This window comes from Mixophyes fleayi, chromosome 1, assembly GCF_038048845.1.
Source record: "Mixophyes fleayi isolate aMixFle1 chromosome 1, aMixFle1.hap1, whole genome shotgun sequence".
Taxonomy (NCBI): Eukaryota; Metazoa; Chordata; class Amphibia; order Anura; family Limnodynastidae; genus Mixophyes; species Mixophyes fleayi.
Genome location: NC_134402.1, coordinates 404118261 through 404262439, shown reverse-complemented (window position 1 = coordinate 404262439; position 144179 = coordinate 404118261). Strand labels below are relative to the sequence as shown.

General features: G+C 38.6%; 1 protein-coding gene and 1 long non-coding RNA gene across 4 annotated transcripts; one reads left to right on the top strand and one right to left on the bottom strand.

Annotated features, from left to right (window-relative positions):
• Positions 1-26191: 26191 nt before the first annotated feature.
• On the bottom strand, positions 26192-104027 carry MAN2A1 (mannosidase alpha class 2A member 1). The gene is made up of 22 exons (XM_075181538.1): positions 103893-104027; positions 96888-97148; positions 83787-83931; positions 75879-76050; positions 69453-69580; positions 66804-66977; positions 64179-64365; positions 60868-61045; positions 59683-59885; positions 57536-57721; positions 49584-49698; positions 48797-48864; positions 48139-48304; positions 46359-46592; positions 45317-45439; positions 42802-42913; positions 42219-42352; positions 40790-40931; positions 34652-34785; positions 33822-34016; positions 30550-30654; positions 26192-29405 (listed from the first exon to the last, which is right to left on the bottom strand). Exons 1-22 carry the CDS (start codon positions 104025-104027, stop codon positions 29253-29255), a joined length of 3450 nt encoding a protein of 1149 aa, XP_075037639.1. The 3' UTR covers positions 26192-29252.
• Positions 104028-104537: 510 nt separating this feature from the next.
• Positions 104538-119422, top strand: LOC142098775 (uncharacterized). 3 transcript variants are annotated; one of them, XR_012678429.1, is made up of 3 exons: positions 104553-104863; positions 118428-118548; positions 118995-119422. It is a non-coding gene; the product is annotated as an uncharacterized LOC142098775 (long non-coding RNA). The 3 variants fall into 3 exon arrangements; XR_012678431.1 differs by having other exon boundaries at positions 104538-104608; positions 118428-119422; XR_012678428.1 differs by having other exon boundaries at positions 118428-119422.
• The last annotated feature ends 24757 nt before the right edge of the window (positions 119423-144179 follow it).

Genomic DNA, 144179 nt, shown 5'->3' with positions numbered 1-144179 from the left:
GACTGTAAATGAGTGGAAATGAATGTTATTGAGGTTAATAATAGCGTAGGAGTGAAAAAAAGCAAAAAATCTGGATTTTAGCAGTTTTTATGCTTTTTAAAAAAAAAATCAGAACCCAAAACCCAAAACCTTGAGGGGGGTGTTTTGGCAAACCCATTAGAACCCAAAACCTGAAGGTAATCAGAACCCAGAACCCAAAACGCGAAAAGTGGCCGATGCACATCCCTAATCCACACACATTAAAATGTTTACCTTTGAATTATATTAAAAATAATATATTATTTTCACCATAGTGCACGGTATGTATTTTCTTTTATGCTGCAATAAGTATATAATTTTCACCATACCACGCATTATTTTGCAACCACCTTTTGCATGGATGTGTGATGGGGTAGTGTGTCCTCCCTGACACCTACTTGCTGAAGGTCAAACACTCAGATGTAGCTCAGTCTCTCCCTCTCTCTGTTTATTTCATCTCAGGATGTATGGATTAATGTGGGCAAACAGAGGCCCCCACCCATGCATGTCTAAGTAAGGACAGGGATGTTTTTCCCATTGGGCACGCTGGGCAACTGCCCGGGGGCCCCACGTACATAGGGGCCCAATAGCCAGGGCTCTGAAGTAATTAAGAAAAAATACAACTTACCTTTTTGGGGTCACTCTGCGGCTATCCGGCTTCCTCTCTTTTCCCCTCCTCCCTGCTGCGCTCGAACTGAATGTTGGCCGTGACGTCATCACGCTCGACATTTTCAGTGAGGAGCGCTCTGAGAGGAGCCACAACATGACGGACAAGCAAACGAGGAAGAAAGAAAACAGAAATAAAAAAAAAAAGGATAGAAGAAGGCTAAGTGAAGTGGGTCAAATAGGAGAATAATGGAGGGCACAGTGTCATATACAGGGGCAGGGGGAAACCAGAAGAATGATGAAGGGGGACAAACAGGAGCATAATGGAGGGCACAGTGTCATATATAGGGGCAGGGGGACACCAGAAGAATGATGAAGGGGGCAAATAGGAGTATAATGGAGGGCACAGTATTTGATACAGGGGGAGACCAGAAACACGATGAAGGGGGTAAATAGAAAAATAATGGAGGGCACAGTGTCTGATACAGGGCAGACCAGAACCAGGATGAAGGGTGGCAAACAGAAAAAAACGTTTATGAGGATTAATCTCGGTAATACAGCATGTTTTTTTTTAATGTTTAAACACTGACTTTTAAAGCAGGTAACAATAAATATAAACTTATTTTTGTAAATAATTTACATTTTTATTCCTGTGAGTGGTTGTGTTGGTAGGAGCCACAGTGTACTGCTTTGCCCGAGGGCCCATAATGTTGTTAAGATAGCCCTGAGTAAGGATGAATTACAAGTGTGTCAGGTGGAACGATGCATAGATACAACTGATGCAACATGGATGCCAGGCCATCTTTTTGACTAATTATATTTATGTATTTATTTATTTATTTATTTATTTATTAACAGCCTTTATGCACAGTCTGTTATCTTCACATCAAGTCACATTTTGCAGAATAATCAATGGGTCACATCTGTACCTTCCAGTTTATTACCCTTTATCATTCCTTTCTTGTGACTTTTAATTAACTGATCTCTGTTTATTATCTTGGATCATTCCACCCTTGTGACTTGATTGACTGATCTATTTTTCTCGGGAAACCCAGATTCTCCATGTTCAACTCACACAGCCATCACATTAGCAAGCGTCCATACTCTTGGACTCTTATTCTCACAATTATCAGGAGCACCTTCATGCTAAGCCATCTTCTAGTGGTAAACATCTGTTCTGTCATAGCAGCCAACTCCTCTATCTGCATCTCTGACTCAGGAGCTTCACACTATCCAATCTCTCAATTTCACCACTCCACTCTGTCCTCTGAACTCTCAACTCGGAGCTGTCTACTAACTGACTCCCTGGAACCCATGCAAATGGAGGGGCAAATTTAGGATTTTTAGAGGTGGGTTTCCAAATGCTTGAATTTAAAACAAAGCAAAGGGGGGATGGGGTTTTCAAATGGTGTGCGTGTTTATTAGTGTGATTTATGTTGTGAAGTTCCCACCTGATTGGACAGGCACCATGGACATATAGTGAGGTGCTGCTTTCACTATAACCCTCATTATGACAGATATAATGTTCACTTGTAGCACTTGTCCCTAAAGCATGTTCCAAGAGCCCGGGGGAAGGAGGGGAAGGTCTGGGTAAGAGTAAAACCCCTTAAGTGTGTTCCTGCCCCGTTATCCATATCACACCACTCCTATGTCAAATGGGAATTTACATTATATATATTTTCAACAAGTTTGACAAAATAAAAGCTGAAAAATTAAGATTTCATGCCAAAATCAGCATGCCCAAAAAGGCATTTATGTGTCTCTCCCTGTAAAGCTCATGGTTTATCTATTTAGTTTTGCACAAAATCTTCACCCGTGTATCTAAAATACCCTCCCCCCCAAATAAATCTTTTTTCCAACTAATCTGTCTTAAAAATAAAATTGGCTGAATGGATTCTCCTGAAAATGTAAAAAACATCACGTTGCCACTGCATGCTGATTTACATGCAGGTTAGTTCTACTATTCTAGATGTATAATTGTAGAACTAAAAAAGTTATAAGGGAAGCTACATTTTAACTACATTAATTTCTATATGTTGTCAAATGATAAACTGTTGTCTCTCTTCCTTTCCTTGTATGTTTTACAACATATATCTGATAAGCTCTTTTTATTCAGAAAATCATTAATAAGTAATTCACTAGGTGCTGCTGGCCCCGTGCCAAACAAGTAAGGTCAGCTTCAGCCCAGGTTTATAAATAAATGCAGATAGAAGCCATGAAGAAGAAGCTGAAACCAAACAAATGTAATACAGGAAAGAAAAAGTAGGGTCAGGGTGAGAACTACAGGGAAACTGTTGTTCGGATTAGAAGTAAGTGAAGTTAGCTGGTTTAAAGAGTGATGTCGTAATGGCACTTACATGCATATGTATCCGTGTTCACTATGCACATAACCTAGTGTATCTGCCACAAATGACACTCACATGAAAGAAACTGCACGCCAAGCAGGTACACATGGTGACCATAGTAGCAGGATGGAGGCAGGTATGTGGGCACCAGGGCTAAATTAAGCAATTGACATAGAAGGTGACATCAATTATTCAATTTAGTACAACGTACAGTGACTCCCATTGTATAATTAGCAGTATAAACTAGTCGAAATTTAGCAAATTGTGTATCAGTACAATGACTCATGTTGGGGGGCATGCAAGCATGTATTTAAAAGTCTATTTAATATTTAATAGTGGGGGTTTTTTTTTACTGCAAAAACAGTTTTGTCCAAACCCAACTGTGATGACCCACTGAACCTGGCACAAAATGTTCTGCTCCCAGTGCTACCTCTAGCTCTGGGGAGCATTTTACAAGGAAATCTCCTCTTTAAGTGCGTCAAAATTGAAAAAAAAAAATTCACACTGTGTTTGTTACATTAGCTCAAGTTCTAAATGAGAATTTACGCCCAAGTTTTAAACCTAGATGTATGATTAGCCACAGTCTCAAACTAATTGTCAGCATCCTAAATTGGCCCTGAGAAAGGGTTACTGAGCTAAGCCGTATTTATACCAGTGTAATGATTACGAGTATTTCACAATTAGCTTTTAGATCCTTACTAAATATGTCTAATGAGAAAAGAGTCAAACCTCAGATTTGTATTAAAACACATTATTAAATAAGCCTTACTGTTGTTTATTCTGTTATCTATTCAGAAGAAATGTACAAATCTAAATAAGGTAGAGATGAATTTCAGAACTTCATTATCAGTTGTGCTAGGTTTTAATTAGTAATTTGTTAGTCATTACAGGAGGATAAAAGCTGGGGTGCTGTCCAACAGTGCTCTTTCAGCAAATTCCCGATGTAGGATTACCTCCTATTATTATAGGGAATAGTATCTGCTGCAGCTTTGTACTTCAATGAATGTACTTCAATGAATGTACTGCAATGAATGGCTTTGGAAATAAAGAAGATATCCTAGTAACGCCAAAGTGAAAAAAAAGGTTAAAGTTTTTGTCTCAAATGTATTTTGCAACCTGTGTAAAGATTTTATTTTCCGTACAGAGTCCCTGCAGAATAAGGAGAAGTATTTGTTTTTATTTTATTTGACTTCAGATAAAGTGCTTACTCTTTCTAATTAGACTACCCCAATGGTTTGTTCTATGCATATGTTTTCTTGAACTTGCCAAGTCCCCTGCCAAATGGAAAATTACAGTTCAGATCATTCAAATTATGACTGCTTGTGTTGCACATTTATCAAGCAGTGATATTTCAATGATTTTCAAGGTAGCAGTTTCATTATATCAGCATAAAAAAGTGAAACTAGAAAGGAACTCTTGTGTATTTGCTCTATACACAATTTCTAAACGATGGGAACAGAGACAATTATGTGCATATGGTGGAACTGTCAAGCCTTTAGAGACATATCATGTAAATACCAAATTTCCACAAAAGAATTATTATTATTATTATCATTTATTTATATAGCACCACTAAGCCCGCAGCGCTGTACAGAGAACTCATTCACATCAGTCCCTGCCCCATTGGGGCTTATAGTCTAAATTCCCTAACACACACACACAGACAGACAGACAGACACAGACTAAAGTCAATTTGTTAGCAGCCAATTAACCTACTAGTACCGTATTTCCCCATGTATAGGACGCACCCATGTATAAGATGCACCTCAATTTTGGGGCCCAAAATTTAAATAAAGATGTATTGCAATAAGTTACTGAAGCAGAAGGCTTGTCTGGTTGTGATTTTAGTGAGAGATCTCACATCAGGTCTAGAGGAGCAGAATTTACAATAAAGTCCCACATTCAGTTACATGCACAGCGCTGTACATACCATACTACATGCTGGGCTAAATTATCGGCAGTCAGCGGAGACTGGGAGGCGCCTGAATGATCTGATGGTCTTTTTACCTGAAACTGGCAGATCTGTTCAGCGGGGACTCCTCTCTCATACCCTCACAACAGGGGTCATCTGGGCTCAATTATCAGTGGTCAGCGGAGCTGCCGGTCACGTGACTGACAGCTCCGAGACATCAGAGACCGTGGGAGGCGCCTGAAGGTCCTGAAGGTCCTGCAAGCGCAGATCTGTTCAGCGGGGACTCCTCTCTCATCCCCTCACACCAGGGATCATCTTCTTCATTCAGGTAAGTAGCGCTGGCAGTGTATAAGACGCACCCTTTTTTTAGACCCAAAATTTGGGGGGAAAAGGTGCGTCTTATACACGGGGAAATACGGTATGTCTTTGGAGTGTGAGAGGAAACTGGAGCACCCGGAGGAAACCCACGCAAACATGGGGAGAACATACAAACTCCACACAGATAAGGCCATGGTCGGGAATTGAACTCATGACCCCAGTGCTGTAAGGCAGAAGTTCTAACCACTGAGCCACCGTGCTGCCCATAGTAACCATTATTTATAGGTAACCCCTTTTGCATGGAATGTATTTAGTCTATCACTGGGCTTCTTTGGGACAATATGATGACCATGTGACACAACACATTGACATGACCAATGAGAGTGACCAGTAGTAAGTCTAGGAAGAACACAAGCCCTTTCCACATAAACTAGCCCTACATAAGCCCCTCTTAGAGGCAACAGGCCTTTCTGTCAGCATACACAAATAGGCTTCAAGCCATTAGTGGAGGGTGCCTGACCCTAACATATATATCCACTGTTCTGCTTTAAGAATAAGTTCATGAACTACTATGTCCACTATATGTATCCCCATACATTCATAACAGTGTGACAACATCAACAAGGATCATCCATAAGGAAGGAGATATTTTGGGTATTCATCTTATGGAACAGATCTTGAAATCAGGCACTGGTGTTATTATTACAGGTATGCCAAGTTAAAGTGCAAAGTACTACAGCAAACTAAAGTGCTTTCATACTAAAAAGCAATATACACAGAAATGTCATATTGCTGCCTATGGAAACCAGGATAAGTTTCTGAGTGTGCTGAGTGGTCTTACTAAAGAAAGAATCTGGATGCAGCAGTGACCAGTATACAGCCTATTCTGTGTTATGGACTTTTGTAGAATTAATCCAAAAACGAAGTCTCTTCAGAATATGTTCTTTATTTATGTATGCGCAATACAGACCATTCAATTCAAATAGAATAATGGTAATTTCACAATAACTTTGCCAGCCTTTAATCTCTTAAAACCGCAAACTAATATGTAGATAAAAAGCATCATATAAGACTTTAGCCCAATAATATCACTCCACATATCAGGAACTATCAATATCTTCCCCTCGCCCCCCAGATATAGGCATTAATCCAAATTAATCTTGCCACATCTTATCAGGCGCTAACTTACTGTACCTTACTGTACCACAACTTCCCTATTCCTGTAATATGGAGGGCACATTTCCTTTAGATACGTTACTATTGCAATACTTTTTAGACATGTTTCTCGACATATCTTAAGCTATATGTCTATAACAGCAAAACATCTTAATTTGTCAATATATTTTTATGCACATAGTTTTCTTAACTCTTAACGTAACTAAATTTTATAACCAGCTCTTTAATTAACTTCCATTTTGTGTCAATTGATTATCCATATCATTCTGTAATAGCAGGAAAAGTCCAAATTAAAAGAAAGAATTAACATATTATATAAGCTACTGTCATTACTACTGCTACTCAAACCTAGGCACATGGACTGATTAACATGATCAGCCAATCAGTCAAATAAAACATGCGTTAACTGCTGGTGTTATGCCTGGCCCTTAATTATTATTATTTTAATCAATGCGTATATTGTGAGGATACACTGCAATACTGGCTGTGGTTGACAGATCACAGCCCACAGTCAAACTTAACAACTACAACACTTTAATATATCACTTACTACATTGAGCACTTCTGCTGAGCATCAAGTGAATCAGGACTAAGAGACCTCACCTGTATGCAGCACAAACACATTTTGGATTTGCATTTCTTTATTGGTGCTTCAAACAGTTTCTATGGTATGTTTACTGACTTGATGTTATGGCTAGTGGTTACTAACAAAAGCTTGTAGAACAAATGACAGAGGTCTTCACCTATAGCAGCCACCTTTCCCATAGACCCATCAGGGGTCCATAGCAGACAGAATGGTCAAGGACATGCAAATGGGTCATGGCTGGCAGCGAACAGGAATGTCCAAGGAACAGATCCAAAGGTCTGGGCAATCAAACTGCAAGCAGAGTCCAATACTGCAGAGTATCCAGTATCCAGAGAACACAGTAACAGAGCAGGTCAACAACAGACAGAAATCATGCAATAACCAGAAGCTAGGTTAAGACCTCCCTGCTTTATATACACATAAGGGTTAATGAACAACAGGCAGCATAGTAGTGGCAATCAGCCTCAGGAGGCAGCTATTTAATTATGAGCACACGCCCGGCTGCTACTTAATGGCGGGATCTGGTGCTAGCTGATAGAACATCCTGGCCATTGCCTAAGAGATGGCTGGGACAAAGAGAAAGTGATGTGTGATGGGACAAGGCCCAAATGTAAACAGTGAGGTCGTAACAATTGAACTTTGCCTTTTACAGTTCAACTTTCTCCAATCCATCAACTTCACCTTTGTCCCTTATGACATGTCCTGTCAGGACTAAATGTGTCTCTGATCACCCCTAGCTAAGTGGGTGTCTCCTGGTAGCAACCAGAACCATGACATAAATGCATGTGTATTGTATCTCCTGCTGTTCATTTTGAGTGACAATTGTCATTATTGGTAAAATAGATCTATTTTCAGCAAATTCAGAATTGGAATCATTTATGGTATCAAAATTCATAACAAAAACATATGTATGAAAGCTTTAGTATGTTCTGTAATGTATTTGTTTGTCATATTTTGTCTTTTTTCTTTTCTTTTACTTAAATACTTGTTTAGACATAAAGAAAATCCATATTATTCTGAACTCTGAAAAGTCTTACATTTAATTTTCAGGAACTGATTTGCAATGAAACTGTGACACTCCGCTCCCCGGGTATCTCCACCCGAGCCTCAAAGCACTGATTCTCATATTAAACCTCTTCTTGGTACAGGCTGTCAGCCACACTTTACATCTGTGATTATTTCACCTGTGATTTTTGTCAATTTGACTATTGGCCAGTCCTCCTTTATAAGGCTCCTCCTTTCACTTATCCTTTGCTGGTTCTTCAAGTCTACACCTGGCCTGTTCCCGTTGTATCTATTATGCTTATTTGTTCCGTTCATCTGTGGTATTGCTGTGATCAACCCCGCTAAGCTACTTTGCATACACCGCTGACTGCTGATACTCTTTCCACATCCCTGTGGTAAGCCGTGGGTCATCGTTGCTGCATACTCGGAGTTCGCTGATCTCTGCTCACCTGTTCCACTCATCTGTGGTATCCCTGTGATCAACGCCCGCTAAGTTACTCTGCATACACCGCTAACTGCTGCTACTCTTTCCACATCCCTGTGGTAAGCCGTGGGTCATCATTGCTGCATACTCAGAGTTCGCTGATCTCTGTTCACCGGTTTCATTCATCTGTGGCATTGCTGTGGTCTACGACCCGCTAGCTCTCCTACATGTACCGCTGTATACTGCTGAATTGGTCCACATTCTTGTGGTAAGCCGTGGCTGTCACACTGGGAACTGCCCTGGAGGACCGCGACCTGCAGGGTGGGAGCTGCTAAGTCCAAATTCCCTTGCGGGATTCCCTGGTGAATGCCTTCCGCCCTGTTAGACTCCGCGCCTCTTGGGGAGTCTAGTCAATTTCCAGTTAAGACAGCAGGATCCCACTCACTCCTTCGTGTGCTAACCTGACAGAAACACAGACGTTGACAGGAACTTAATTTGTTGCAAATGTTTTAGTCATGTCTAACTTTATAAATTTCCCACTCATTTAACAAATGCAAATAATTAATCAATACTGTACATTGTAGAAATGTAAAAATCTACAGTGTTGCATTATAAAATTCGGAGCAGGTTTTAAACTTAGATAAAATAACAAATTTCAGGAAAGAATTGAAGAGCTGTAAGCAAATTATTATTTCACTGCATTAGATATATTTGTTTAATTACTGTGAAATACATAATAAATAGCAACTCAACAAAACATACTTTAAAATCTGGTAAATTGATGTATCCCTCTTAATGTAGCGGCTAGAAATCAATAGCTGCAAACAGGTTCATTTACTTAAACACTAATTTATCTCCTTAGACAATACAACTTATATTTTACAATGAAACATGGAATAAAAGTTAAGATTTTCACATTAGCTGTATAGGTCAAGCTAAAACATTTATTTTTTTCACAACAAGAAGAAATTCACATTAAAAACAAGCTTGTAAATGAAATAAAAGGGATAACTGTTAAACAAATTCAAACATGTACCCTTCAACAAAGCATTAAGCACTGAAAAACAAATTTAAGCATTGTAATGTAAGTGCTTTGTAACTCAAAAGGAAATAAACTAGTATATATATATATATATATATATATATATATATATATATATATATATAAAATATTGATCCACTTGCACGTTATCCTCCCAAAACCCTGTTGCAGTTATTTATGAACTGCTTTTTCTGTTTATTACTGGTCCAATGGTCCAAATCTGTACAAAATGATTGACAATGTTTTCCTCTAAAAAAAATACTTGGATGAAAAGCAATGTAAAATTAAAATAATACATATTCATTATCTGCTGTTTATTAGCAGCACATAGGAAAAATGCAAATTATCTCACCGTTAATTCCTTTTCCTCTAAGTACTTCATGGCAGCCTTTTCTATGGGTTTGCTTCTGTTTGCTTCCTCAATTCCCCCAAATGGAAAGCCGGGTAAAGTAAGCTGCGAGCGCAAAAACCAGCGTTGAAACTACCGTAATAACAGAATTTAAGTGCACTATTATCCCAATAACGGTAATAGTGTGCAGGCCACATTACTTTTCACAATAACGCGGCCAATTGAATTCCACCCATTGTGCTTTGTTTTCCTTCTTGCTTTTTACGGGCTCTACAAGAATAATGAGCATGGATACACTATTGCTATCTAACTGCTTATATACAAACATCCCTAATTTAGGGGAGTACCTGGAGTGGTTGTTCTTAAATGATTTGGGATTTGGCTCAGGTTTCATTTTGCTGATCAGCATGAGGGTTCTTGAGTTGTTAGAAGCAATAACACAGCACTCTCTATTTGTACAGGGAACGCTTCTTTGTAGCATTTCTGAGTCCCATGCTCATATCCTGTGGTCCAGTGATGAAGGGATGCATGTGCATGTGCAGACACAGCTCCAGTGCTCTAAGGTGCGATTTTTTTTTAAAAAAAAATACTATGTTTTACCAACGCTGCTCTCGGAAGTAGCAGCATGGCACTCCCCAGGCTGCCAACCTGACCTCAGCTTTAACCCCACAAGTGGCGCATTACTGGAATGAGAGCACAGCTCAGAAAATAGCAAACTTTTAACATGCAGAGGATGCGGAATAGCTAGCTTATATACTTGGAGGGGACACTTTTATTTGACCTGTCTCTATCTAAACAAAATTGTAACAAACCCATAATAATGGCTGCCTTGGCAGAGTGAAGGGGCCAATATAGTTTTACATGTTTCTTTTGGACTTTCATATATTTTATTGTCTACTAGGCCTTATGGTGCCAATTGTGAACAATTGAAAATTCTACTCTAAAAGTATATACTCTAAAAGTATAAAATAAACATAGAGGTATTGGATAGTTTAGTACGCTTGAGTACACCAGTAGACCTATTAACATTTAAAAGTAGTAATGGGTTTGTCAAAAATGTATCATGTGGTAAACTTGAGTTTTAAGGGATCTCTATGTTCTGAAATACCAAGCATTTTCTTTTCAAAATATTTCATAATAGTATATATACCTTGTTGGTATTAGACAAGTACCTGATTCCTTTAAAAGCAAAGCACTTGATAGATTTATGATACTGGGTTAAATACAAGCATCAAGCGGTACATACAAGCGGTATATGTTGAGTGCACAGCTTCACGCACACTGGCAACAGCAGGGGTTGTGGTGTGGGTAAGTATTCTGTTCAACATATTATTATTAGCGGACAGTAGTTGTATTTAGAAGTTGGCGCACTATGTTCTTATGTTTAGTGGCATTTAGTGGCATTTAATTCCTGTTAGTTTCCTGAATTCTGTGGTACAAAATATGCTTGTGGGAAAAGGCCAACAACGGTTATACAAATTATAACATTTACAGTTAACCTGCTTTATGCGCTCTGTCTATCACTGGCTAACTGATTCCATTCCACAAGGATGGTTTTAGTTATGCTGTAACACAGAAGACTATTAGTTAAATGATTAAAAAATTATGTTTTATGAAATATTATCATAAAAGACTTGATGGCATATCTGCTATGAGAAAAAGAATATTACCCAGTGTCATGCAAGTAGAAAGGGTTATGATTCACCTTCTCTATTACTATTTTCTAGAAGCAGTATGCATTTTATCAGATTAAATATCAATTTAATCAAAATAATAAATTCTCTTCCTGCATTTCAATTATGAGATTTCCACTTGCAAATAGACTGTAGCATAATTGGCAATTTAAATACAATTTAAGACTTTTCATTCTATCTCAATTATCTAGGTTTTATAAGTAGGGGGAAACCAGGGCCCAAACAGAGTTTGGAATATGTTGGTGGCAGCAAATTGCCTTAGTTGTATGTATGCAGACACATGTAGAACCACCATAAACAGATATATTTTCTTCTTTTGCCCTGAAACCCACCAAAGCAACCTGGGGAATTAATGTGTTTCTGCTTCATGACTAAAATACATTCACTCAAATAAATATCTCTCCTCTCTGAATTTTTTTAAATAAATATTTCAGATATCTCCTCAATGACCCTATGGGGTGCCCATAAGTCAGTCCTCTCATTGCCCTACCATCCAAATCTAAAGAACTGGAGACTGGCTAAACCCATGCAGCTAACAGACTCATTACAAGCATTAGAACTGCAACATAAATCTTACCTAGACCCAAATATACTCCAGAAGATCAGCTCTGTTAGAGGATACTTTAACCTTCTCCTTTCTCGCCAGGCAGCCAATAAGCTGAAGTGGCTGAACCAGGCCTACTATGAAAAAGCCAATAAAACCAACAGATTCTTGGATGCTAAACTCCGAACCAAAGTGGCCATCCAGAACCTTCTGACTATCAGTGACTTGAGTTGAATTCTGCAGTATGACCCCCAACGGATCAACCCTCTGGTGCCTCAACCAAGCAAAGACAGAACCAGATGATAGATGAATTCCTTGCTGACATGAACCTCCACAAGTGATCTTCTCTAGCTGCAACTTAACTTGGTACTAAGAGTACACTAGAGGACATTGAACAGGTTGTGACATCCCAGAAATCGGGCAAGGCCCTGCCGCCTGATGGTTTTATGGCTGTTTACTACAAAATATCTAACCATATTTTGATCTCTTGTTTGCACACTCTTTTGAATTCCATTCTCAATGTGAAACCTTGGTCTAAGGAATCCCTTCGGAGGCTGGGATCTCAGTGATCCACAAAGAGGCAAAGACATCTACAATCGTGCTACTTACTATACAATCTCCATGCTCAATAATGATTTTAAATGATATACTAAAATTCTTGCATAGACTGAATTTGGTTCTACCATCCCTAGTCCACCATGATCAGGTAGGATTTGTCCCTGTCCATCAGTCCATTAATTCAGTGGGCAGATTTGTTGCTCGTGTGGTCTAATGTACTGAGTTTCCCCCAGTACCAAAATTCAAAACATTAACCTTTCTTTCCTTAGCCTTACTGATGATCATATATTGTGACCAAGAAATCAAAACCTTTGACAATACATATCTTTGCTGCTATTGTTATAACTCTATATAGCTTTACTTCCCAGATGTGTTTTTTAATTAGTTAAAGAAACTTTGTGGGGAGCGGCAGCTTTGTAAAGCCGCATGTTAAAGAGAAAACATTTCCTCTGTTAATGGTATTCATGTTTTAAGAGCCAGATATATTTACATTAAATAGTAGAATGTTTAAAAGTGTAAACATGCATTTACATGAAAATATCTAATTAAATAATATTTTATTAAACTGCCTGATGTGGTGGTCTCAGTATTTATATACTTTTCTCTGCTTATAAACAAAACATATACAAATTAAAAACAAAACACCAATCTACAAAACATTTTAGTCAATGATGACTTAATGGTAAAGCCAGGGGCACACCGAGGGGGGAGGGGTTTCTTAGTGTTTGGAAACCCCCTCTTCCAGCCTGGGGAACTATATGCTTGAAGTGGCTGACCATGCCCAGCTTGTGGGCAGAGCATTTCTATCTGCACAACTCTCTCCTATGCTTGTGACTCCTCCGCTTCCTCTCCCACTGACAATGGATGTGTGTCTTCTGTGTGCAGCAGCAGGACGCCAGAGTAACAGCACTGGCTGAAGAAGATGAGTAAGTGAGTGAGTGAGTGTGTGTTCTCATGTCAGTTTGGTGAACCTGTGTTAAAAGTGTTCTCATGTCAGTGTGGTGAATCAGTGTTAAAAATGGAGCCTTGTTTGGAGGGGCTTTTAATATAAGTGTGGGGGAGAGGGGGAAAGGGATTTTAATGTAGGCATAAGGGGTGTATTTTATGTGATGTGGGTGGATTATGAAATATTTATTTCATAATAGGGTGAGAGTGAGAGCTTTTAATTTATCGGTGGAGTAATGGTGAGGGATATTTAATTTAATAGCGGGGTTATGGTGGACCTATTAAGGGTGGGATGATGGGACTATTCATTCAATACTTGGGTGGTTTGGATGCTATTAATTGAATGTGTGGCTGAGTTTGGGGAGAAGGATTGCTATTTCTTAAAAGTAAATACTAATTATTTAATATTTGAGAGGAAATAGTTTTTTTTATTAAATGTAAATACTATTAATTCAATGTTGGGGTTGTTTGGGGGAAATGGTTCTTTTAACTAAAGGTGAATGACATTAATTTACTGTCCGGGCTGGTTGCAGGGAGACCTAATTATTAAACGTGGGTGCTCTTGATTTAATATTGTGCTGCTTTGGTGGAGGGAGACCTACTATGTTCACTCATTGCCTGGATTTCTATATCATATACCTGTCCTTTTTCCAAACAGGGACCCAACATTCCAGGATCCAGACAAGCAGCAACTGGGCTTAGGACACGAGCAGCAGCAACAAGTAGTGAAAGCAGCAAGAACAGGTAGGAGAGAGCAGGACAATCTGACTACTGTTCTGATTCTGGTGGGTCAGTCCCAAGTTTGGGGATTGACCCACTCAGTCAGGACTGTGTTCTGACCGTAGGGTCAGTTGGGAGGTACATCCTGCTTCACACAGGTCTGCTCATGAAGGGGGAGCTGCGTGCACCTAACAGTAGCGCACACAGCATTGCCCGTGTGTATGATGGGGATAGGAAGTGTTGGAGAGCAGCCAAGCACTGTCTAAAATTATAGTCACGCCCCCATGCATGCTGGTCATGCCCACTGGTGGCATGGCGTGGAAAAAAAATCCTGCGTTTGCCACTGAAAGCATAACATGTTAATGGCAGATTGTAAGAACATTAATGTTATTTCAGTTCAAGCCCATTCAAAACAATTCAATTTCTTTCTTACCACGACTCCAAACCCTGCATCCACTAAATGTGTACTAAGAGTTTCCCTGAAAAACAATATAGTTATATAGTGTGAACAATTTAGAGCCAATATTTTTGATTTGGTCAAATGAATTGAAAAAAAACATTAAGTTGTTTACACACAATTTTTTTGTGGAATGCAAGATGAGACTACATAAAAAGATCTTAATCAAAAGATAACTCAGAAATATATTTGTCTTGAACATATTGACTGTCCTGTGTGCCTAACGCACATCAATATAATTTTTCAGCATTAGAAAATCTCTCTTCAATGAATGCTCAATATGTGGTATCAAGCTAATATAGTTCTGTCAGTACACAAAAAGAAATTGCAAAAACATCTTTTGATTGAAATTGATAGAACAGCTGCGTGTGGGCATCTTTAGGCCAATAATTTAAAATAATTTGCAGGACTGTGGGAAGTTTTACAGAGAAAGAACTTAATTGAAAACTAATGCCCATATTACATTTCAGCATAAAAGTCCTACATTTATGCAAACATATTTAGATGAGCAATTGGTATACAAGAAGAAAGCTTGATTATACACCTTAATGAGCTTTGTGTCATTACCAAATGTTTATTTCCTGTACTAGATAATGGTACATTTTTCAGCAAATTTTCACTTTTAAACATTACTGATTGTAACTTTAAGTAGATACTAATAATGCTCATTTAACTACAGTAATTTTAAGTCAATTAACTACAAAATTGCTGCATAATTGCACATTATATTACAAAACATATGTCTCTCCATAATGTTGTACTTTCAGTGCTATAAATTACAGTTATCTATGCAGAGAAGATAACTGTAATGTATAGGGAAGAGCCCCAGTAAAAACTGTTCATATACAAAGCAGTACACTATGGCATAGATGGCACTGTGATAGCAACTATGAGTGCCCCCTGGTTATTATATGAATGCATATTGTAAGCAAGATGACCTCTAAAGATGGTCAATTTATCACGGAGTTCCCTTCCTTGGTCCATTACTACTGCCATCAGGACTTTTGGTCGCTATCTTGGCCATAGAGTCTGCTTGGATGCTTTCCTGCCTCTGCCATCTTCTGGACCACCGGGATGTGCCGACCCAGTGTGTCGCATACTTCCAGCATTGCGACTTGAGGTTGGGGCATATAATGGGAATGCCAAGCAACACATATCCTGGACTCAGCTAGGCGCCATGGCCACATGGGAGGATTCAGCCTTCTTCTACTCATGATTTAAAGAGAAACCCCGAAGATCACCAACCAGGGGCCCCGATTCAGGACTACACAGATTTATGTTCCCATCTGGGACAGTGAATTTACACGATCGATACTGACCTCTTCACACTGGAAACCAGGTGACACCACTGTGACCTCCTGCAGTCTGGGATTTTGGTTTTCTCTTCCCAAGAATAGGGAATGTTGTAGCATGGCCCTGGCGTGGCTATTAGCCTCTTCTTTTTCTGGCCTACCAGAATCGTGTCTACCAGCCGTGATGCACCGTGACTTTCACTGGCAATTCCCCATCCTGCCACACCGACACACCAATAAATTAATGTTGGAGGGAAGGGAAAGACTACTTTAAGTAGGAGCAACAGCACACACATAGGCCAAACAGTTGGCTGCACCACAGGTTAGGGTTCACCCACCCAGAATTCCCTGTGAGCAGTGGGTAGAATATCACCTAAACATCAAGACAGCTGATTATCTAAGCACCATATATGTCAAACATCCACACCACATATGCCTCTGCACATTCAGCCTTTAGCACCAACTCTAACAGATACCATCTTGCTCTCTGTACCCTCTAGGCTTCTGCACAAGCTGGACCGTTTCGGACTTTATAGCATCCAGGCCACTGCACCATCCTGGCCTCAGTTTATTCATTGTATTACTAGAAATTTATTGTGTAAATCATTGAAACCAAGATGCAAGTCTTCAAATTAATGATATGTGTACAAGTGAATAAAATTGTTTGAAAAAGTGCTTAACATTGGCAGGTGAGCTTTTCCCAATATAGCTATATTGTGCGCAAAATTCTCCTATATATGTATATACAGGCACAGTCGTTTTTTTTTTTTTTAGAGCCCAGGACTGTCTATTATTTTGTATTGTTTAACTATGTACACATTAATCTTGTAAAGGAGTACTCTGTTCATCCCCTTGTTATATCGCTACAGACCCTTTGTGGCCTTAAAATAATATAATTAACATTCTGTTAACCAATTATGTCATAGGAAAATGATTTTTCATTGTTTCAGTCTGATGCTTTTCTGAACAAAAATGTATCTAGGAGGACTTGGGGAAGGGAAAACTATACATAGATAATGTGCTAAGACCATAGGAACTTCACAGAGGACATTTTAGTGAAAGTAAGCAGACACACAAAGCGGTGTGTTTTTGAGAAGAAACATTCGACAGATTACTACGTGTCCAGTGGTATTAAAGCTTACATATAGACAATTATAATACTTTACTTTCTGGGATACAAAATGTTAGAGTATATTGTCTCACTGAATGTGATTTGTGTGTTGTGTATAAAATACTGCACTATATCATGCATTTTGGTTTTTTTATGTATACACATCACTGAATTGGCAATTGAGGAATTGTTGAATATTTTGGAGATCATCTTACATGAGAAGAACAATACTAAGGTCTGTTAGTCTTGCTATTATTCAGAAATCATAGTAATGTTAGATAGGGTAGTAAATAGTTTTGTTCTATTTAATGCTATAGTTCACATCATTGATTTAATTATTTCAAATCTATTTTGCTTTGCAAAAGGGAATTTTAGTCCATGGATGCACACTTTAAATGATTATCTTGTTTGACAGTGTGTGATGGATCTCAGTGCTTGCATTCGAGGCAGTGCTCCAAGATGTATTTTTGTTGTTTAATATCCATTCCTATATAATGTATTGATAGTATTCTGTATCTTTTGAATTAATCATGTTTTACTGTTATAAAAAAAATGACTGTACAGCAACATTGAGACAAAAAAGCTACTGTATATGGGTAATGATTGTTGTTTAAATACAGGAAAGGGTCTTGTCAAACCGGGGAATTTGGTTCACTGAATTCATTAGGGAATGATGATATTGTGAAAAAACTGTAATCTTCTGTAAAGTGTAAAACTAGTGAATGTAAAATGGATGTACAAATGTAAACATTCTAAGATAGTTTTACTCTCTCATTCACCATCGTTGGACCCAGATGATTAATAGCAGCTTAAGTGCAACCTTAAAGCGACCATAATAATTGTACAGAGTTCCTAGCAAGTCACACTGCTTACAAAATAAATATCCCCATGGATGCCATTCGGTGCAAGGAGACCTGGGCAGGTGCCAAATTTAACAGCACAAGTGTAACAACTGAATTTAATAGCAGCTACCATATCAAACACTATTAGATCCAAGTTATATTTAATCTAATCATGCTGACAATAGGGAAACTCATGGAGACATGTTTTTGGAGTACTTCTGGATCCTAGTATACATAAAGAATATCCCAATGAGTAAAACTTTGGAATACTGTATATATTTCTGAGGCCATTCAGATTACATGAAAAATAATTAAGGAAGAGTTACCAATGCCAGTAAGGTCATATATTTGCCAAATTTATAATTGTAAGAAATTCTTAAAATATTATTTCACTTCTATTAATATCCAGGTTCATGTCTCCCATTCCTCAATTGCTATCTTCATGTACCCTCCCATCGGTTGCCCCTGAGTCATGTCACACCCCACATCCTTTGCTCCAGTTGCCCCTCCCATATAGTGGCCCATGTATATCCCTGCCCCAAGGCCCCCAATTTCTTAGTCCCAACTTTCCAATGCCCTCACACCCATGTGTTCCTAAACTTCTGTGGGTAACACCCCCACACACACACAAATGTCCCCCACACGTGCCACACTCCCACTTTTAATCTGCCCCCCACATCCTCTGTACTCCCCCATGGTCAGTCCATATGTGTCAATACCCTGGTTGTTTCCCCTTGACACCTCTGCTTCTTACATCTGCTGTGCAGTCTGTTGGATGGTAAATCTACATTGTGGCGCTGTTGCTGTTATAGTCTTTGCTATTTTCATGTTGGTGTTAGGTGTGTCGGCTTTTAAACAGCTGTGAAAACCAACCCCACCCATGGAGGTGTAGGTAAGGGGCTAGACAATAGCCAAGTCACCTAGTTGGATTGTAGGTAGGTGTGTTAGCCTTCCTTTCTAGAGAGCTAGCCTAGGGTTCTCACCTCCATCATTAATGCATATATTATGTGATTTCAAGCATGTACATGCTGTCCAGGGGGACAATGTGGGCAATACATAATGGGGATGTTTGTTAAAGCATGTTGGGATGGTTCAAAGAGAAAAACATGGCGTTGCGCAGAAATACGGAGTACAAATGTTTAATATGATAGTAAAACACAAACATATGTAAATATGCCTTGAAACAGAGTGGGCTAGAGAAGGGTATGTAGAGAGATAGTAATGCATGTATGAGAATTGAATACATGCATATAGACTATCTAGCTAAACATAAGTAAACACATAGACAATAAGTACCATGTAGAGCAGAAATACACTTTCATGCAAATAATATAAAACACATGAATTACATATATGCACTTAAATCTCCATCAACTTATGGAGATTTAAGTGCATATATGTAATTCATGTGTTTTTTATATATATTTTTTTATGTTTTAAGATTTTTAATATTATTTGCATGAAAGTGTATTTCTGCTCTACATGGTACATATTGTCTATTTTATTATTATTATTAATATTTATTTATAAGGCGCCACAAGTCATCCGCAGCGCCGTACAGAGACAAACAAAATTACAATACAATGGGAGACAGCACAGTACAGTAAACACAGCAACTCAGTAAGCTCAATGCACAGCTAGAGAGGGCGGGGAAGGGGGAGGGAGGATCCGCAAACGACGGGGCCCAAGAAGGAGGGCGCGGAAGACAGGGAGACCCCCAGGGGGGAGAAGGGAGCGAGAGTGGACGTGGGGTGGAGGACCCTAGAGGAGGAGGGCTAAGTAGCTGGAGAGCAGAGTTAGAAGTGGTGGAAACAGGAGGAGAGATGGCCCTGCTCAGAGGAGCGTACAATCTAAGGGGAGGGGTGGACAGACAGAGAGATGCAGGGGAGAGAGGGAGAGTAGGGGGACAGAGGCAGAAGATAAGGTAGGAAGTTAAGTGGGAGACAGAAAGGCTTTAAGAAAAAGGTGGGTTTTTAGGGCCCGTTTGAAACTGGACAGATTAGGGGAAGTTCTGATGGAGGGAGGGAGCTTGTTCCAGTGGAGGGGGGCAGCGCGGGCGAAGTCTTGGATACGCGCGTGGGAGGAGGTTATAAGGGGGGAAGAGAGGCGACGGTCAGAGGCAGAACGGAGAGGGCGGGATGGAGCATGAATAGAGAGGAGGGTGGAGATCTAGGGCGCAGTGGAGTTGGCGAGGGCCTTGTAGGTGAGTGTGAGGAGCTTAAAGAGGATTCTGAAGGGGAATGGGAGCCAGTGAAGGGCTAGGTAGAGGGGGGAGACAAAAGAGGAGCGGCGAGAGAGGAAAATAAGCCTAGCTGCAGCGTTAAGGATGGATCGAAGGGGATCGAGATGAGAGTGGGGGAGGCCAGTAGTCCAGGCGGGAGATGATTAGAGAGTGGATAAGGCATTTGGTGGCATCTTGGGAGAGGAAGGGCCGGATGCGAGCGATGTTGCGGAGCTGGAAGCGGCAGGATTTAGCAAGAGAGAGGATGTGGGGGCCAAGGGAGAGAGAGGAGTCGAGGATGACACCAAGGCAGCGAAGTTGGGGGACAGGGGAGATAGAGGTGTTGTCAACAGTGATGGAGAGGTCAGAAGGGGATGGGGTATGAGAGGGAGGAAAAACTATGAGCTCAGTTTTGGCAAGGTTAAGTTTGAGGAATCGAGAGGACATCCAGGAGGAGATGGCAGAGAGGCAGGCGGACACCCTAGAGAGGAGGGAGGGAGAGAGATCAGGAGAGGAGAGGTATAGTTGAGTGTCATCAGCGTAAAGGTGGTAGCTGAAGCCGAGGAGCTGATGAGTTCACCCAGGAAGGAGGTGCATAGAGAGAAGAGTAAGGGTCCCAGAACAGAGCCCTGAGGGACCCCGACTGGAAGGGTGGGAGAGAGACCCAGAGGTGGTGACAGAGAAGGAACGGTGAGTAAGGTAAGAGGTGAACCAGGACAGGACTGGGCCGGAGAGGCCGAAAGACTGGAGGGTGTGAAGGAGGAGGGGGTGGTCAATGGTGTCAAAGGCTGCAGAGAGGTCAAGGAGGATGAGAAGGGAGAAGTGGACCCTGGCTTTTGCAGAGAGGAGGTCATTGGTGACTTTAGCCAGGGCAGTTTCAGTGGAGTGGAGGGGGCGGAAACCAGACTGGAGAGGATCAAGGAGGGAGTATTCAGAAAGGTAGGAGGTGAGACAGCTGCAGACGAGCCTCTCGAGAATTTTGGAGGCAAAAGGGAGAAGAGATATGGGGCGATAGTTCGAGAGACAAGTGGGGTCGAGATTAGGTTTCTTAAGAATGGGGGATACGAGAGCATGTTTGAAGGAGGAGGGGAAGATGCCAGTGGAGAGGGAGAGATTAAAGAGGTGAGTGAGGTGGGAGCAGGTGGTGGGGGAAAGGGAGCGAAGAAGGTGGGAGGGGATGGGATCCAGGGGACAGGTAGTGGGGGGAGGATGAAATGAGAGAGTGGACTTCCTCGCCGGTGGTGGGACGGAAGGAGTGGAGGGGAAGGTGGTTGGGGGGGAGGACAGAAGAGTGGGAGGGGTGGAAGAGAGAGTGGCGGAGGAGATTTCAAGTCGGAAATGTCTATGTGTTTACTTATGCCTAGCTAGATAGTCTATATGCATCTATTCATTTCTCATACATGCATTACTATCTCTCTACATACCCTTCGCTAGCCCACTCTGTTTCAAGGCATATTTACATATGTTTGTGTTTTAATATCATATTAAACATTTGTACTCTGTATTTCTGCGCAACTCCATGTTTTTCTCTTTGATATATATATATATATATATATGGAGGTTTAACACTACCTCCTTTTGTGAGCTGCTGCGATCGATACTGAAGTTTTTTATTTTTGTATCAGTTAAGTGCATCATATTTAGCGCCAGAGTTCAAGCTGTTTTTGATTGATGTTGGGATGGTTGTCATTTTTTTTGGAGCAGGGATGTTGACATTTGGCTGTAACTTACACAATCTAGGTATGCGTGTTCTGATGGTTGGGCGTTGCTGAGCGGGACAGAGGTGACTTGTACAGTTTACATTTAGAGTTCAATCTTTTGTTTGACGAGTGTCATTGTCACAATCATTGAACGGCAGTTTCAAGCAGGCTTGTGCTGGGTGCGAAGGGGGTCGCCCATGGTATGACTGCTACAGACAACAGGGACTGGCTGCAGATGAGGGCACAAGTGCCCTGTAGTCCCCCTTTGCTTATGCTGTTTCAGATGTGGTGCAGGAGTTGTTAACAAGTGGAATGGGTGGTACCATAATGAGAAAGAGAGCACTATTGTAATACCTTTGGTTGTTATATCTGATGTGCATTATGTCAATATATTATGTTATTTCATAGGTCATTTGATGCTTGTCTATTGTTATGGTTCATTATATTTCTGGTGATGCCTGTTTGTTTGCGGCCCGATGATGTTGCTGCTTGGCTCGTCATCATGCTGGTATTTAAGATATATGGTAGTTTTTTTTTCCTGCACTGGGTGCTTTGGCTTTGCAGTTTGTCTTTTTGCTTATCCCCGATTGCTATAACGGAACTCATACACGCTCTTTTATGTCAGGTGGACTGTACATAATCTGTCAGCAGACAGTGTAGGATTACATAATAAAACTGCAGTGGGCACTGCTGGCTTATATTACTTACATCTCACCAAAGTAAGGGTAGTGAGGGCATATCTATCTGTATCTTTTGAGATGAAGTGCTTGTGGGTGGTGTCTTTGTCTCAGTTGTGAAACACACTTTTTTTTATGGATAGTTGGAGGTTGATTGTTTGGGATTCTAAAAGTTGATGCAGTAGTACTCCCGCTGAGTTTCCATCCCAGTTTGTAAGTGTAGGGTAATTATTTGTACACATTTAAAATTTTAGAACACTCACCACTTCATGGTATGCTTTTAGTTGTCAATGATGGCATTGTGAGATTTCTGAAAGCAATACCATGGACTTGGCATGTTGCTAAACTGTTTTGAAGAGTTAGATTGAAGTTAAATGTTCTGTGGTAGATATATAGCTTTGACTTCATCTGAGATGGGGGGGGTGGCTTATATATCCTTTCAAGGGATTGCTCAGACTTTCTTTGAGGCATACAGGGAGAGCATACGCAAATCACCTTGGTGTATTCGGATGGTTTAATGCGGCTGGGAGTAGGGGACAAAGAGGTTTGATATTTTGGGCTAATAATTATTTGGCATCGAAGCTTACATAATGGTATTTTTTGGGTAATGTATCAGTATGGGGATCCTTTTTAATCCAAAATCAGTTAGGGATACAGTTTGACAGAGATTTACAGTAGTTGGGTCTTAACCAGTCGAATCTGTGGTACTTTCTTTCAGGCTGAGCAACGTACTGGCAGCTACTGCAGTTGGTTTGTTACGCCGCAACAACTGCAGATCTGGATAGTTGGCAGTTCACCTATTATATAAATACACGTGGAAACATTGAAAGTTATGATTCGTAGCGCCTACCTGGGGCGCTGACCCATGACTTACGTTGCTCACCACTGTTGTGGGGGTATGGAGGGATTTGCTTGATTTTTCCTCACACTGAAGAGCCGTATTGGCATGTGGCTCCTTCCTTTTATCAGCATGGGTTAGCTATTATTGTGTATGGGCTGCTGTATTTCAATGTATAATACTTTCATGTTTCAGTATTGCGACTGGACTCCATGGCAGTGTAGATTGTGGGGTATTCTTTTGTATTATGGGTCAGTGAGGGTGTTTCAACTCAAAAAGTGGGTATAGTCCTGAGTGCTAGGAGCATTTGTGGTTAGGACTTAAGGGTCTGTGTTTGGGCTTCTTTGTTAAGTACACTATCCTTAATGAAGCCAAGTTTGGGCATCTCAAAGTGCTAGTTGTTCATTGGACTGCAATGATCAGTTGAAAGACGAGTTCAATGCAATCCTGACTTGTTGGGCTGGGATCTGCTTAATCTCGTTGGATATTATTCCAAGCACGAAGGGGGTAGTGCCCTTACTGCTGTTCACCCCAATAAGGCCCTTTATAAAGTGAAACTGGTAGTCTGCAATTTTTTTTGTTTTGTACAGTCATGGCCAAAAGTATTAAGAACGACAAAAGTATTGGTTTTCACAAAGTTTGATGCTTCAGTGTTTTTAGAGCTTTTTGTCAGATGTTGCTATGGTATACTGAAGTAAAATTACAAGCATTTCATAAGTGTCAAATGCTTTTATTGGCAACTGCATTAAGTTTATGCAAAAAGTCAATATTTGCAGTGTTGACATTTCTTTTTGAAGACCACTGCAATTCACCATAACATGCTGTCAATCAACTTCTGGACCACATACTGATTGATGGCCCCCCATTCTTGCCTAATCAATGCCTGGAGTTGGTCAGAATTTGTTTGCGCACCCGCCTCTTGAAGATTGAGAACATGTGGTCAATAGTATTAAAGTCTGGGGAGTTTCCTGTTATTGGACCCAAAATTTAGATGTTTTGATCCCCAAGCCAGTTAGTTATCACTATTTGCCTTATGGCATGGTGCTTCATCATGCTGGAAAAGGCATTGTTCGTCACCAAACTGTTCTTGGATGGTTGGGAGAAGTTGCTCTTGGAGAATGTTTTGATACCTTTCTTTATTCATGGCTGTGTTAAGCAAAATTGTGAGTGAGCCCACTCCATTGGCTGAGAATTAATCCCACACATGAATGGTCTCAGGATGCTTTACTTTTGGCATGACACAGGACTGATGGTAGTGTTCACCTTTCCTTCTCCGGAAAAGCAAGCGTTTTTCTAGATGCCCCAAACAATCTGAAAGGGGATTTATCAAAGAAAATGACTTTACACCAGTCCTCAGCTGTTCAATCCCTGTACCTTTTGCAGAATATCAGACTTCCCTGATGTTTTTCCTGGAGAGAAGTGGCTTTTTTGCTGGCCTTCTTGACACTAGGCCATCCTCCTAAAGTCTTTGCCTCTCTGTGTGTGCAGATGCACTCACATCTGCCTGCTGCCATTCCTGTGCAAGCTCTGCACTGGTGGTGCCCCGATCCCATAGCTGAATAAACTTTAGGAGACAGTCCTGGCACTTGCTAGACGTTCTTGGGCGCCCTGAAATCTTCTTCACAACTATTGAAACACTCTCCTTGAAGTTCTTGATGATCCGATAAATGGTTGATTTAGGTGCAATCTTCCTAGCAGCAATATCCTTGCCTGTGAAGCTCTTTTTGTGCAAAGCAGTAATGACTGCACGTTTCCTTGCAGAAAACCATGGTTATCAGAGAAAGAACAATGATTTCAAGCACCACTTTTAAAGCTTAGTCTGCTATTCTAAATTAATCAGCATGACAGAGTGATCTCCAGCCTTGTCCTCGTCAACACTCTCACCTGTGTTAACGAGAGAACCACTGACCTCATGTCAGCTGGTCCTTTTGTGGCAAGGCTGAAATGCAGTGGAAATGTTTTTTTGGATTAATGCTCATTGTCATGGCAAAGAGGGACTTTGAAATTAATTGCTATTCTTATGATCACTTTCCTTGACATGCTGGATTATCTGCAAATTGCCATCATAAGAACTGAGGCAGCAGACTTTGTGAAAAATAATATTTGCGTCATTCTCAAAACTTTTGGCCATGACTATGTCAGTAGTGGCCTATACCGAAATTAATGTAAGCACGCTCCCTGGTACAGGTTTGATGGAGTGCACATTACTGAGGGAGGTTTAGTTTGCTTTGTGAAACATCTAATTAGGGGTCTTGCTGAACTTTGAGAGATCACGGTGGTGGTGGGCTTCAGTTCCTTGGTTCGGAACCTAGCTTTGGCAGAAAAACATGTCAATCAGAAGCCATAAATGACATTCATGTGACGATTGCCCAATCTGCTTTAAAAAGGGAGGTTCGACGTAACGCTCCCGCTTGGGGAGTTATGGGGTATCGCATTTCTGGTTGGTTCCAAGCTACTGAGGCAAAAAAGGGAGAGTGAGGCTCCGCTGCCTAGAAGGCTCTAAGTACATTTTTTGGTTGTGACAATTTTGGTGTTGGAATGGCTAGTAGCTAATTGGTCTTGCTTTTTTTTCCACCCACTTTAATTTATTTTCATCAAAATTTTGTGACTTTTCTCACCAAACAGGTGTCAAGTGTCTTTATTCATTAGGTAAGATAAATCTTGAGAAGGAAAAAGTTAATGCAAAAATCAACTGCTAGGCGACTTATTGGTACTAATATATTCAGAAAATGTTCTTGATTTATTGCATTGTTCACAAGAAATAACCATATATCACTAAATCTAAGCGCATCAATAAATAAAAGACAGATATTTATTAAAGATCATTTTAATATTTTACAACTTTAAATTTTAATGTACAAACGATTAGAGAAAATATCAAAAAGGTTTTTAATCAATTTCAAAAAATGCTGACAAAACTATACAATTAGACAATACAGCATGAGAGAATCATTGATAGAATGTTTAAGAAAACGGAACATTCTTAATACTTGTCGTTATTAAATGTGGGCGCCAGCACAAATTATCTGGCAGTAAGAAGACAAAATAAGAATTAAGACAAATCCCATGTTTCAGGTTCATATCCTCATTCAATATGTACCTAAACACCACATTATATGCTGAACATATATCGAATATATTTCCAATATTATTTGAAAAATACTGATCCCCACTTACCCTGTTGATCATGTCTTTCATCTTCCCTCTTTTATATTATAATCCTCTTTTACCTCCAGGTATACTCACTTTACAAATGGCCATTGCAAGATACCTTAATTATCTGCTATCCTCTCTATAAGAGTAACAGTGTTCCAAACTTGTGATATAAAATGGTGAGTCCACTACAGAATGGAGGCAGCCAGATTGTAAGCTGAAACAATTTTCACAATATGAATTCATTAGTAGCTCCTTCAAAAAAGTCAAATAAAATTGACAGTATGACATACTTCAAATAATCTATTTCACAAATATTGAGGCTGGGAGGTATATATTTGAGTATTTCATGTAGAATGCAAATTAAATAAAAAAAATGAATGGCTTCTGTAAAAGACTGAATTTATTTCATCAGTATATTACAAAAAAGGAAAACCTTCAAGCAAACATACCATGAATAGCTTTGTTTTCGCACAATCTGTGGAACACTGGGGAAATAAAAACCATTTACAGCATGACCTTTGTACAGTTTATGTACTGTGGCGATACATGGAACTACACAAAAGATCATGAATGCTATAGCAACGGTTTTAGATAAGACTATAGTAATGACAATAAAGTTGAATAAGTCAACAGAAAGACGCTGATATACTTGTCTACCTGCAAACATTGCAGATAAGTGTGCGTAAACGAGGCAACAGTGGAAAATACTGTCTGCATTCCCATTTGACGAAATCATTCAACTGACTTCTAAATAGCATTGTGATTTTCCAAAAATTATAAGAATGTACAGGATGCAATAAAAAGAACCTTTATTCATTAAAAGTTAAATCTGGACCTGCCACCTGCATAGAGTGGATACATTGATTTTGTGGCTGGTTTAGTATACAGCTCATCAAATTGCTATGAACAAATTACATCACAGAGGCTACCTAACTAATGGAAATGAAGGCTTATTTTCAGGTGGTATTGGTTCCTAATGGACAGGTCTCATTATCATTAATAAAAGGAATGCTCCCACTGTGCGTTGCAGATCTCTAACTTTTTGGGACCCTGTTCCAGGTCAGATAAGTAACCTGTGACTCTTCAGCTGTTAAAACCACAAGACTGCATGCTGAGACCTGTAGTCCCAGATGGTAGGCAACCTGTGATTTTCCACCTGCAGTAAAGCTTCAGATCTACCAGCCCTTAGGCAACCTGTGGCTCTGTAGCTGTGGGTATGACAAGTACTAGTATGCTACACATAGGGACTACAATAGCTGGAAAGCCAATTATTCCTTAAATCTTCTCTAGATGGCACAGCAATGATGTCATGGGAACACACCATATGGAAAGGTAGTTGATAATTGCAAAATACTGTAATTTCCTTGGCATTAAGTTATGTGGATTTAGAAGTACATTAAGCCGTTTAAAATGGCGTTTTACAAAAAGGTACATTCAGCCAACCACAAAATTCATGGTAACGTGAGCACATATTCAGACTACAAAAAGTTACCGTGGAGCAGTTGCTGGCGACTGGCGGTTGGGCCAAACAAAACAGTACATATTAAAGTTTAAATAGAAACTAACCCTTCAAAAAAAACAATGCATTTGTCAATATAAATTGTAAGAAGTGTAAAAAAATAAGGCACATTTTATATGGTTATTCAGGAAGCAGACAAAAACAGATTTTATGATTTTCTAAAATCCTCTACATGTTGAAAAGCAATGCAATAATTGCACATATCCCAAACTGCCATGTAATAAACTGATGCTTCTTAACACTTGACAGAAAACTGAGTTAGAGGATGAATAAAAGGAAACATACTACAGATTGCACATGTTTGTTTAACACAAACAAAAAAAAAAAAATCACCAAAGTATTATGTCATGTACTATCCTACTGATCTTATTGCAAATGATGTACCACTTGCCTTAGTATTTTGGTAACATTGTAATACTCTGTTGTATGCGACTTATCTATGTAAATCTTTTAGTTATGAACTAAATGACTACATACACAACTGTAACAACTGTGACACTCGTAGGCTCTATATATCAAACGAATATATAGCCAAAAGAAATTATGTACTGCTTATTTTTAAATTAAATAACAATGTTCCATTATATTTAAACATCATATTAAAACATTTTGATGATAGGTCTCATTTTATTCAAATCTCTATACTAATTATTATTTAGAAAAATAGCTTGGGGCTTATTTAATGCTATGGTGCCAAGAGCAATAGTGTAACCCATGGCGACCACCATTTAGCAGTCTAGTGGAATCAGACTAATGAAAGATTATGTTTGATTGCTAGTTACAGCTCATCACACTGCTACGCTATTAAATAAGCCCCTTTGATTATTCAATGATCAGAACTATTTGGCCCCCAGCTGCAAGTCAAGTGCTTGTTAAATACATTTTATAAATCATATTTCTTCAATTTCAGAATTAGATCTTATAAATTAATAGAGACAAAAGATAAAGAAAGCAAATCATTAACCATTAAACCTGAGAATACAGACACTAAGCTTTTCTCTCTGGGGCAAAAAAAAAACCCAAACAAAAAACATAAAAACAAAATAATTTTTCTTCATATCCTATTGAACAGATGGTGATTAGAAACATGGCTTTCCTTGGAGGTGTTGTCCACAGAAAATGGTGAAAGCAAATCATTAGCGTCCAGTAGCTGGCGTAACAATGTGCTTCTTTATTGCATGTTGCGTACAGCAGAGTTTATCGCAGTTTTATTCGGAACGTGCTAATGTCCATGGGATTCATGTCGATTGCACTTAAGCTGGTAGTGTCTGAAGATGAATACATTAAGGATAAAGTTGATGGTTTTATGCTCTCAACTTTAAATCCACTAAAAAGTTGATGAACTGGTATCTGAAAACATAAAATAAATCAGTCAATTACAGGACGTACTGTTTGGCTTCTCAGGTTGCAGTTTCTGACAATGTGCTTCATAAATAAATAAAATCAATGTATGTAAAATTATATGGTTAATTTCACTTGCACCGAAAAGCAGATAAATCTGATGCCATTTGGGTGCTCTGGTTTACATTTGCCTCTCCTATGTGTCTTACTCCATAATTGCTTAACATTGTGTTTTGTGCTGACCCTTTACACTAAAATAGCCACCAAGTAAATCTAGTCCAGCTCTGTGGGCTTGGTCTTTGTCGTTTTGCATACTTCGAGTTTGCTGCTCCGTCTTCTTTTCCTTCCCCCTCAACCTACCGCTTTAGTCTATGTTTAAAAATTGTTAAAATGACATTCTAATGCGCTCTTCTTTCTACTTGTCCTATTTTTTTTATATTATTTAACATTTCGTATTGCTTATTTATTTTGTCTTTACAAATTGTAATTTAAAAAAAAAAAAAAGTTCAGAAAAATAAAAACAAAATCACTGGACGCATAATGTTTTTATGCTGCAATACACCAGCTAAGTTGCTAAATACAATTAATTACAACAGGCTCTGGTGAGATCTAAATGCCTGAAGGCAGAAAAAAAAACCAAAAACCTTCTATGGGTTTAATACCTGTTCGACTTCTTATGTCAATAATTATTGCTTAGATTGTCAACTCTCCATAGCAGTAATAGTACACCCGGTTAGCTATTAGGCAAGTAAAAAAATGGGATTTAACTGGACATTTCAAGACAAGGCTTGAGATTTAAGTCAACTGGCGCACTGTTAATTCCCATCTAATAAATGTAAATGTCTTAGCCCAGATTCCTCTCAAACTTTATGCAAGTGCTGTTTGGCTAGAGGCACCTAGCTCAATCAGCAAGTCAAACAAAAAAGCTCCATCTGAATAAAAAACTGTTTTACACAAAACTTTAACAGTACAAACTCAGAAGGGTTGGTCAACCCGTGGCTTTCCAGCGGATGTAGACGCTGTGCCACTGCTGGAAGATCATGTTTTGTTCCACAGAGTTGAGCGCTACAGAGGGTGTGCCTCAATCAAGTCAGCGTTTGTTGATGTAAACTTGCAATAAAAGCAAACTATATGGTTTTCTAAAATAAAATACCTTTCCCTGAGATGTAGAACAATATAGGCCAAGGCCTTTATTTGCGAACTTGCAGTCAAATCCTTTTCTGTGAAGAATAAGAGCCGCCTCTTCTGATGGCCCCACCTTAAAATAAACACATATGTGAACAATCAGAGATGGAGTTATGAGTAACACCACTGCTATTATAATTTCCTATTTGCACAAGTCATTAAAAAAATTGCATAATTCACTTTCTATTGAGATAAACAATTGTGCCACATATGTTGCTACAAGTTAACCCGTGCATGATACTCATGCATTCTAGTCAAATCAAGCTACTTAAGGTGTTAAAAAGGTTCTTGTCATGCATTTGGGCTAGCCCAAGCCTCCTCAGGGGAAGAGCGTTACTTACCGACGCAAGCGCCCTTTTTTAACGTGGTTTTGTCCACGTCACCACCTCGTCATTTTTCTCCATCACCTCATCCTTCATCTTCATCGCCACATCCTTCATCAAGCTACTTAAGGTGTTAAAAACTCCCCACTGTCACCCCCGGCAACCACCAACCACTCCCAACTGTCACTTCTCCTTCAAGAAATATATAGGTCAGTGTATAACTCTGCCCAGCAGGTGGCGCTGCAGCTTGGTTTTTTTTTTCCCACACACGCCACTAGGCATTTATATAGTAGATAATTGATGACTTTTCAGACCTCGTCTGATTTGGAGAGTAACAGACAGCGGGATAGTGTAATTGATAATATCACACCTCGGTGAGCAAAGCTTGATAAAGAAAAGGGTTTCACCATGCTGAGTTTCATCCACCACTTGTGGGGGGTTACCAGACTGTCCGTGGGAGATCACACACTATTTCATGAGTGTCCCGGAAATTACGGGAGAGTCGTCAAGTATGGCAAACACCACAAATGGCAAAATAATGTTTGGGGGTTTCCTTTATAGCTTGTTTTGAACAAAGTGTCACTTATTCTTTTTTCCTTCTCCTTCCAGGAGAAACATACAGAGGGTAATTTGCTCGAAGGTGAAAATCTGCACTAAAACCATAGCAACCAGTGAGCTATGTGTGGGAACTGAAAGAGGAAAACTAACCGTTTTTATACTGCAGTACCACAATTCTTTTAACATAAATTAACCAGTCAGCTTGGGATTGTTACAGTATGGGACTTTGAAGGGGTTTGTTGTACCACCAAAACTCGCAGCTCTTCACTCTCGATGCCTGTTTTCTTGCTGCAATCTGTTACACAGAACTAAGCCCAGCAATCGGCAACGTGAATTACAGTTTGACCTTCCACACCTCTGTACCTGAACTATTCTCAGTGGTGTGACTATGTAATGCCAATAGTAGGAACGTCATTTATTAGATGGGAAATCCTTCAGCTCATAAAAATGTAATGTGTCCAGAAGCTCTCCTTATGTTTTTAACTACAGACTATACAAAGCACACTAATTAGCAGAAGCCATCACATTCAGTGGAATCAATTAAAAAGACTTATGTGAAAGCTTAAAGATTTAATTTAGGAATTGTCTGAACCTATTTCATTACATTCAACGCAAACATTCTTTGAAAAGTAAATCATTGTTTAAAAGTGGTTAACAGTCCATGATAAAGACAGTAGCGCATGTGCTTCATGGGGAAAAACTGCAATGTTCACTTGTCTAGAAGAATAAAGTTGTGCAAGAGATATAAATCATCACTTGAAGCATTTCACACATCAGTACCAGCCTTCTGTAAATCTATAGGATATAAACCTTTGTTACCATAAATGTGGCAGCTTACCACTCACTATATTTTTTCATCTATTGTAAACTACACAAATGTAGTAAATAAAATAGGAGACATTGGGGAATACACTTTAGGATATATATCTAGTGGCAAACAAATTCTGTCACAATTATGGGTAGATTGTGAAAGGTATACTTATACTATATGTCTAATTTTTCCTATGTAATCCTATTAAAATAGGACAGTTATTCAAGTTGGACAGAATGTATGAACGTTATTTTATATAGAGGTGCAATTGAACCCACAAACTTCCTGCTCCACTTTGAGAGGAGTCTTGTGTAACGGTATCTGTGCTGGTGGAGTACCAGACTACTTCCATTATCCAAACTGGCCTTCTCACATTCAGGCCTGCCCTCACTAAGATAATCACAAGACAGGACAGTTCACAGACTCCCATAACTTCTGCATCCCCCTAAAATACTCTGTGCTGATTTCTGCATTCTATGGCTACCGATTTCAAAACAGGGTAAACACGGATGCAAAAGAGACAAGAAATTATCAAAAGAAAGTGCGAACAACAAGCTGCATATATATCCTAGTTCAAAGCACCTTAAAAAAAAAATATATAAAATTCATCTGGACAACCTAATAAACAGTCATGATTTTGCTTAGCACATAGCAAAATCACCAAAATGTGCCTGCTCGTGGAAGGAAAAAGTAATCCAATTATAAGGAATTGCTGTAGACAATTGTACACCTTTTGATGCATCTTCATAGTTTGTGGATCCAATGCTTTTTTGTCAATTACATTTTATATCCCCTATCAGTTACAGTCACATCACACACATCCATCAGAATCCACTGGCAAGCTAGACTGAGTCAATACAGTTGAGATTGGTATGTAATTTATATATTACCCTAGATTAGATAAACCAAGTATTCATGTAAGGAATTAAAATGTGCTGTAAATAATGGAACATCAATGAGTAATTGCAACTAGGCTGTCAAGAAACAGGATGGGTAATTCTTCTGTGCTGCTAGCACTTGTGCAACCAGAACTCTCTAGGTTCCAGCACAACATTAGCAGACACAGTCTTGTTAACTTTTATTACACTTTAGGTGATTAATATGCAAAGCAGCATGCTATACAAAGGAGGAAAGAATAATTGCATGAGAATTAAAAAATGTAGTAAATAGTCATTTCTAACAAGCAGTGTGTCCACTTTCTACAGCAGATAGTAGATAAACCCCAGTGGTGGTCCCATTCTCTTTGAATATGGTAGAATACATAACACTAAAAAGTGTTAACAACAATAAAAGTGGAGATATTGCCTATAGCAACCAATCAGATTCTAATTAGCATTTATTTAATACATTCTACAAAATGACAGCTAGAATATGATTGGTTGCTATAGGCAACATCTCCACTTTTTCAAACCCGCAGTTTAGTAAATATACCCCTTAAAAGTTAACTGATATTTTATCATGGTGCAGGTCCATGTATTTACAACAGTGACAGACTATATTAATTGAAATGTAAGACGTGAGGTTCCTCCTACATGTAAGGCAGCATACCTTTCCTTGAATAGTCCGCAAATTAACAAAGTGCACATCGCAAGGCATCGAAGACTTAAGTGGAGAAAAGGCGTCCAGTAGCGAAGGAGCACCAACATCCGCTGTTACCGCCATTGCAATCACAGGTTGATTGATGAACGCTGATGTCATATGACTTAACATAGATGGATAACTGACCAATTTTTTTTCTTCACCCTAAATGAAGGAAGTGGCAAATATTATGTGGAATCAATTATTAAACCTCTTACACCATTAAACATAATTCAGTATTACAAGTAAAGAATTTGTAAAACTTTATTTTCTGAAGCTTCTGCTGGATGGGTTTAAAAAAAAAATAAAGAAAAATAAATAAACACAATTACTGTAACTGTGTTGTATGTTACATGGTAATATATATACATCTTTATTCTTCAAAATGACGTGGGCATTATTACCCTGTCATGTTGACATTTGCCTTTGTGCCAGATACAGAAAAGACAGAACAATATAATGCTCGGCACAATGCAAAAAAAAGCTCACATGCAGAAAACAAACAGCCGTCATGGCCGGGTGAAACCTGCCAGCTAATGTATTTAAACTAGAAATGTCAATTGTTTTTTGGTGGTCATGGTCTTCGATTATAAAAAAAAATTACATAATTAGCTAGTGCACAAAACCCATTCAGTGAAATCATAAAAAGAAAGTGGGCACGTGTTAGTCACCAGATGGTGAATTAAATGACTAAGTGTGTGCTCTTTTCAGTTGTGCCATCACCACTGCACACTTTGCTGCTGAAAATATGCATGGTAAGTAAACTGACGAGAGAAATTTTGGCTAAGCATTTTACATACCTCATCTACTCCAGTTCTTTGCTCCAAAAGAAGTCTGAATAAATTAAATGTGATTTTGTTATCTTGAAGACCTTGCCCAAGACCACGGTTATCATCCTGCATCAGTCGACGGTCCATGAAAACGTCTAACTGACCTTGGGTGTAAAATGAGGCAATGGTTTACACAATCGCATGTCTGGAAACATTACATCTAAACTGCAATTTAACATGATGCTGGCTTCACTTTCTCTATAAAAACAGATACAGATGTCAGGATTAATTTTCATTGTCCTATTTAAAAAAAATTGCAACAGTAGGGAAACCGCAAGCAGATCAGAGGAGAGCAATTTATCCATCTCTTTAGACAAGTCTTATTCATCATCATTTATTTATATAGCGCCACTAATTCCGCAGCGCTGTACAGAGAACTTACTCACATCCGTCCCTGCCCCATAGGAGCTTACAGTCTAAATTCCCTAATATAGACACAGACACAGACACGCACACAGACACGCACACAGACACGCACACAGACACGCACACAGACACGCACACAGACACGCACACAGACACGCACACAGACACGCACACAGACACGCACACAGACACGCACACAGACACAGACACAGACACAGACACAGACACAGACACAGACACAGACACAGACACAGACACAGACACAGACACAGACACAGACAGGGAGAGACTAGGGTTAATTTAGATAGCAACCAATTAACCTACCAGTATGTTTTTGGAGTGTGGGAGGAAACCGGAGCACCCGGAGGAAACCCACGCAAACACAGGGAGAACATACAAACTCCACACAGATAAGGCCATGGTTGGGAATCGAACTCATGACCGCAGTGCTGTGAGGCAGAAGTGCTAACCACTAGGCCACTGTGCTGCCCACAAGACATTGAAACATGAGGGATGGAGGGGGGTGGGGTAATGTACTTAATGTGAAATTACCTTTAAAGCATTACAAAGAGTCACATTTAAAAGTTATTTTTTTTAACACAGAATTATAAAAGCACCACAACGGAGCACATAACTCATAAGCATAATTACAAAACATGGACAAAAGGTATTGGTTATATTGAACTATGCCAACTACATCATTTAATTTAAAGTAGTCATTATGAAGTGGGCACTTCATCTTCTCCATGTTGGACACATCTTTATGCATGCTGTCAGACTACAATTTAGTGTTTTTACACTAGTTGCACTCATGCCCGTGCCAGGCATGCACTTTGAGGGGGTGGGGGGTAGTGTTCCAGTTTCCTGGGTTTAATTATTAAATGGGAATACTAATCATTTAATATTGGGGCTGTTCAAGGGGGGAGGGGGTGTATTTATTATTCTCAGGGCATGGTGGAAGGAATTAGGTCTATCTATTAATTCTGGATGCTATTTATTGTCGGGGCAAATTGGGGGATATAGATCTATTTATTAAATGCAAACACTATTAATTTATTGTCGGAGAAGGTTTATTAAATGTGAATACTATTAATTTATTGTTGTTCAGATAGGGAGGCCTAATTATTAAATGTAGAGGTTATCGATTTAACATATGGGGTGGTTGGGGAAGAGAGGCCTAAATGGGGTCACTCACTGCTAGACTTTCCATATTCTATGTATCTCCCATTCTACTAAACAGGGTTCCAACTTTCCAGGATCCAGACAAGCAGCAACTGAGCTTGCGACTGCAAGTAGTAAAAACTACAACAACAGGTAGGAGAGCAAACGCTATCTGCCAACTGTCCCGATTCTGGTGGGACAGTCCTGATTTTCTTTGACTATCCCAATCAGGACTTTGCCCCGACTGCAACCATGGCAGAGTTGCATGTCCTGCTTCACTCTGTACTGCTTGTTAAAGGCAAGCAACATGCACTACAGTTAGATGCAAGCAGTTCACCCTTTAAAAGCAGTACAGTGTGAAGCAGGACATCTATCCCAATTACTCTTGCAGTCAGAACAAAGTCCTGAATGGACGTAGCAGTAACATAAAATTGGGTCTGCATCAATAGAATCAGGACAGTTGGCTACCATTGTCTATGTATTTGAAGTTGATGGAGAGAGATGGAGAGCAGCCTAGCACTGTCTCAAATGATAGCCACGTCCCTTTCAGACGCTCTGCCAGAGTGGAATGGAATCCTGTGTTTGCCCCTGGGTGTACGGTTTTCATAGTGCTTTTCTGGGTCTTGAGCAGCCTCATGCAGCCTTTAATGTAAAGAGTCACACAGTTAGATCAGGGACTAATGACTAGGAGGAAACTAAATAATTATAATAAGAGGATTTTGTTAATATATTTCTGCTTAGTTCTCATAAAATATGGCGGTCACAAAATGTGGCTGCCACTTCACATGACATGCTGAAAGCTGTTTGTGTAAGGACAATGGGGAGGAGGAAAAGGAGGATTTTACAATACACAGACCAGACAGAGCTCAGAGGGGAGCTCCAAGGCCATTTTGCTAACTATTTCATGTACCATGTGATTGCAGTTACCATGGTCCATGACACTGTGCAGATTTATAAATGATAAATAGCAGCCTGAAGAATCAAATCAAGGAACAATGGTAAAAAAGTGAATTATCTCACCGTTCATTCCTTTTCCTCAAAGTACTCCATGACAGCCTTTACTATAGAGTTTGTGCTATTTTGTTTAGCTAAACAGGGTAGATTAAAAACATCCCTTAAGAGTACACAAGTCAGTTGCTTCTTCCACGACTATGAGTACTTCCCAAACTATTTGATTTCCCACCAGAAGCTTGTGCTTCATGGTATTTTTCTCCAAAGAGACCTCTTTTAGATGGAGGTTTGCCAGGCTGTTCTTTGACTTGGCATCCCCTTCCCATGGCATTCTGCTTTTGCTACTGCTCCAGATGCCATGGCAGTTGCAGAAAACAAACAAACAATAGTACCCAAGAATGCCTCTCAGAGGAATTCTATGCCTTTCCGCATGATTTCAACGCTTTTTACTAGACTTTGTCTGTTAACCTCAATATAGGCAGGCATCCAGGGAAAGGTGTTCACCCCACAAACTTAAAGCCTTGGCTACTAATCCTACTGCCACTCCTTACTTTAATATAGTCCCAGATAAAACATGAATCTTTTCCAAATAACTTTCTGCTTTCCTGTCCATAGAATCCCTTAAAGGACCAACATCTTCCAGTGAATTGGTTGTTCTGGTAGATATATGAGCTATAGCTGCATCTTCTGAACTTCCTCATCTCCAAATGCATACAAACATTCATTCTAGTCCGTTTGAATTAAATTGACATTTCTAAACTTTTCACATTATCCAGAATAGATAACCTAGGTGTTTTTTTAATTTCTCCTGAGTAATCACTAGAAGAATATTCCAATGTCTCTGAGGAATCCCAATCTGACTAAGTGTATTCTAGCTTCCATATCTATACTTGTTACAGATCTGGTATTCTAGGATTCTGTCATACATGCAATATGTTTCTTAAATTGCTCAGAAGGCCGATTTCCCCTTTGTTTTGAGAACTGCATATGACACAAAATACTCTTTCAGAATCTGTTATGCACAAAGTGTACAAATCCTTTTTGGATTATTTTCCTTCTTGCTTCCCCCAGGTTCTACAAGAGTGCTGAAAATGGGGACACTCTAACTGACTAAGAGAATCCATGAAAAAAACAAAAAAAACCAAAGGGGCTAGAGCAGGGGTAGGCAACCTGCGGCTCTCCAGGTGTTGTGAAACTACAAATCCCAGCATGCTTTGCCAGTAGATAACCAGCAGATAAGTGGCAAGACATGCTGTGATTTGTAGTTTCACAACACCTGGAGAGCCGCAGGTTGCCTACCCCTGGGCTAGAGGCTTACATGGAGCGAATGTTCTTCAGAGTTTTGGGATTGGGCTCAGGTTCCATTTTGCTTGTAAACATGAGGCTGCTGCACTGTTAAGTGGTTATCACAGCGCTATCCTAATGGATAAGGAACTCTTTGCAGCAGTCCCAAAGTCATACTGCCGCTTCCTGGTACCTTGCCATAAAACCGCTACCAGTTTGCAAAACAAAGCTGCTCCCAGAGCTAGCCGTGCGGCTGTTCCCTGGCCGCAAACCTAACCCCAGAAGTGGTGCGTTAATGGAAATAAACACTCATATTAGCCCTGCACTACAGAAAACAACGAACCTCACCCTAGCTGACCTACCCCTAGCTAGAGACAGAAAAAGACTTGGAGGAAGGGTAGGAGCTGGTTTATGAATTCGCTGAGGGGACGTATTTGTTTGACCTGTCTCCAGCTAAACACAACGGAAGCCAACTCATCGTAAAGGTTGCCATGGAGGAGTGAAGTGGAAATACCAATATTACTCTTACAGCCTAATGACTCAGTCGGACCCCTGCACTGACTGAGATGAAACCAACACGAGGTGATTCAGTTGGATCCTGGCCAGGTTTTAGGGGGGTTAGGATCCAGGTCGGACCTCCCGTTGGTGTACACTGGGCAAAACTTGGACACGGGGAGACTGTTCTGGGCCTTTCACTGGATGGATTTGGATGACATTTAATATAAAAACAAAAACAATACTGGGCAGGCACCTCATAGGTGTGCTGGAAGAGCTGCTAATCATTTGTAAAAGGTTGTCTGTTACATTCAATTCATTAATAAGTTGAAGACTTAAAGCCGGGCAATACCAGGTACTTCAACATACATACACATACACATACACATACACACACATATATATATATATATATATATATATATATATATATATTATATATATATATATATATATATATATATATATATTATACATACATACATACATACATACATACATACACACAGTGAGAACAAATGTTTACCGACTATATTTTCTGACCTCAGTCTTTCTGGGTTAAATCACTTTTAAAGCACCAGCAACTTTCAATATATTCAATGACTGGAAAACATTGGAGTATAACACGTAAAGCCATTGTAATTTTAATGTTTTGTCAATCTTACAATAAATCCATAACAGAAAGGTATTTTTAATATAAGCTGAGTTACTCTGCTAATCATTTAAGTGGTGTGGCCATGACCATGAAATGGCTGTTAGATTGAGATTTTTAAACAATAGCCAGGGAATATGCATATTCATTGACATCTATAGAAATGCATTGTGCTGGGGGAAAAAATGTTGTGTGTAGTTTCCTTGCAGGATAACCCCACCCTTTCAAGCACCAGTTATGGCCTATAAATTGATTTGAGCAGCTTCCACTTTTGTATTTGTCTGAGAGGCATGTTGGTGTCAGTAGCTGAGAGGGGGTACTGGCACTGAATTGCTGTTTGGAGGCTTCTGGGGTACCTCTTTGGTAAGTTGGCTCTCAATTTAAAAACACATATGTATGGCCCAAATATATGGGACTCATTGTTTAGAGTAGGACCATCCTATTAGCAAAAGCGCCTTGGCGTGGCGGATGGCTTAAACATACATTTGCAAATGTGTGCAACAAAGACTTTTGCATTTTTATCTACAGTAGAAATGGCAGATCTGTTGCTGGCTATTGCAGTGTGCTGGGGGAAAAAATGTTGTGTGTAGTTTCCTTGCAGGATAACCCCACCCTTTCAAGCACCAGTTATGGCCTATAAATTGATTTGAGCAGCTTCCACTTTTGTATCTATAGAAATGACCCAGAAGTAAGGCATCATGGCTGCCTGACAAGGATTTGAATAAAAATAATGCTAGTGAGTTTGCACATACCCCAAAGGTGTACTTAAGGCTTACAGTCAACAGGAAATTCCAATTCATGTTGTATCTACATGATGGATGGCTGAAGAGCTAACAAACTCTTAGCTGGGACACCAAGTGTCAGGTAGCTCCCAAAAACAAATTGTGTGACTGAATTTAGGGTCTCAAACCACATGAGGAACACCTCTAGCCTAATACAGGACTATGTAAGAACAATGGAACCATGCATATTTCTCCCATCCAACTGTGTCAACTAAAATTTGCTGACCGAACTTTCTTTGCTAATCCACATCACTCTATTAGATCCATTTTAAATGAATAAACATTTGACTCTCAGTTTAATTAAGTCAACATTAGCTCAGCTAAAGTCACTGCATGAAAACAAAAATGCAGTAGAGGTAGAAGAGGCGAGGAGGTTTAGAAAAGGTCAGGTACTAAAGAAGTGTATAATCTACTCACCACTTTTTAAACTGGCAATGCCGAGAGATTGTGCAGCAAGTAGTGTTAACCGGCTAGCATTATCCTGAATATAAGTCATTGTGGCCATCGGGTACACATTAGCTTGAAGAGGTAATTTGCTCAAAGTTTGTCGTGGCTGAATCTGTTAAATTAGATATAAAACAGTAGATAAGAAAGGGAAACAGACCATCTTCCAGTTTAAAATATAATAATTCTACCCCCTATTCTTGTGTATGTTTTTTTAACTTCCATTCAATTCCCATTCAATATCTGCTAATGTGCAACTTTTCAACAAATTTTTCATAAATACCCCCCCCTGCATGCTGAATTTTTAAAGCCAAAGCTCTTTTGTGACAATAAAACAGCATTTCCAATTTACAGTTATGTCAGGAAACAACTTTACAACTGCCTTAAAAACAACCAAAAAAATCGACTTTTTGGCAGGCACCAGTCTGACATTGGCCTTGTATAAAACAAACACACCCTATTATCCATTGCGTTTGCCTTTAGCAAAACTCCATACCTTCCACCTGACAAGCAAACCAACAATGACCTCTAAAACTCTAGATTTATTGAGATATATTAATTTTCCTTTCATACAGGATTGTAAACACTGTTTAACACTTATGTCATAGCAGTAGTGATCTGAACTGCATCATTATTTTGTATATATTCTACTGTGTGATCCAATGATTATTTTTATTTTTTTACAACCTTTTCTTGATTTTTTTTGTGACAAAACAGTTTTTGGCATGAATACAGTGAGACTTCTATCTATGCAGAGTTAATAATTGGTTTTAAGAACACTAGTCAGCGCATTCCAAGCCATCTTAACTGTCTACAAGCAACTGCACCAACTATGACTCCTTTACTTTATGTGTTTAACTGTGTAATGCACCTTCCCTAAAGAGCTGTTAGCACAATACCTAGAATGGAGTATGTAATACCGGTGTTATCATTGCTTATCTACAGATCAAAAATACCCAAACCATTGGCAAGAGAACAAGTAATTTATTGTAATGATTCACAGCCAGCACGTGCAGTTTGTATTGTCATAGAAGGCTGGATATGTCACAATAATTTAGAAATAATGAAAGAGGTGTTAGAAGTGGTTGAAATTTGTACTGGAAATATTATGTATTTAGTATAGTGTTTACAAATTAATGCAAAGCTGTACACAGATCTATTCATGCACAGTTTTGCTGACCATTTGAGTTTACAAACCACTGTCTGGTGCCCGAGACATAAGTAGATAAAGTCACATGCTCAACATTACAAAGAACACACATTGGATTTGTTGTGTCAAAAGGTGTGTTACAATGGTTTGCTAACCGCTTGGTTTATGGATTTAGTCACTAAAACAGCACATTCTAAATGCATTATTTAAGTTTTCGGGAAGTTAAAAACAATGCATGAGTAAGAAACATACCTGGTACCCATTTAGATCAGAGTAAAAAATATTCTGGCTGTTTATATCTGAGGATATCCTCATTACGATCTCACGATTGAATTCTCCTCGGATGTCCACAACATTAGTTATTTCTGGAGACTGTCCTTCAAGGCCTGGAGGAAAACAACAGACTTAATTTGCAAAAAAATAGAAGTTTTCTTATCTAATAGAGCAATTTACAATGTCAGAACTCCACAATTAGATTGCATGTGATCAACAGGTTGAACAAGTTTGATGATCTCTCTAATTGGCTCATCGGCCATAGAAAAAAACAACCTCTAACTATATACTTTGTAAACATCGCCTTTCATTGTCCACCCCTGCGTGCCATCAGTTATGCTTGCTGTTGTATATAGCATTGAATATACAATATATATGTATAATTCCACATGCTACTGGGAAGGTGAGAAAGTAGTGCATTATTTTACATAATACTAGTTAATAATGAAAAGTATAAAACTGGCATTAGTATTCATAAGTATTCATATATGTAAAATAACCCTATACCAATCAGTTTGCAAGTGCTGTCTCTATGCACGTTTTAAACTTCGAGAAAGCTCACCTTGCACATTGTAAAGTCGCACTGTGTGAGTCACATGTTTGAAGAAACAAACCACTTCACTAAAAATACTGCCATGGGTGATTCTTACAATTGGCGGATCAGACACATAAGGCTGAAAGAGACAAAAACGCTGCATATTAGTCTGATAACTTTGGTTGTAGGTCTAGTTGCCCTTTAAACTTAAATATCCCGATGAAAACAATTGGGTTCATTTAATAACATAGCGCTGTGTGTACAAATATATTGTAACCCATGACAACCAGATATTTGCTGAAGATCTCACTGCCTTATTTAATTAAACGAGCCCCAATAAATTGTCTACTAACTGTAGTGGCTTTCCATCGTCATATATGGTATAATATATCAATATTTGTTCTTTATAAAGAAACAGACAGACAATATTATGCTTCGTTATGAGCATTTTTTATTACAAAAAATAAATAAATCTATCTTAATTTGTAAACAAAATATGATTAAAATGTTTGCCAACAAAAGAAACAAAAAAAGTAGTATGTGCTAGATGCTTACTTTAAATAAACATTAAAAAGAATGTTGCAATCTCAATAAATGTTTTTTATAATAACAATTTTATTAATATGAACAGTATACAATAGTGCACGGCTACAAATAAATACAGTGGATAAAATCAGTGCTATCCTGTGACAGGTCTCCGATTTGTTTTGCAATGAATAGCTGGGGAGATTTGAGCTAATTGTAAAATATCATCTGCCATCGCACGTCATTCACTGCAAAAAACTCTGCTTTAGCAGTACCCCCAATTTTCCATACATTAAATAGAAACCTCTGTGCAGCCGTGTAATTATTTGTGCATAGCATTTAATTTTCCACTAATATTATTTTGCATGTCATTAAAACTGGAAGATGCTTTAGACAACATTGTACATTAGGTTATGTCCCTTATCCACTAATGACAGAACTTAAAATGTTCTACAGCAGCAGTCATTTCACTATTAGTAAAGTGCAGAGAAAACCCTTATTTCCATAAACTGCTGCCAGGAAAATATAATGATATGCGCAAGTTCAGATGGATTTTTCCTTTAGCGGCGTGAACACAGGGAGGAATACTAAACACAATGGAGTGCCCCGCACTGTACAGCGGGGCACGTAGCAAGTCAGAGGAGGAAAATGCCTGCAGAGAAGAACATTTGTTAAAGTTTAAATAAACAGTGGAGAATTTTCTCTCGAAACATCAATACAAATACTTTTTGAAACATAGTGTGACATTACCATAATGAAAACTGCTGAAACTGATCGGTGAAATTTCTATGTGCACTGGAAAGATAGGTATTGCTCAACCACATTGCCCATTATATAAATCATGTTTTCAGGAAATCTCTCTGGGACGGATTTCTCAGCACTTTTACTGTACTGTAAGGTTTTATTCATTGTACATAGAAAACACCCTGTAACCTTTAAAAGAAGTTAAAAAATAAGCACAGCATTTTTCTCTTTGTGTAAGCCAGGCACGTCAAACTCTAAACCCCCAATTGGGCCAAATAATCAAAGTCTAAGATTGTGTGGGTCGCAAGAAATAACCAACCATCGCCAGCACAAACGGGTAATACATTGATAAGCAATCAACAAACTGTCATAAATGTACTTGGACACAGACTTGCCAAACGAATAACGATAATGTTTTCGGCACAAACAGCCACAGATTACCAAGTACCAAGCAGTTTGATTAAATTCCGAAAGCGTACTGTTCTGGCTGCGTGCAACTACATGCAGCATGGGTGGAGGGAGACTAGCGGAATCCGTGCATGCAGGCGTCACGTGACACTGACGGGGAAGGTTGACTGGCCTCACGCATACTGTTCTGTCGCATTCAGTGAATGTTTAAGTCATAAAATAAAACGCAGGGCCGCATTCCACTAGTTTTCACATAGTAGTGCGGGGCTGCAAAAAATATGCATTTGGGCTGCGAGTTTAACACACCTGGTGTAAGCAATCTGCACAACTGAGAGGGGCGATTTCCTACAACATCAATCTATGAACTGCGCGTTACATTTACATGTCACTGTTTTTGTTCTCTGGTCTTGAGTTTTTTTTCACAAGTGTGAGCTTATTTCCTTTTGTTGTAAAAATGGGGGGAGAAAAATAGAGAAGTAGAGATTAGCTGTGAACTGCTCTGGCTGTCCTCCTGTCCCGAGTAGTTTATGCATTGCTTGCACTGTGGAAATTATTTATTATGTATTCTTTACTGGACTAATTAGATAAAAGCAAACTAAAATACTGAAAAGGTTAGTGGGCTTTTAAAATATGAACATATTTCCCAAAAATTGAGAACGATAGTAGAAAAAAAAAAAAAATCTAGTAAAAACTGATCGGCCTGCTCACTTCCTGAGGGCATACTCTGTGTCATCTGCCAATTATCTAGAGAGCCCCAGGCATCACAACTTCTTACAGCCTAGGTTAGATTTTTATTTAAATATAGATACACTAAATAACTACACTGGGTCAATATGTCATATGCAAATTGCTCACAGCAACATACCTTGGCTTCACTGTCAGGCAGGAATAAGTAGGCTCCGCTTTTATCTCTGCTGTTTGTAGTACCGTACCAAGTAAATTCCACCTTTATATTATGCGTTTTTCCATCCTCCTTTACTTTCATTTGCTAAAAATGATTTCACAGATTAATTCAGTGTTTAAAGGCAATAGCACATTGTGGTCTTATTTATCATAAGGTTTGCATTTTAAAAATATGTTTCACTAGCGTCAGAGCACCTTTTTTCTTTTATAAATCAATCTCTTACTGGATACCACCAATTTAAAGAGGACTGTAATTGAACAATACAGTTCAAAGCAGAGCATTTAAAAAAAATGTTCACAGCAGCACAGAGTGTTTCATGTGTGCTGATCATGAGGGAGACCGTCACCTGTCTACTAATGTGATTGTGTTAAGCTAGAACAAGGCTGCATGGGACCTACATGGGACTGAGTCAATTATTATATGTGGAGGGAAATGTCAGTTAGCAGGAAGCTACATACAGAGTTACATAGTGGAAGGAGCAGGGTCCCCCCAGCAGCAAAGAAAAGCAATGTGAGGCACCTGTCAGAGATGCATTTAACTCAGTCTTTCTGCATCAGTTTATGTGAAGAAGTTTGTATATCCACGCCGTTTCATTAAATTAGTCCTTTCACCCACACATCAAAACATATTGCCTTCCACAAAACATCTAATAATGATTGGACTAGCCGACAAAAATAGAAGGAGGAACTTTAGTATCTACCATTGAATTCTCTGCCTGAGGCTACAGCCTGAGTCACCCTTTCTGTTTTAGATGAACTGCCAGCATCAAGTTGACAGATCAAAAAGGAAAATAACTGAAAAGTTAACCATTTCTGAACAACTGTATTAGGACAAATAAGTAGTCCGATAAACCAAAAGATTATGGTGGGTGCGGTTTAACTTATGCTATAAAACAAAAATATTTTCATTCTCTGCTTTAACTCATTCTAGGAAAATCTCCATTAAAAACAATATGGCTGTGGTTTAAAATGTCTCTATTGCCTCCCTCTTGTGTTCAGCTTACCTCCAGAAGTCCCGATGTCTGTGAAAACCAGAGTTTTAAGTAGGAATTCTCAATGGTTAAGTCACTGACAATGTTGTCCAGCTCATTGACATGGAAGATGCCATCAGATATGACTTTGTTACTTCTTTCTCTAACAAAGATGGTATATTCAGCCTTCACAACGTCTGTGCTTTCAGCTTCCACCAGCTGATAGACAGCTAGGCCAAGAGGGGGCAAATGTGCCAAAAATGAAACCTTGTGGGGCAAACATAAGGAGGCAGTGGGATACTTAGAAAAGAGTGCACTAATGAATTGTATAATTAAACATAAACAATTTAAATTTCACATTTACAAAACGTAGCAACACACGCAATGATGAATCTGATGATTTTATCCAACAACCACCAAGGGTTAAATGTTTCATACTCCGGTTTCTTCAACTCGCGGGAGTTCGGCGAGATGACAGCTTAAATTTAAAGCGGCGCTGCCTTGTAAAGGAAAACTTCCCTTTACAAGGCAGCGCTGCTTTAAATTTAAGCTGTCATCTCGCCGATTTCCGGCGACTTGTACAACTCGCACTATGATACATTTACCCCTAAGTTGGACAATCACCAATGTGTTTGTGTTCTCAATTTGTAAGCAACACATAACAAGGGAGGAATATGCTTAGAAGCAACAACTGCTTAGATTGTCATTGTCTATTTGGTCCCCTCAACCTCACTGGTCAATGATAAAAAAAAAATGAATATCCTGATCAGACTGTTCTCTCATATAATATCCATTATAATACACAAATTATCCTAATACGTGTATAGATCTTGTAATAAATGCCTGTAATATATAAAGGTCTGATTTTACTGCTTAGGATCTTGAATTCTATAATTGCATTTGCAGAGGTCATGTGGAAAATGTGTATATTTCAAGGGATAATGCACTTCTGATTGTAAACTATGACATATTAAAAGCTTGGATTTGTTTCCTGTATATAAGGCACCTTTTATACAGATTACCTTTCTTTATAGCAAAGAACACCTTGGAGATTATACATATATATCTGCACCCAGGTTCGGGTGACTTCTACAAACATGAATGCCTTTCTTGCTAGAACGGATGCATTGATGCTCTTTTGAAGGCAAAGGGTGGTCACACCATATATTGATTTGATTTATGTTCCTCTTCTGTTCATTCACTTTATTTTTATCAATTAACAAAATTCAAACTAATAACATTTTTATTTTTGAAAGCATTCTTACTTTGTGTGTGTTTTTGCAGGTGTGGAAAAAATGCTACACACACACCTTCCTTTGTGTAATACTATTGAAACAGTAGGACGTCACTTGGAGCCTATATAGTTATGAATGTCAGGACACAATGGACAAGGCCTCTTATCACTGACAATTTCAAAACTTGTATAAAAGTATGGGTTATTTTACATTTACAAAGTTTAGGGCACAAAAATACCATGTTAGCCAGTAGATCTGTGCCTCTGTCCTGCCAGTTTAGATTGTTTATTTCATTTGAGGACAGAAGCATATGCTTTTGTTTCCAAACATGTTTAGAAAAAGAAAACAAAGCCGTCTAAATTGCTGCGCATTCTGTGTTACATTCACAAGGCTAAAGTCTATTTTTCAAAACAATTTGCTGAGTCCATACAGTTGACGGCTAATGCTCAATTCATGTTCAAAATTAATGATGAAATACCAACTATATTAGCCTCTTCTTTAGATGGATATTCATCTATTTTGTGCTATTTAGCAACTTACTGAAGGACAATCTCCATTAGTAAAATGATAACCTGTACCTGGTAAGTGTCCCTTGACATTGCTGTAGCTGCATCCCATACAACATTAATTTGGGCTTTAACTGTTTTTCCTGCAGCATCTAGAACTTTTATTTTTGCTGAATTTACGTACACAGAAACCACAGAAAAGCGCTCTTGTTCAAGAGGGTTATAAATGACAAGAGACCTGTAAAGAATACATAAGGTCAATGTGTTAGCAGTGAATGTTGAAAACAAATGAAAAATCTCATAGCAGAAAACACTTCTCTATATACTGTAGCAGGAGCAACAAAACTATAGCAAACCATCACGTATTATGTTTCAATTTATACAGCCTGAAGTGGTTACCAAGAACTAACGCTACACCAATCTGGTTTGTACGTGACATCTCTTATTTAGAGGCTCTACCTTTATGTATTATGAGGCAGTGAATGTAAATGGTAATGCAGAAATTACATTTTCTAGTAACTTATTATTATTACTAAATACAAATAATCTCACAACCAACTAAAAACATAAGTGTCAATAATGGTATTGGTATAATTATAATAATGTATAATTATGTAATTATGAGCTATTCAGAGCACTTTCTGACTAGCTTTACATTTGTTGTTTGAATAATTATCAGAAAAGCTTTATATGCACTCCGAGTGCTTTAATGGAAAGTTCATTTACTCACCTTGGATGCCCAGTCACTTTTATGACAGTCTTTAGGGGTAATGAATCCTGCTCTTTCTGCACATCATCCTGCAACAGACAATACTTAGAATGAACTATAAATGTACAACATAATACATTAGCAAAACTTTATTTTAAAGAGACAATAGTGCTGCTATTAATGCGCACCATGAAAGTATTAATCACTTCATACAATGGGCCTGATTCATCAAGGAAAGGAAAGCAAAAGAAATAAGTAACTTTGAACCTTGGCAAAACCATGGTACAATCCAAAGGGTGCATATTCATTTATTATTTTGCACATAAGGCAAATACTGGCTGATTTTTCATGTAGGACGCAAACACTTGATAGCTTTATTTTTACAGACATTTAAAGTTGATCTAGGACATGCTCTACCCCAATTATAAATCTGTCCCTACATTTAAAAATTAACCTCCCCCTCCAATACAAGATGGTTTTGCCAAGGTGCAAAGTTACTCCCTTTTTTTGCTTTACTTTTCTTAATGAATCAGTCCCAATGTGTACAATATGCGTGTCAGGTAGCAAATATAGCCTGTATATTGAGATCTATAGATTTCATCCTTGTCTATGGTATTAAAATCTGCTTCATTTAGTATGCCTTGACCTAGGCAATACAGGGCAGTATTACAGTGGATAAAACATTACAATGATTTATACTATTGCTGTAGTATATTCATTGTTTTACCCAAGTGTTTGGCAGGTTATCCATGTTTTTTCAATTAAAAAAACATTTTTTTAAATCAAAATAATATTTTAACTAACCCACCATACTGAAGAATGGAGTTGATGGATTGTAGCTGTATGTGTCTTTATCCTTAAGAATAAGAAGGTGTGCAGCATCTACAATCACCCTCTTCAGGTTCATCAGAGCATGGTAAAGTCTAGACAGAAGGGAAAATGGTAATTGCAGCATGTGAAGATTTGGTATTCCCCATTTATAAATCAGCATAAACCTTTAAGACATAAAATAGTTGCCAACTTGAATAAAACTAAAAAGGGTTACATTTAAATTGGCCCTAAGAACAGGAACTAGTAAAATCGATTGCTCAGCCAATGTTCTGTTAACATCCATAAAAACACAACAAGTAAAACTTAGCAAGATACTGGAACATTTCCACCTTACAAATGAGAAAAACTGAAGGGCGCCTCAGACTAAGCCATAAACAGAACAGTCTGTTGGAAACGTGTCTGTTAATCAGGTACTACAGGTTACAAAACTTTTTATGAAAAAGTGCTTAGACCAAACTTTATATGGTTGCATAAGCAAAGATATAATAATACTTCAACCTCTGTGAATAAATTAAACTCCTAATCTACAATGCTAGGTTAGATATGTTGTATAGTGTACTGTTCATTACAATAAACTATTCTCCAACCAAGTATTCAAATAAAGACTGGGGAGGTTACATGAACAGGGGGATAAACATGAACAAGGCATTTCATAAAGTGGAGTAGCATTAAACTGCAATTCAATCCCAAGTTTACTGAGCTGCAGGGCCCAGCAACGATGTGTGGACCATGCCCGCTTAAATTAACTCACCATTCATTATTCCTTATATTGAGTTCTGCACTCATTGTACACATCAGAATGTTTCTTAGCGAAAGCAGAAATGCAAAGTTTGCCTGTGAATGACCTAGCATTGTGTGCCAACACTACTATGCTGAAAGGATGAGGAGGAGATTGAACAACCCAGTTTTGTGTACAAAGCATGGTACAATCCCTATGAAGCACAGTGGCAGAGGACTGGCTAATAAAATTGTCATTTTAGACTAGTAGATAGACTAAGGTGGGCTGCACCCAGAAGATAAATGGTGAAAGACCACGCACACTATATATTTTTAACGTTAGACAGCATGCCTCATGGAAAGTGAAGAAGCAGTAAGAACCAGATGTCAATAGACAGACAGCGGCATCAGTAGACATTGAACAGATTATGATAGACCAGGACCATAATGTTAAATAGTGCAAGATGGATTTGTCCTTAGGCCCACCTACCGCTTGATCAAAAGGACATGCACATGTTGCTGGACCCTACTGTAATCATACGATAAATATGAAAAGATCTGGTACAGGTGGAGAATATCTCCCTTTGTCCTGGAGTAGCTGCTAGACTTTGAGTGCTCACTATAATTTTAATCCGGTAGACATCCAGTCACTCCCCATGTCTATTCCTTTTGTTTCTAGTGAATATTCGCATTGTTCATTGTAATGTATAATCTTGTATTATACGTGGCTTTGTTCCCCGTTGGACCTCATGCTGTACATGTGCTTTGAGTTTGAAGAAATTAATTCTTTGTCTGCAGTCTTCTGTTTGTACAGTGTTTGCTTATATGAGTTAAGTGCCTTTCCATGGTTCTAGTTTTATTGTTTATTTGATCTCATAAAATTACAATAAAACTAATAAGACTTGTTTCCTTTAAAAACAAAAAAAACAAAAGAAAGGAACATGTACATAGTTAACAAATCAATCACTTCAGCAACTGGTACTGGCACTTTTGTGGGTGAAGTGCTTGATTTGTTTGGGCCCCCACAAAAGCTAACCTTTTGACTGTAGAAAAGGCAGTAAGAATAGAAGGTCATTAGATGGACAGCAGCATCAGTAGATATTTAGAAGATGACAGACCAAGGTATAGAAAATGGTGCAAGATGGAATTGTCCTTGGGCCCACCCACATGATAAAAAGGACACTCGCATGTTGCGCAAGCATACTGTATACGTACGATAAATATGAAAAGATATTGTACAGGTGGAAAAAAAATAAATCTCCTTTTTCCTGGAGTAGCTGTAAGAATTGGAGTGCTCGCTATGATTTGTATCGGCCAGAAACCCAGTCACTCCCCATATCTATTCTTTTTGTTTCTATTGAATATTTGCATTGCTCATTGTAATGTATAACTTTGCTAGCACGCTGTATTCTACGTTGTTTGTTTTCCCGTTAGACCTCATGCTGTACATGTACTGCGACTTAGAGGACTACAGACAAAGAATTCATTCCCTCAATGTTTGCACACTGTTTGCTTATATGACAAATGAAGTGCCCTTGCATGGGTCTAGTTTAGTTTTATTGTTTGTTTGAGCTCATAAAAAAAAACGATTGCAATAAAACCAATAAAACTTGTTTGATTTAAAAAGAAAAAAAAAAAAAAAAAAAGGAAGAAGAAAGGACGCGCACATAGTTTAACAAACCAAGCACTTCAGCGACGGGAACTGGCACTTTTGTGGGTGAAGTGCTTGATTTGTTTGGGCCCCCACTGAAGCAAACCTTTTGACTGTTGAACTGGAGAATAGATCGAGAAGACATTTAGACAAGGAGACAGACGAAGGCAGGCTGCACCAAGAAGAAAAATGGTGAAAGACCACACACACTATTTGGAAAGTTACAGTATGTTTCATTAAAAGTGAAGAGGCAGTAAGAGGTCATTAGACAAGTTTCTGGATTTTTCATGCATATTACTTGTTATTATATGTAAATTGCACCTCTAAGCATCTTTATTTCAGGCCTTGTTGCTGTGCAGCCTGGCCATCTCGGCTTCGGAAGCACAGTCATTGTTATGCAGTACGGCTATACTGTTATGTCTTTCATATATAATGTGATGCTTATATGTTTGTTGGCAGTTGCGGTTATGACTGCTTGTTTACTTACATTTTTGTGTGTATGTTTATTTTGAAAACCAATAAAAACACAATGGATTAAAAAAAAAAAAAAAAAAGAAGTGGTCATAAGATGAACAGAAGCATCAGCAGACATTTAGACAAAGTAGCCAGGTGAAGGTGAACTGCACTCAGAAGAAAAACCGTGAGAGAAACACCACGCACACTATATTATTAATGTAATACAGCATGTATCATGGAAAGTGAAGAGGCAGTAAGAACCAGAGGTCATTAGAAGGACAGTCGTGGCATCAGTAGACATTTAACAGAAGATGATAGACCAGGGCCATAATGTTAAATAGTGCAAGATGGAATTGTGGCCCTCCCACTCTCCCACATGTGAACAAGGACATGCACATAGTTTAACAAATCAAGCTCTTCAGTGCCTGCAACTTTTGTGGCTGAAGTGCTTGATTTGTCTGGGCTCCCACATCAGTGAACATTTAGGTTGTTGAACCTGAGAGAGGAGAGAGATTTTGACAAATTACTAATGGGCATTTGGCTAACAGAGGTCATCTTCCTCTATGTTGACAATGTCATCATCCTCATAACTGATGACAAGATCATCTTCATCACACATTAGTTTGTTCCCACTAAACTCTAGCATTACAAACCCTGTTTGTAATTCACAGCAACAACAGTATTCTTCATACAATTTGTAGTTCATTTTGATGAACACCAGTTTTCAAAAATTTTGGGAAATGATCTACTCCGACAATAACTCACAATGTTCCCAGCTGCGCTTAAACACTCTCTATCCAAGTACACACTGAAGAGTGGGCAGCTTAAGTACATCATAGCCTTTTTTATCCTCCCGGAACTCAAAGTGACTTTTCTGAGATGCTAATTTCTACTTTATCATTAAAGTAATCCTCCACCATTTTACTAATACAAGGTGTATCTGATTGAGACAAAGTATATAGTAGAAGCAACAATATAATTGGGTATTTCTTTTAAGCCTGACCAAATGCCACAACCTTTCACACTGGTGCGCTGTGTTGATTCATTATCAAAAGGGAAGTTTTTTCTGGTAGTAGCATTTTTTAGGCGAAGCCGAGACGGGGACGTGTCATGCATGACTTGAGCCAACTGCTTGTGAAGATTTGTGTCATTTTGAAAGAAAGACATTACATATGACATGCCTCAGATCAAGCATGGTTGCCAAAATGTGGTAATCCAATTTGAAGATGCCGAGTCCTGGCGAAGTGAATAAAAGGACTTGATCTACAAGGCCAACATACTTGCAGAATTGTTAAGTTTCCTCTCCTCCTTCTTCAGCTTCTCCAGTAGTTTGATTAGGGGTATGTGCTGAAGTTAACATGTCCATTTTTCCCTATATAAAGGCTTGATGTGTAGGTCTTGATGTCTTGTTGCTGTTCCTCTAGTTGCTAAAGCATATGAAGTGTGGAATTCCATACTGTTACTACCTCTTGCTTCAGTTTGTGGCATGACAGATTATATTTTTTCAGCTGCTGCAATGTTCTACAAGCGGTCACTGAATGTCGAAAATGCCCAGAAATGTTATGGGCCACAAACAGCATCTTCTGCACAGACCTCTTTTTTTTTTTTTTTAAAGAAATTTTGCATCACCAAGTTTATTGTGTGTGCAATGCATGGTAGGTGTTGAAATTCACCCAGTCACAATGTACACACAATGCTCACTTTGTTATCGGCAATGAGGAATTCTAAAAAGAGAGGCTTAGCGGGGTGAGTCAGACTGACACCTGTGTGTTTCTTTGTAAAGCCAACAATAGAAAGAGTATATATTTGGAAGCCGTTTATATGATGTGCTAAGAACGATATATCCAAGCCTCTCTATGAAAGCAATAGACAACCAAGCCTCGATTTGAAAAAGCAGCAGCGTTGATATGCGAGTGTAGCGTCACTTCCGGTTCGGCGGTCATGTGATCTCAGCCACTATGCCAGTATATAAAGAGGAAAGGAGGCTACTATGGATATTGTTGTGCCTTGAAAAAGTGTCCAGAAGAGGAAACGTGTTGGCTATTTCATCTTGAACATCCCCTCAGGTCCTGCCAATTACATTGTATGGTGCTGGAGGAGTCACTTTGTCATCTGTGGCCGCGGCAATTGTATTCCTTCGCATATATACTCTGGACTGTTGGTAGGAGTTATCTACTTGGATTTGTGTGGATGTTTCATTTATTTATGTTTTTACATGCATTTTTATTTCTATATGTGGTATTAAAAAGTTAATGCACTAGAGAGTCTTATCTTTCTTCCATTATTCACGGTACTGTGGGGAAGTCCACTACATCCAGAGAAATCTTTGGGGAGGATTGAACATCATGCTTATACAGTGCTGTGTTTAAAGAGAATCTCTTGTAAGCATACAATTCACAAGGGAGATGGTGGTGTGAAACACTTCATTGAATCCTTCTTTCACTGCTGAATATTAGGAGGTCTCTAATCCTATCTTGGGCTGTTTCTGGGACTTCCATTCTAGATAAAGAGAATGGGCCAGTCATTAAGGAGAGCAAAGCATAAAAAAAGGAGTAACATTTGCACCTGGGCAAAACCATGTTGCATTGGAGGGGGAGGTAAATTTAAAATGTGGGGACAGATTTATAGTTGGGGTAGGGCATGTCCTAGATCAACTTTAAATTTCAGTGTAGTAATAAAGCTATTCAGTATTTGTGTGCTAGATGAAAAACAGTCAGTATTTAACTTATGCACAAAATAATAAACTACTTTGCACCCCTTGCATTGTAACATGGTTTGTCCTGGAGAACATTTACCCATTTTTTGCCTTAATGACTCAGGCCCACTGTCTCTGTATTACACTATATATTGTATTTTATTTTACATGTATATCTGATGTGTATGTCATTATGAGCGAGGACATCCTCATATCTCTATGGATTTCGTCTAGAGCTCTTTATGTATGTATAAGTTTTTTTATTTGTATCCATTTTGGATCTAGTGGGATCCTATTTATAAGTACTGAGGAGCTCAGAGATAGCGCTATATTTGTACTGTGATTTTGACTAGAAAGAGTAACTTGCCTGTGAATGACCTGGCATCGTGCGCTAGCACTGCTATGCTGAAAGGAGAATGATGAAGCTACCAGTGCTACTGCTGTTGATTGCGATACACCTACCCAGTGGGCTACGGTTATGCAGTCTTGTTTGACCAGTACCGCTTGTTCACATATCCATAGTTAAGTGGACATTCGGTACAATGGCATTCTCTAGAGACTGAATTACTTTTTGCTTAATTGGTACAGAAATGAAATAGAGATGAAATTTGGTAGCGTGAACACATTACCCTTTGACGCTGGGATGCAGACTTAAATGTTTTGATCAAAATATGATCGAAAACCTCATGTTTTCATTTTGCTAGATACACATAGATATGCAGTGTTAAGGATGAGCGCTGACAACAACAGTCTTTTTATTTTGAAAAAACGACTTGAATGAATACACTGCAAATGAAGCAACAGGGAGGTGCCTAGATAATAAACATTCCTACCTCTACTCATTTTGACATCACAACGGCTACACATGCCTTGACTTGTCTGGGGTCGGATATAAATATATGTGCAAACAGAAGAGGTGGTTTTTTGTCTTATGCCCCGATATAACAATTCGCTTATCATGGGCATGAGGTGGTATCACTGGTGGATGCCTTAGTTCAACACAATCATCATCATCCTCTTCATTCGTTTTCAGATCCACAATTATCCCATCTTCTTGGACATTTGCAAGTTCCAAAGTAGCATCCTTTATTCTATATCTAAGTCATCATCATCACTACTAATCCTCATATTTCCAAATAGTTGATAAACCTGGGAAGGGGGATGCTCTATAATTACAGTTTCAGAATATGGAACGTCAGACTCACATATTGCACTCATGGATACTTAGACTCTCCTCAGGATTCTGTGAGTAAAGCTGAAGATCAACTTGGGCAGTGTTCTTTTCATGCACTGATCTGGCTGTTTTGGAGGGGACAGACCTACACTATGAGCGAGAAAGTGGTGCATGAGAAATTGAGGAAGATGCATGACCGAGTTGGACACTTTTTTGCAATTGACATTCTAGTACGTGTATCCACAGTAGCAGGCTCGGTCTGCGGGTGGTGTATGGTATCTTAGCCATTTTTCATTTTTTGGACAAATCACCACATTCATCAGAAACTTGCCGATCAATCTTACCTTACATAAATAGGTGATAGTTTTTGTTTTTTTTTTAGATTGAACTTGACAAATAGTGTTTAGATTTTGAGGATGCTTTTTTCCAGCATTATTTTTTATTTATTTTTTTACACATAAGTGGAGGTCATAAAAGCACGACTACTGTCAGTACTGGGATTCTGGCACACGGCAGCACTGTGGCATCATACCGCTGTCTGTGCAGAGGAGCCGAGCAGAGGAAGCAGAAAAGAGAATAAAGAAGAAGCAGAAAAGGACAAGAAAACGAGTGGTAGAGTTGCCTACATAAAATGGGGGGAGAAGGGGCTACAAATAATGGGGGGCATGAAAGTGATTGGAGAGTACTGGGCGGGGAAGGGGGGGGATCTGAAAAGTGATTGGGGAGGAAAGCAACTCTAAAATCTAGTTATAGCTCTTTGCAAACTCCCAGCTACTTAATTCTGCCTGCTTTCATCCCCCACTGCATCCCACCCTTACAGAATACATAGAATCAAATATGTTCCTTTGAGGCCTTTGTTAAATGTTTGTAATGTGTAAATAATATACAAAATAAAATAAAAAAAGTCACAAAGATGTGCAAAGTGTCCCACTGGGCCGATGTCACCTTTGCACAAATTAAAGCTTTAAACCAACTTGTGGTAAGCGTTGGTGACACTTTAGTCTAAGGTATTAAACAGCCTTAGATAAAATAAGACCTATCTGAACTGTGTAACTCTCCAAGGAATCTGTTTAAATACACCGGTCGACAGCCCTAACCTCCTACCGTTCCAGATCGACAAATTTCTGGTCTTCCACTGTCCCATCGCGACCATTCCAGTACATAAAGCTTTTTTTATTTTTCTATTTAATTGCATTCTTCTCAATCCTATAGTTAACGCAGATGGAAATCATTTACCTTGTGCCATAATCAACCACCACCCAGTCTTTTGCAGTTCCAGTGATTGCATCATGGTGCTGGAAAAGGCCCGAATTCCTCCTGGCTTCTGTCAGTAATTTATAATGTTCTGCTGATGGAAAGGCCTGCAGTTTGCTGTTTCTTTGAGTATGTACAAGTGCTAAAGAATAAAGTATTTCAGCAGTTCTGAAAAAGAAAAGAAACAAAAAAGAAGTTACGTAATACTTTCTTTAAAAACTGCAATCTTCAAATGTTTCACTAAAAGATCAGCAAAGCATACGGCAGTAGTACTTTATTGCTTCCATATTATCCTGAACGTACATATTGTTTATTAACACACAATAAAAATCGTTATAAACCACGGATAAGTAGCAATTTATTTTTTTAATCAGACTAAAAGGATTAACTATAAATTTGGGTCATTTTTGCAAAAAATTATCAAAACAGACAGTACCCTCTTCCACTCTCATATCTGTAGCTGCATTATTAGAACTGGGTACCCAATGGGTCTCTGAACGGGAATGACACAGGGTGGTTAATCGCAAGAACTTTCGATTGGGCAGGTCAATAGAAGGCACACTATGTACCTCTCTGTGTTCGAATCAGAAGCAGCGGCCAAAAACACTGATGTTATGCAATGCAAGACACTTATCCAGGCTTATAGTGAACTCCTTACTACAGATAACAGAGGAAGATCTGGGGGGAATGGGGGTTAGATACATCATTTAAAACTCTTTTTGGCTTTTTTTTCCCAACTCAGTGGTTAAATAGTTGCCATTAGAGTATCATATGTACAGAAAGAAAGCTGACGTGTACATAAACAGTTAAATAAAGATGAAGAACACTTGAAGGTAACATGCTTTACTAAAACCTCACCATAGTTTTCCCTTTTTGAATACTAATGTAATGTCCTTGAGAATTATCCAAGACTGTGACAGTTGTGACAAGACATATTAAGGCTGCTTAAGAAGCCATTTATGAGCTTTGTTCTTCCAGTGCATTATTCATAGAGGCAAATGGGGAATATAATAGTTTTTTCTTATTTAAGAATTTTCAGTAAGGTATTATTTCAATCAAAATTACAATGAAGCAGAGCCATAATCATGCCTGTTTAATTGCAGTTACAGGAATCCCTAATTGAATGTAACATAAAAAAAAAAACAGAAAAAAAAAACAAGTAGTAATAAATACACTTTAGCGTAGTTACTTTATTGCCTTCTCAGAATTCTATCCATGCTGGAGAAATCAGAGGCAATATAAAATCCCTGAATATTTATATTAATGGTGGCCTTTGCACACATTAAAAAAACATAGCAATTATTATTTTAAGCATCAATGTTCCATATTAAGAGGATAAAGCTCTGCATTATGGTAAAAACAGATGGAACAGGATCCATTATTAAAACTTATACTAAACAATATACCTGTCAACCAAATAAAAGTGCAAGATGTACGCTCCTTATAATGCTCAGCTGAATAAATCTATTGTGTATTTAAATACCTTCAATGTCCTTCCTGTTAGCTGGTAAGCAAATAGGTGTATGGACAAGTGTGCCAAAGAAAACAGCAGTTCTATGGTATATATAGTATAGTTTTAAAAGCAACACTATAAAAAAAAAAAAAAAAATTATATTTATATATATATATACATATACATATACATATACATATACACACACACACACACACAATCACACACACACACACACTAGCTATGCCCAATTAAATATACCTTTACTCTGTATATGCATTATATGGAGTAAAACGCCAGCAGTAATACAACCATTTTATCTGCATATGTTTTGCTCATATCCAAGAGTCCGTGTATGGTTTATGTGAATATTTTCTGATGAGTATTATTCGTTTCATAAAAGAAATAAAATATATAGCGATATTGCGGCCAACGTTACCTACAACTATTAACTTAATGCCTACTAATGATTCTTTGTACTGAAAACCAACATTTTTCAAAACATTTTAGAAAAGGTTAATATTGACACAAATAACCTAAACTAAAATATGTATTCAATGAATTATATATGATTGATTGTGAATGCATCACATGTATTGGCTTGTAAAGTACTCCATTTCATAACCAAGGAAAGAAAGCAAAAATAGGACAAAATATAGCACAATGAAAAGCTTGCCTCAAATGGGATTCCATGACTCGCTCTAGACGTTTATAGAAAGGCCGGGATGTAAAGTATCCACTCCAATAGTGATCATCTCTGTCTGCATAGGTGAAGAAATCTCCACTCAATACTGGGAAAAATGAAGGACTGTTGGATTCACCAATATTGGTTGTCTTCCTTAGAGCTTCAAAATAGTCAGATAGAGTGCCAAACTGTGCCTGCAAAACAAGAATTGTATTTTGGAATGGAATAAATAAAAGCAAATACTAAAATTAGTCTCACCAGTAACTTTTAATGAATGTTGCAACATTATGAAAGATTCAGCCACCTCACTGGACAGTGTGTAGGATAATAATCCTGCTCCTGCCTCAGCTAACCCTTATAAGCACAGTTCTAAATAGCTAAGCCAACCTAACCAACACATTTATTACAAGGATGATGTTGGAAGATTTATATAAAACAATTTAGGGAAGAGAACCTCTTTCTTGATGTTAGATACTTGAAAGTGGATTTAAGAATGTCACTGTGGTCCATGGTAACCAATTACACTTGGTTCAAATGCTGCAACACAAAACAGTCCATGGGTTTTATTATAATGTTAACTTTGTGTGCAGAAACATTCTGGAAAGCAGCCAATATGTAATGTTAATTCTTTTTCCTCTAAATATGTCATGGTATTCTTAAAAATGTGTTAGTCCTTTTAATCCTTTGGAGGTGTATTTTATTTCCAGTTTCTATGAAATAGTGTGTGTATATGTACAATGTGTTAAAAATAAATAAATAAAATATATATATATATATATATATATATATATATATATACACATATACATATACATATACATATACACACACATACACAGCTATTTGGAGATGTGTTTTAGTTCCTGTTTCTATAATTTAATACACACACTTATATGTACATAATGTATGCATGAATACTGAATATTTTCTCAGTTGTGTCAAATAAAGATAAAAAAAAAAAAAAGAAAAAAAAGACATCGTACTGGATCCAGGAGGGTGAAAAAAAATAGTACGCCGTAGTTTTATATAAAAACAAAAACCAGATTATATGCACAACAGCATGCACTGGGGCAAGGAAAAAGTATTCTATCCAAGACCCACTGGGTGCTATTAAAAGTAAAGGGAAAAACGCCCTCCTGGAAATCAAGGATTTGAAAGAGAAATGATGAAACTTACCTTAACATGGAGCTCCGAGTGAGAGTTCATGTAATCAAACAGCTTTTGATAGTTCTGGTACTGCTGATCCCACTCAGAGCTGTCACTGTAGCGAAAATCATCTCCCAGTGGGACCAAGAGCACTTTAGTGCGGAAGAGCTTTGACTTCTTTCTGTACTGATCTAAAATCATCCCAGCTCTAGAATAAGAAATAGTGAAAAAAATAAAATAAAGATGACCTTAGTAATAGGGCAACCTGGATGTTAGAAACATAAGCCTGGCTTTTTTACTATATATGTTAGAAAAAGACAAACAAATACCAATTTGATTTTCTTCATACTTAACAATTGATTAACAAAATTGTCAAGGTACAGATGAATGTGTATATATAAGGATATACACCAGTGGTTCCCAAACTTTTGCAGTGCGCGGCACCCTTAGAGTCTCCATCATTTTTTCAAGGCACCCCTCCAAAATAATTAATCAAGCAGTCCCGTTTTATAAGTAGTCAAAAAAAACGTAATAAGCATTTAGGTCAGGACAGAAATACTTAGTTGTATGCAAAAATAATGCACATAAATCCAAGGGAAAAGAATATATATATATATTTATTTTTTCAATTATATTTCTGTCAAAGAATAATTTACAGCTAACACACTCTGTGCCCCCTGCATCCACACACTCTGTGCTCCCTCTGCATCCGCGCTCTGCCCCCTCATTGTGCCTCCTCTGCATCTGCGCTCTGTCCCCTCTGCATCCGCGCTCTGCCACCTCGCTCTGCATCCCACCATGGAAAGGAAGAAGAAAAAAAGAAAAAAGAAAAACTTGCCAATCCTGCAGCCAGCATCCTCTCTCCTGCCGCTTCTCCTGGCGTCATCACGCCCGAATATGTTGAGCGTGATGACGTCACACCAGAATATGTGGGGCGCGACGATGTCACGCCCGGCATTCAGTGAGGAGGATGCTGGTTCCCGGGCGCCGCCGGATTGGTTAAGTTTTTTTTCTGTTTTTTTTGTTTTGTTCTTCCTGTCTGCAGCACCCCTGGGACAGCGCCACGGCGCACAGTTTGGGAACCTAGGATATACACCATAGGGATTTTGAGCAAAAATTGGGATTTGTATCTCTCATTCCTACAGTGTCATTTTGCAGTTATTCTGAGCTGACCAGGTCTCATACAACATCAGCCCAAACACCAATGAGATTATACTGTGCCCCCCTGACTTTAGGCAAGGTTTAGGGTGACAAATGAATGGGCGTGGAAACTGCTCGGGCCAATATCAATGAGGCTGTCTGTGACCGATGTCAGTGGGATTTTTATTATTACATTAAAATTCACAAATGCCATTGAAGGATATATCTATAAACAGAATATTTTCTTTACCATTTCCCTCCTTCCCCGTGACTAGTAGAACACTACAGGGAAAGGGCTGCTGATTCTCGCGATTACGAAGATTTGAACACGTGTGGAAATAATTCTGCAGCCAACACAGCCAAGAAAATTCACACAGAGCAGGGATCATGGCTCTAGGCTGCAGTCTAGCACCGACGTATTCACAGCTATTTGTTTTCATCTGGTCTTCATGATTTTTAGATCCATGATAATAAATCTTACATCTGGATATTGATGGCAACATTCACATGTCCATGCCTTTTACCAAGGTAGCATACCTTTTTTTTTTTTCTTCTAATTGCATGTACTATTCCACTCATGCCATTGCATTTAACAGAATTGAAGGTTGCCCAATTCTTTTGCACATTTCATGGATTTTTCACTTGTTTTTTGTATGCCCCTACTTCAAACACCCCAAGATGCATAACCTTTGTTACAAAGAAACATAGAATTTGATGGCAGATCTAGCCTACCCTATTTAATTCTTATTTTTATTTAAGGATATCCTTACGTCTATCCCAAGCATGATTAAATTGCTCTACTGTATTAGCCTCGGCCACCTCTGGTGGGAGGCTATTCCATTTATCCACTACTCTTTCTGTGAAGTAATTTTTCCTCAAGTTTCCTCTGAATCTACTTAATTCCAGTGTCAGTGCATGTCCTCGTGTTCTAGTACTTCTCTTCCTTTGAAGAATGTTTCCCTCCTGTACCTTGTTAAAACCATTTCCCTTCTCTGCTCTAAACTATACATATTAAGATCTGTGGCAAAGGGAGCTTCTTGCCAAGGGCCTCTGAGAGTGGAATCAGCTATTCAGCTGACAGTCTGCAGGTAAAAGGCTGCAGACCCAATTACATACAGGTATAGCAGTGCACCTAGGTTCAGTTATATATACAGGTCTGAGACATGTGCCACAAAGTAGAAGTATGAAATGTGTGATGTAACTTACATGCTTTGAAAGTGTCTTTTCCACAGTTAACAGCAGAGCGGACAGGATGTGTTTGCAGTGGAGTTACAGAGCACCTGAGATGACTTCCATTTAAAAGCAAAGTGGGAGTGTCACCTGACCACCAAGCTAAGGCTGTGGAGGGAGTCTCAAATACAAAACCCTGTAATGTACATTGCAACCGATGGCAATGAGTGGCCGGTGTCTAGACAGGATGTTTATGTCTAGCCAGAGATAGGTTTCCTGGTGTCCCCCTGTTGTAGTATACTGTTCTTGCTGAAATAAATGGGACATATATTGTTCCATTACAATGAAGTTGGCTGTGACTGACGTTTGCGAGCTACTTGTATCACAAGAAGGGTGCTTATGCCACAGATCTTTTATGATGTAGGCCATGCACCATTTTACTTGCCCTTCTTTGTATAGTATCTAATGTATGTACATCCTTCTGGAGATCTAGCTTTCAGAACTGAGCAAAGTATTCTAGACAAGGTTGTACCAATAACCTATACAGTGGCTTTATTACGTCTTTCTTTCTGCTACCGATTCCTCTCCCTATGCAACCAAGCATCTGACTTGCCTTTCTCATTGCTTTGTTACTTGTCTACCTGCCTTTAAGTCACCTGAAATGGTCACTCCTAGTAGTTTCCATTAATACTATATTTTAACCTTTTGGGTTTTTGAGACCCAAGTGCGTGATTTTGCATTTTTTGGCATGAAACTGTAGTTGCCACTCTTGACCATTCTTCTATTTACTTATCATTAAAACTCCGCTGTGCCTTTTAGAATTGTACAACATGAAAGGGGTTTCATTATCCTATGTAAGGTAGTGCTAAAGAATACAACTGCACATTATATGTCAGTTAAGAAAATCCTTCTGTTACACCCTTGCCAATATGCAGCTTAGCACAACTGTTGAAATCTCAAACCCTTATGTATGATTCACTATAAGCATTTAGTTAAATTGCAGTCCATATAACATGTGAAGAGCTTTCCACCTGTGTTCTACATTGCCGTCGTCAATGGGCTCCGGGGGAACTCTCCATGGGCAGCTAACCCTCCCTCCAGGCAGACGCTTAAAATCAAACTGACAGCAGATCTTTGGGTCAGGACCACATGTATGAGGGATGTCATAGCTGTAGAAAGGCATCAAATGGCACAAAATGTCGGTGCTACCTCCCAAATCTAGAATTAAAATAGACCAGTTAATAATGAGGTTTTATACAGAATGTGGTCTAACTGTAAAAAAATCTTTATTGGTACCAATCTACAAACAAATGGGACAGTTCCAAAAATATGATATGGATAGATACACAAAATTAATCTGCAGATAACTTCAGTAATTCTGATTATTGTGATCAGCGACAAAGAACATCATTGTTACAGAAAAGTCATGGCAGATAACGTAGCTGGTTATTAACAACAAAAATATGTGGTCTTTAGCACAAATAAGTCAGAAAACCCTTACATACCTCAAACAGTTAAGACCCTGTACTTTGGATCTGGAGACTATTTAAACTTTTTATTGCTGACTACGTGAAACTTATGATTGAGAGCTTTAAACCACAAATAATGCCTTTAACATAAATCAATAAAACATTAAAAGCGCATTTAACAGCTTTGTGTACTCTAGAAATCAGCAGTCTGAATAAATGAAGCTGTTCATTTTAGACGACCAAGAGTATTATGTAGCTGTATAAATAAAGTTAAAGTTAAGCATTTATTTTAACCCATTTTAACCCATCCATCTATAGCAAACCCTACTTTGAAATGCCCCTTTTACCGACTTTGGAACTCTCATCATTCAGATATGCATATTAAAAACATGATGTTTGACACCGGCAAACGTTCAGTTTACACAGAGCAAATAATTATAAAAACTTGGAAACAGTAAATGGAGCCAGCAGTAAATAAATATCACCTCTCTTATATTTATTTTTAAGCGAGCTGGAGTGGTGAACCTTGTCCTGTCTGATCATTCATTCAAGTACAGTGGAGAATAGGCATAAGTTTGAAGTATTTACTCCTTGGTCAAGCCATACCAATTATTCTAAAGCAGATGACTTTAATCACAATATCGGATATTCACTCTACAAAGTGTGCGGATGCTACATTGTTGTGATACCGCATTCCTATCCCAACAATAATTCTTATTAGATAGGAGTTCTATATCTTTGCACCAAAAAAAACACACACATAGAAAGTGATAACCAAGGGGCTTCAACACAAAGTTAGGGTACAAACTAGTAATATATCCAAGACAGGGGAAACACTGATATATTAGTTATCATTTATTTATATTCCCTTGCATCTACTGTAAATAAAAAATAGCCATTAGTTATCGGGAGAATAGTTTGTTTTCATATTATATCTCATACAAGAATCACACTATTTCCTACTGTATGTAAATAGAAATCACTCAAGTGATAACACAGTTGTGTACATAGACTGAGTATATAATAAAGCCATGTCAGTTATCTTACTTGCCAATATGTTTCCAATATTTAAACTAAAATCTATAAAATCATATAATTATGGATGACTATATTTAATATCCATGAAATAGAGCTTATCTGTAACAATGTCCTGGTGATATATACCCTCATTATATAATGATTTGATCCCTACATAGCTCCCTATTGTTCATACAGGATGACAAACTTTATATATTAAACAATCTTATACTAAGCTCACACAAACATTAATGTGGTGCCAATTTATATTAGCTACAAATCCTTGAATATTTCAAGGGAAACATGTAACCAAATTGCACCTCAGTTTAGAGTATGTGGTTAGTTACACATTTACAATGTTATTTCTGTCAGTCACTAATCATGTTCTAAAGAGAAAAGATATCAATCCATACATGTCCAGATCGATGTTAATTGTTGGATATGTATTGCTAGTAACGGTTATACAAATGACTCAGGATATGTGGTAAGCATCTACAATATCCAAAACTAATTACATTGATGTAGCGATATTGCTACTTTTCACTGATCGTATTCTGATACTTAGAAAGTAGATTAATGAAATATGTTATCCTGTGTTAAGGAACATTGCAGCTAATTAAACCCCCCCCCCCCCCCAGTTAAAAATTAACGTTTGCTTGATAATGTAAAAGTAAACACTGCTTAACAAGGAAAAACATACAAAAGTGCAACAAATTTCAATATCTCAATAAATAAACGTCTCGAGGAGTATGCAGTTTCCTAGAAGAGGAATGTCAGATATTGGATTATCATGAACTGTAACAAGTTTGCGAATATTTGGCTATTGTTTTTTTTAAAAAATAAAAAATTACATATTTTAATCCATTGTTTAGCAAATTAGTTTGGGGCTATAAAACAATACTTGCAATTGTATCTTACAAAATGGATGAGCACATTATATCCTTTAAACTAAGGGAGGCATGTCTAGGTGTTCCCAAATCTGCACTCTCACTAATGTAGTTAATATATTTGGTGTGTCAGCAGATGGCAACAACAAATCATAGACAAGTCATCAGTACTGCACAATACACAATATCTGAGCCAACCAAGTGTCTTCCAAAAGATATGGTCATACCAGTTATTACGGCTTAATAACAGTACAGAGCAATAATAGTAGATATTGTCACTTACCCCAGTTTTGTCTCCAAAAAAATTCTAATGTCTTTTTTGCTGAAAAATGCTTCTTTATTGAATAATGAACTCGCTGGATGAGCATATTAGACAGCCCAGAGCGTTTTAAAATGTAAGCCATGGTTGGCGAATGTCCAAATGGGTCCACAGCCCAACCAGATTTTGGTTTGACACCTGTTTAAATAAAGGGAAAAGGTTTCCTATACAAGTTATTTTATAGAATAGTTTATTTATTATGTTAGAGAGGATATAGGACATAACCTGGGAGAAATGCTTTATTTTCATATACAACATATTTAGTTGTAATATGTCAATGTCAAAAACAAAACTGAAACACAACAACAAATGTATTAAAATAATGTAGGGCTTCTGCACATTTTTACAATAAGACATCATAGGTTTGGAGTACTCCAGCCAAACAAAACATTTTATAGGAACACACTCCAATGAAATTAGAAAAGTCCACAGGCTAAACAGAACGGCTGTCAACGTAGCCGATTGGCCAGCTGTCATAGATTGTCCAATTAGCTCCATTGAAAACTCTTTCACAATTCAGCCTGTAAACTTATAAAGTTATCCAGACTTTTATAACTAGAGAAATAAGCATTACTGACATCAGTAGCTACCAAGCTACTTAGATCCTAGTCATCCAGTATTTGGTGGTATAGCATTTTTCTTTTACATTCTGTCTTTGCCTGGGGTTTAGATAAAATGAATGTTTGATTTACCAGTTGAACTTTTGGAAGGAGGAAGACAGAACTGTAACATCGAAATTAATTTTGTTGACAACTGTAAACAAAAAAACTTAAACAAAAAAAGTAAAAAAAAACTACACTGGTGCAAAACTGGTTCAGCATAGTTTCCAGACCTTAAGTAACCATTTATTTTTATCTGGACAACAGGTCCAAGGAAACAGGCCAGCTGTTCAGCCACTACTGTTGTACTAGCACACTACAGTAGCGCCTTTACAAGCAATACAGACGGAGAATGCCCTGGCTCCCTCTCCTTTTCTCTATACGGAGAAGTGGGTGAGACTTGCTGCCTAGGGCAGCAGAAATCCTTCTTGGATGCATGAAATGAAGGCAGGTAGGCGCTGGTGCCATAACAATGGTAATAGTTTTGAGGTTATATTAAAGTCTCCAATGGAGGATGAGCTGGGGAATTTGGTTTGTATTCTGGATGTGGAGTATTTACATTAGCATGGCACCAACTCACAATAAGACAGAGGCACAAATTCACATCCGCCGTATTTATCACCACCCTTATTAGCCTGATCATCATGGAATTCTGAAGTGAGTGAGGGGCATATTAGGATGAGTAATGTGGAGATGTCAAGGTTATTTTGTGGGCTGTTTTTTTTTTCATTACTGAAATTAAAGGACATACATGTGCTCCTCGAAATATATCAGGTTGTCCATCGTTAGACAAATACAAACTAATTATTGGTTGATAGGATTTATTTGAACAATGTTCATAAGTATAGCACTATGGCTGTCTGCATAAATTAAAGCAAGTCAGGCATTTTTCACAAAAACAAAATGCAAAAACTGCAAATTTTAAATGTGGAATGGTGACCTGTATCTATACATCTGTCAGTGGGTGTCCTTATGTATGTATGTATGTATGGACAAAAGCACTATACACCAATTCTATTCTTATTTTGGATTTAACTCTCATTTTTAACCTTAAATAGATAAAAAAAAAAAAGAATTCTAAGAGTTTGGTTATTCTTGCCCGAAAAATATGCTGGTTGCCTTTAGCCTCAATGATTTGGTCTACTAATGTACTGTGCCACAGGGCAACTGTATCAGCCAGTAGCTGAGCATAATGGGAGATTGTATAAAAGGTTTTCCTAATGGTCTAAAAGCCAATATTGCCCTCCAGCAAATATCTCAGTGCTATTGTAAGTGCATTTAACCACTAAGCCAGGGTTTCCCAAATCCAATCCTCTGGGAGCCCCAACAATGCATGTTTCCCAGGTCACAAATTAAATAATTAGTACCAATTGTGGATCTTTTAAAATGTGTTGCAAAGTCAGTTGACTTTTAACAAATCTTTGCGATCACTTAAGCTAGCCCCATACAATGCAATCGAATTGACCACTGATCTGTCACATGTGTAAGAAATGTGGTCATTCAAGCATCTGCAGTAAGTGACTAACTCACAATACACTACTAATCCCTCCCCTCACTTCTGGAACTACCCTTATCTTACCCAAATTGTCACTGATCGGTTTTGAGCAAACTGTTTGTAAACAAAAACACTTAGGGCTAGATTTACTAAGCTGCGGGTTTGAAAAAGTGGGGATGTTGCCTATAGCAACCAATCAGATTCTAGCTATCATTTTGTAGAAGGTACTAAATAAATGAAAGCTAGAATCTGATTGGTTGCTATAGGCAACATCCCCACTTTTTCAAACCCGCAGCTTAGTAAATCTAGCCCTTATTTGTGTCAAAAGTCACGAACCATTTCAAAGTTGAATGACCAAAGCTGGCTATAGGTATGTGGAGTTTAAGAAAACAGATGCCTGTCTAAAGTAAATACAGGCTTCAGCCCTTCTTAGGATATCCTAAATATCTATATACGTTTTCCCTCTCACTAGGACGCCATTAAAATTGTCAAAAAGAGGACATTAAAATTACACCTTACCAAGGTTTTTCTCCAGCCATTGGTGTCCTTCTATTAACTGATCAATCAAAGAAAAATAGTGAGGGGAAGCTTCATCTGCCATAACCCATCCACCTGTGACAATTTCAAACTGTTTCAACTCGATTAGCCTGTTAATTACATAAAGGAAACTTTAGTATCACATAGAGCATGCAAAATACACACAGGTTTACCTGCAGTACAGGTACATGGTCTAGCACGATAAGCAAACTGAATGTATAAATTGAATGTTATACAGTGCCTTGATAAAAAAGTATTCAGTGTATTTTTCATATTTAATTGATGCCGAAGTTGAAGTAGATTGAAATAGGGTTTTATAGCATTCACTCTCAGCTTTCTGGTTTCCTCTCACATACCGTAACTTAACTGCTTTCTACATGTGTGCTTTTGCGTCTACTCCAAAACCTTAATCTTTGGTCCCTGTGTGCGTGTTAGAGAATTTATAATAAGCTCCACTGGGACAGGGTCGGATGTGAATAATTACATATTTTCTGTAAAGCACTGTGTAATATGTTGGAGCTGTATAAAAGGTTAAGAATAATAATAGTTCCTAGTGATTTACAGGTTGTACTTCTGTTTCAGCCATCTAAAATGTTGATGCATAAACACATTTATTAGGGCAAACATTTAACAGGTCAGAAAGATGGTCAAGGAAAAAAAAATAATCCCTCTCACTGGTTGAGTTAAAAACACAAACATAATATGATGTTTATTTTACCACAAATAAATGCTTACCATAGTTTTGGAAAACTCAGTATTTGTTTTTAGTGGATCATAGAGCTTTTCAAATCATTAACTTGTTTGACAGAGGACAACTATCGCATTAGTGTGTAAGCTGCAACGATGACTGATTATCATTACAACGCACATTGTAATGTTTCACATGATTTTTAACAGACTAAAAATATCGTTTAACGATGGAACGATGTTCCAATTCTGCAGTGTGTTTGCACTCACGATCAGCGGTGTCCATAGATCTTTATGGAGTGTGCAGTCCCAATCTTTTAAGCTAATGGTTATGACAGATGAAGAGCAGAGATCTGAAGGTAAATCATGTATAGAGTGTACACATGAATCGGCTGCTGTCTGTAAAACCGTTAAAAATGTTGCATCGGGGAAAAACGCCTGTCTAATAACAATTACTCCATCTGTTAATCACAGATCATTTTGAGACATTGTTTGAAAAAAATCCCTTTGTTTACAGAACAATTGTCCTTGGTGACTGCAACACGGTCACAAACTATAAATGTGAAAGATTCGAGGCACCCAAACTGTATCTACTAGTACACCTATGTATCTAAAATGGCTTAATAGTAAATTCATGAAGATATGAATGTCCTAAAATGCAGAAATATATTGTTTGCTCCTAACTTATTCATGCCTCAACAATATTTTCCTGCAAACCATTGTTAGCCAGGTTTAAGGGTCCTACAAATTACCCACTTGTCTTGTTAGGTCCCGGGTCTGTTAAAGTCACTTTTTGGGGGATAATCACTTCAGCTCAATATGTATCCAGATTAGTCCATGGAGACATCGACTGAAATCTCCGCTCATTTTTCCTTGTTCCCCATAGAGGTGAATAGAAAAAAAAAAGCAGAGAGATTCCTTTCCATAATTGAAAGCCTATTGCCGATTTATGCAAAAAAGTGTTGGCACCTCTGTTTAAACTGTCTGTTTTAACACTCTACATGCAATGAAGTCAACACAACCTCTGTAGGATACAAACTTAAAACTTGACATTTACGTACATTTTTAATGCACAATTACTAGATTTTTAACCCATGAAATGCAGCAAAAAGTGAATGAGGCATCTACATATATGGGCACCGCATCGGTCATTAATAAAAAAAAAAAAAACTATTTTTAATTTTTTTGCAAGATCACAGCCTCTGAACATCTTAGTCTTTTAAAACTCTTCTAGCTCAGAAAAACGCTTGTCTTCTTGCATGTACTGGATTTTTGAGCCCCCCCCCCTAAGTTTAATCCATTTTGCCTTCCATCTGAGCAATATTTCCTGTGCCACAGAACACCAAAAATAATAAATCTACCCCATGCTTAACTGTTGGTAATGTGTTTTTTTTCTTCAAATGCTTCAACTGTTTTTCTCTAAATATATATTTGGTGGCTGTGACCAAGAGAGATGTTTTCTTTTCATCAGTTTACATTAGTTTGTTTTGCATACTGTAGAAGGATGCTGCAATGAGGCTATAAAAAAAGCTTCTTTCTTATAACTCCCCCATGTTCTGGGGGGAGCTGTTGAACCCTACTCTGGTGTCAACCAAGCAATTCTGCAGGTTCTGATCAATTCCCAAGCAGTTCTATCAGGTTTTTCTGGGTCTTCCAGACCTTGCCTTCATGTCAATCCCCCTTATCTTCCCTTTATAAATGATGTTTCTGGCAGTGGAACTCCCAAGCTGGAAACATTTAGGTATATTTTGTATAGCCTACTCCTACTTTATAAAAGCAAATTATCTTGATTTTCAAATTCTCAGTCAGGTGCTTAGTGCAGCCCATAGTTGGTTAAAGTAGGCAGCACATCAAGGGGGGTTAGAAGGATCAGAATCTAGCCAACTATAGAACGGACTTCATATATGACCTAACAAGTCAATTAAGTTTTGAAGGCTTGAAGAAAAACAAACAAACGATGAGCCCCACTGTAATAATAAAAGAAATGGAAGTGTGTTCAAACTCTAGTACATTCCAAATTAACTTTTAGATATTTTTTTAAATCTGCTCAAATCAGCAAACAAGTATTTGTGCATTAAAATGTGCAGAAACATGTCTAGTTAAGGCTATGCCATGCAGAGGTTGTGTCTTTTTCACTTAGATTCAGTGAAACATACAATTTCGTCAGGGGTGCCAAAACATTTGCATAATTGAATATGTATAAGGCAGATCAGTGATCAAATGCAGTTTTTCCTACAGAACAGTATGGAGGACAGTTCAGTAGCTATTATTTTTGCTTTCTAGAAGGTGGTTATTAGAGGAGAAATTATTAAATTCTGCACACAGAGTAGAACGACGGAATTCAACAGCTTGAAATCCACCTTCATTCTCATACAACTCTGGAGCAGGATCCCAAGATTTCAATGGACTCTCAAGGCACAGATGCAGGAAGCAAGATCACAGCTAATGTACTTATGTTACAAAATGATATGGAAAAAAATAATTCTTTACTTCATAAGCAGCTAAATAATTCTGTAAAGGGTCCCACAGTTTATTAGATACAAAAAGTATTTTGTTACTGATCATTATTGGGAGATGCTGTAGGAATTTCACAGATATTACACTCGGTCATAGTCCAATAAAAAAAAGGAAGTCAGGTCATATTTAGTGGTATGTGTAATATTATGGAACCAAGTTGGAGTAGCCATAAGTTCCGATAAAATAATTTTGTAATTGTAACATGATAAATATATTTCTAAGAGGTGATCAGCTTTGGCATTAGAATGCTACTGTAAGGTATAAAAAAAAACAATATCAAATGAATAACCACTGTGTTAATTATGTTACCAAAGTCCACCGGCAAAAATCTTTTCAAGCTCAGGCAATTACGGTAGAAATCTCCGCTCATACTCCCCTCACACCTCTATGGGGTGAGTGGAGATTTCTGTCAAATACCTGCTGCGAGGTATTTTGTGGACGGTCCTGATACACATCAAATTGAATTCTCCTGCAGGGGTTTATTGTCAACTACAAGACCGAGCAGTTCATTGGCCACCTGTTACAATCCCCAAAAATGGCCACCGCTTTTGTTAATAGTTACCTTACAGAAGTGTACAGAAGGCAGAATGTTACCGGAAGTCTGTCAGTTACATTTTTGTTTGCTGCTAAACAGGACGTCAGTAGTTGTGAAAATCCAGCGTTTCTCTTGCAATCCACCTCGTTATGTACTTATTATATTAATGTTCTTAAAACATTAGAAAGCCTGTTATGCCTTACTCCAGTGGTTCCCAAACTTTTGCAGTTCAAGGCACCCCTCCAAAATAATTACTGAGCAGTCCTGTTTTAGAAGTAGTTGGGTCAAAAAATTGTAATAAGTATTTAGGTCACGACAAAAATACTTATTTAGTTGTATGCAAAAATGCCCCTCTGCATCCAGAGACCCTGCCCCCTCTGCATCCAGGCACCCTGCCCCCTCTGCATCCAGGCACCCTGCCCCCTCTGCATCCAGGCACCCTGCCCCCTCTGCATCCAGGCACCCTGCCCCCTCTGCATCCAGGCACCCTGCCCCCTCTGCATCCAGGCACCCTGCCCCCTCTGTCCCCTCCTCTGCCCTCTGTCACGCTGTCCCCCCTCCTCTGCCCTCTGTCACGCTGTCCCCCTCCTCTGCCCTCTGTCACGCTGTCCCCCTCCTCTGCCCTCTGTCACGCTGTCCCCTCCTCTGCCCTCTGTCACGCTGTCCCCTCCTCTGCCCTGTCACCTCCTCTGCCACGCTGTCCCCCTCCTCTGCCCTCTGCCACGCTGTCCCCCTCCTCTGCCACGCTGTCCCCTCCTCTGCCCTCTGCCACGCTGTCCCCCTCCTCTGCCCTCTGTCACGCTGTCCCCCTCTGCAGCCCTCTGCCACGCTGTCCCCCTCTGCAGCCCTCTGCCACGCTGTCCCCCTCTGCAGCCCTCTGCCACGCTGTCCCCCTCTGCAGCCCTCTGCCACGCTGTCCCCCTCTGCAGCCCTCTGTCACGCTGCCCCCTCTGCAGCCCTCTGTCACGCTGCCCCCTCTGCAGCCCTCTGTCACGCTGCCCCCCTCTGCTGTCACGCTGCCCCCCTCCTCTGCCCTCTGCCACGCTGTCCCCCTCCTCTGCCACGCTGTCCCCCTCCTCTGCCCTCTGCAGCCCTCTGTCACGCTGCCCCCTCTGCTGTCACGCTGCCCCCCTCCGCTGCCACACTGTCCCCCTCCGCTGCCACACTGTCCCCCTCCGCTGCCACCTGTCACCCTGTCCCCCTCCGCTGTCACCCTGTCCCCCTCCGCTGTCACGCTGTCACCCTGTCCCCCTCCACTCTCACCCTGTCCCCCTCCACTCTCACCCTGTCCCCCTCCACTCTCACCCTGTCCCCCTCCACTCTCACCCTGTCCCCCTCCACTCTCACCCTGTCCCCCTCCACTCTCACCCTGTCCCCCTCCACTCTCACCCTGTCCCCCTCCGCTGTCCACTGTCCCCCTGCGCTTCCACCCTGTCCCCCTCTGCTGCCACCTGTCACCCTGTCCCCCTCCGCTGTCCCCCTGTCCCCCTCCGCTGTCCCCCTGTCCCCCTGCGCTTCCACACTGTCCCCCTGCGCTTCCACACTGTCCCCCTGCGCTTCCACCATCCTTTTTACTCTGCCCCACGCCAGACACAAAAAAAAAAAGAGAAGACAGAAACTTACCAATCAGCGCGGCGCCGGGACCCAGCAGCCTCCTCTCTCCCTCTGCTGCCACCCTGTCCCCCTCCGCTGTCACCTGTCACCCTGTCCCCCTCCGCTGTCACCCTGTCCCCCTCCGCTGTCACCCTGTCCCCCTCTGCTGCCACGCTCTCACCCTGTCCCCCTCCGCTCTCACCCTGTCCCCCTCCGCTCTCACCCTGTCCCCCTCCGCTCTCACCCTGTCCCCCTGCGCTGTCCACTGTCCCCCTGCGCTTCCACCCTGTCCCTCTCCGCTGTCCCCCTGTCCCCCTCCGCTGTCCCCCTGTCCCCCTCCGCTGTCCCCCTGCGCTTCCACACTGTCCCCCTCCGCTGCCACCATCCTTTTTACTCTGCCCCACGCCAGACACAAAAAAAAAAGAGAAGACAGAAACTTACCAATCAGCGCGGCGCCGGGACCCAGCAGCCTCCTCTCTCCCGCAGCAGCTGTCACTGATGTCTATATTCAGTGACAGCTGCTGCGGGAGAGAGGAGGCTGCTGGGTCCCGGCGCTGCGCTGATTGGTAAGTTTCTGTCTTCTCTTTTTTTTATGTCTGGCTCGCGGCACCCCAGTGACAGCGCCGCGGCACCCCTGGGAGCCGCGGCGCACACTTTGGGAACCGCCGCCTTACTCCAAAGGCAATGTCAAATAAAATTATATAATATTCTGAAATAAATGTAACATACTTTAAATATATTGTTCAATAGCTATTAACCTAACTTTTATAATGATATAACGTCCATAAAGTAATCCCACCAGTTTTAAGAATTTTCATTCAGTTCCCTATATGAACATAAACACTGACTTCTTTGCATAGCTGCAAATGTTTCACCAGGTGCTGTCATGTTGTCTCTGGGAGACAATTCTAGTAACTGTGTGCCTATAAAAAAAAGCAGCATAACCATGAACAAATGGCTCCCATCAATTTGTAGAGAAGGTATGGACAGCAATCACACTAAGGCTCATATGATCAGCTAAAATGTTTTCGTTTTACACAGAGAAAAATGGTGTGTAATTGTGTATTTATACTTACTTCTTAACAGCGTCTTTTTTTTGGTTATCAATTCCTTCCCACCATTTGGCAAAGTAAACGATCTCAGACCAAATGAATTTTCTCTCTCGATTTTCTTGAAGTTTCACAACCATGTTATTAAGAATGTGCTGTGTCTGGTCTCTAAAATAGTCATCAAAAGTTTTCACCCAACCTAGAAGACACATTTAAACAATGAGGCACTGGAAGGTTAAAACGCTTTAAAAGAAGAAATGTCTCCACAGTTCAACCCATAATCATAAACCACTCTTCTCTTCTAGATCACTTTCTTTTTCAGGCACAAATACATGGAGTACAGTAAGAAAATTAACCAGCTGAACCACCTGAAAACACAGTGGAAAACATATGCACATAAATTATGTACACAAAAGTTAATTATACATAGTTCTAAAATACAATAAGCATTATTTACTAACAAAGTGCAAATTTACACTAAATAAATGTAATTTTAGTAAATAAAAAAAATCAGTAACTTTAGAATTGTAGTATATGGCAGTTCTCACCCTATAAAATAATGCAGTAATCTGGAAAAAGATGTGGATAATATAGGTCTGGGAATGTACCCAAATGCAGGTGTAGTAGCACCTGCATTTGGGAGCAGTACTGCATCTATGCTGTTACAGTCTCGTAGTAGAAAATTACAGAGTGCTATTATTGACAAGTCATCTATCTGAGCAACAATGCAACTGCTGGGCACTGATGCACCCTTATTGGAAATTGTTCCTCGCATTGCGGAGTTTTAATGTTGCTCCTGGTGTCCCTACTTACCTCCTCAGCAGAACCCAGGCAATTGATTAATACAAAACTAGAGTGAGTTAGATGAACAACTACAAAGACTTCTAAAACCTCCAAAAAGATTTAAAAAATAAATAAATAAATAAAAAGGGGGTGGATGATATCTGGTGTGGAGTATGAGAGTCTTGCTATTCACCAAACAGGAGATCAGTACTTTAGTCTTTACCCCAAATCAACTGATATCAATTAATTCCAATACATTCTTTTATTTTCATAAAGCTTTACAATATTTGTGACCATGCATGATAAGCAGCATTTTATTCTAATGTATGATCTAATGAGTACTCTCTCTCTGGTGTTTGTGTGAATTTCCTCCAGGTACTTGTTGCTTCCCACAGTCCCAATACATATTTGTAGATTAACTGGCCTTGAAATATGTTGACCCCAAGTTAATAAAGGATATTATATTATATATTAATAATAATAATAATAATAATAATTATTATTATTAAAAACACTTGATTGTTTAGATAATTTTTTAAAAAAAAGTGAGATACATTTTGTTAAAGTTTACTTTGCCATCCTCACACTCCAATAGCCTATGCTACCAATGGATATTATTTAAATACCAGATCTAGAGCAGTTACATTTGATAGAAATCAACGGATATTATTTTATAGTGTTCTACAATAATGCAGGATGGAAGAGCTGGCACAGATGCAGCTTAACTAACAGAGTGCTGGAAAGTTATTGTCCCAATACTGTTCTTACAGTATTTTCATTTACAACTTAAGAGCTCAAAACATAGCAACTCAAAAAACAACTATTAAATTAACAACTGTATATCCATTCAATCCTAAGGTTTTACATATCATTTTCAGTTTCTTAAATGGTAAAGAAAAGTATTCTCCAGATTTTTATCAAAACCTGTGTCACAAATGAAATCCCAGCCCAGGGAACTATATTCATGAACAGTCATTTCATAGATTTCCATGCCACCGTTCTCATTCATGTATTGGTTGATTTGTATACATCTCCAGAGAGTTAAATCTCCTTAACTCTACTCATTATTTTCAGTAAGAATAACTCTGCAAGAAACAGAAACTGACAATATTTTCATGTTAAACCTTGTGTTAGTGACAAGAGCACATGTACCTTTTTTTTACGTAAAGTGATTGAAGGATTGTAGTCATCTGTGTGGGTTAGAGGACTAGCAGTAATATCTACAGTGTATATAAAGAGTATATACATTTCTCACAAAAAAAAAACCCATCCAAGCCGGTCTACATTTTGCGGGGAAAAAAGTAGTTTCATTCAACTCGAACCATGTGGGTAAAATGTCTTATAGTCTGATGAGGCCAATGTTGAACGGTTTAATTTTAATACTAAAAGATATGTTCAAAGACAATACAGATCACCACTCACAGAATACCATACCTACTGTGAAGCATGGCGTTGGCAGCATTGTGCTGTTGGGTCGCTTCTCTTCACTTGGGGCAGGGGCTTTAATTAGGATAGAGGGTAATATATTTTTGCACTAAACCTGCTGGCCTCTATCAGAAAGCTGAAGATAAATTTCACTTTCCAACATGATATGGATACAAAGCACACATCCAAGTCAACCAAGGAACAGCTTCAGAAACAGACGATCAAAAAGTATTTTAATTGCCCAGTTAGAGCTCAGACCTTCGTTCCATTGAAAAGAGGGCTGTACAATTTGATGGACCTTGAACTTATTTTGGGATACAATTGCAAAGTCCATGTGTGTGATGGGGTTGGGTAGCAATAAATGACTACGTAAAATCTGACAGCACTTTCTCCGATTGGAGAAGTGCAAATTTGAGGATTCCTACCTTCAGCTGATAACGACTGGTTGCAATAACTGCTGTAAACAATTTCGGCTAATGAACAGTCTGGCATTTAAACAGAACGTCATGTTAAAGTGTGACCTGCCCATTCTTCTTATTAAGGTGGTCATTTAAGGAAGAGTCTCGTGTACAATGTTTAGTCTACATTGTAGACGCGGTAGACTGGTCAGTTGGTTAGTGACCATTTGCTGCATGCGTCAAGACCAAAGCATAGCTCAGACTTGGATTCACGAGGCACCAAATAAATTGCTGACAATTGCTAACAGCCCCTGACGGTAAGTAAAATAGGCAGATAAGATGATCTTTATTTATCATCTATAGTTGTTTCTAAAGTAGTATTAATAAATATACACAAATCTTTCTAATGTTTAATAAATGTGTGTATAAATAAATAAATAAATATATATATATATATATATATATATATATATATATATAAAAAGTTTTGCTACATAAAGAGTTACAGGTTGTGTAACACTTGATATAAAGACTGCATTTACCATATACCATCCCTACGCAACAGTCTCTGCTAACCCCACTGCTACAAATGGTGACACACACACCAATGCTAGACATTTAGAGATCACTATAAGGTTACACCAAATGTAGTGTTAAGTCCGTGTGATATAACTTTCTTCCAGCATTTACTTTTGGCACATAACCAGTTCCCAAAATACAAATCAAAGTTAATTAAGAGAATAGGACTGTATTAATGTCAGTGCAAACCTCCAGACCTCTGATCAATACACAGTGTTATACCATGTGTATCCATTTTATACGATTTGGTGCACATTGTGGCGGTGGTACAAATTTGCTTTGATGTGCTGACTCTACCAAGGAGGACTGTTTGTAGTGCAGGATCTCGTACACCAATAAACAGATTGAGAGAGGATGTCTAAATTCATTTTAGAACCTTTTTGGTATTCCTGAAAAAAAATGAAGTCTATGCATAATATACAGCAAATGCTGACTTTAAGATGAACATTTAAAATACATGAGAGAACAGAGAACATATTCAACAACGCTTTCAGCTTTATTATGCTATTGTGTTAGTGTAATAAAACCTAATTTACTATTACATTGCTGCATATTACCCTGGTTGGGAAGATTCAACAGTCATGGGGTCTCTTCATCTCCAATGTTTGCATGTAATAACAATAAAAGTAAGGATATTTTTTAATGTTGTAAAGCCTTAAACACTAACGACACATCTGTCTGTTTTGATTGTCAAAAGGCAAAACGAAATGATCTAACTGCAGTAAATTACCAAGATTAAGTCTACTTAACATTCCCAAACATCAAGGGAAACCAGTAACAGTGTCCGGAGTGTGTGTGCTGTGTAGAAATGTGTGATCCAAAAAGGTCAGCCTCACGTCACTAACAATAGCTGTATAGCCAAGTAGCAAGAACACCAAGTCACACACGAACTGTGTGTGGTGGGTGTGTATAAAATGCAAACTATAGTTGCCAGTTACTCCGTTTTCATGAAATGCTCAATGGCAGTCATTACACAATGGGTAGGTTTCCTTTCCAGTTTAGGTAGTGGCAGGTTACCCCCCCCAGGGAGTATATAAGGTACCTCCTCCTCTTCCCCTACGTCTTTGAGTGACAGCAGGAGGGCCACAATAAACAAGCTAGCCACATATGCAAAATCATGGATTTATTTAGTGGCTAAGTGCAGAACATGTCTCCCAAACTGAGAATCAGATGATTCGAAGATATCCAGATAACAATGACTGGAGAAGGTATGGATAGACGACCATCCAGCTGCTTTGCAAAGCTCTGCTGTAGCAGCCTGAGCCTTACTTGCCCAAGATGTTGCCACTCTTCTTGCATGCCTGTAAATTTACTCCTCTGTTCCATCTGGAAACGGCTTGTACAGAAGGGTTGTACCCCAACCACAAAGTTGTTCTGCGTTCCTGAATTTCTTCTGTGCTGGATAAATATATGGAAGTAATTCTCAATAAGTCCAAGGAGTGCAGTTTGTCTTCATTTATCTTTAGGCCATGTACAACCTTCTGAATAATATGGATACTATTTTAGGCAGAAACTCTGAATTGGCCCTAAGCGCCATGTTAACAGAGCAGACATTCAGAAAAGGCCGTTAGCATCACAGTGCTTGGTAACCACCAGTCGGGCCCTCCTGGTACTCCTATCCCTTTCGTTAAGTTGACGTTGGATGGTGCGAGTTGATACGGTCTTATCTTGTGTCTGAAGGTCAGCTTGAATCTGTTTGCAACGCAGGATTGTTCAAATCATGCCAAACAGCGATCAAGTTTTCCTTTTCCAATGAGGTGGGCTACAGTGCCATGGGTCTTAAACTTCCTAACATTATGTATGGCAGAAACAAGAGCATCAAGGTCTCTGGAGATCGATTTGTAGCCTTGAGATTTGAATTGCCTCGCTATAATCTTCTGTCTGACCTCCTCTGACAATTCTCTGGCTTTCATTCTTTTCTCCATGCTCATTGCAGTACACACAGCAACACAAAACAGGAGAATGAGTCCTTCTCTCTATTCAAGCTTGTCTGATGAACTCGGCACAGGCGAGTTCGGTTCCAAAGCGAAGGAGAATTATGTGCATGAAATCTAATTATCTGTAACTACTTCTAAATGGTGCCAATAATTTTGTCCAAAATATTTAAGAATTTGTGTGTAAAATAAACTCTGAATTTGTATTTTCTGCTTTATAGGTTAATTACAATGCAAAACAGAAAAAAAAAATGTGGAAATGAAAAAATGTAAATAAAAATGTAATTTCAACAACTTTGTGGAAGAAATTGTGCATTATTACAAACAAATGCAAGGGTGCACGTATCTGTGCCCACAACTGTAGACTGATGGATATTTTCATGTTTTCCGCACGGTCAGAAACCTGTTATACTGGTACTGCAAGGATTGTTAAAGCAAACTATTTGCATAAAGCAAAAACCTCTGACTCCAAATGCCTCACTATTAGATCAGAGGTTTATTGACCCAATAACTTTCAAGAATATGTCCTGGAAAAAATAAGATGTGCCTTGTCATGTGGCAATATGTTACACTAGTTTTCACAAAATCGGACCTTTGATCAGAGCACATGTTATAAGCTTAAACTTAACTACTCTGTTCAAAAATATCCCACAGAAAGGGAGTACTATGATTTTTATTAAATTGCCTTTAATTATAGACTAAAATATACTGTGTAAAAATTATACAGGAACATTGTTTGATCACTGAACTGTTGGTGCAGAAATTACTGCAGAATCCAATATAAATTAATCTCTCGCATTAACAAAAATTTGTCATGTGGCACACAAATACTTCATAGCTTATTTGCACACTGAAATTTAAAGTCGATATTTGTGTACTACATGAAAAAACAGTCAGTATTTAACTTATGTGCAAAACAGAATGCTAATTTGCACCCCTTGCATTGTAACAAGGTTTTATCCAGGAGACTTAAATAAGAAACTTCTTAATTTAAGATCCTTAATGAATCAGGCCCCAGGTTAATAACTGCTCTAGTAAAGATAGGGACATGCTTACATTTGTTTGCTTACCCCAATAAAAAAGCATGAGAAGTAAACAAGTGGTTCTGCTAAGAGAACAGATTTTTCTCTACTTTAATAGACAAACTACTAGAGGGGGATTTTAATATGCAGGTGAGGGAGCGTTTAGGGAATAGGGATCATAACATGGTAAAAAAAAAAAAAAATTCAGTTTCAATAAAACAAGGCAAATAAAACCCTAGAGATCAAATTGGAAATGTTATAAAATCATTTTAAAAACTGCTGCAAGCACAGGCTATAGGACAGCAACATTTCTAGGAATACAAAGCATTCAATGGACTAGAAGTAAAAGGGAGTAAGGGCAAAAAAAAGCATTAAAAAAGTGTCAAAACACAAACAAATAAAACCATAATATTGGCCACTATGTGATAAACTAGGAAAAATAATTGGAGAGATGTTTTTTTTTTTCTCTCTGCATTCTCAAAGGTGGAAACAATGCCAGGAAATCGGTGATGTAGCAATGGTCTATGAAACTATTATATGTTATTTTTAAATACACCTACCCGAGATTAAAGACAGAAAGCACTTGGCATCCACCTACATGCGCTAAAGAAATGACCAGTGCTACATGAAATCAGGTTAACAAATGATAAGTTTTTATGAAGATGTAACTTTCAAATCTTAGTAATATTATAGATTTGGATTTTGGGAAAGCTTTCAACAATATTCCACATAAAAGGTCTGGCTGACAAATTTTAATGTAGATAAAAATAGTTTTAAGCACCTAGACTATGGTAATAACTCTGCTACTTTAACATCAAAAAGAATACAACTGAAGAAAGCAAAAGTATTTTGGAATACTAGTTCAGGGCATGACAACATTTCTGGCCTCCCAGTTGTGTCAGACAAGTTAACATTTTGGTATTCCCCGATACCATCGCCCGTCCCCCTGTAATTTATTACGTCCCCTCCCCTGCTACGTCTTACTTCAGGCAGAGAAGCGAATGTCTCTGATATCACACACCAAGCTTCTGAACACGCAGTGCTGTGATTATGTGACTGTAGCGCGCTGCTCACAGACAGACAATTAGTGACGCAGTAGCAGCAAGATGTGTGATATCAGGCACATCCCCTCCTCTACGCACTGCTTGGATGCAAGGTATCAGATTTGCTTTCCTTTGAAACACAATTAGTCAAGTTCAGTTTTTAATAAATTCTGTCTTTTTTAAACCTATGTGATGTATTCAAAATGACAGTAAGGGAGCTACAAATACTAGTGTGTTGCAGTTTTGTATTCCAGAACCACAAAATTGTACATTTAATATTTGTGTCATACATTTTTCATCAATTTAACTTGTACAATACAGTTTTATATCATTTGTCCCTGCAAACTTACATTTACATCTAACAACATTTCCCAATATCACATGTTGATCCAGTAATCAAATGTTTCATCTGCAAGGACACACATTGTAATTTATTTTGACGGATAATAAAGAGCACATATGAATCAGACCAAATTCTATTTCATGGTTCATAGGCTCAGATATTACTAAAACACTAAAACAAGGAAGTTATCTGCATTTTCCTGCAAGAGCTTTTTAGTATTCGGAAAGTTGAATTTCAGCCATCAACCAGCACTGAAAGCAGAACAAAGTACTATGGCTATTGTAGAATAATTATGATTCAGATCGAAAATAAATCTATTCAGCTCTGGAATATAAATGGTTTATAACAATTAATGTTATTTTAGGGTGTTTCTTCCCTTTCACTTTAAATGTGGCATTCATATATTACCTGGATCATTGTGGGAGTGAGGAATCACAAAGACCTGAAGAATCTCATTATCCCAGTCCTGTTTATCATAGGTTATGTCAAACCCCTGCTTCCACACACCACCATCCGGATTATCAAATGGAAGAATTTTGTATACATCCAGCATCTACAAAACAAAAATAAAAGGACTCACAACTTATTATTTTATTATTCTTAGAAGTTAATGTACAATCATGGCCAAAAGTTTTGAGAATGACACAAATATTATTTTCCACAAAGTCTGCAGCCTCAGTTTTTATGATGACAATTTGCATATACTCCAGAATGTCATGGAGTGATCAGATGAATTGCAATTAATTTCAAAGTCCCCCTTTGCCATGACAATGAACTTTATCCCAAAAACATTTCCACTGCATTTCAGACCTGTCGCAAAAGGACCAGCTGACATGAGGTCAGTGATTCTCTCATTAACACAGGGGAAAATCTTGATGAGGACAAGGCTGGAGATCACTCAGTCATGCTGATTGAGTTAGAATAACAGACTGGAAGCTTTAAAAATGAGGGTGGTGCTTGAAATCATTGTTCTTTCTTTGTTAACCATAGTTACCTGCAATGAAACATGAGCAGTCATCATTGTTTTGCACAAAAAGTGTTTCACAGGCAAGGATATTTGTGCTAGTAAGATTGCACCTAAATCAATAATATATCGGATCATCAGGAACTTCAAGGAGAGAGGGCCCACTCTACTCTAATCCCGGCATCCCTACTGCTGCATTGATCCAGGCAGCTTTCAAACACAATCGCAGGGGAATGATGTTCCACCCCTGCGATCATGTGATCCGGCCCCCTCTCCCTGTCAGCTGACCTCACACTGAAGTTCGTGCCGATGATATAGGAAGAAGCAACAGAGAGGCTGCAGCCTGCAGGAATAAACATGTAGGCATGTATTTTTTATTTTAAAAGAGATAGAGGTACTTAATGGAGGGATAAAGACAGCTAGGAGTTACACAGAGAGAGAACTGGATTAAGGGCTGAGCACACAAAGGGAGATTTATTGTTCATATGCAAACCCAGGACAGACTAAGACACCACTTCCATCTGTTAGTGAGGTTATTTCTGGGTTCCTGTATGTACACCACTGAAAACGCATCCACACCACTGCCTGATACATGTGTCATTATTAATCAGAAGTGTAGTTATCCAGAGGGTCAAGTGTGAGTAGTTTATAAGTGATTCATACTGTATACTGAATTAACACAATTAGAGTAAGGTACATTACTGTGATCAGCGACCTATACCAGTTAGGAACTGCATGATAATATCTGAATTTAGTAGTAATTATGTTAGAGTTATTTGCATGTTACTGGGATTTACAATGTATGCTCCTACTCCAATCTTCAACTGAACTGTGTGTATTACATTGTTGTCTAAGTTTGCATGCTGTGGTAGTTTACTCCTATTTACAGGGTGTGTGGGTCGACGTGTGTGTGTGTGTGTGTGTGTGTGTGTGTGTGTGTGTGTGTGTGTGTGTGTGTGTGTGTGTGTATGTGTATGTGTATGTGTATGTGTATGTGTATGTGTATGTGTATGTGTATGTGTATGTGTATGTGTATATATATATATATATATAATATATATATATATATATATATATATATATATATATATAATATATATATATATATATATATAATATATATATATATATAATATATATATATATATATATATATATATATATATATATATATATATATATATATATATATATACACATACATGTGCAAATTGACCATACCCCCCCAACCCTAAGCTTATATCCATAATCCAAGCAAAATAAATCTCTTTGCATTTTATATTCCACTTCATTTTACATCCATATAAACCCATTATCACTAATAGGAGATATATATATATATATATGTATATATATGTATATATATAGTGTGTGATCTATACCTGCTAACAAGGCTCCTTGTCATAGTGTGATAAAAGCTGACTCTGCTTTTCCCACTTATTAGGATTTAGCAATAACCTAGGCTAATGCTTAGGATGTCTTGAAGGGTTGATATCATTTGAGATGGAGGTATAGTTTTTAATAAATAAAATATTGAACAAAATTCAAAAATTGTACTTTAAGGGAAAAAGCGCATAAGGGAACAATAAAGAAAGCAAGGAAATGATGTTGGTGGATATAAATACATATCTGGTTGCATAAAACTATGTTAAATTTTAGATTAAATAATATTCCTCTCCACACTACTTGATGTACAATCACAAATCTATAATTGAGATGTAGTTCAAGTAATTAAATTTCACAGGTATATATTGCAAATCCAATATAACAATAAGTTTATATCTGTGATTCAGTCCCACAGTCCAAAATAAATCCTACTTCCAATAGCGATTCAGAGCACACAAAGTTCAAATATGCTGCTCTTAGTAATTAATGTAGATTTGCATCAGTAATTGATGATAATGCAGTTCAGCGTAGTTCGGCCACATTTACATCTGCCTCCAAATACATAAGCTGGGATAGTGGTTGGGAGGGTGCAGTCGGTTAGCGCTGGGGGGGTAATTTGGCTTCGGGAAGGGGGGGGTGTTGGGGAGGTTGTTGTACTGGAGGGGCCAATGCCCGTTTCGTTTGTACTGGGCCCCACGATTTCTGATGGCAGCCCTGCTGCTCAGTGTCATCAACAACAAAGTATACATACAGATATGAATTAGACCAGGTCTCATTTCAGAAGCCACCAGAAATTTTGCATATAGCCATCTGGTTCACGCAGGGCTCACGCAGGCTGGTCTCAATTAGACAAGTCCTGTAAAAGTATATGTATAAAAATGGATGCAGTTTTGGAACCTTATCCATCAGGATCGTTACCAGAATGCTGCACAATCTGTATCCATAATAATCATTAGTCATCCATATAACAGTACACAGTGAAATGTTTAAATGATATTAGTCTATATGATCCACAGATGGTATAATTATTTCACTTGTGACCTGGGAAACCTGCACTGTTAGAGCTCCCTTAGGACTGGATTTGGGAATACTGGTGTAAGGTAAAACAGAGCAACAATGTGCTCTAAGGTCACATTAAAATAAAAAGCGAGATTTATTTTCTTCTCTTGCAGCCAATCAACACAAATCCCTTTTTAATGAAGTGAAACTCAAGCAGCAGGACCAGTTCTAGCACACAACAAGGACTTCTCTTATTTTCATTTTAAAATGAAAAACCACTATGCAATAATGAAATACAGATCTAAATAAAAACAATCTGAATGTTGAGATCCCAGTTGTTTGCCTTTAATTGGGACCCTTATTTCTTACTCCTGTCCTGTCAAGCAGATCACGGTTATCACAATATAAACAATTTCAGAAGAGTAACTGTCCAATAGACGATCAAATGGCAAATTGACTGAATATGGTAACAGTAGAACATATACAAGCTACGTAGCATTGCTTTAATATAACAAGTCGTCATTTTATAGTCATTCATTTGGATTGATATCTAGTCTGCGAATGAGCAGGAAACTTTATCTGGCCAACTAGCCTGTTACTTGCTAGCCATACCCTGCTGGGGGTAAAAACACAGCCATTTGTGCGACACCATCTCTTCATAAAGCAGCTAGCTTGCACTTTATTATATACCTGTATTAACATTTACTTCTGACTGCATTACACGGACTGCTTCCATGCCTCCCTACGTAGCGCCATTACATTCACCACCCTCCTGCAACATTTATCATTTAGCCTTCAACTTCTCTGCCTCCCATCTGGTCCACTAAGCTTAATGTCCCATTTTCTCCTATTGTCTATCTACGGACTCCTGTTGAATGTAAGCTGCCCCTCTGTCTCATGTCTGTCTCTTATTCATCCATCAAACCAAAGTAATTCACACCCAGGCTATATGCGAGTTTGGAAAACATTTACAGACTTTAAAATTAAAAAGGACCATATTTGTTAGTAGTTGTCACATTTATCCCACTACAAAATCCTGGCTGGTCAAATCATGGCAACCAGAATACGGGAGCCTGCTCTTCATTATAATGCAGGACTTGTTTCAGCCCTGTAGAGCTGAAGAGAACAGTTCTTCATAACGCCATGTTATTGCTGTACCCAGAGCCACTTTCAGACATTCGCTGTGACCTCATACCTGAAGTATCTGTATAGAGGATTGGCTCTTCCCAAATAGAATTGTGAAGGAACACAGAGTGTCAACTATATACACTGAGAACAAAATTATGATGTATGAAAGCTCAGGATGGTTTATTACAGGTGTAAAGTTGTGAGTACAGTAAATACAAGTTATATATTTATTACAGACACAGAGGTCACTTTATTAGGTACAACTTTCTAGTTGTACCCCTATGACACTGTTGCTGCAGGTTTGTCACACCTTGGCCTAATCTGCGAGGAGTTTGTATGTTCTCCCCGTGTTTGCGTGGGTTTCCTCCAGGTGCTCCAGTTTCCTCCCACATTCCAAAAACATACTGATAGTTTAATTGGCTGCTAAAAAATTGACCCTAGTCTGTGTGTCTGTCTGTGTAGGGAATTTAGACTGTAAGCTTCAATGGGGCAGGGACTGATATGAGCGAGTTCTCCATACAGCGCTGCAGAATTACTGGCGCTATAAAAATAAATGGTGATGATGATTATGCCGAGTCTCTCCCATTCTACCACATCCTGATTTTTCCCCATGGATTGAGATCTGGGGGTAAATGTATCAAAGTCCAGTTTTTTCATCTCGCGGGAGATCGGCGTCTTTGCAGCTAAAATTTAAAGTGGTGATGGCTTGTAAAGGCAAGTTTGCCTTTACAAGCCATCGCCCCTTTAAATTTTAGCTGCAAAGACGCCGATCTCCCGCGAGATGAAAAAAACGGACTTTGATACATTTACCCCCTGGTGACTATGGAGGTCATTGGAGTACATTGAAATCGGTGTCATGTTCACTGTAAACGGTTGTTCAGAATGGGGAAGAATTTGACTGTGAAATGATGGTTTGTGCAGATGGTATGGTTTAAGTATCCCATTAACTGCTGATCTTCTGGGATTTTCATGTACAACAGTCTCTAGAGTTTAAAAGAGAATGGTGAGCAAAACAAAGAACATCCTGTGAGCGGCCGTTCACCTAGTTAAAGAGGTCAGAGAAGAATGGTCAGTATGGTTCAAGCTGACAGGAAGGAGACAGAAACTCAAATAACTGTAACAGTGGACTGTAGAAGAGCATCTCTGAACGCACAGCACGTCAAACATATAATGCTCTCCATATCAGATAATGATCCAATGGGATACTTTTTGGGCTGCACACTGATCTGTCCATCATGTCCATATCCAGTTTTATTTATTTATATATAGCACTTGTAGTGTTATAATGTTGTAATATTTATATTCTAACCTAAGAAAACAAAAAAAGTTTTGTTTCATATGTTGTGGGGTTTATCTACCAGAAAAAAAAGTGATGTTTCTCTGCATATGTAAATGCACATTAAGACTGACAAATAAATAATTCATATTCAGTACAAGTGTTGGCTGCAGGAGAATTTGGCCAACCTGTATCAAGTAAGTTAAATATTCTTTAATTGTTCCTTTATTAGATGGTCTATTATTAAAAAAAAGGAACCATTTGGTCTTTAAAAGCACTTTAACAACAGCTCTATCGGTGAAGTTTAGAATACTTCCTAACACAAACAAGATGTCAAGTATTGTACTGTGTTCTGCTGAAGATCGTGAAACCCAAACTTAAATCATTCCCATAATAACTTTTGCCACCTTAATATAGATGGGAACAATCTTATATTTTTTTTGTGGGAAGATGTTTTAGCTGTAAAAATTATATTTTAAAAAAAATGTTACCAAAGGCAAGAAGAAACTATGTACTCTTTATCAACATATTCAAGGCTTCAGATGTTGCATAAACCAAAACAGATGTTTTGTACATGCCAACGATTTTTAATGCAGTAGCATCCAGCAGCATTTGGCTGCATTTACTGCATGGTGCAAGCAGCCTGCCCAGATCTTTGACAGAGGAGAGGTCACTGACCTCTAGGCAGAACACATCCTTAGCATACGGACTGTTTACGTAGGGTCTAGAATGCAGTTCTGTTGTAATTTTAGTCCCTTCTGCATTTGAAAAACAGTCAGCAAGTACGAAATGTGTGTTCTCCATACAGATCAGTGACCTTTACTAAGATCTGGTCAACCAGCTCACACACAACAAAAAATTGCATGTTTCTAAGCTTCCGTACACTCCTACGAAGAAAGTAACATATAATGAAAAAGTATTCATTGGGAAATCTACAGTACCTGGACGGATTTATTTCATTTTTAATTCTACAGAAATGGTGCAGTATTGCATCAACTTGACATAAAAACATATCTATTCACTATTAAAGATGATACTTTCAATAAGAATTAACTAAAACCAAAAGTAGGTTTAAATACATGTAAAGACAAATAAAGCTCCTATAAGTCACTGTTTTGCAGAACTTTTAGCTGTTTAGATACACTCTGACCCCTACCATCCGCATGTCGCAGCAGAAATAGAGATCCATCAGACCAGGCAATGTATTTCCTGTTTGGCCAGTACATGCTCACTGTAGCATCAGTTTCCTGTTCGTAGCTGACAGGATTGGAGCCCTGCATTCAGAGGTGCTCTTCTGTCAGCTTGAGTCAGTCTGGTCATTCTCCTCTGACCTCTCACTAACAAGGTAGAGCTGCCGCTCATGGATGACTTTTTTGTTTTGAACACCATTTTCTATAAACTCTAGAGACTGTTGTGCATGGAAATCCCAGGAGATCAGGGGGTAAATGTATCAAGCTGAGAGTTTTCCGGCGGGTTTGAAAAGTGGAGAAGTTGCCTATAGCAACCAATCACATTCTAACTATCATTATGTAGAATGTACTAAATAAATGATAGCTAGAATCTGATTGGATTTTCAAACCCGCCAGAAAACTCTCAGCTTGATACATCTACCCCCAGGAGTTTCAGAGATACTGAAACCACCCAGTTTGGCAACAACAGTCATTCCACAGTCAGTCACTTCGATCAAATTCTTCCCCATTCTGGTGTTTGGTCTGAACAACTGAACATATTAACCATGTATGCGTGCTTTTATGCATTGAGTTTCTGCCACTTGATTGCAGGATGAGATAAGAGAAATGTTTCAATACATGAACATACACACAAAAAAAAAAACCACAAGATTCATATACATGTATGATTGTTTCTTAAATTTGTCTAACAAATTTTAAGCGCTCCGATTAAAAACCTGTAGTCTAAACAACGATGGCACATCCCAAACCATTTTTGTCTATATACAGATTTGCATCAAATACGTTTTTTTAAAAAAATGCAATAAAAACAGCTCACATTTGTCCATACTCACTAGAATATGCCATTTTAGTTTGAGTTCCTGAATTAATTTTTTTTTTTTGCTTAAAATATTATCAATGAATATTTTGTACTAATCAGGTTTTGAAGTTTTGTGGAAGAGGTTGTTTCACATGGGTGCAAAGCTCCAGAGTTACAATCTTCTGGTTCACCATTCCATGAAATGTCACTGCACATGAAATGTGTAAAGTCTCCTTACATGGACAGTGGTGTGTGGGGTCTGGTGCGGTAGGTGAAGGCCTTGGAACACATCTAGCTAAATTTCACAGAGAAAGAAGCAGGCTACGTTTTACAGCCAAATACCAACAGAGGCAAATATATCACCGAACAGTTTTAAAAGTTTTGCTCGTCTCTAGGTATGTGTAAATACAACACAAATACATGTGATCCCATCGTTTGTATGTCTCCACATTATACTACTATATATCAAGATATTAAGACAGACACACACAAGATTAGTTGCTGGTGAAATAAGTTATAATTTCTGCTGTCTTTACGTATTTAACTACCCGCGCTCCACATTCTGGGCCTGATTCATCATGGATCGCAATGTGAACGCAATTTCCGTTTAAAAAAATTGCACGTTTATTGCACGCATGTATGCCTGTATTCAAGTACAAGCGGATCTCAAGAAAGGTTTCTATTTGATTATGGGTATAACTAAACTCTGGCTATACGTTAATTGCCGTATGCGAACAGACAATACATTGCACGACATGCACAAGCATATGTGCAATATAAAGTCCTGCCAGAACAGATGTTAAAAAAAAAAAAAAAAAAAAAAAACTTTACAACTATAATCATTAATAAAAAAAAAAAAAAAAAAGTTCTTTTTTTTACATGACGAATCAAGATGTTCTTAATACATACTGTATGATAAAATGCATTTTTATACTTTCAAGCATATGTTTGAGCATGCATACGTGTCAGTCATCACCATCAGTCAATACTTATACCTGCCCTGTAAACACTCATCTCACCCTAAGAGATGGCCAGAGCTTCAATCGGACAAATGTGCGTGAGCTCAGCCTCGGTACGCCCTTACTGTACATTGCCTATGTGCGTCCGCAACTTCAGCCCCTGTTGCGCTCTTCCAGACGTAGGCAGTCTTAAGAGTCATTTGCGTTTAGACATGAATTGCATGCTATTGCCTTCACTGGTGTAAGGTCTGTTTCAAAGAATGCGCAGATCAGTCTCACGCAAGATACGGCACACAATGAGACTTATGTCCAAACACGTACAAAGCCTTCTAGCAACAAAAAAAAACCAAAAACCTCTATATAACCAGTATGTTGACCGGACAATGCCTTAAATTGCAGCATGCACAAACACACAGAGGATGAATACAGAAAGAGGCTTCTTAGTGCTACAAAGCTTGCCTATTTATTTCCAGAGATTTATATTATCCTGGGCAATTGCAAACATTAATTCAAATATGAAAGTTGCAAAACTGGGCTAACTGAGGGTTTTAAAGTCTGAAAAACAAAGAAAATCGAGAACAGTCTCTGTGGACAGACAGCTGCCAGAACAAAAGAGAGGAACTCTTTAGATGAGGTGCAAGCGTTACCTTGGAGCCAATGTTTAGTCTTTTGCATTCTTGAACCATTGTGCAAGAACTGGGGATCAAATAAAATTTTAAGATGAAGAGAAAAATAGCTCAAGAGTAAACAGTCAATTTAAATCTATTAAAAAGGTTATTGGATTAGAATTTTTTAAAAGAAAATCTTAAAAAAACAGCGCTAAAGCAAAAAATAGACTACTGATCTGTGAATGGACAAAATAAATTACATAGATTAAGTGATATGGCTACAATCTATTCATACAATCCTATATATTAGATGGATTGTTAAAACATGCATCTGAAAATCAATTACAATGTGCAGCAGAAATTGTCCAGTGCAAAAATGGCCTTCAGCCTATAACAACCAATTAATGGTTTATTAACTTTCATGGGTCAATGGCAAACACACAGCACTAATAAACAGATTTAAGAACATTTCATTCATTTCTATGAATTGCAGCAATGTTGTGCTATTTTAATTACTTTATTAAATTAGGTTTTCTACTTTAAACTGCATTTTGTCAAACACCCCTTCCCTTTAATATAAGGAAACTTTGGTAGTGGTTTCATGGGAGGGATTATTCCAGAACACACACATAGCTTGGACCTCCAATGATCACCTTGAATGGTGCAAGAGTCTCTCCTCCAATCAGCAGCTGTCCTTCATACACAACAGCTGCAACAAAACTCATATATCACTTTCTGGCACCAAGTGCAGGGAGCCTGCTCAATACAAAGAATGATGAGCACCAGGGGAGGTATTTGGGTGAGATTCAGTGCAAAAATTTAACAGTTTAACTATACCAGTAAGTATTCTAGAAATGGCCAGCTATACATATTTAAAGACCACTTTTGTAGAAAGTTTATTACAAAAGTTAACGTGCAGAAAGCCATAGCAAACACTCAGGCATTTGCTTTTGACAACCAAACATGCGCTAGACCAGTGATAGGCAATCTCATCTTATCTGAGCGCCCTCCAACCTTCCAAGGGCAGCCCAGTGGATGGAAGGAGAGCACAACACATGACCTCCTCCATTATGTAGTGTGACCTCTCTGAGTTGTGCAGAGGAGGTCACGTGACGTGGAAGTTGGCGGTCCCGCCTGCCTTATTCTCTGTTTTAACAAACCATAAGATTGGGAGCAGCCGCCTGGGAGGGGCCACAGGTGAAGACTATTGCTCACCGCTGTACTAAACTGACCAATGCCAATTCCTGATTTGTTACTATGGGCTGCCCTGAATTGGCAAATGGGTCTAGCTTTGAAGCCGACTCTTGGGCAAAAAAAAAACCAAAAAAAAGAAACTACAACTTTCATGTGTGGTCATAAATAAATCATTGAGCTAATGATACATACCAGTAGCCAAGAAAATATCATTAATACACATAATAAATTATATTTTATTTTTTTTGGTCTTTGAGGGTATCATTTTTCAGCATGAGTGAAGCAAGCACAAGGAAGATAGAAAGCTAGTGACTGACATATTATATCCATCAGGTCCATATACAACAATGGTTGGTGAAATGAATGGTGGCTATAGTTTTAGTGCAGGTTTGCACCTTTGAGAAATGTTAGTAAATAACTCACACTGTACCTACTATACTATATTATACTGCATAAAAGTATAGCCCGATACAAAAAAAACCAAAACAAAATGCAAACATTGGCAATCAGGATGAACAATATTGACAGAAGGGAGAAAAAGACAAACAGTTTACTCAGGAAGAAGGAGGAGGGACTTCTGCACACAATCTATGTGGAGGACGTGGAATCTATGTAACGTGACAACAGGTGAACTCCGGGGCCTGTTCAGTTTCGCGCTAGTGAATTACAGTGTGTCAGGTCACGTAGTTATAAGGTATGCACAATGTTTAAATTAAAGCTTTGTAAGGGGAATTTACAAGACAGAAAAAAACGATTAGAAAACAAAACTTTGCATTTCAGAACTATAGAAAGGTAATGTACTACATAAACAGAGAGTGTTGTCACAATCTCAAAACATATTTGTTCTTTGCAAATCCTTTCCCTCTCAAAAGAGAAAAATGTCAGAGGGTACAGAAAAAAAAAAAGCAGTCAAGACAAGTGTAAGAGCAAAAGATCTTTGATGGAAAATAATTACATGAGAGCCCAAGGCCTTAACACAGCAGCGATATGAAATAGAACTGTACAGGTAACTTCAATCATGACAACCATGACAAGACAGAACAGATATATGGTGGTCATACATCTCACAGTAAATCCATCTGTTCCAGACACGCAGAAAGATTTCAAAAGTTGTTTCTACTTTAACATCGGGAATTTTCTGTTTTCGGTCAATAACAAATGAAAGTAAAGTAATTGCTTTGGGAACCGAGTGAATGAGCTCTGACCTTAATGTTAATATACATAGAGGGGCCAGTAGACGTTTTCTAAGGGAAAGTAGTTTTGGTAGGAAATCGGCAACTGCAGCACAATTTTTTTATTTAACAATTTTACTTCAGGCTTCATATGTAAGACTTGCATGAAATCTAATTTGGTTTTTAGTTACACTTTTTTTTCTGTTACCACTTTTAATACAGATCAACACATATAAACAATAATAAATTACTCTGTGCTTTTTCAACCCAACCAATCCATTATACAGTTAACACACATTAATGCACCAAAAATAAATAGATGGACATGATGCAGTGTTCTAAATGTTAAACACACCGCTAAGATTCCTGCCCTCTGCGTGAACTACTATGAAGAAAAGAATTTGCTTTAATGGGGGATAGGAAAACCCTAGTGTTGCCTATAGCAGCCAATCATGGCTGCTTTCATTTTCTAAAATGCCCTTCAAAAGGTCAGGTAGAATTGAATTGCTTGTTATGAGCAACACCAGTTCTCTGTACCTTCTCATTTATTAATATATATATATATATATATATATATATATATATATATATATATATATATATATATATATATATATATATATATATATATATATATATTCTATAATATAAAAGCCTAGCGGCGTGTGTTAGTCTGTGTGTGGAAAAAAATATTTTCTCAGAAAGGGCTCATCCAATTGACCTGAAATTTGGTATACTGATATTATTTGACAAAAAAATTAGAATAGTGAAGTCAGTTAACTTCCATCATCCCCCCTTCCCCCCGTGGGAGGGGTAGTAAAGGCTAAATTTACGAGTTGAGGGGTCAAACTCATTTTCGTGAGGTAATTTTACCTCATGAACACACATTAAAAAGGGTGCTTGCGTCGGGAAGTAACGCTCTTCCCCTGAGGAGGCCCAGGCTAGGCCCAAATGCATGACAAGAACCTTTTTAAGACCTTAAGTAGCTTGATTTGACTAGAATGGATGAGTATCATGCACGGGTTAACTTGTGTGTGTGTGTGTGTATATATATATATATATATATATATCCCAAAAAAACACATTAAAAGTGCTGAGATGTTGACAAGCCAAAACATTGTTGTTGTTTTTGGGTTTTTTTTAAATTCACTGGTCTAAAACCATATTGGACGGTGGAAAATATCTATATCAGGGGACTGTTGCTAATGAAAAAATATACTATATTAATAAGAACTGTGACCAAAACACTAAATAGCTTCTGCAGTTAGTTAGTATATGCAACATGAATCTTCTACCCAAACAAATGATCTACGCTAAACTATCAGTCGATCCAAAGCCAGATCTCCAAAAGGCAACTCCCTGGAAAATCCAGCAAATGTTACTCATTTGGCAAACATTACCACAGTATCACTGCCAGGGCAGACAATGAGCTCAGTATAAAGAACGGTAGTTTGTATACCTGTATAATGAAAGCAACTACTAGAACAGACACGGTTGAGAGCATAAATAAAGCCTCGCCCTCACTATTCTTATCTATAATGTCTCCTGTTCAGTCAGAAAGCTGATTTTCTTTTGGCCATATTTGTCATGCTACTGGTAGCAAACAAGAAATCCCCCACAATGTATGTACTTTAGGTCTAATGTGATTTTCATATTATATTTTGTAAAAGACAGCTGCTCAAGCTATACCCAAATGTAAAATTAAAAATTGATGGGAAAAAAAATAAAAATAAATAAATATAGAACCAATATGTTACTGGGAGTTTACAACACTCAATGGCAGAACCACCATTATCATCGCTAGATAGTGCGTTTCCCCTTGGAAGGTGCTTACCTGGACCTGGGATTTTTGGCTACCACTCGACGCAGCAAACTGACAGTCTTCCTTATTGATGGAAAGCAATGCCGGTGCAGAAGGCAATAGCTGAGACAATGATCCACGACTAAAGTTTATGGCTTCTGAGTTTCCCGGGCCATCTTTTACAGATTCACTCAGGTTGATTACAGAGTCTCTTATATTAGAAATGATCTCATTATTTTCTGCGAGGAGACGCTCCAGGTGATCAATTTTCTCTTGTAATATTGACAGCTGACCCTAAAAGAGAAGAAATTCAAAACAATATAACTTTTTCTGCAATCACCATAACGTTTACCTTGAAGTGTACCTATCACCTACACAAGATGGTGGCAGCCATATTGTGCTCTGGAGCAATAGTCAAGCGGATCAAATCACAAGGAACTAGTAATATTTCTGAGACATGAGGTAACGAAGTTGAGTAAGCACTAATCTCTTGACTGGAAAGACAGCATTCTCATGAATTTTCATTCAGCAAACAATTTTCACCTTCACAGCTTTTTATGGATAGGTACAGTTTAGATAAAGGGCTTAGAAAATTATATACTATCTCTCTCTTTTAGGGTGGTGTCATACAGATGTTTTCTGCACCAAATGTATAATTGTCCCAGCAACACTAAATATATTTCACTCCTTATGCCTGGACTTTGTAGGCGGTGTAAACCCAAGCTGAATTCCCACACTCTCATTATTATGGACACACTTTGGTGTCTGGAGCAGGTAAATGCTAGGATCCCGTACCTGTGTGCAGAAGACAAGACGTTTGACAACACTAACATCATTACAGAGGTAAGTTGTATCGCCCATTAGAGAAAAAGAGAAAAGTCTTGCCTAAGGACTCAAATATTTTACAGAATCTAAATAAATCTGAGCCTGTCGTCGGCAACACAGAAATTCTGCTTGATAAAACACCAGAAATCATCAACCATAGCAAGGTTAACACTTCCTTGCTACTGGCAATCTGTTTTTAAACATCTAGAAGAAGGTTTCCTTTGAGATCAATAGCTACATGACATTTTACTAGAAATGCCAGCAGAAGTACACTGTTTTTGTGCCTTACACACAATGGGCTGTCACACAAACAGTAGTTTGTCTGCTCAACATTAATACGGAATCATCTGTAAAGTGTTTGCTTTGATAATAATGCACAATATGAAAGAAATTACCAGAGTGCTCTTACTGTTATTGTAACAAAACAAAAAGTCATCCATGACAAAGAGAATAGAGCACCTACTATTTGAACCATTTAAGACGTCGGGGGACCAACCAGATCAGAGAAGCATGGGTAAGTGACATTTTCTTATGCAACATAACTTACTTAATTTCAACCAACACTAAGGGCCTGATTCATTAAAAAAGCAAGTCAATAAAATTAGTAAGTTTTCTCCTGGACAAAACCATGTTATAATGCAAGGGGTGCAAAGTAGTTTATTATTTTGTACACAAGTTAAATACTGGCTATTTTTTTCATGTAGCACACAAATACTTAATAGCTTTATTTGTACACTGAAAGTTAAAGTTGATCTAGAACATGCCTTACCCCAACTTTAGATCTGTCATCACATTTTAAATTTGCCTCCCCCTCCAAAGCAACATGGTTTTACCAAGGTGAAAAGTTACTCTTTTTTTTTTTTGCTTTACTTTCCTTAACGAATCAGGTCACACAGTATATTGATGTTTACACTTACGGGGGGAATTCAATTGACCGCATTACTCGTGAAAGTAAAGCGGCCAACACTATTACTGTTAGGGGGGTATTCAATTGTTGGTTTTAACGCACTAAAAAAAAAAAAAAAAAACGAGCGCTCGAAAAATATTACCGTTAATACGGTAATTACTCGCAGAATTTCAGCTCGCAGCTGAAATTCCGCTAGTAAACTACCGTATTAACTGTTTTTGCGCGCAATATTACCGTATTAACGGTAATATTTTTCGAGCGCTAGTTTTTTCTGTTTTAGCGCGTTAAAACCAACAATTGAATACCCCCCTTAGTATGGTAATTTTAATGCGCTTTTCTGCTTGCAGTCCTATTGGCCGCGAGCAAAAATCAGCGTTGAAATTACTGTACCAACGTTAATAATGGACACTATTACCATAATAATGGTCATAGTGCGTGGGCGCGTTACTCTCACAAGTAACACTGTCAATTGAATTCCATCACCCCCCATCCCCTAAAATTCATGACAGCATGAAGCAATCCTGGAAAAATATATAGTAGATTGTATTAAAATCGATTGTAATTACTAGTAATAAATAATATTTTTTCTGGTCTATTTGATTTTCAATAGAAAAGGACAGACCAGATTCAAAACTGCAGATTATTTTAAAATTCATATCGCACTCATTAACATGCAGCACAACTCACTTAAACCATTTGAGAGAGTGATCTACATGGAAGGCAAACGGCAGCAGTAGATCAGGAGACATCTCCTTACTGAGAAAGAAATTGAGCTAGTGATAGAACACATCTGGAGATATTCTGAGCATGAATTAGTAAGCAGCTAGACTAGATTCCAGGCACACATAAGATTACTGAATGTATCCAAGTAAAATTCATATGGCAAGCTACAGCACAGAGATCAGCATGAAACAAAGGACTTAAAGTTTTAATATAAGCCATGAATAATATTAAGGGCTATTTCACACTTCCATTGGTGAAGCAGATTTCCATCTATTGTAGAACAAACAGGATACAGAGGGGGATTGGACAAGGTCAAAGAACCTATTTGTCCTTTTAGAAAACCACTGCACAAATAACGTCCCACAGGGTCATGTTTTGTTGCCCGCAGGAAGCAGGACATATATAGGTAGAAGCTAGTACAGAAATACTGCAGTAGCATCCCGGGTACCACTGTGTCTGTTATGTATTGTACAGGGTCTCACTGAGGCTGTCTTCCCCCTCCCCCCGGGGTACGATGAGCCGGGAAACACCTCTAAATGTACCTTTCCATAAATGTAGCTCATTTACAGACTTTCAGCCTACCCAATGTACAGCGAGACCCAGACATTCGTCAGTGAGGTCAGTATGGCAGAGAACCAGAATGAAATCAGCTACACTTAGATTTGTTGCCAGACTGTAGGGCTACATCTAGTGAGATAAGCCGAGTACACACTACAGATTATTGCTTCAGATGCAATTTCACCAACAACTGAAAGGCCCCATGAGATCTGTGTGTGCACATCTACAAAATTTACCTTCAGATCTGTGATCTTCATCTCATAACCACCTGCTGAAAAGTCTACACACTCTATGGAGATCTGCCTGTACTGCTTGTCGTGTGCGCATACACACTTCCACATTTGCCAGACATCGTTCAGTCTTAATGCCACAGAAATCCTCAGTTTCTGCGCATTATGTAGTAAATGACAGCTAAAATCCAGTAATATTCTAGGGCAATGGAAATCTCCAAAAATAATCTCATTGGCTTCAGACAAAACCAGTGAAATGAGTGAGATTTCCAATTTATTTCAAATGGACTCGAAAAGCCCATAGCAATGTGTGTGTGTGTGTGTGTGTGTATAATATAAATATTTACAGTAAAGTGGCCAATTGAATTCCCCCGTAAGTGTGCACAAAGCAAATCAGGCTGAACGGTTGTTAATTGGGTGAATGGCCCAATGGTTGGCTGCAAACACTGTTGTGTGTACCCAGCCTTAGACTATTGATGTTCCTTTAAATAATCATAAGCGAAGTGACTGTCTACTACAAGTTTCAGTTTTCTGTGTTTGAAGCTTTTAATTACATTGGTCATACAAAGGCTGCTCTGAGATAATGGAAAATTTAAGTCCTTTTTTGGAGAGAAAAAAAAGCTGCGTCCTTCGGCGAGGCTGGGAAACGCCTCTAAATGTACCTTTCCATCAATGTAGCTCTTTTACACACTTTCACCCTATCCAATTTTGTATTTTTCCACTCAACTATTTTCCACTGAACAGTGCAAACATCTAGTAGATGCCACCATCTTCACTAACAAACCAATGTATTTCACCATAAAACCTGAAGCTTTTATGCAAAAGATGGCATGTGTCATCACAAGACAAAAAAGAAAAAGCATTTATGCTGCAAACATACCTAAATTAAATTTGGAATTACCGGTTACGCTACAGAGAGGCTCAAACCACCAGGAAGAATTTCAAAAAGTAAAAAATAAAACTGTAAACAGTTTCATCTTGTTAGACTAAGATTACCCTGGTACCAAAGGTAAACATTGTTTACTATTGCTTAGAAATTCAATTTTGGGACTTATGTAAGAAGATGGTGCAGTAACAAATGCTGTGCTGTAACCCACAACAACCAGATTATACTAAACTGCTTAAAGTAAAAAAAAGTGATTGCTATAGGCTACTTTACTTTCTAGCACAATGTCAATCAGTAATGGCCAAAGTCTGACACAGGGTAATCAAAGCCAAAATATTGTGACACATGTTTTCCAAGGTTCACATGTTCCAAGTGAAACATTATTAAGCAACATTTAATGAGATCAAGAACATAAGAATGTACCAATAACAGACAGACTATAAACACACTAATAAAAATGTTGACAGCACAGCCTGACTTTCTGGGATGTTTCAGCAGCAGTGCTGTATGCAAATGATTTGTCATGCAAACACACAATACTACTAGTATTAAAAAAACAAATAATAAATAAAATAATGATGCATGCCAACAAGTCAAGAGATAGGAAAAGGAAGGCAGTCACTGTACTTTCATATTCTGAAAGGAACATTTTGTCTAGTAGTAGTAGGATTTTTATTTCAAAATAAGAGCGCACAACATATGGCTGTAAACTGTTGTCCAATAGATACTAAGAAACATCATAGAGAAAAATACAGCATACTGCTTACATAACACAAGGAAGCAATCATTTTTAATCTATTTGGCAGATATGGAAGCACTGTTACTTTAGTTAGAAGGGAAATGTCAATAGGTTGAAGTACATTTACAAAAACTGTTCTATGTTGAACCAAAAAAAAAGTCATAGGTTTGCTTTAATTGTGTAACCTGCACTAGAAAGCACAGACTCTGGTTGATATAGGTAACAGAATTTTTTTGCACTTTACCTACCTATTTCCCTAAATGTCCTCGGGTTTTAGAATGCTTTAACTGGGGTGAGTGTAGAGCAGGAGCTTCACTGTCCCAGCACATGCTCAGATGAGCAGAGAGAGGGGAGGGCCCTCCCCAAAATTTTACCATGAGGCCTGATAATGCAACGTTCCACCCCTGATGTATTGTTTTTTCCAACTGTGTGCAAGAAGTTTTGAAGTGAGCAAGTTAGATCCTTCCTCACTATAACCCAATCAGGACATTAGAAAGCTTGGAAAAGTGATCAAACACATAGCACGTGTGAAATATTTCTCTATTTAAAACAAAATTCAAGCTGATGCCTTAATTAGTGGCAATTATATACCAAAATCAATCATAAGGATAAGAAAAAAATAAAACAAAACAGAGTTTACCAGCCCTTATTGTAGACTTTGAAGCCAGATGATTTTTCTGTTAACTTGCTAAAAATATCAGAGGAGCTGTATTCAAAACAGTTACTCAACCATGGCCTTTGTGCTTTTAATATTAAAAGTTGCTATTCAGCTTATCCGGATAATGTACTCTAATGTGCGATTAGTAGTTTTCTCTTCAGGCTGTCAATGTGAAATATTCATGGAGTTTTAAAATCCATTAAGTAAAATAGTTTTTAAATTAACTTGCTTTTCTGTATAGTGTATGTACAAACTAATCAATGTATTGACAGGTGACACAAAAGGAGATTCTAATATATTAATTGTTGCCATTAAATAAGAAAAATAAATAATTGCAACTGTCAAACTACCACGTGCGACTCAACCAAGACCAAACACACGCAAACACATAGTTCTGTGGCACAACCCTAACTGAAGTGGGCCCACTTAAGCATAGAGCCAACACATAATATGCAATTGCACCTTGCAATTAAGTTCTGATAGAACTTGAGCAATCAATATGATTTACAAAGCCAAGGCAGCATAATGGTTTCCAAATGCACCATATGTAAAACGGATGCCCTTGGTTCTCCTGCTTTTGGTGGTAAACTCACACTCAGACATGTTTGGAGGGGTATATTTGCCATTGATGTGTTAAGATTGCAGATTACAACATGCACATACATTCTTAAATTCCCCTCTGCCTATGGCAAGTTACTACAAAATGTGCAACATCTGAGTCTTTGAACAGAAAACAAGTTACCTTTAAACTGGGGGAAGAAAATGTACATTTTAACATTACTTGTATATTGTAAGTATAGTGGTTTTAACAATAATCAACATTTACCAGTAAGGAGGACAAGGTAGTCAACAGCTGTATGCCAAGGGGCATTTATAAGCATCTAAAATGTAATGCAAGATTAGACAGGAAGTGTCACTTGCACTGTAAAAGCCCCCTAGTGCCCATATATAAACATAAAATACAGTTCTGCTCTAGTGGATGTCGAAACTAATGAAAAGTTCACACACTACACATTCTTCAAACCATCCTATAGCATGCAACCCTACTCAGAAGCAGCAATGTGCAAACTGAAGAGACTACAGAGCAAAACCAGCATGATTTGAAATTCAAGAAAATTGTTATAGAAACAAATAAATTAGATGATTGTTCACTTTGTATTACATAGCAAAATATTCATGCTAAAGCATATAATAAATATAAAAGTAGAAAAGCTCAAAGAACAGACAAGAATGGATATACCATGAGAAGAGGTGGGTGGCACAGGTAGACAAAACATGGTGAGGAACATATGTCAGGTACAAGTCAACATAAAACATCCAGAAAGAGGGGCATAATTATGACAAATAATTATTTTTGGAAATAAATGAGCAAAGCATACAATGGTAAATACACATTATCACCAATGAGCATTATTTTGACCTTAGGACACAATAGGGTACAAGCATAAAGATTACACAGAGGAACAGTAGTGTGTGGACACATGAAGACACATCTTGGAGAATGCACCTCACCTTAGGGAAGGTGCCCTCTCTTTGGGGGTTCGGAGGTTGGTCAAACTGCCCACGGTCCAGCATTAGGTACAAGGAGAAGATCACTACACAGAAGATAGCGCTGCCCAGTACTGTTATCTGGCGACTGAGCTTCATCTTCCTTAGCAGTCAGTACAACAGCCCGGGTCAGACTGTAGTCCTGGTCACACACACACACACAGAGCTAGTGCAGGCAGCAGGGACCCCAGCACACAGTCACACCTGCACCCAGCACACTACCCCCCGGGCACCAGCTGTCACATACTCCGGCTCCACAGGTCACACAGCCACCGCGCAAAGTTTCCCTCCATGGGAACCAGATACACTGACACAGCAGGAAAGTTACTGCCGCCCCCCGGAGCAGGCTCAGACCGCCACCCAGGGAGAGAGCAGAGCAGACCCCCCCTCCTCCTTCCCCAAAACACCGGGACTTCCGCAGAGCGCCCTCCGCTCCCAGCCGTAAATCAGCGCCTCTGTCTCGCTGCTCCTGGATATGATGTGCGCCTAGCGGACACTCCACCGCTCGCTGCCAGCGACTGGGTGAGCCAATCAGATCGAGCGGTGCCTCTCCCGTCCCGTTCCCTCTGTGCCCGCTATCGGCCACCGCTCTACAACTCCGTCCAGCGGCTTCACAGAGCATTCACCGAGGGGCGGGGCTTCGTGTATAAGGACGCGTCATGCTCTCTCGGCCCAGAAATGTAAGTGTGGTGACGTCCGTAGACTTGTTGTGCATAAAGCCACGCCCCCCCGGAGGTATGGGGTAATGTATGGCCGGCACCCACATAGCCGCTTGTGTATGAGCTGCACGTCCTGTAATGATCGGTGTACGGTCACTGTAGTCTGGAGAGACCCGTTGTCTTACGCCTATGCGGAGACCTGGACCTACCCTGGGAGGCTGAGCCGGGACTGTGTGGATGATTCCCCGGATAAACCTCCTCACTGCAATGTCTCCAGTATGTATCTGTATGTGCAGACCGGAGGTGCATCACTGGATACACTGAGTGTTCATACATATTGCACTTGCATATAGATTACATACCTGTACACAATACTTTCCAAATATATATATATATATATATATATATATATATATATATATATGGGCTTCTGCCAGATAACAGTGACAGATTGTCATGTGATGGCTGCATTGTGCAACTTTGTCATTCGGGTTGGAACTAATATTTTTACACCAGTCAGCAGTGATTCTGGTTTCCTCTTAAGAGGCAAGTCCAAGCACTTAATTTCTTTCAGTAGATCTCTATATACATCATTTATAAGCAGGAGTTAAGCTTGGTACACACCTATGCAATCTTACTTCAGATGCAATTTCTGTAACGATTTTCACCAACGATTGAAAGGCCCTATGAGCATGCAGATCTATGTGTACACACCAAAACAATTTACCTTCAGATCTGTGATCTTCATCTTATTACCTGCCTACACTGCTGGTCATGAGTGCATACACACTTCCACATGTGACAGACATAATTCAGTCATTGATCATGAATTCTAGGAAGTTTATATAACCAGATAAACGATTTAATGAGTTTTGGTATGATAAAACGTGCTCATGGCATCGTATAAACTCTTGCAATGTCTGAACAAATGGTTGTGAATCGTGTGATATGCACGATAATTGAATAAATGTGTACTTAACATTCGCTGTAGGATCTCAGCGTCGGAGCCTCCTGGTCAATTTTAGGTGTTAAAATTAAACACTTAACATGTATTTCTATTGCAACGTAAGTGCGTGTAAAGATGTCAACATAAAAATCATTGTAGCAAATACCAATGTATATTTGTGTTTTTTTATGTCTAACTTGTGCTGCATTATTTGGAATGCAGTGTGTCTGATGCATGTGAACACAGTTGAAAACTTCCATTAATCTCATGTGAGTGCATTGTAAATACAATGAGATGCAGTTAAGAAGCATTTTTATACATATTTCCACATGCATTTGGTTTAAACAAGTTAACTTCCTGTTTTGTCACAGAATGCACTTGTACATGTATATAAACTTGAAAACTAATAAATTGGCATTTTTTTAAAAAAATGTTATCAGTTAAAATGCATGTGAAAATTCATAGAAATTGCATTGTGTTTATATGGTGACTATTTAAGAATGACTGCAAAAATAAGGATTGAAGTTTTTTAATAAATGCACACAATCTTTCTGCAGGAACAGCAGTCACGAAAAACTGCTGTTTCTGTGAAGACCCCTCTCCTATCTTTTCTATGGTCACTATCGCAAGTTGACCACCTTTGCGATAGTAAACGGAGGGGAGAGCAGTAAGATGCGGTGAGGGATCCGAAGATCCCTCTACCGCAATGCTCTCCCCATAGAGCAGAACTGAAAAATGACACCAACAGCGTATGTGTTAATGGCTTTTCATTACTTTTTACATAGCAGTCCCCATAGACTTATGGGGACTGCTATGGATTTCGATAAAAATGCAAAGCAGCAGATATCTACGATATCTGCTGCGATGCCATATTAATAAATATTAATTACACTTAAAAATGCGGCTATTTTTCTGGAGGATTTTTTTTAATGAAAAATATTATTGTTAAATAGGCCCCTATATGTGTTTTAATATGTGTTTATATCTATTTTTATATACATTTACAATTTGCATTCAATTTGTGTTTTTAAACATGCATCAGTGTCAAAATAGGATGTTGTCATCTTGTTAAAGCAAACAGCATGTGTAAACGCTTGACCTCATCTGATTGAGTTTCCAGTGCATTCCCGTTGAGATAAGTGTACATTTTGAAGTATGTCAGATGCACTGAAAAGGAACGAAAAACATTAAAAATAACATAGTGAAACGCAAGTTAAACATAAATATGTATGGTACAATAATTTATATTTTCACATCTGTTTATACACACGTAGATTAAATAATTATAATGCCAGTGTGTACATATCCATACACTGTGTGGTTTTATTATACATATAGCTGTGATATAAATAGATGTCTAGTTTTATTAATGGTACATGTATTTTTAGTCTGCATGTGTATAGTTATATGAACCTGATTGTGGATTCTGGTCTTTTGAGAATTCAGTTATCCCTCTTATTCACCCATAAGTAGCTTATCATTTTCTTCAGTTAACTGGAATCCACATGACCCACACTTCAGCTGCCAACAAAGCAGTCGTTCAAGTAGGCACTTGCTGTATTTTAATGTTTTCACTATGAATCAATAAAATAAGTTTTACTTTGTCTCAAAGTCTTGAAACTTCCCCCTGGACTTTATCTAAAAGCGTTATCCAGCTATCTGGCCTTCCCCTCATCCCTCTATCCCAGCTGCAATATGTTCTAAATGCCAGGGCAAAAAATATTTTTTCCTCACTCCACGCCACATCTGCTGCACCACTCTGCAAATCCCTACACTGGTTCCCCATTACCTCGGAAATCAGGCTACTGTGCCTCACCATCACCTCCCCTTGTGTATCTATGAGCTTGTCATGTTTTCCTCATCCACTTTGATCTGCTTCTGACCTGCCCCTCACCTCCTCGCTGATAACAACCTCTCACTCTCTCCTCCTAAGATTTCTTCCCACTTGCGTAACTTCCTACCCCACTGGACTGGACTCTGCCAGAACCATCAATCTTTCAAGCACTCTCAAAATCCACCTGATTCTACTCCCTCTGGGTGTATTACCAGCTATCATTGCAATCTCCTCTCTGAATTTCACTGGCTCCTCTTGTCTTGGCATTGCCCTCTCCTTCTAGACTGGAATTTCTCACAATCCAGGGCCGCACAGAGGATTTTTCAGGGGGGGTTGCCTCCACCCCTGGAAAAAAAAACCCCCTAGAGACCTGCCACAATCTTACGCCTGCACCTACTGTGTCAACCTTGCATGTACTTGCTCAGTTTTTATTTGTATTTTGTATGATTTGTTATACCAACTGTCTGCACTGCAGAATTTTATGGCACCTTTCAATAAAAGATTAATTCCATAGCTGGCTTCTTTAGTAATTGTTTAGCTGGTTACTGAATGATGGTATCATATGAATTCAACAATCTACCTGCAGATGAAGTTAAAACTGGGGGAAATTTTGTAAGTTCCTAAATGTCATATGTAGATCTCTTCAGTTCACTTAAACTATATTCTGTATGTTCTTTGCATCACAATTTGTCATACTTGTCAGCTATCCAGAATTCCAGGGACAGTCCCAGGGGTTTATCTTCCTGCAAAAATTCCTATTTTTTTAATATTGACCAAATGTACACTATATTATCCTATCTATATGATTTCATTTTCTGGGGTTTAATAATGAATAAAGCAAAGCTTGTTAAAATAATTAAATTGTTTTATAGTCATGTTCAGGGAACATGTAATTGTTGGCTTTGTATTGGATCAAGGTTGAGCTAGAATGTTTTAGGCATGTACCTGCTCATTAGAATTGTCCCTCAGAATTATATTCAAATATTGTCAAGTTAACTTTTGTGTATGTGCATCAACAAGGTCCAGCTAAACGGCACCATGTATGACGTACTTTCATGTACCTGCTTATTATTAGAATGTTGAGAACTATGCATTGTTTGCCTGTGCATGTTACTTAGTATTCGACAATAGGAACTCCACTTGCCACCACTTCTCTTTGATCGAGGATAAGGTGCCAAGAATAAGCGATCTGCAATGGTTAAGTATTGTAACCGTTTTAATTCCTAATGAGAAGGTACATTATGTGTTATATAATGGACCCAAGGCGCCTTCTAATATCCATATTCAGTATGATATACAATTTTAACATAAAAAAATAAATACATATTTAAGCATTACACTGACCATACCTCCGAGCTGTCCCAATTTATATGAGAGAGTCCGATGTAAGGGGACTGTGCCATAGATAGGGACTTTGTCCAGATTCCAAGAGGAGATTTGGGAGATATGTCCTGCTAATAGGTGTCCCTTCAGTGCAGTGAATACCAGCAGTAGCTGCTCATGACATTAAAGGGGTGTGTTCATATATTGTATAGTCTGCTCAATCTGTATCTCATTGCCTGCTAATTCTGTACCTAATGTCTGTATGACTGCTCTAGTCTTCCTACATTTATCTTTCACCTTTATCTGACCTTCAGTCTGAGTCTCTGGAACTTTGAGCAATAAGCCCTGGTTGCACACTCATAGCAGAAAGCTCTGTGTGAACTAAAATGTTGCTTTTATATTTTAATGAGTTGGGTCCCTGGTACTTATGTGGAAGTATGTTATAACCATATACTGTAGAAAGTCTTAAAGTAAACAAAATATCAGTGCCTGCTGCTATCACAACTCAGCCTGGTTGAAAATCCTTCTAAAATAACACCTTATCATTCTTCCCCATTGTCTATATTTATTGTTTTCTGTTTATTTTTAAACATCCCTAAATATATGTTTTAATAACAAAATATCATTGACTAAAATAATCAAATATAGTTCAATGTAATGTGTGATGGCACTAGTGGAGGTTCTGGTTAATTTAGGGTTGCCTGAAACATTAGTAAAAAATGGTAAAAATTACATTATGGAGCCCCACCATCCACTTGCAAAACTTGAGGGTTAACTTGGAACTGTTTGAGCAACTAAAGTACACATCATTTTGACAAGATAGTACTATAGTCAATAACTTACATTTCCACAAGTACAAATTATGCTGTCTAAAGAGTTTCTTGTATTTCAGAATATTTTTTTTCGGGGGGGGGGTGGATTAGTTTTATTTAAGTGTCGGGTACAAGTGAAGAGCTGCAGCTAGGTCTATAATTAGAACTTGAGATTGGACTATGGGTTTGACGTGCATGAACCTATAAAAGGTCTAAGGCTAAATCATATTAGTCTAAACTGTGATTTAGATGATTGGCTACTAGTATTCATCATCATCATTTATTTATATTGCGCCACTAATTCCGCAGCGCTGTACAGAGAACTCATTCACATGCTGTAGAATTGTTATACTTCACAAAGCTCTGCTTGGCAGCCAGTATACAATGCACAGCCAGGTCCCTGGTGGCCATTGTACTATACTCACCCCGGTCCCTGGCGTCCAGAACTATATAGAGCCTGTGTTCAATATAGTGTCAGTTTGCAATACAAAGTACAGTAGCTGATTGGCCAGTATGTAATAGAGATCCCAGTTCATGGTGGGCAGTGTACAATGCAAAGCCCATTCCTTGTAACTACTTGTAATTAATTTAATCTGTGGACCCATTGTTTAGTCTCCAAGTTGCTATCACCCTGTTATATTTGCTGTTAGCTCTGTGTGCTGTTTTCACCTGCTGAACAGTTCAGTGAAGTGGAAATAGAGCTATTGTACTATCGGCCAATAATACAACTGGCTCAGAGCATTCAGCTCCTGTCTTGCACTGAACTTCACTGTCAGTGATCAGTGGGGAAGAGTTATCAGACTGGTAGCTACTCTTTGATTAATTTGGGATGTACAGACATTTTCATCTTTTGGAAATTGTGGTGAAGGGTATTTTAAGGAAGCTTTCCCAATCTCCTGCCTGTTCCAGACAGAGATTTCAAATGCCAGTTGGGTGTCCAGAGTGTTTAAATGTAATTGAAATTGCTATTTAATAAACTTTGCCCTCCTGGTGCCATATACTTAAATTAATCATTTCCTAATGAACGTGTAGAAAAAGCCTGCTCAAAATACACCATCTGGATGCAGATCTGCTTTTCCTCAGCAGGCCTATCTACAAATAATGCTGATAAGGTTGTTATTGCATGTTCTTGTTGGTAACAGTGACTCTTTCCTTATCATGCAGAGTTTTATGTATGGAGCTCCTTGGGGGAAATGTTTCTTCTGAAGTATCCTTTTACCCTATGTAAATGATACTGATTAAATTGTTTTTTTTGTTTTAATATGGTTACTTTACATTGAAATATACTGATAAAATTAGACTAATAATGTCCAAGTTTTTCATAGGAAGAGTTATATGTGTGTTATAAATACATACTATTCTGATAAAATAAAGTCCTAAATAAATAAATAAAGGACAGCACGGTGGCTAAGTGGTTAGCGCTTCTGCCTCACAGCGCTGGGGTCATGAGTTCAATTCCCAACCATGGCCTTATCTGTGTGGAGTTTGTATGTTCTCCCCATATTTGCGTGGGTTTCCTCCGGGTGTTCTGGTTTCCTCCCACACTCCAAAAACATACTGGTAGGTTAATTGGCTGCTATCAAAAATTGACCCAAGTCTGTGTCTCTCTCTGTCTGTGTGTGTATGATAGGGAATTTAGACTAAGCCCCAATGGGGCAGGGACTGATGTGAATGAGTTCTCTGTACAACGCTGCAGAATCAGTGGCGCTATATAAATAAATGATGATGATGATGAAGTCCTACAATAAGGGGTGTACATTTCATCTGCAAATAATCCTTACCAGGTCACTTTCAGCCTATGACCACCAAAAGGTCAGACCTGCCTAGATTTGTGGACAGCATTTCTATATCAAAGAAAGATGTGAAAGATGTAATTTGAGGACAGTAATAATAATGCAGTAGCAGAAATATTTTTTATACAATCATTTAATTTAACATATGCTTATTTTTTAACTTGCAAATATACGCCAGCAACACATCTGGAGCTTGGATGTCTGTAGAGGTTATGCACTACTAAGAATATTAGTATTCATATTGCTTTCAAGAAAGCAAAGGTGTTACAAGATAGGACAATTGCTTTTGGTACCGAAAGGGGTTTATCTTCCCAATGATTGTTTAGTAGGAGGCTAGTTTTGTTTGTGTATTCATATGTTTTTGTATTTTTCCATCATCTTATATATTGTATTGTACTGAGTTTTGTTTGAGCTCTTCCTCTTGATGCTCTCAGTTCAACTGATAACAATATCCTGTTATACTCCTTTCCATGAATTTGCTAATGTTTCCTGTAATGTAAGTGCTATATCACATAACGTCTCTGTTTTCACTCTTCCACATAAACAATTTGAGTAAACTGAGTACTTTATTTATTTGCGTCATACAATCATAGACAAAAATATTGACACCCTTGCACTTTTTTCAGATGACTCACAATTCCCTCTAAACATAAGTGGAAATTAACAACTTTATTTGGTCTTTCTCTGTTAATATTACAGAACCTTTGTGTTTGATTTTCAAAATACTGTACATTCTTTTAAGTCTGAAAATTAAAAGAAATTGCATTAACAAAAGTATTGACGTTCACACATAATATTTTGATAGCACAGTGTTTTGGACAAAATAACTACAATAAACCACTTCCTTGAATGAGCTTCCTGCACCTCTTTAGATGCAATTTGGTCCATTCTTCAGCCCCAGTTCTCTCCTGTGAGATCACTCAAAGAGGCAGTTTGATCATTCTACATCAAATCAACACAGGGTTTCAAACTGATCGTTTCAGATTGTAATGGAATTTGGTATATTAAATGCTGTCATGGGTGTAAACAAAACCCCAATCTTGGGCTGATATGTATACTGGTTTTGAAGTTATACATCTTTAAAGTTGCACTTTTTTGACCAAAAATTTTCTTTCAATGTTTCTTAAATTTGCATTTTTAATCTTTATTGACAAATTATCTATCTGTTATATATCACAGGAAAGCCCATAAAATGAGGTTTAAAATGATACCTTGCCCAACTCTCTATCTCAATTAGGTGCGTTACAAATGCAATTTAAAAAATGTCGAAAGCAAGTTTTTCATTAAAAAATTGCAGCTTTAAAGGCATAAAATTTCAAAACCAGTGTACATATCAGCCTACAGTGTACATATCAGCCTACGAATTGGGGGTTTCTTTACACCCATGGTAGCATTTATTATACCAAATTTAATTGAAATTAATTCATTTTATTATATGAAAGAAGAAGACTGAATTTATTATAAGCATAGCACAGCATTGTCCTTTTTGAAGCCCATATTTGCTGCCTGTCTATATCCCTTATCTTGACATGCAGGTTTAATCTGTGATTCTGGGAGACATCTGAAATATACACACCATACGATGAAACAAGACACTGACATTACAGATGACATCAAATGTTTGAAAATATTCACATTCAAAGCTTTTGGTGTAGATTTATCCTAGCTACCACCAGGGGGGTACAGGTACAATGAGTACCAAAGCTGATGAGACAAAAGACCCAGGGAAAACTGGAGGGTGTCCTGTCCCAGAAAAGGAACAAACTGATTATCTGAAACGGGAACCTCATCATCATCAACATTTATTTATATAGCGCCAGCAAATTCTGTAGCGCTTTACAATTGGGAACAAACATTAATAAGACAATACTGGGTAATACATACAGACAGAGAGGTAAGAGAACCCTGCTCGAAAGCTTACAATCTATAGGACAATGGGAGTTAGAAACACAAGGGCATGTGCTACATCATATTGCACAATGGACCAGCCAGACTGCAAAGGTAAAAGTACTGAGTGGGCTGTGTGTGTTGCAATGTTGGTCAGAAGGTTGTTGTCTTGCGTTAGCAGTGTAGAGCAGGGGTGGGCAAACCTGTCCTCAAGGGCCATATCCAGTTCATGTTTTTAGGATTTCTTTAATCATGTACAGCTGAGTTAATCTATTTGGCTGGGTCAGTAATTATCCCACCTGTTTCTACAGACAGAAATCCTAAAAACATGAACTGGATATGGCCCTTGAGGACAGGTTTGCCCACCCCTGGTGTAGAGGATGGCAATAGGGTAATCTAGGGAAATTAAGATGATGGTTGAGGAATATCATAACCTTGTCTGAAGAGGTGGGTTTTCAGTGAACGCTTGAAGGTTTGAAGACTAGAACCTCAGATAGAAAAATACTTAATTTTGTAGTAAGTGACTGCAGCTACAGTGGTAAGCGGCCTAGCTGCCCACTTGGTAGCGATCATGAAAATGTGAGTAGCACTCCCTATTGGGGTTAGGTTTATTGCTTTCTGTAAGACAGTTTGTTGGTGGGAGACCCTTTTTGTGCACCAAAATACAAAGTACTGACTCAAAGGCTGCTGAACTAGTTCCCCAGTCACAACATGTTTTTAGATAAACAGTTGATTGTGATATTAATAAATCCCAATGTGTCAAAAAGTACCCACTGATGTATTCCATGAATAATTATCACAAAGGTAATAACAGGCAAAACATTGACTCTAAATTCGCCCACATATACATCAATCCAACTGCTTCATACAACCACACAAGCAGAAAACTGAACAATTTGACAACAGATATAGATGACCAAATGATACTGATATGGATGTTTCAGTACCACTTTGATCAGACTCACATGATCATCAGAGTCATTGAACTTTTTTTCACCATACTAGATTAAATCTAATCCAATTAATTAGATGTTGATAAGGTATGGCCCATACATGGTATCAATTTGTTCAAATAGACCTACCAAAAGCAATAATATTTTTTTTATGTTTCCATAAGCCAAATCCAATCTACTCCAGACTGTTAATTTTTGGCATTTGAACTAAATTCTGTATATGTTACTTTCATTTGAGTATTCACTGATTATTCATATTCTTAGTTGCAGCTGAAAAAATAACAACACACACAATCTCTGGCGCTATAATATTAAATGTTGCCAATCAGTATAAGAAGTGAATTGCAGCAATTCAATGGAGATAGTGTCCAATCTCCTGCAATTACAATATAAAGGGAAAAAAGGATGAATGCGCAAACTCACTTCTTATGAACCATATAATCAAAGTTTAATAATACTAGATTATTAGACCATCACGATCTCACATATCAATAAAAGATGTATATATACATAAACATGAATCCCTGAGTATATCTCCTTAATAATAAAACGTGCATGTACACGGCATCCAATAAATGTTTCTTAAAATATACAGAAAGCAGACCCTAGCATCTTTGTTCCATATTCTGATGGATTAAACACTTTTCCATTCTCATAAAATAAAATCAGATTGTAGAGTAATATAGAGTCTTGAATCAGTATGGAGATATATAGAGCAACAATGTATCTCCTTGATGAAAGGAATCCAGATGACTTCACAATAGTTATACACATTGTGTCCAGCGATATGAAACTTGGCACAAATCAATGCATACAAATGATTTTCCTCCGTATAAGGGGTATATAAATTTCCATCAAAAGATAGTCCTTCATATGATAGCCCCCGATATATTTAGGGCAAGAATGTCCTACCCACTTAATGGAGGAAGAGAATCCCGAGGTAATCGCCCACAATGTGTTTGGGCATAAATGGTTCCCCCGTTTTTAGGAGTAGAGAGTGATATTTAGCGGTAATAGCCCACGTTGTAATATAGGCAAAAAAGATCGCTTACCCGCTTCTGGGGGACGAAGAGTAATTCACTCGCCTCTGTGCTGCTCTGGCGGCTGTTATGTTCAGATATTTTTATGGTGCGCACCAAAAACTGTCCGATCAAAAAGTCACCTCCAATTAAAAGGTTCCTTCTAAAAATAGCTTTGTGCACTGAAGCTATAATAATCCTCACGTTCTCCTCCTTAGAATAGAAATACATGCACTGAGCAATAAGAAAGTCTCTGCAACGCCAAGTTTCATATCGCTGGACACAACGTGTATAACTATTGTGAAGTCATCTGGATTCCTTTCATCAAGGAGATACTTTGTTGCTCTATATATCTCCATACTGATTCAAGACTCTATATTACTCTACTATCTGATTTTATTTTATGAGAATGGAAAAGTGTTTAATCCATCAGAATATGGAACAAAGATGCTAGGGTCTGCTTTCTGTATATTTTAAGAAACATTTATTGGATGCCGTGTACATGCACGTTTTATTATTAAGGAGATATACTCAGGGATTCATGTTTATGTATATATACATCTTTTATTGATATGTGAGATCGTGATGGTCTAATAATCTGGTATTATTAAACTTTGATTATATGGTTCATAAGAAGTGAGTTTGCGCATTCATCCTTTTTTCCCTTTATGAAGAAATAACAAGGAAAATAACCACACAGCACCTCTTGGGACAGTTTCTATAGGTCCACAGAGAGTACCTCTTTCCAGACTCTTGATACTGTGCAGCAAACTCCTAGTTTCGGCTACCTGGACCTAAATTCTACTTATTTTTTTCCCACTGCTTTAACCCACATTGTCCAGTCATTTTCTTTACAAATATGTAATAGGGACCTGCCAAATAGTGCAAATAAAGTAATTTATGTTGTGTTGACTAATGATACTAGTTTAAAAACAAATCAGGTTAGAAGCAAACTTAGCTTGTGGATCTCCCGTCATTTTAGAACTATGACTTCCGCCATGTCCTACTTTGCATGAAACAGAAGTTCTGCAGTGACTGGATAGCCACAGGTTGCCTAACTGTGATTATACCATTTTGGGGGGGCTGTAGATTCCTCCTCTAAAACACTGACTTAATGATCAGAACTGAAAAATAAATGTTATTAATATTATTATGTTAAAAGAGGGGAATATTCATATCTGGAAGTTAAGTTTTGTTGGAGCTAAATCTGTATTTGCTAGGATTCATTAAATGATGTTCTCTTGTGTGGCAGATAACCTGTGATCCCCTAGGGATTCCTTTTTGATGAGTCATGGCCATTGTGAGAAGATTGTGGAATACTAAGCATAGAAAAAGTCTAAATATAGCTCAAAAGAACCTGCACTTTAATGTAAAGGCAGAAATATGTTAAAATATTTTATGCATTACATACGGTTAACAAAAATTTCATATAAAACAGATTTTCTGGTACCTTAGAAATGAAAAAAAATAAAAAAAGCTGGCACAGAGAACCAATGCACAGTAGAAAGAATGCATATGAGAAACTAGACTTAATAATAGTTAACATTTTTAATAAAAATCCACTATTAAATGTTCATTTTGGAGGAAGTGACACCAGAAGTCTAGCGGCTGATCTAATTACCGTTTCACCCCACAGAGCAACATTTAAGAGATTTCTCCTTAATACGCCAGTAAGATTAGTTTCTGCTGTGTTGCAGTCACTCATGCACAGTGTTACAGTAACCAAGTATTGCTCCATGTCTTGCAAAGCAGAAGGGTAGACTAATTATACAGCACATTAGTGGGAAATCTGGAGATGATACAGCTGGCGGCGTTGCAGAGGTCAGATGTTAGCATGGTCAGTTTAGAAACTACTGGTGAGTGCTATATGTTACCAAAGCGTCTGCTAAAAGATTAAATTAGTTTAATAAAGTCGATGGTCGTCAGGAAAGATATATATGTGTGCATTCTTAGTTGCACTTGAGTATAACAGATATGTAATGTTAGAGACATGTAGTGCTATTATTTTTGATATATAAAGTGTCAACATCTCCAGCAGTGCTGCGCAAAGTATGCAATACAGAACATAGCTCTGATTGCTTACTTTTAACATAACACAACATGGAGAAACAATAGGAATGAGAAATAAGTGACCACCACTACAGAGAGCATCCTAGTAATCGCCATACAATACATAGAGCATTCTAGAAATGTATATAGAATGCAGAGAGCATCCTGGTGATCACCATACAATACAGAGTGCACGCTACGAAATAATATACAAGGCAGAGGGCATTCTAGTAATCACCATACAATACATAGGGCATTCTAGAAATGTATTTAGAATGCAGAAGGCATCCTAGTGATCACCATACAATACAGAGTGCACGCTAGGAAATAATATACAAGGCAGAGAACATCCTAGTAATCACAATACAATACATAGAGCATTCTAAAAATGTAGATAGAATGCAGAGAGCATCATACAATACTGAGAGAATCCTAGTCACATATATTCAGTGCAGACAGCATATTGGTTGCAGATATACAATGCATAGAACATTCTAGTGACATATTCAATTAAAGAACACTCTAATAACCTCAATACAATACACAAAGAATCTTTGTGTCAATCCAGGGAGCAAAATGCGATTTATGTAATACTAAATTCTATTGAATCGGCTATAAAATAGGACATTGTTAAACTTCATGTGATCAAAAGCCCTAGAGGTGTAACCTCTCTGAAGCATTCTAATTGGTTATTTGCAATATTAGTCTACAACAGAAGAGCATAATGCATTTCACTGTAACATCCATCAAGTATTTGCAGAGGAGTGGAGAGTGGGGACAGAACTACATTGCTCATCATTACTTTATTCCACTTAGGGGAACTTGTCTCTAGTACAATATTTTCTTTGTAAGTTTTCATTCCTTCTGCTCAGCGGTTTTAAATACAATACTGGTTAGTTTAAAGGCTACAGGGAACAAAGCAAAGCATGTTACTGAAATTATTTCCTGCAGCACGTAACATGTATAACTACAAGGGACAAAACCATGTTACAATGCAAGGGGAGCAAATTAGTTTATTATTTTGCACATAAGGAAAATACTGGCTGTTTTTTCATGTAGCACACAAATACTTAATAGCTTTATTTTTACACTGACATTTGAAGTTGATCTAGGATATGCCCTACCCCAATTATAAATCTGTCCCCACGTTTTGCATTTGTCACCCCCTCCAATGCAACATGGTTTTGCCCAGGTGAAAAGTTACCCTTTTTCTTCTTTCTTTAGTTTCCTTAATGAATCAGGCCCAATATGTCTTTGGAATGGATCATAGAGCTGTGGACCACCTGCCCAAAATAACACAATCACCCGTGGAACAGGTAACACAAACAGGCTCTTCTAAGCCCAGGTACACACTGGAGAATGTTCTGACCAATCTGTTATCTACAACGCTTGTACTTATGACTGAAGGTCCGATTCATACATACACACTAGACACAATTTACTTTCAGATCTGTGCTCTTTATCTGATCCTATGGTCATTTAAAGAATTACAGTACAATATGCATTCATTCATTTATTCCTGTCACACTGATTAACCACCTTGTTATAGCTATCCACATGTCATAACAAATTTTGTTAGCTTCTGTGATTCTGAAACAAAATATTCAGTCTCAGAGCAAACTAATTAATCCATTTACAGCACTCTCTATATTCACCAGGACATGTTCATTGCTGGCATTGGCTGAAAAAACATGACTGTATTCTCAATGGAGATCGTGAACATGACGACTGTTGTTCATCTTGTAAGTATACTGTTATGGCCTGATGCTTTTCTGCACTAAATCTTTACAGGTGCAGTTCTGGATTTTCCCCACCAGTGGCCGCTATGGGGATTGTGTGTCCTGGAAGCAGCTGTGCACCTCACTCATCTGTAAATTGATATGCTGATGACCAGACTATAAATTCTCACCCTTGGCAATCAAACCTTGCTGGATTATTGTGTGTGTTTGCAGCTCTGGATCTTTTTGTTTGCAGTTCATGTTGTGCAGCTCTGGATTATTGCTATTCCTGGTTCCTGCATCACCTGGCTTTTTGACTTTGGATATTCCTGACCCAACAGCTAGTCTGACTACTCTGCATTTCAGGAACCCTGAATCTTGCAAGTTTAAAGGACTTTGTTTATGAATATTATTTCTGGACTTTTATTGCATGCCTTGCCTGTCCCTTCAGCCAATGAGATCCTAACCTGTTTGTAGTAAGAATAAACATTTCTTAAGTTCGTCATCACCATTGGTTTTGTGTGATATTATTGTGTGTTATATCAGAGAGCTGTGACATATACTCACTAACACGATATCTGACCAAACGGTCGTATATTGGCTGATTGGCCGGATGAATGACTGAAAAACCTCCAGTGTGTACCCAGCCTTATTGGGAGATCGTTTGGGTGATATGAAAGCTGTTAGTCTCGCAATATAAGGGTTACCACATCTCGAGGCTAAGAGACCCATGGTGACCGCTCTGCTGCCAGACTGGGCCTTTTAAACTGGGGCCGGCCCCGATGAGTTTGAACAGATGAGGCAGCCTCCCTCTGAGTGGAAAAAAATATTTACAAACTCTCTATGAAAAAAAACCCATCAAGCAGTCTCATTAGGCCACCAATCTCCCGGGGAAAGTCCCTGTAAGGCCTATGGCCAATCCGCTCCTGCTCATCTGCATTTCATGATTCACAATACAAGTATGGAGGGCACTTACTATTGATCTTTTTATTAAATGTATTACAAATGTTTTATCTAAGAGAACTACTGGGGGCACTATAATATAGTAAATAATATGTCCTTATAGGAATTTGGTAGACCTGTTAATATGTTTTTGCTCCATATTTACATATAAAAAATAAAATGCACAGCCAATAATAACAGAGAAAGTGACTAAAGTAATGGTATTATAGTATACTGAACCAGGAAGAAGAATCAGAGCAAAATAGGCTCTGAAGACAGAAGTCTTTATTAGTCTCCATAAATCCCACCCATGGTACAAGATACAATTTGATCTTTACTCAACAGCATTATTTGCTTTATCTGCAGGAATTTATGAACTTCAGCTGTGACTGTTTGGATACTATACGTCACTGCATATCTAACAAACATCTGTCTGGCTTGGGACCATGCTTTTTGTGGAGTGCACAAGCGCAATTTGTAGCCTTTTGGTCCTCTTGCTAATTTTGCATATGTGGGTCAGGAGAAAGACTTTCCCCTGAGATAGGCACATTTAAGAGCAGCATCCCACTTACCAATAAAGTATAGCAGTGGTTAGCTAACAGCTGAGAAATATGATACACCTCTGGGGCCATTACCAAAACAGACTTTTCAAAGGAAATGGAACGCTTGTTCGGGTGGTAATGAAATTTTTCACCTGAACGCACTACTTCAGGAGTTCACAGTAAATCCATCTCCAACGAAACTTAAAGAAAATAAGAAAGCAACTTGTACTTGATCAACAAAGTGATGAGCTTCTGAGTTGAATTCACAAAGTCCATTCCTTTGGTAGTATAATTGAAAGTAGCAGGAATATCACAAATTCTACTGAAGACATTTAACAGAATTTGATTTGTAAGATAAAGTAGAAGACTTATAAGTTGGGTAAGAAACAGCATGGGTATTTAAAATACCATATACCAATAGTGCATTCATGTATCTTGTTGAGGACTGAATACAATTCAGGAAATATTCTAGGATTAAAGTATTCAAAAAATAATTATTAAAGGGAAGAATGACCAATGCCACCCCAAAAACCTATTTACCTTTACCTATGCAGATGGGTTAGGATGGAAGGTGAGGATCCAGGGAGACATGTGGTCTCCTATTCCCAATCTCTGAAAGCATCAGTTCCACACATTTCATTGTATGGCTGCACGGTAATAGAAATATCCTATAAAGAAAAACAAACAATATAGTCAAACATTCTAAAGTGATGAAATGTAAACTGTCAACAGCGCTCAATCTAGCTGCAGCCAAGATATCTTATAGAAATCACACACAGGTTTTCAAAAGCATATCTAACAAAATACAACATTTAAGAGATACTGGCTCTATTAGTGTTCCCCAGAAGGAATATGAAATTAATGAAAACACTTCAATAATAAGTGAAATCCTCTGAGGTTTTCTCCCCGCTTTCTTCCTTTATCTCCCCTTATACTCAAATAGAAGTGATGATATGTGATAAAACACATTTATAGCATAGTGTGACACTTAATCATCTGTGTAAGCTACAAGAATAAGCGAAAACATTTTCAAAAACAGCACAAATCACTATATGAACAAAAAATCAAAATGCACAGAGAGAATCTTGTGAAGTAAACAGTTATATGTGATGAAAGACTTTCTTCCCAAGATGGTGTTGCCCCCTTATAGAAATACACTTACTAGATATGTTCTTTAAATGAAGCCTCAAAGAGAAAACCAATATTCATAAATCCGAGTAGATGAGTTTTGTGCAGGTGCATGTAATAAGAAGAGCTTTGTTTCCAAAAGCAGTGCTAGCCCCTAATGGTAATCCACTTACTAGAAGTGTTCTTTAAAATGAGCATTGTACGGGATCTTTGAAGGTAAATGTATTCTCCGGGAGTTATCTTCCCTTTCCTTTTGTTCAACATTTCCTCATCTAGCAAGTGTATGTAAAAATAATAAAAAGCTAATTTAGGGTGATATTACTTAAAATATTTTTCTTGTTTATACTAAAAATATAACACACTTACATGTAGATAAAAAACAATTGGAACCAATGACAATTGTATGATTGTCATTTGCTCCAATTGGACTCTGTACCCCACTTCCTACCTCCCCTTCTCTTTCTGTACCCCTCTGCCCATCCCCCCCTTATCCTTTCCAAATGCAAAAACCTCAATAAATACATTTTTTTAAAAAACAGCAAATCCAAGTATCTGCCAAAAGACTTCCTCCCAGAAGGAAGATAGAACATTCACTTTAAACAGCATGATGTCAAGATTCCCAGGGTATATGAATAGTTGTGACGTTTATCCACATGATGTTACTAGTGGCAGGAAAGCTGCCCTTTTATTCAACGTGTTTCATCAGTATGGGAATAGGTCTTTATCAATATGTTTTTGTGTGGACAAATGCTCAAAGTTCTGCATATTACCAGTTTTGGATGAGCCCCTTCATTAATTTAAACTTTTTATTTTTTTCTCTTCAATTATTGCTTAGTCCATCCTCATTAGAGTCATTTTAATGTGGTTATTACATTGTTAAAATTGTGTATTTAAAATTATTTTCCTGTAGCATAAAGAATGGGCCAAGGCTCCGAGTATGTAAAAGAAATATTGAGATGAACGTTCTACAGTCCCTTGTTAACCATGGAACATGCTTTTTTGCATGTTTGATGGTGATGGATGAAGCACTGAAAGAATGTCTGGACCTGATAGCTGTTATACAATGTACTGTAAAATATAAAGATATTACAAGCTACTGAGGAGTTCTGTGGAAACATATAAGCACAAGGTCACAGAACTAAGCTGACTTGTAATATCAATTTATTTTACACTTGGGTAGTACATTATTCTTTACAATACACAAGTTTACAAAGCAACTTGGTTGTATAAGATATTGAAAGTTTGCTTTACCTTTTTTATTTTGTAATAAAAAACTTTTTATTAACAGCACCAAATAAATACGAAACAAAATTGAAACAACATAATAGAATTATAAGCACAGTGAATTTCCCCACAGAACTAGAAGAGTGGAGATGGTGTTTTGTGCAATTGAGTCCAAATCGCTCAGGTTTCATAAAAAAAAGCAGACAAATTCCTCAATATATTAGTCATAAGCTACATCTTATAAATATACCAGACTTTTTCCTGATCACAGCTATGGTTGATGGATTCCGATTTTTCCCAGACCTGATAATTGGACAGGTGGCTGCACTTAAGATGTGTCTAATAGAATTGTTCAGATGTTTTGGAAGGTTGGAAAATTCAGATAAAGTATTGTGTATTTCATATAAAATAGAATATCTGTTGTTGTTATACTTACAATGAGATTTTGGATTTCAAACCAAAATTTCTGTATGACCGGACAAGATCACCAGATATGGGGTGTGCCTGGCAGTTATATGTTCCAACTTTGAAAATGAATTGTGTGATACAAGTGACAAGTTTCTGCAAGTATAAATTATATTTTACAGAGGTTATATCATTACTCCCAAAATAGTGATTACACAATTACGTACAAATATATTAATTTACATAAACTATATTTTACAGAATATTTAACATATACTTACATATGTGTAATAAATATAGATAGATAGAGCTTGAACCCTCCCATCTCCCACATGGAAGGAGTGAGCCTTCCCACTACTACACTGCTGGCCAATAGGAAGTGACTTGGAGAGACAAAGTAGAGAGACAGACAGAAGTATAAGGAGCTATTGGGGGATAGCGACATGACGGGGAGAGTCAAAGTATTAATAAGTGTTAAAGGTAAAATGGTTAAAGGGTGCTTCCCATTGTGAATAACACTCCCCCCAGCCACACCCCCCCCCTCCACACACACACCATTTGCTTTGTTCAGATATCAAGCATTTGTAACCCCCCCTCTGGAAATTTTGTGTTTACCCCTGCCCCTTGGGTTTTAGCTACACAGGTGCCGCCATCCGGGGCAGGTGCTGCAGCTGACCACAAGTTAAAAGAGCAGGCTTTAGTGGGGACTTAACGAACACTTGGCCTAGGCTCTATGTTCACAGGGGACTCCTTGGGGTATATTTACTAAACTGCGGGTTTGGAAAAGTGGAAATTTTGCAACCAATAAGATTCTAGTTATCATTTGTTTAGTACATTCTACAAAATGACAGCTAGAATCTGATTAGTTGATATAGGCAACATCTCCACTTTTTCAAACCAGCAGTTTAGTAAATATATCCCCTAGTGTCTTCTCAGTTCATCGTCCAGCATGCATGTGACACACATGCATTGACAGGACTTGCCTGCTCTTCTACTGCAGCTGCCTCGGCATGCTGCTTCTCTTGACAGCTCCTGTCTTTGGACTACTCTGGACTTGTTACTTTAATGTATCCTGCAGTACCTCTAATCAGGGGAGGGCTGGCAAAGTTTAGCCTGGGGTGCAAGACTCGACTCAGTAGCCTATTTTAATGGGGAAAAATGCAGGTGGCCCCAGTGAACCAGCCTATGGTAGTGCACTATGGGATGGCCCGGGGGGCAGGTGCCCCCCAGCCCAGCCTGCCCCTGCCTCTAATCCACCAGAGGTGCTGCTATTGTGCCTTGCTATGTCTCTTCTCAATACCAGGGGTTTACCTGCTGAACTAGCTAATCATCTACACGTCTCCTTATTTATAACTGCCTCTCCCAGTTATCTTTGCTGGTCATTGTTGTTTATATTGCTGTGTCTGACACTGTTGTGCTCACTTGTTTCTCCTGTTCCCTGGGACTAATACAAGCTACTTTCAGACATCTCGTACCTAGTTTCTCTCCACTCAGCCTATTATTACTTGCTTTCAGCCTCTCTCAGAAATCAATATTCAGTGTCTGCAATACTCGGTTTGTACCATTTTCTGCATTATCCGCATCATATCCGTTCAATAAATATAATTTTCTAGACTCCATAGCTGTCATTTCTAGCTTTCAGCATTAAAGTGTGACAGGCATGCATGATGAATGTGTAACTACTGGGTGCTGTGATAAAAGAACACATGATATCATGTAATAACAGGAAAGCACCCACTCATCTTGAATGGGTAACGCATAACCTTGCTTGCTATGCCTTTGTGTCATGCTCGAAACAGGAGTGTCCTTTCATTTTCTGTTTTCTTCTTTCGTGTGAGCTCTAGCCTTTTGGTAGCTATAAGACATTGAGTGAAATTTTAGGAAGAGGCATCCAGCAAAGACTAGAATGTAAAGATAAATGAAAAATAAATGGTTCATAGCTAATATATGATAAGTACAAATACAAATAAATACATTTTTTTAAATAGAGAAACTCCATATATGACCAGGAGCAGACTGGGCTGGGGGACATCTGCCCCCCAGGCCAAACCCATAATGGGCTACCTCGAGCTGGGTCACTGGGCCACCTCATTTTTTTTTCCTTTAAAATGGGCTGCTGAGTCAAGTCTTGCCTCCTGGGTTAAAATTTACCAGCCCTCCCCTGTATCTGACAGATATTTCACTGAAAGGTTATTGCTTGTTTCATAATACCCAAAAATGATTTCCCTTTATTTCATGCTAATTTGGTGAGCAGATAGAGCACTATGTCAGTTCCCACTCATAATTATTAGTGCAAATATGGCAAAAAACAAAGGTGCAGCACCTAAATTATCATACTGTTCTATGTTCTAAAGAACATTGTTAAAGAAATAAAATTAATATAAACTTCTGTATATCCCTGTTACCTACTTACCTACTACTAATTAGCTTCTGATGACAAGGAAAATTGTTGAATTCTAAATCCAATTTTTAGATGAAATTAATTTCTACGTTAAATAGATGCTCCTATGAGATTAGAAACATAATTAAGCAAATTATTCAATTCTAAAATTGGATTAGTTTCTAAGCATACATTTGAAGGAAGATCTAGTGATAATTTAAAAAAAAGTCTACCAATCTCTAGGGCACTTTAGCTCTAAGTTATGTTGATCCTAAGAAAAAGAGAATGATGTCTGAACCATCTGTTAATATGACATGCTGGATTCCGATAAAACCAATAGGCTATAACCAGTAGGTGCGGAAAATCAAATCGAAGTGTTTGCCCCAAAAAATTTTGCCAGCCAGGTGGCATTAAGAATCAGCCAGGTAGGGGCAGGTGTAATACTTCGCAATAATAATGAAAATTGTTGGAGGTTATTGCCCACACCTGCCAGGACTGGTGGTCATTGATCTCACACACACTGCTGGCTGTAGTGCTCACATAGTGCTTGTTCTAATAGGAGAAACAATGGTTTATCCTATTATAAAAGGACTCTGTTAGGCTCCAAGAGCCGGGTGGCAAGTAAAAACAGCCGGGTGGAGCACCCGGTAAATAGGTGCTGGGGAGATCACTGAATCGTATCACCAGTAAACATCAAGATGACAGAGTAACTGAAGTAATGTCCTATCTGAATATGAAAATCTTTAAAAGTGTAATGCATTGCAATACTGAGTATGTCATATGTGAAGTTCAATGCAGTTGTAAATTGCAGTATATAGGACGAACAATGAGACAACTTGTAAATAGGTTCACTGAGCACAACAGAAATATCATTAAGAAATGTAAAAATCATAGTGCTTCTAGACATTTTGAACAATATCATAATGCATTTCTGACTCAGAAGTCTTTGGATTTGAACATTTACAAGTTGAAGGGGAGACTGCTTCTGGCGATCATGGTATCCGGATGGCCTAAATGAAGCAATATATTTAAATGGAGTTATATATATATTTCTATCACACGCCATATGAATATATACGTTTAGAAGTTAGACAATTAGAATAAAGAAAGGTTAGATCTTTTCCATTTTAGACATTTCTCTTGAATAGCCCTGAATGCATGAATAGGTTTGATTGAATTTATTCCTAAGATTTTATTCCCATTATTCTCAGGGTATTTTTGATAGTTGTTTTCAATTTTTTTTATTCATTTCGCTATTAGATTTAGGTTTGTAGGAATTTATGACAAAGGGTGGGAATCACATTATAAAGTTATGATCATAATGATGTGTCTTAGCAATCTAATTTGGTGATAATTCTAGTATTATAATGTCATGGGATGTATCTTGTCAATAATATATACAATGGTATGTAAATATTAGTTACGTTAAAATCGTGGGGATCACATTATATGCCTAGGAATAAGGAAAAGGTGTCGTATCAATTCTATTTGTAATATTCATGGTATTATAATGTTATCGGATATATTATTTGAAATCTGTTTAGCAAAGCCAGTTTGTCTGGCTTCGAAATATGACCTACACACAATATGATCTGCACAGACCATTGCTTGACCAGGATTTAGGGCAGAGGCCTTTTGTAATTAACATATTTTATTTCCAAACACATCCTGTACTGGGAGTGCCCACCTTTTGGGGGGTCAACTGGGAAAATCACACGTTTCTTTGTCTCTTCACTTGCTGAACACAGAGAGAAACACATCTGTTGCTAAGGACTTCAAGTATTTAAGGAATATATATATATATATATATATATATATATATATATATAGAAACTATTACAGTTATTTTATAATTTACCAATAATCGTTGTCTATGTGATTTGTGTGGTTCCAACTCACAAAGTGATTTATTAGCAAGAGCAAAAGAATAACAATTAAATAAATAAGTATAGCCGATAGATACGCTGTGCCCCTGCTGGATCCAGCTTACAGTCATTCAATCCTGAAGTCTGTGGTCAAAGAGACTGTAAGCTGATTCCAGAGAACAATATATATATATATACATTTGGTGTTACAGTAAATACAATACAGATGACTTGGCATGTTTCCATAGGTTCAGGCTTCAGTACAGTCCAGTATAGTGTAGTTCATAGGTCAGTTCAAACGAAACCCTCCAAGGGTGGGGGTCAGCTCTCCAAGGGTGGGGGTCAGATGCATACTAATCTTCCCATCGACAGCTAGTTCAAACTGGTCTATTTACATTATACACACAATACCATTCTGTTCACAATACCATTCCCTATATTCCATAACTAGCATACATGAAGTGCGATCTTATAGCTGATGGAACCGGATCACTAAGAATAAATAGGGGATTAGAATGACACAAACATGATGTTTCCTGTAACCTGAACCTTAGATCTTACTAAAGTACATATAACCTTATAATATTTAATTATAAACTCAATAGTATCTGTTCATAAAAAAACTGTGGATTGGAACTATTATAAAATGAACTATGTACAAGTGAATGTGTAAGTGTAAGAGCATGCGTCCGTTATTTATGGTGCGATTGCGTCATGACATGTGGCGTTCTGATCGCAATCGCACGTAAACCAATATTAATCAATATAATTTCTTTCATCCAATGATTCGACTTTGACAATATATATATATATATATATATATATATATATACATATACATCAGTGGCGCACGCAGGGGGGTTTGAGTCTCTAGAAACCCCCCCTGCACTAACTAAGTGGCCACTTTCCTATACATCCAACCGCAGCGCTGTCAAAGAAGCATCCGCGACGGTGCTGTATTGTATACAGCACCACCGCAGACGCTTCTTCGACAGCGCCGAGGCTGCTGTATAGGACAGCGCTGGCGAAACGGAGCTGCTGCTCTCTCTCTGGGTTTTTTTGGGTTTTTTTTTGGGTCGGCGGGGAGAAACCACCCCCCCCCGACAATCCTCCGTGCGCCCCTGTACATATATATATATATATATATATATATATATATATATATATATATATATATACATACAAAGAGCTGCAGTATTAGGCAACATGGAGGAATGTTTTGGGTGGTACCTGGTACGATAACATAAATATGTGACGTTTAAATAGTATATATGGAGTTTGAATGGAATTGTCTTTGTGTGCAGATAGTAAGGAGTTTGTGTTTGATGGAAAAGGCTTACGTTTGCAAAAGTTAGATTGAGTAAGACAATGATATGTATGGTGTTAGATTGATGATTGATTATGTTGCATAAATAGGAATAAATTGTAATTGTTGTAACATGATGTATGTGTTACGGTTAGTATAAATGCTTAGCAAGTAATATTGTTAGTGTACTTAGAAAGTGACTTGGAAAGATTCTGACTTGGAAGATTAGAATGACTGTTTTGGGAAAGTTTTGCAGAAAGTGATTACATACAGGAAGTGATTAGATTGATCAGTGTAAAGTTTTGCATAAACCATTTGTTAAAGAATATAGCTGAGACTGTTAAACTGAAGATGAGAAAGTGAAATAGTTGAGATAAAGGAGTTTTGTACTAAATTCTGCACATGTAGTTTAGTGCTGAATAGATTGGACAAAATGGCTCCCGTGTAAGCCATGCGGTCTGGTCAATCCTTCATCTTGCATGCACCCACTTGCAATTAACATATACACACATACACACACAGACACAAAAACACACACACACACACACACACACACACACTGAAATCTGATATACATTCATATACACATATAGTCCTACCATGTTTACTTAGTAACATAGATAAGGAAGGCATACTTAGATAGAATAGCTTAGTAGGCAATGCAATAGATTTTATGTAAAATATATTATACTTTCTACACTGTGTTATTATATGTGTAAACACTGTTAATGAAATTATCTATTGTTACTAAGAATACATATTATCCTAAATGAGACTTTGTGGAAATTCTTTCATGACGTTTAAAGCAGACATTGAATAAGAATTATCTTTCTAAAAACTGGGTTTAAACTGGAACCTACCCTTTGTGAGTGATAATGAAGGTAGTTTTTAAATGTTAATTATGATATTAACATTAATAGTATTATTGCCTCATCATTAGATCCTCCTCATAGCAGAGAGCATTAGCCAACTCTCAAGGAAGCAACACCCATTTTGGTGGGGGGATAGATACCCTTTTAGAAGCATACAATTACATTCTCGAGAACTGTGTGCTTTCAACTTTGTAGCAACAGTTTGGGGAAGGCCCTTTCATGTTTCAACATGACATTGTGAACAAAGGTCCATCGAACAATTATTTTCTGAGTCTGGTATGGAAGAACTTGACTGACATGTATAAATCTCTTACCTCAACACCATCAAATACCTTTAGAGTAAATTGGAACACTGACTGTGAGCCAGGCCTTATCGCCTTAACATCAGTGTCCTATCTCACTAATATTCTTGTGACTGAATGGATTTGCATCCCATGTTCCCATGCAGCCATGTTACAAAATCTAGTGGAAAGCCTTCCCAGAAGACTAGAGTATGATATTGCAGCAAAGGGGAGGCCAACTCCAGATTAATGCACATGGATCAACCAGCACCAATTTATGTTGTTAAAACCAGTCACCAGTCTCTTCAGAAAACTGTCCAGGAGGTATAAGTTATATACCTGTTCTATACAGGTTAACAGAGAGTTTGCTAATGAGCATGTTCACCTGTTTCTATAAGTATTTGGCATTTGCAAGCACAAATTGCCAGATTATTGAGTCCCATGTATTATTGTAATAAGACAGAAGTGGTTTGTTAGTGGAATATCTTGGAACAGACATAATTGAAGAGTAAGGTATACTGTTATCTGTCACGGTTCAAATACAAAGTACAGCTCAGGAGCCAGGAATGAGGTAAAAACACACAAAGTTTATTGCTGGAATAACAATCTGATGGTGTAATACTGAATATACAAGAAAATGCAGGAATAAATACCGGGTAGATGGCTGATGTAGGAAAGTGGTAATATGGAGAGCTCCCAGATAGCAGGTAAGCAGATATATGGAGAGATCCAGGCAGCATGAAACCACAAGCACAGCAGAGGGTAGGAACAGAGGATGGGACAACAATAACCAGCAATGACTGCTGGGAGAGACAGGTTTAAATGGAACACACCCAGGTGCATGGGATAATGAGTGAACAGAAAGGTTAACTCCTAAAACACAAGAAGCAGCCACAATTGCAGGACCCCTGGTTATCAGAGGTACTGCTGCTAACACATAAAATGAAACACAATAATACAGTCCAAAACTCCAGGAGACAGGAGCTGCCAATACAAGCAGCAAGCTGTAAGCAGATCGTTACATTATCTCATTAGAATATGCAAAGCCAGAAATATGCACTTCTGATATTGATGTTTGTGTAAGGTTATTGTTAAAAAATAATAATATATGTGATTGAAAGAAGTGCTTGAGGGCAGAACAACCAGACGTTTACAATTTGAGAACAGGTCAAGTGACCTCCAGCTATGGACAGAGCATTCAATGAGCGATGTGAGTTTGTAACAATTATATTATTGTTTTCAATGTCATTACAGATAAATATTAAGGTGTGCAGAACTATTATGTTTTGTCTTTGTCTCTTTAGCCTGAGAGTTTATTTTGATCATTTTAACATTTGTCTGTGGGCTAATTAGTGTGATTATGCAGCTATGCTGACTAATTGGCATTGTATAAATAGTGTGTCCATGGGTTATCCACTGTTTGTCCCGCTGATTAAGTTATTTTAAACTATCCATTCACATCATTTTGGATCCATATATGGAGTGTACAAACTGAAAGCCATGAAATTCATGATTCTTCAGAATGTAAGTGAAGTAAAATTTTAATTCTACTTTACTTAGAATGGTTATTTTAATAAGGAGATAAACCATCTGTTCTTAGAGCTAGTGTGACTGACATTTATATCATTTTGGAGTTTCCTTCTGATCATGTTCTCTATTGAGACATACGATCATTGCTTTCTACTTTTATGGCATGTTTTGTGACTGTTATTTTTATGGTCCCTGTAGTTTGCTATGCAGCTTAGTAACTATTTGCTGCAGAGGAATTGTAGAAATATTCCATACCTGCCTACTTTTCCGGAATTTCTGGGAGGTTCCTGTATTCCTGGAAGAGAAGGCATCCACCTGGGTCTTGGTGGAGACGGGTCTTGACTTTTGCTGTCAGTTCATTTATTACTTATCTGTCGTCTGTGTCCGGACTCTGGCTGTGAACTGTGACTGCTGCTTATTCAGTATTTGTAAACCGCTATTCATTGCCGGGAATTTCAGTATTTCTTAGCAGGGGGAGGGGCTATCATCATCATTGGGGGAGGGGCTATCATCACGCACCCTCCTGCACTTATCACTTGATCTCTCCTCTCCAGGATCTGCCGGAGGGGATTTTTTTTTTTTTTTTAAGTTTTACTTTTGCAAGGTCAAGATAACAACAAAAAAGCGATTGACAAAGTGAGTACAGTTATCAAAGATAAACAATAAGTAATCAAATCAACGATCTGCATAGAACATATGAAACACTAAGTCAAGCGAACCTTTAAATGTAGTAGAAGCGAGTGACCCAAAGTTTTTATTGAAAAAGGAAAGAAGGAAAGAGAGGGTATAGAGGAAGAAAGGAGCGAGAGAAGAGGGGGAAAAGGAAGAAAGGTAAGAAGTGACTAGATCCACTGTAAGGGGAGAGAAGTCCAAGAAAGAAATGAGGTATTAGAACTGGATTATGTAAAGGGTGGGCACGCCTGAAAGAAGGCTAACCATGGATCCCAAACCTTAGTGAAAGCTCTCGAAGTGTTCTGAATAATGCTAGTCATATACTCCATCCGTTGAGTCTGCCAGACTCTATTAATAATGGACTGCATAGATGGAGGGGATTGCAAACGCCAGCCTGCCGCTATTTGGCAAGTAGTTGCCGAAACAATGTGTCTAATCAAGCCGGAGAGGAATTTTTAAGTATGAAATATTCACCATTTGACTAGGAAAAGCTAAGTTGATACAGATTAATTTCACACTAGATATCATAGCTGGAAGAGAACTGTGACTTTTCTTATGCAGTTGGATAAGGTCTGACTTGATACATGGATATTATATGACGCTGATGATATTTTAGCATAAATTGTATAAATTTGTCTTGATACTGTTACAACTCTTCCTGTGTTTTGTATCTAGCAGTAGTACCTTATACCACCAGAGGTGCTGCTGTTCTGTTCCTAAACTTTTCAGCATGCCTGAAGGAGTTAATCTTCTTGCCTGAGGCCTAATTAGAACTGTACCTGTCACACTGCTTTAAATACCTGCCTCTAGCTGTGCTCTGTGCAGTTCATCCATTTGTTCCTGGCTGCTGCTAACATGCTCCTGTGCTATTTGGTATATACCTGCTGGACTGAGCTTCTGTGTATGACCCCTGCCTGTACCTTGGACCTTGCCTGCTTGCCTGAGACCCGAATCATTTGCCTGTACCTTGGACCACGCTGTTTTACCTGTTGCCCTGACCTTTTGGACAGACTTCTGGACCTCGCCTATTTGCTTGATCTCTGCCTGGCTATTTGGATTTGTTTGTCTGGTCTCTATTTGATCCCTGGACTCTGTCTGCTTTCCTGGACAGCCTTGTGCCTTCTGGACTGGGGTAAACTTATTATACTTGTTCCTGCCATTTTACTATACAGTCTCTTTTGGAACCTGTTATCCGTGGATTTGAGTTATCTTTGTTAATATATTTACCTGAATAAAGACACTTTGCCTTACACTTCCGTTGCACTTTGTGAATGCACTGGGATTCATAACAGATATGTGGATATGTTCTATGTTTTATTTGTTACAGGACAGAGTGTATTCTGAATATTTTGTCGGCATCTCTTTAGTTGTTGTTCCTTTTTTTAGCTTGCAACTGATGGTTTAATCGCAGAGAGAATAATAGTCTAGCAGGTCTAGTAAAGAAACAAATTGAACCCGAGGCTATTGATTCATTTGTGCCACTGCATATATACAAGGCGCTCTATCTTCTAAGGCAGCAGGAGATTTATTCATTAGACTATCAAAGTTTAACTTCAAGGGAAATCTTTCTAATTGTCTCTGCATAAAATCCTGCTCATTGGTGTCTGCTAAAGAGAGCATGAAAGGAGCAACTGCAAATCTTTATTCACCTCTGGTCCCTGATCCTGTTTTGTCTCTGAAACTGCAGCAAGATCCACTTGGTGAAGGGCACATGTTTCTCTATCTGTCTTACAATCCTTGTAGGCTCTATGTTTAGCCTGAACTTTTCAGAAAGGTCATTGTGTTTAGCTAACTTTCTTGACACATTTTTAGACTGCTCACCTATATCTAATATTGTTCATCTATTTTTGTTTCTCCCAGTTTCATTCTTAGAATATTTTACTGGAATGTCTTTGTGGGACCAAAGTGAACTCTGTAATCATGTAAAAAACACATTTTTAAGAAGAAGATTATTGTTAATTTTCTTTTTAAGAATAAGATTATTGTCAATATTCTTTTTTAAGCATTTTATTAATTTTAATTATTATAATTATTATGTCAATGTACCGTGTAGTATGTTGGTGCTTTATAAATAAAGGATAATAATAATTTAAATCAGTTATTGCAAATTCATTGGAAACAAATGCACAGATTTATATATTAGTGTGTTATAATACCCATACTTCATAGCTTGTTGGTTGTTTTTTTTCTTAACCTGAGCTTGACACAGAGTAGGCTAAGCTGGTGACTAAACATCTCCCCATAGATAATAATATCCTACAGAGGGTGAACATAACAAAACAAATACAATTTAACTTCAAATCTAATTAATTGCAATTGTCATTCCTTATACCAACTAGTATTCATTTCATTTCCATCATCTTTGGAGTGTTCCCTTGAGGATATAATTTGAAAATATAACTGGTGTAATAGACCAGTCTCCAGGAAGCCATATGTTTTGAACACAAGACATGTAGCTTGTCTAGCACATACACTGGAGTGCCACTTCTGAATATCCATACCGCCACTTCTAAATATCCATACCGCCACTTCTAAATTTCTGTACCGCCACTTCTGAATTTTTACTACAACTTAGAGAATTGTGTTCTATATTATGTAGGCAACAGTTAATATAAAGGGGATTACAGTAAATGAACAACTTTACAATATCTCATAAGACAAGCAGAGTCATTTTAGAAATTTGAGAACTTCTGTAGACTTTTACAACGTTATGACCTTTGTCACTGTAGTCAATGCTGTATATCTTGGCCTTTAATCGCTTGACTTTTTTATCCTGCACAGTCCAAAAAAAAATCCCTTTTAAATTGCACTGTTTCTCCCCTTCTTGTATTCATGTTGCATATGTTTTATGTTTAATTTTTTTAACCAGGGGTCCATTTTTATAAAACTTGAGAAACAGCTGTTTTCTCTGGAAAATGGACATCGAACTTATGAAGCGGTTAACGCAGGAATAATCAGAGATTTCTCCTGCGTTATCCTACTTTTCACGGGTTACTGCAGTCCCCGTAGAACTCTAGACATGAAGCTCTTCGTATACCAGAGGTTTCTTTGCTGGGGCTCCCTGAGTAGTCCTGGAAGCAGAGTCTCAATATGCATTGCTGCCATTTGAAGTGAAGCATATTGCTTGACACCACACTGCTTTAATAAATGGACCCCTAAATATTCTATTAATTTCAGAAACCTGGGAAGTCATTACACATATTTTTATATACATAATTGTAGTATTCATCCCTGTGTGTTTTTAATAACAGTTTCTTTAGTGGTGCTAACCCAGCTGCTTTTCAAGACAAGAAATAGTTGAGCATCCCTTTCCTGTTAAATGCGGTTCCTAATATGGCAATAAATCCTGCCTGGGAGATACTGGTTAAATATTTCAACTTTGCTTCATCTCAATAGTGAACTCAATTCCCACTTCACCTCCCTTGCTTTCTATATCTTTATTAATAGCCTGAATTCTCTGCAGTCTGATTCCCTGTGAGAGCATACAAGAAAACTGCAACTGGAAACATTTCTTTGAGGTTCTTAGCTATGAAGTTGTTATGGCAATTAATGGCACTGATTAAATAAGGCCAAAGTTCTTTCTCAATCAATTATTAATTTACATAAGAGAATTAAAGGAAGACAAGGTAAAAACAGAATCAGTCGTAGACACAATATCAATATAACATAGACATTATAAAGAACATTAGTGTGACAATACCTTAAATGAGTGGTATATCACGCTCATCTGAGATTATATAATTCTAGATTTATTAGTTTACACCAGTACTTTAATAGGATAAGAGGAATTGCTGCCACCACCTGCTTTACACAGCGCAGCACAGTTTAGATAGTTAACTTTGCAGCTCTAGTAAATTGGATCAATAATCCTAGAAGCCATGGTCAAAGCACAGATATGTGAGTTCAATTCACAACAACAAGAGGCAAGAAGGTATGTCTGCTACCAATCAATTTAATTTATTTTTTTTGATTGATAGCAGATAGACAGGTACACTTGCAGGTGAAATATATTTCCATGGTTAACAGGAGAGCTAACTTAGCTATGAACAGGATATACAGAATATATATTTCAATGAGCGTACATCAATTTTTGTTGCATACATATACACATTTCCGTAGTGCTCATGTGCATCAAAATATGTCCGTGTCTAGGTTTGTGCATATATTAGGATTGAAGCCCCTTACGTTAATACTTCCTGGGAAGATTATTTTGTGGACATCGGCGACCACGCTGCCCTTGGTGCTTATACTCTATACTGGATTCTAATCCATAATTGGCCAAGTGGTGTCTGGCTCTCTAGCATTACCCTTTAGTGGTGCATCATAGGCTGGGATGTTTTTATCTTAATGCAAACGTTCTGTAATGCACAGGGCTGGACAACCAGGCTTTGTTGGTTCTGGACCAACCTCTAAATGGAGAGGCATGTGGGAGGCCGGAGATCTGTCACATATGAGGAAGGGGTTAAGTCCTCAAGGAGTCTGATAGCTCCACCCTTCCTGACATAACTGGGCAGGTCTATATATTTATAAGGCATAACAGCCCAATCTGAGTGGGTCTACCAGATGAAAGGAGTGTTCATGTGAAGCTCTACAAAACCTGTGTCAGGCTTAGTGCTATTGCTATCCTTGAGCGTCCAGAACCCTGATATATTTTGCTTTGCACTTGTTTTCCTAGCTTTGCTTGCTTGGATGCATTCCTGACCACTACGCACCTGTTGCTGTTTGATGTTCTGCACTCCTACCAGTAAAATAACATGTTTTAAACTTTTTTGTCTCCTCACCACTGACTGAACAGTATCTCATACATCATCTTAGCCATATCAGGTGACAAGTTCATTTGAGCTTTTACTACCATATTGTATTACTATTGCTCTCTACTTCAGAGTCAGAACTAGCGAGCTGTAAGCCCCGGTGCAGGGAGGTGGGGAGGAGGGAACCAGAGCCCCTGACCCTCTGCATCTGCCATGCAGCGGGCCCCATTATTTCTATGGCCCCGATGCACGGCATCTGCCACACAAAGGGTAGTCCCGGCACTGCTCTACTTAACTTCTCTACTTCTACACAGTGGTTTTATTTATTCAATGTGACATATGATACACTACTTCAATCCAATGACTTGACTGATAGAGGACAATTCATTTCCCCATGTTGAACTGCCGGACATCACTGCGATATCCGGTTGCGCTAATTACTGGGTACTGCGGTACCCGACCATTGTGGATCCTGTACACCTCTATGGGGTGCAAGGAAATGCTGTGATGTTACATCACTGCTGAGTGCGTTTCAGAATCATTCCAGATTCTCCTAGTCTACCCATCCCTGTTTCGGCAAGCCAGAATCATTCCACTGCACTTTTTGGGCAGCTGACTTCCCCCACAGAGTGGATTCATTTTTTAAACGCAGGTTAGGACTGATAGGACATACCGCTCTTGGATAATTAAAAATTATTCTAGAAGAGTTTCAACTTATGTAAGGGGTACCAACATACGAAGATTCAGTATCATGTGAAATAGTTGTAAGGAGTTTTAAGGATTAAAATAATAAAGCTCACAGGGCCTGATTTAAAATCGAACTCAAAATGTACTTATTTGAACTATTTAAAAGAGGATGCAAATATTAATTCCGCTTGTATTCAAATCTACATGTTTGTTAAGATATGTTATCATGTGAATAAGTTAGGTTATGTAATTACCCTGTAAGCGTAGATACTACAGGGTTTTTTCTGAGGTTTTGTAACAATTGCACTTTTTTACTACAATATTTACAATGAATTCACATCTGAATGCACATACGTGGATTTCCTTAATTACCCTTATTAGTTGTAAACAGTGCTGCCTCTTGACAATGAATTCATATTAACCCTTTCACTGTATTACCTTTTTGTCACCTGCACTATTCAATGGTAACAATTACATCTTTGTAACAGCTTTAATCAAATATGTCTCATTATTACAAATTTGCATTTCATAAATAAAACAAGCAGACAATTATTGATTATCAAATATAATATTTACATATCAACAGAAACATAACAAACAATACATGCAATGAATTATATTTTTTGCTATATAATTAATATATATTTTTAATTGTTTATGATTAATTTACGCATTTTGTTTTTTATTTTATTCTAAAATGAAAGGAAGGGGATTCTCTCCTCTGCCTCTTCTTGATATTGTTCAGCTGGGAAAAAAATAAATATATAATTACATATTTCATTGCCATACAGCATTCAAGCGTTCAGTTAAAATAAAGTAAAGAATGGAATATAAAATCTAAATGCCAACATAAACAAGTGCTTATAAAAAAACACAAGTAAAGCAAAACATAAATGCTACAATACATGCTTTAAAAAAAAAAAAATGTATCGGGGGGCATGGTTTCTACGCCATATCAACCAGACTTGTGCGCTGCGGGCTCCGTGACAATCGAGGCGGATTTGCACAACTGGGAAACCAAATTCATCCTCCTCTACCATCACTTGGTAAATAAAATGTTGAGGACTCCAGCCATCTATTTGAAATAGGAGAGAATCCCGACTTGGCCCGGCGGTGACCTACGTCGTAGGGAGACCTTAACCTCCTGGGACATCTATTGGAGGCTCCGCTCCCGTCTATTCCCCGCTTGCCGGGTCGGCAACTCATATCCAGTCTGTCAGACGGAGGCGGCGGCCAACCTGCAGAGAACTCTCAGTGAAGATTGCCGGCTACTACGGGAAACACCAGGCCAGTATACTTTCAGTATTAGTGGGCGCCCCTGCCCCCCCCCCCCCCCCCAGGTTCCTATACTCTCTCACTGAGAGTCAGTATCCACTGACTCACGAACGCTTTCAAGCCCTTGTTGGGGATAAATAAGCCAATCACCTCTTGTGCTGCGGGGCAAGCTTCCAACATCTACATACGGTGGAGGATTGTAGTCAAATCTATACCACAGAGTGCCCCTCCACACCTACTTGTCTAGCAGCTCTCTTTAGGGGCAAAAAATACAGTTTAAAAAAAAACCCCAACAAAAACAATCAACAAAACTTCCTGGCACACAGGCTACAAGAAGATGTCACCATAGATACACTTTACACTGTGGTGTGAATATGAGTCTTTTCTAAACAGACTAGGTTAGGGTGTCCTAACTTTAACATGCCTGACAATTGACACTCTTACTTTCACCACACACATGTCTATTTAACACTATCCCTTGTTTTTGTTTTGACTGGGCAATCAGACACATATTTGTGCTGCATCTGTATTCATATTGACCGAGCCTCATCTACACTCCATTATGGCTCAGAGAAAAACAAAACCTAGCAAACATATTCCTACCTTAAATTATTTTAATCCTCTGATGTCCAGCAAAGATAAAAGGACTTCCATCCCATCGGAGTCCCCGTGTCTTGCAGACAGGGCCGGTGCTAGGGTCCGTGGCGCCCTAGGCACATTTTCAAAATTGGCGCCCCCACCCTCCGCGGCACATTTTCAAAATCGGCGCCCCCATCCTGCACACTTACAAAATAGTACGTAAGTGTGCAGGGTGGGGGCGCGGATTTTGAAAATGTGCGTCTTTTCTTACCTGCTTCTAACTTGCCTCCTCTCTGCTCCGTCTGCTCCCCTCCACTCACTGACACTGTCGGGCCGTGATGATGATGTCACGCCCGACAGTCAGTGAGTGGAGGGGAGGAGACGGAGCAGAGAGGCGGCGGTGGTGGTGAGCAATAGTCCCCCCTCTCCCCCCCCCCCCTCCCTGTGGATGTATCTGAAGCTGTGCGGCGGCCGTGAAAGGTATGGTCAGCGGTCGCCGCACAGTTTTAAAGAAATTTTTAATCTGTGGCGCCCTCCAGAGCCCAGCGCCCTAGGCAACTGCCTAACCTTGCCTAATGGGAGCGCTGGGCCTGCTTGCAGATACCGAAACCAACTCTCAATCTGAGCCAGTGACGCCACATACCTCCTCATCGCTATCTCTTTTTCCCAATCCCTTCATTACAATTGGTAGGATGCAGCAGATGTTTACTACTTTCACTGTTGAACTTACCTCAACTATGAAAGCAACAGTTTGCGAGCTCAGGGGAGAGATAGAGGAGATTGGAGTCCGCACTTATCATCTGGATCAGAAGATGGGAGAGGTCTTTGCCTCTCACAACGCATTGACAGATGCTCACAAAGTTATGAGCCAAGAGTTTGAATCCTTTAAAGATAAAATGGCAGATTGTGAAGGCCGCTCACGGCACAATAATATAAAAATTAGAGGTATCCCAGAAACTGTAACCAATGCAGATTTTATTTTTTACATTATGGCCCTCTTTATAAGCTACTGCCTGCAGCTTCAGATCAAGACCTCCTCATTGATAGGGTTCATCGTTTACCAAACCAAGAGCATTCACTGGATCAGCACCCAGAGATACACTTCTCTGAATGCACTTTTCTCATATTAAAGAACAGCTCCTTAGATCAGCTAGAGCCACAGAACATACAGATATACTGATAGATCTACAAATGTCCACAGACTTTTCAGCAGCAACTATACTTAAGAGGCGCTCCTTCTATGCTGTTACTACTGCGTTCCGAGCTAAGGATATCCCCTACTGCTGGGGATTTCCGGTGAATCTTATTGTACAGAAGAACAACTCTACACATGTCATCGGTGCTCATGAAGAGGGGGTCCAGCTGTTAAAAGGATGGGATATCATCTGTACCTTTAGTTCCACTCAACCCCAGTCTCGGATCCAGCCAGATCGGTCGACAGTGGATCATGCCTGAACTAGGATTGGAGTAGATTTGTCTTTGTTTTCTTACAGGTATAGACGGTCCATTTTGTAGAGATCCACTCCTGTGAATCACAGTTGACCCACATCATGCATCACTACCTATCCGACTATTGTGAACATTGGAACATATACTTACATTGCGAGAATAGCAGAGACATCAGCCTGTCTGTTCCTTTCGGTTAGGTATTATCCACTATAATGTTGTTAGGCTTCTTATTCGTAATGTTGTAACAAGTTTTATAGGTTTTGATGATTGATAGGTCCATGGGCCCCGTTGCTTCCTGGGACCTTATATTATCACTATATGCATGAGGCTTTGTGTGGTGGCTTTAGGGAATAAATTAAGCAGACAGGAATATGCTTCTGCAGTTAATATTCTGATATCTCAGATTCTCCTAGTCCACCCCTCCCTGTTTCGGCAAGCCTGCCGATCGACCCTGCCGATTCTATAGAAGCCACCGCTCCTATCACTGTTTTGGCCTGAGTAATATTTGTCTACCATGTCCCACAACATGTTCAAGCTATTGCAGTGTCCAGCTTGCTTCTTTATGCTTTAAATAATAAAGGACTTGATGTTGCTATAGTAAAATGTAGTGATAAATATAGGCTGTTTACTTCCTTGGGCTTCCTTAATGAAATTCACGTTCATTATACATGTGGATGAGGTGGGAAATTAAACTTGGGGCTGGTGTAGTGTTTTAATGGGTCATTTATCTGCCATCTCCTACTCAGAATAATTTTGGAAACTGTCCCTGGTCTCTTTTCCTGGTCCTTCCCTTTATAGCTGAATACATGGATTGTCTCCAACAGGAATCAGTCCAACTCTGTTACCTTGGCACTGGGCACACTGTCCTGTAATGATGCCTGATTTAACTCGACCTCCGCTGTTCTTGCTGTTTTCCTCACTACTATGAATGTTGCTGCTTTTCTTCCACTCTCTGTTAGCTTTCCATTTACCTCTTACTCCTATATCTCATTCACACTCCTTGTAATGTCACTTCCTTCCATCAACTCACAATTGTCCTTTTCAGCTGTCAACTCTCACTCTCTTCGCTTAAACTCTCCAGTCTTTCTGTCAACCACAAGGTCTGCTGGGAACTGTGGTTCATAGTGTGGCCAGGTAGAGCATGCGTGTGTCAGGCTCCGTCCCCGCATGCTGCATAGATGCCGGGGACGGATGCCTGTCTCCTTACTCAGCTCCCGTCCCGTTGCCTAGCAATGTGACATACTTCTGGTTCACCCGGCGTGCATGCGCTATAGGGCTCGCGTCCCGTTGCCTTCTTCATGTTTGTCGGCAGTCAGGTGTTCTCCGTGGCGTCCTCCTCCTATCAGGGGCTTGGTTAGGGTACTTAAGGCACTTCCTCCCACACACCTGTGCCAGAGTATTGGTTTCACCTCTTCAGTGTGCCTTCTCCTGTTCCATGTTTCCATTATTTGTCCTTTGGTTCCTGGCTTCTTCCTGACCACTCTGTGTCCTGTGATTTGGCTCCATTGACTATCTGGTTACCGAACCCTGGCAAGCTCCTGACCTTCCTTTTGGATTATCATCGTGTACTGCGCTATCGATTGACACCCCAGCAGGAGCATACGACCATTCCTGCTCACTCTAGCTGCACTGTAAACTAGCTGGGAGAACCGCGACCTGCACACCTCACACAGCCAAGACCAAAACCTCCTTATGGGGTCCCTGGTGAATACCAGGGGTGCGTTAGGCTCTGTGCCTCCCTGTCTAGTAGCGCCGATATCAGTCAGCGGCATCCTCGAAGTCATTGTCGTGACAGCGTGTGGAAGCGTACAGTTCCGGCAAGAAGGAGTAGCTAGGTATCACAATTCCTCATTTTTATTATATTTTATTTATAAAGCGCTGACATATTGCAGAGCGCTATACATTACACAAACAAATTACATACAAAGACATGAAACGGAAGGTAATGATGGCCCTGCCCAATTAAACTTACAATATAAAAGGTAATACGAGATTGGATACATACAGGGGAGGGCTGGTAAATTTTAGCCCAAGAGGCATGACTCAACTCAGCAGCCTATTAGGAACATTTTAAAGGGAAAAAATGCAGGTGGCCCAGTAACCCAGCCCAAGGTAACCCACTCTGGAACCCGCCCGGGGGGGCAGATGCCCCCTGCCCCCTAGCCCAGCCTGTCCCTTGATACATAAGGTAGTGGAATAACAATTGTAACAGCTGGTGGGGAAAGTTTGTGTGTGGTTATTGTAAGGCAGCAGCACTATCAGCCAACAGTAATAAAGCAGTCGTTGTCAACTGGCATTTCTGTGCAGCTAGCAGTGGGGCATTGCTGTTGGAACAAGGAGAGACAGAGGAAGGAGAAGACACAAAACATGAACACAGTTACCGTAGATATCTTAAAACAGTCAGCTGTACAGTCTTCCATAACTGTCCTTCACTATTTATCCCAACCTAACCTCCGTCCTCTTCTGGTTTTACAACACATACAATCTCTTGCAACTTACTTTTGTGCTGCACAGGTACTATTGTAGTTATCCAAACAGTTTGGAGTAGTTTTGTGTCTGGTGTTTATACTTATTATCATTCTTGTTGCTGGAAACAGCCAGGATGGTTGTTGCCCGTTTTGTTCAGGTTCAGTGGCAGCTGTTATACCAAAGAGGCAGGGGATGCCACCAAAGGCGATGACAACAGCAATGACAGTTGTGCTCACTGGGTTAAGCTGCTGAACCGAGATGGTATTCCAATAAATCTTCTAAAAAACCCGGTCCTTAGTGAGATGACCCTCCTCTGCTCTACCATGTCATTTCCCACCACCTTCATCAATTTTTACCTGTTTTACATTCGATTGTGTGGGAGGCAGGGCACAGAGCTCATGTAAAGTGCAGCCACCTTAACTACCCCCTGCATGCCACACTAAACATTAATAATGTCTGTGACAATTTACAAAGAATTTCTTTAAATTCTTTGAAAGGTTTTTCCATTACTCTCCTTAATTTCATTGTTATTATTATAATCATCCTTTATTTATAAAGCATTAACACGTTACATAGCACAGTACATTTAGGAGAACATGTTACAAAGAAATATCATTCAATGACATGAAACAAGGTAAAGATGGCCCTGCCCAAATGATATTACAGTCTAAGAGATGAGGGAAACAATTGATACATTAAGCAGTGTATTAGCAATTACAGCTGTAGGTGGAGAAAGTGTGTGTGTGGCCACATTAAGGCAAAAGCATTATCAGACAACAACACTAAATACACCATCGGTACCTAGCATGTTTGTGCAGCTACTGGTGGTGTAGTATGGTTGGAATAAGGAGTGATAGTAGAAGGTGGACATGAAAGATGAATCAGTCATTGTAGCAGTGCC

Coding starts and splice junctions, on each gene's coding strand:
- MAN2A1 (XM_075181538.1), bottom strand. CDS start 104,027: ATGAAGCTCAGTCGCCAGATAACAGTACTGGGCAGCGCTATCTTCTGT. Junction 69,581..75,878: donor AAAAAAGACGCTGTTAAGAA/GTAAGTATAAAT, acceptor TGTAATTAACAG/GCTAATCGAGTTGAAACAGT. Junction 40,932..42,218: donor CTGATCTAAATGGGTACCAG/GTATGTTTCTTA, acceptor CTAATTTAACAG/ATTCAGCCACGACAAACTTT.